Raw genomic sequence first — 122,541 nt, forward strand, 5'->3', positions numbered from 1 at the left:
CTGATGAACTAATTGAGTCTCTGGTCCACCGGCGCTTATGCTCTAATAAAGCTTTCTGGTGCATTGGTTTATTAAATTAATACCCTGCCTTTTATTCCCGAGCTCGAGGTGGTGTATACATGACTCCCTCCTCCGATTTTTTTTTTTTGTCACAACAACCTCGGGAGGTAGGTTGGCAGAGAGAGAGAGGCGGGGGGGGGCAGGGGAGTAGGGACTGGCGTCGGATCACCCAGTGAACTTGTACTGCTGGGGAGGGGGAGGCCACTGCCAATATTTCTTGGCCCCTCCCTCTTCTCTCTGCCTACGTTTTTCTTCCTCTTGGGTTCCCCCTCCGCCTCGCCTCCTCGTCCTCTGCTTCTCTCTCCCACCCCACCCCCAAATCAGTGGGGGAGAAAAGGATGAATGGTCTAACAGAGCTCTGCACCATGCAGAGATGGTTCAAGAGAACATTAGGCCAAGGGGGGGGGGTTTGGGGTTTTGCAGAATGTATAAAAATAAAATTGGCATACGGGGTTCACAGGAGTGGGGGGGGGGAAAGGAGGGGGTAGAAGAGAAGGAGAGGGAATAAGGCATGGTTTACGCATTTACCAGGCTGATGAACTAATTGAGTCTCTGGTCCACCGGCGCTTATGCTCTAATAAAGCTTTCTGGTGCATTGGTTTATTAAATTAATACCCTGCCTTTTATTCCCGAGCTCGAGGTGGTGTATACATGACTCCCTCCTCCGATTTTTTTTTTGTCACAACAACCTCGGGAGGTAGGTTGGCAGAGAGAGAGGCGGGGGGGGAGGCAGGGGAGTAGGGACTGGCGTCGGATCACCCAGTGAACTTGTACTGCTGGGGAGGGGGAGGCCACTGCCAATATTTCTTGGCCCCTCCCTCTTCTCTCTGCCTACGTTTTTCTTCCTCTTGGGTTCCCCCTCCGCCTCGCCTCCTCGTCCTCTGCTTCTCTCTCCCACCTCCCCAAAATGATTGCGGCAGTGCTGGTGCAATCCCTGTGCCCTAGTTAGGCGCTGGTCTACTGTACTCCTGCATCAGGGGCCAGCCAGTCCCGTTTCCATCACGGGAAACAGGCAGAGGCCACAGCACCCCCGCCAACCTCTCTGCCTTGCCTTCAACCCCTCCTGGTTGGAGGTAGACTGTCCCTGAGCAAGGAGGCTCAGTTCATTCCAAGCGCAATATTACAACGTCACGATCGCAACCTCTTTCTCCCGGACTGGAGTTACGTCCTCTCCACCCAGCCTCGCCACGACTCGGGGGGTGGCCTAGGATTGCCTTTGCCACGAGCAAAAGACTTTCGGTAGGGTCAGCGCCACGGGGTATGTGCAGCAGAAAGCCCGCGTTCCTCGAATGCCCGGGCTGGAGAGTCCCCTCCCCCCTCCTTTGGTCAAGAAAAGACTGGTTTCCAGATAACACGATGTCATCGCGACCCTTCCCGCCACCCCAGCCTGCCCTCTGCTACCGGCCGGGCGCCGCAGTCGGGCGTCTTGCGGTCCTCCGTCCCCCTCCCCAGTCCACCGCTGGCGGGTAGGTGGGTCGAGCCCATCCCCCTCCCTGCCTCCCTCCCGGCTGAGCTCCTCTCCTCCCCTCCCTCTTCTCCCACCCCACCCCTCGCGCCCGCTGCCACTCAGGACCTCTCAGCCAATCAGAAGCGGGGAAAGGCAGCCCCCGGCAGCCTGTGGATCCCGCCCCCTCCCCTGCAGTTGCCTTGAAAAAAGCCAGAGCCGGAACGCGCTTCGCTTCCCATCCCGAGCAATGCGCCAAAGCAGACCGCGGAATAGACGCTCCCGGTTGCCCTTGGCGATTGGCGGGCGGGCCACGCCAGGCCCAGCGCGACGCCTCCCCTTCTTTACCTCCAACGCCCCCCCCCGCCCGCTTCCCTCTTCCTCACCGCTGCTTCCGGCCTTCAGAGCTGTCTGGGAGGCCAAAGCCCTTGCGGGTCACCCGGAGCTCCTCTAGAGAGACCTCCGCCTCTCCCGAGAGCCGTACAGGCTGACAAGGCGAGGGCGTCGTGACGGTCGCCCCCCCCCCCGCTTTTAGGGAGCCGGGTGGGGGCGGGGAGACTTAGAGCTGCTCTAGGGGGCGTGATCGCTACTGGGGGAGGGGGCGAAGGTGTCCCTCAAATGTCGAAACAGCAGAGCTGGGCAAGAGGAAGAGGCACCAAATATTAAGTCCCGAAGGGGCGGCCCGTCCCTTCTTTTCTTGTCCTGCTTTGACCCGCTCCAAGTACAGAGCTTCTCTAACTGTTGAGGCTGAGGGCTGGACCAAGAAGAAGCCTTTGGATTTGATCCCAGACCAGACGGGGCATTTATGACCTTATGCTGATGTCGCCCCTTCCCCTCTTTATCCTACCTCCCCCTGGAGTTAAGCAAGGCAATACCCTTGCCTGACCTCAGTTTCCCCGAATTTTTCCGCTTGTCCTTCCCCTCCAGGCCTGGCGGGATTCGTATTCCGTTTGCTGGAAATTCGCGCGAACCGCTTTTGGTCCGTCCACCCCCCCAGCCATCCCCCCCCCCGCTGAACCTAGCTGTTCCTTTTTTCTTTTCCCCGCCATGCCCCCCACTCCACCCGGTCCCTTAAGTCTTCTTGATTCCGTCTAGCTCAGTCCACACCGGGATCCGTTGCCCCGAACAAGCCATTGAAAAGAAAGGTCCTGCCGGACTCGAGAGGATCGCTGGGAGGTTCGCACTTTTCGCTCGCTCTCATGTTCACACATCACATGCTATGATCTGACTCCCCACCTCTTTTTCTAGTTACCAAGGGTGCAGAAGGTGGGAATGGCATGGCGGATGGGCTCGCTGCTGCCAAAACTGCCTATTTAACCCACCAGCAGCCCCAGCCCGATTCCTGCCCCCACTTAATGCAGGTACCTCTCTGCAGTGGGTAGGTGGGCGGGAGATCCCTATTGGTTTTGAAACGTGCCCCCACCCACCCACCCACCCACACCCCTTTACTGATCTGGGCAGGGACGTCACCGGCGCTCTCTCCTTGAGCATGTGTGCGCGCACGCAAAGTCTCTCTCTTTCTCTCTCTCCCTCCCTCCCTCCCCCCCCCACTCTCTCTCTCACACACACACTCACACACACACCTCAAGAATACTCCGCTGTCACCTTGAGATGCCGGCAGGCGAGCCGCGCAAGGTGCAGCAGGAGAGAAAGCCAAGCCAAGTCGACATTGAGAAGAAAAAAAAAAAAGGTGGCGATGACTGGGAGGGGATCTCAAGCGGCCAAAGGACTTGCTACACTCCCCATTCTATTTTGCAATTCCCCCCCCCTTTTGGCATACCAGTAACCAGTATCCCAGAGCCGCTTTTGAAAGCTGGACCCCTGCAGGTGTTACCAAGCACCTATCTCCTCTGCTACCTCCCCGGGTAATTTTAGGCTGCGTCTGGGAGAGTACCTTTTTAAAAAGGTGGGAGGGGCGCCATTTGACGGCCACCAAGCTTTGCTTTCTGCAGTGACTTGTCCCCACGCCATCCCAACCGCATTCCGCTCCCCTCCCCCCCCTTCTGCATTACCTATGACGGAGACTGCCCGGGTTCCCTTCTCAGAAGGAGGAGGGGAAGTCTCCTCAAACCTCACTGGGCGCTATGAGATTATATATTACATACATGTCTCTTATCTATCAATCACACAGAGTTTTCCATCCCAATCTCTCCCTCCCCCGCACCCCCCCCCCGCAGAAAGGTTATCCGCATGGTACTCACCGGGCCATGCCAGAAGCAGAAGAAATTGAAGTGGGGAGCAGGAAGGCTTTTCGGGAATCGGCCGCTGAAGAGAGAAAGAGAGAGGTGGTGGGACTAGGGGTCCCCCCCTTTCTCTCTCTAGCTTGGCCCGGATCCAGTCGAGAATCGGAGACGCGGGGGGGACTTCCTTAGCTCAATTTGCCCCCTTTCAAGAGAGGATTAGAGGGATAGGGGGGAGGGCGAGGGTGGGGGCTGCTAGTTGACTACAGCCCCGGGGATGCTGCAGCTTGACATCGCAGCGCCTACATTCTGCAAGGATGGAGAGGGCTCGCGGAGCACTGGTCCAGCTGCAAATCTCAGCAGAGGGGGGAGGGGGAGGCAGGAGGAAGAGGAGGGGAACCACGGCTTGGTGGGGGGAATGGTGAAAGAAGGTGAAAGCCAATGGTAGAGATTTGAACCTCCTGCCCCACCCTCCACCTCAACCAGATCCATCCCTCCAACTCCTCCCCACCTCTCGAAATCTAAAGACACCTACGGATTTAGAGTTGGAACTTCATTGATGGTTGCTTTCCCCTCCCTCGGGTCTATGAGATGGTATGTTCCAAGCTGCCTCTCCATCACTGATGGAGAGACTAAGAGCGATGGAAGGATTTCCACTACCTGTTTCCGTAGCAGTCCAGCCATAGGCGCGCGGTCCCAATCCTTGCTCAGGCAGGCAGCTTCCAACTGATGGTGGTTATGAGAGTGCCGATGTATGTATGTGTGGGGGAGTGTATGAGTGCAGGAGGGGTGGGCTGGGCAGAGTACCCTTTACGGAAGTAGGTGGGAGTCGAGAAGGAGGGGTAGAGAATAGAGAAGACAGCAGATAAGTCAAATGCATTTCAATTTTTTTATTTCTACCCTCTCTGTGCTAGTAAAATTTGTAAGTTGCACTCTTTTAAAAAAATGGTTTGTATTACTTTAAAGTGCAACACATTTAAATGGCCTAAGCACTTGAGGATTAAAGGTCACTGCATCAGATATATAAAGAAGTTCTCTGTTCTCGGGTGGAAGCAGAATAAAAGAAACCATGGGGACAAATAATCTGGGATATTCTTCTCCCTCCTTTTAAAAAGTAAATTCTTGCTATTTCTATGTACTCTTTTTCTGAAGATTATTCATTGTTTTAGTAAATCTGACAACTTGTAAAGACAGGCGGACTGTATCTGAAATAGCAGGTGGAGAAATGCTGTGAGGGGAACTTGTGGATGAACTGAGATTTGATCCAACTCAGCTTTTAACAATATTTCTCTAAAAATGGAGTCCTATTATATAGCTCTGTCACATGCAGTATAGAGATGAATGGTTACTAGAACTGGGAAAATAGACTCTTGCTGCATTCTGAAAGTTAACCAAAACCTGTAATAAAAAATCTGTAATATCTTTAAGGCATGTATGCATTTAAGGCATACACACATGTACATCACATACACACATACATGCATACATACATATACATACACACACACATATGTACATACGTATATATAAATTTTCATTATCTGTAGGATAGGATTATATCATTCTAAGGTCTTAGGCCCTTCTCCATATTTTTCCTCCCTATAGCAACCTTGTGAAGGGGAAAGCTGTTATTGTGTCAAGCCTATTGAAAGCAGGAGACTACAGAAAGCCTGTTGCTAAAAGTTAGTTTACCACCCTCTTTGATGTTGCCTTTATTTTTAATTTTTATTTATGTTATCATTGTGTCACCCATTGTTGTCTCAGTAGAATGAAAAGACCGTCTATTTGTGTCACCCAGATGTTCTTAATAAAATTGGAAGCTTTATTAATTGCCTCTCATGCAGGTAATTCGACGGATCCCATGTTGTCAACCCAAAAATGTAAGATTTAAAGCTATGATACTAACTTGGAGGCTATAGCTGAAGACAGAATCAGCTGTCCTTTCTATGGTGTGGGATGCATTATATGGCCTTCTCTTTGCTATCGAGTTCCCCTCATCCCTGATCATGCTGGATGAGATGGTGAACTGCAAGCTGAAGAAGTATTGCTCAGGCCAGACATGATAATATGTAAGCATTGTGCCTATCAATCACATATTGGAGTAGCCCCAAAGTCTGTTGACTCTGGGGCTAAAATCTAAGTGTGAAAGCTTAGGATTTTAACCTTGGGTTGATATATAGACAGGGCTGGTATTTTCCATTCTGTAGTGGGCAGATCTTTTGTGAACATATGACTTGCAATTAAATAAAGCTTATGCATAGTATTGAATCTGTGAAGGTTCTGACATTAGCTAGTCAATGAATGTTGGGCAGAGTTTCAGGGCAAACAAAGTTTAATGACCTGCTTGCCTTAAGTCTGAGAGATACAGGGGGAACCATACATGAAAAGTGGTCAAAGACTGTCCTGCCAAAAGATCACAAGAGGCAGATGTGATACACAGGTGTAACTACTTTGTCATCACTGTCTTTAGAATAAAAACATGCGCGTCATCTCAAGATGTTAAGGACAGCTTCCTTCCATAGGTTCCTTTATGTGGCGGTCTATTGATAGATCTTTTAATGATGTTCTACATAGGAAAGGCAAGGAGAAATACTTCACAACTGGCAGTGCTTCAAGGCAGAAAGTCCATTATGCTCCCTTGCTTCCTTGAGGGATAGAAATGTAATAAAGCACCTGTCTTGAACATGGTAGGCAACAGGTAATTAAATAAAATATGTTTATTATCATTATAATCATCACTGTTAAGATGACAGCTTCATTAGTTGAACATATGTAAGACAGAACAGCCCTTCCCTCAGGGAAGAGGTAACCTGGCAGATATTATTTAAAACTGTTTATTGTATGTGTATAGAGGTATATGCATGTATTTATATATATGAATGCACATATGTATTATATTCATAAAATCATATTTCAAAATGAGTTTCAGAATATAATACCGGTAACCCTGAGAGAATGCTATGTAATTTTAAGATACACCACAACAACATGATCTCATTAAACATCAAAAGCACAATAATAAGGAACATACATTGCAGTAATACGTTTTAAGAGTTTTGTTTGGAAATGCACAGATATGTTTCTCTGTATTAGTCCCATGAACTAATACAGAACTCTTTGTGAATTCTGCCTCTGCTTATAATGGGACCATGAGCAGCTCCTCAGACGCGGACCTTAGTCTTCCCTTCAAGTACCAGAAGACTCTTATTGCCAGATGATCATGCTCTGTTGAGATGAAGGGGAATTGGAATGACTCAAAGGTGACACACATAGTATTGCTCTGCTAAGAATTCCCATAAAATCGAATAAGCAGCAGAAATGAATAGGCAAGAACACCCTTCCTGGGGAAATTTATTTCCGTTCCCCAAAGCTGTGCAATAAAAATGTGCAGATTGGGAGAGAGATGTCTTATAGCAGGGATCAAAACGGTGGCTATGACTAACAAGTCCAACTTTAGACAAATAGCCATTCCATAGGCTTCTAGAAATAGAGGGAAACAAGAGAAAGTTGTGGTGGATTATCCAGGCATAATAGCTTTTCTCAAAAGGAAGAAAACCCGCTCTGATTTTTTACCTCCATCTCACTGGATTTAAATGGCTACCCTTGCGCACAACTTGTAATAGAAAAGGAACTCGAGTGCTCTTCCTGCAGGCCCTCTGTCCAAACAAGTTGGCAAAAGCTCAGCCAAGAATGCTTCCCCAAGTTCCCCAAGAGTAATGATTTATTAATTTTTTGCCCTGCCAGGAAGGTGCTTCTAAGCAGAGCGATCAGCTAATGGGCATTGTTGGCCAGTTGGCAGGGCAAACCCAATCTGCCCCCCCCCACGCCTCCAGTCCATCAGTCAGCAGCACTCATGCCATCAGTAAGAGAGATCTTTGGAAGGAAGGAACCCCATTGATCAAACCAGAGCTTTCAGCAGCAGACATGCAGATGAGTGGCCAAAGTGGAGAAAGGAAGCCTCATATTGGTCTCAGCCAGCAGCAGAGGTCAGATGCTTACCCACCAAGCTCCATCCCACTAGACAGCACAAGAGAGGAAGAGCACCTTCTAGCATGTTTCAAAACAAAAGGCCAGCCTCCATATTTCCCAAAATAACTGGGTTATGGATGACCCCAGAAACATGCTTTAAAAATAACAATGGTGGTTTACAGCAGTCCATGTGGGTTTCTCTGGGGGTTGTGCCCTGGGAGAAATCTGGATCTGCTTCAGGATAGGCCAAGGCATTCCTCTGTCCAGGGAGGGAATAGGGAGGTTGCTGTCTTCTTGTCTGCTTTTATTCCAGATGAAGATTTATAATGCTCAGAGGGTGTCGGTCAGTGTGGTCAGTTCTGTGGGCGTGGCTTGATGGGTGTGGCAGGGGAAGGATCCTGCAAAATCTCCATTCCCACCCCACTCCTGGGGGAAGGCTGCTGCAAAATCTCCATTCCCACCCCACTCCTGGGGGGGAGGATACTGCAAAATCCCCATTCCCTCCCCATTCTGGGGCCAGCCAGAGGTGGTATTTGCTGGTTCTCCGAACTACTCAAAATTTCTGCTATTGGTTTTCCAGAACCTGTCAGAACCTGCTGGATTTCACCCCTGGTGTTGGTGTATGTGAGTTTTTCTTGCGTAAGTGGAATCCTACAAAGTTCTGCACTCATGTCAGATTCTGTTCTTGTTTTTCCCATTATTAAGAAAAAGGTAACATTGGTAAAGTTGTGCACCTTAACCGCATTCAACCAAGAATCCAGTAAGAACAGATACAAGGAGAGGTCAACCTAGCTGCAAATTATCATATCTACTTGGAGGAAAGGGAAAAGGTATGAAAATGAAATGAAAAATGCACATGAAAATATTGATCTCTAAAATGGCACTTTCTGTGCACCTTCAGCCACCTTCTTTTCACCCAGCAGAGCAGATGAGATTATTGGATTATTGGCTGGGGAGCTCTGCTATCAGATCACCTCTTGAATGAGCCATAATCTCTTAGACTGACCTGTCTCCCCAGGTTGTTGTGAGGACAGCATGGGATAAACCCATATTGAGCTCTCCAAGGGGAAGGTCAAGATAAAAAACTTGATAAATAAAAGATGATTAGTAAGTGCTTGAAATGCCGCTAAGTGTTATTCAGAGAATGCAAAATAGGCAGCCGGAATGGGAGATTGGGAAAGAAGAAGGGAGGGTGCAAGAGGAGAAAGCAACAAAGCATTCCAGCGCTCCAGGAGTCAGCATTCCTATTGACCCAATGAGATGGAGCTGCTCTTCTTGTCTTGTCTCCTTTTTCTGGTAGCAGGTCGGTAGCTAATTGTTCGCCACCCAGAGTTACCTTCGATGAGATGGGCAGCTATATAAATTTGATTAATTAAATAAATAGAATCCCCTGCAAACATCAGCTTCACATCAAAACAGCTCAGTGCAGGTCAGAAGTACATCCAGCAAAGGAGTTATGAACCATAATTAGCATGCCACATGGCAGGGCCCCTAAGCTATGTGCTAAAATTGCAACCATTCCTTGCTTAAAGTAACCATCAAATGGATGTTGTGCTATGATGTTCTGTGTTGGCTTCACAGGCGCTCGTGGGAGGACACTGGTTCAGTGCATAAATGACTTCATTGCAAGATTTAGTGCCTGCCCCAGAAATTCTGGATTCAGTAATGACCAGGTGTGGTCTTGCTGCTTGGATGCTTGGAACTGAATGGTATCACCAAATTTAAGCTATTGAAAATCAAGGAAAAAGAGACAAATACTGAGAATGGCTTTCCAGATGAAAGGTATCATAGACGACTGAATAGCCAAAAGATCATTGCCAGCTTGAAACACTTCAGACAAAGGCCAGTACTGTGTAGCTTTCTACAGGAGTAGAAAGTCATATAGATAGCCAATGCTAGCTGTGATGTCGCCTGAACATGAGGAGCTGAGGTGCAACAATACTTTGTTGGATTTTCATTATGAGAACTACTGGGTTAGATGACAATGCCTGCACCGTAACCAATATGCCTAGACATCTTGAGTGTGAGTTGGCAACTCAGCCAAGTCAAGGACCAGATCGCATGCAGATGCTCCTGAACTTCTTCTAGCACCATAAGTCTTTTTTTCCTTAAGGAGCTTCCCTCTCTCTCAAGCATCTTCATTAACTACAGGATGAAGAATTACTTGCAACAATAGAAACAGAGGCCACCAGAAGTCCTATGAGTCTACAAAAGACAGATGACTGTCATAGTAGTCAGACAGGGATGCAGACTTTCTCAATATGACATTTCTGAAAACTTTTGTCTACCAATAAAGCTTTGTGTCAGTTACATCTGTTCTACTGAGAAATTTGTAGCTCAGGGTTGAACTGAGGTGAGGTCCTTGGCGCTCTCTGGAGCTTGGTTGTTTTTTAGCAGATGTTTCTTTACTCAACTAGATAACAACATCAGTATTAGGATGTAACCTAGTTGGGTAATGAAACATCTGCAAGGGGAAAAAAACCAAGCTCAGAGAGCAGGACCCTACAGCATCTGTTCTCCCATAGAATGGTATATTTTCTCAATCCTTTCTACTACAAGCAAAAGCCAGGCCAACGTATCATATTTTTGAAGAAAAGCTTTATTGATTTACCCAAAACTCCCGGTCTGTGTATGAGGAGAACCTCATTTACATTGTCATTTAATAGGGGAAATGTACAGTTGTTAATTATTATTCATTAAGTAGTAATACCATTGATACCATTCATCTGCGCAGGACTGGATTAGGATTAGTTTTTAAATTTGTGGGTTTTTAATGGGTTTTTATCATTTATTCTAAATTTTTAATCTCGGCCAATTGAATAAGTTTTTTAATTGTATTTTAATAGTATTTATATTGTAATATTATTGTTTATTTTATCTGGCTGTGAACCGCCCTGAGTCCTTCGGGAGAAGGGCGGTATACAAATTTAAATAATAAATAAATAAATAAATAAATATCATTCAATCACCCTGCATTATTTTAAAAAATTGGCAGGATTATCTGTACTACACTCCATATTTCTGTATTTGTAATCCTATGTTTTCTCATGAATCTTTCAGGTTTTTCTTTCCATGAAATTCCACAACAGAATCATTTATTTTGTGAGATGGGGGGGGGGGCTTTATAAATTTGACAGATGAATAAATACATTTGCACAATTTATGACCAGGTTAAACTGTGGAAGCATACTTATAAAATTGAGAGAAAATTAAATACTTGCAGAGGGATATTTATTCTTAAATTGCATTGAAGGAACATTTACTATATTTATTTACTATATTTATACAATTAATTAACTATACAATTAGTTATTCAAGGAATTACTAAGCAGCCGCCATCATTTTGTACATGCAAAGAGATACCATACTTTACAGGGCTTGTTCATGTCAAGAAAGCAGTAAGATTTTAAAACAGCCAAAATTGTTACTTGAAGTATGTTGAGTGCTATCTGGTACCTAACCTGTAGAGAAAAATAACCAAGGAGATAGTTTTAATTTACATTTTTTTAAATCCCCACTTTTTTTAAAAAAAAGATCATATTGTTTTACTACAGCATTGTTGTTGTTGTATTAATTATCATCTTGGCTCATTTTTCTTCCAGTTGGGTGGTAGTTAGCAATCAGCGTGGACTGAGCCTCACCTGTTCTGGTGCCTTTGGGCTGAAAAACAAAGGAGCAAAGGGCTTGTTCTGAGTTCCTATTATTTCAGATGGCTAAAATATTTGCTTTATGGTTTCTTCTGTTGGGACAGAGCCAACAGGGAACTTTGCAATAGATGTCTCGATGGGCTGTTTCACTCAAAACAAGGAGTTGGAATGTTTGAACACTGAGCTTGAAGCATATTTCTCATTTTGTGAACATCTTTAGCAGAGGAGCAGATGAGACTTGATCATTTACATTTAAAATGGCTGATGGGAAACATGAGAGCTTGTTTCAGGAGAGAGGGGGGGAGGGAGAGGGAGGGAGGGAGAGGGAGGGAGGGAGAGAGAGAGAGAGAATGAATTGCATTATATTTTTTTACACGTGATAGCATCCGGAGAAGATATAAATTTCCTGTTGATGTTACAGCCAGCTCGGCAGCAATACACAAACCCTAACTGTGAATATGGGACTGACTAAATGAATCAGTCCATTGGTAATTCAACCAATGAAAAAAATGTAAGTAAATAAACTTTGCATTTTAAAATTTTTGTATGGCTGCTTCAATTGTGCCTCCCTCATAAGCACACCAGAGGAATGAGGAGGTGATTTTAGTTCACCATTTCAAAGGCAGCTTGATCATTACTCCCAATATGCCTGGTTAGGCTAACAGAGGTGGGATGTGTAGAAAAAGAAAATTGTCAAGGTAACCTAGAGTTAAAGTTGACTAAAGATCTGGATTGGCTTTTTGTTTATCACTCACAACAAGCTAGAAAAAGTACTGTGCTCTGCTTATGTGCGGAGGTGGAGCAGATAGGATAAAAACACTGTAGCAAGTATGCAGCGCACAAGAGTTGTCTGCAGGTTCTTTTACGTTTTCTGTATCATGGCCTTTGCTGAAGGTTCCCTCTCTCAAGGTCATCGGGGGCAACGGGTGTGTGTGTGTGTGTGTGTAATACGATTGCAGGATGAGGATCCAGAAGCAAAGAGAGCAGTGAACTTTCTCAGATAGTTGTGCATAAAGGTAAAAGTAAAGATTTCCCTTGTCCAAACACCTCTAATGGATGATGCTCTTCAATGTTTCTTAGCCAAGGGAGCCAGCATTGTCTGAGGACATTTCCGCGATCACTTGGCCAGCATGACTATACGCCAAGGTGTTTGGAATGCTGTTACCTTCCCACTGAAGTGGTACCTATTTATACTCTGGCTAGGTGGGCAGGTGGTAGGGGAAGTAGAACATTGAATAACAAGAGTTGGAAGGGACCTTGCAGGTCATTTACTCCAACCCCCTGCTCAAACAAGGGACCTTATACCATTTCAGAGAAATGATTGCCCAGTCTCTTCTTAAAAGCCTTTGGTCATGAAGCATCCACAACCTCTGAAGATAAACCATTCCACTGGTTGATTGTGCTTCCCGTTAGGAAATTTCTCCTTAGTTCTAGATTGCTTCTCTCCTTGATTAGTTTCCATCTATTGTTTCTTGTCTTGCCTTCCCGTGCTTTGGAAAATAGTTCTACCCCCTCATCTTTGTGGCAGCCCCTCAGATATTAGAATTATCATGTCACCCTTAGACTAAAGGTAAAGGTAAAGGTTCCCCTCGCACATATGTGCTAGTCATTGCCGACTCTAGGGGGTGGTGCTCATCTCCATTTCAAAGCCGAAGAGCCAGCGCTGTCTGAAGACGTCTCTGTGGTCATGTGGCCGGCATGACTCAATGCCAAAGGCGCACAGAATGCTGTTACCTTCCCAGCAAAGGTGGTCCCTATTTTTTCTACTTGTATTTTTACGTGCTTTCGAAACTGCTAGGTTGGCAGAAGCTCACCCCGTTACACGGCAGCACTAGGGATTTAAACCGCTGAGCTGCCGACCTTTCGATCGACAAGCTCAACGTCCTAGCTGCTGAGCCACCGCGTCCCTGTACCCTTAGACTAGACATACCCAATTCCTGCAACTGTTCTTCGTATGTTTTAACCTCCAGTAACTTAATCATCTTTATTGCTCTTTTCTGCACTTTTTTCCAGAGTCTCAACATCTTTTTTATATTATTTGGGTCTTGAACCCAGACTATCAGCTTTCCAATTGACAATCTCAACTCATGCAACATTTTAAAAATGGGGGAGGGCAGTGGTGGGATTCAAATGATTTAACAACCGGTTCTCTGCCCTAATGATTTCTTCCACCAACCAGTTCACCAAACTGCTCAGAAAGTTAACAACCGGTTCTCCCGAAGTGGTGCGAACTGGCTGAATCCCACCACTGGGGGAGGGGAGGGGGGAAGACAGGCCTCATGTAACATTTGCCTAGATTGATTTATATATATGCAGAAATAAAGTCAGAAATAATTACATCTCATTATGTAAAGGGAATTTGGGTAACCAGATAACCAATACGCCTGCCACTTTTTGCTCTCCCATTTAATGATCATGATGAAGTGGACTTGGGCCCAACATCCATTCAAGTAAAGGATGCCTTTGAATAGAAAACTGTTCCATAAAGCAGGACACAGCCTTTGCTCACCAGTCAATAATTTCAATCATATTCTTGGCCATTATTCTCTCCTAGGCCTTCTCTCCTTTGATGGAGCCAATGTTGAAATATCTATCTGGAAGCACATGGGAATTGGAGACAACCCTGTCCTAAAATCAATTTAACAATCTACATTCTTTCTCCTTAATATGCCTTCACGTTCTGCCTCTTGATGATGATGTCTCCCTGTTTTTGTTTCCCAAGGTCAGGTCCTCAAGAGACCCAGTAAAAATCTTCAACCACATTCCAGACCTGACCAACAGATTTCCCCTGCACTTGTTTAATGGAGGCAACTTGGCCATAGGGCAATTGGGTGAGACATCATTGGCTGCTTAAGTTGTATTGAAATCAATGGAAAACACACCACCGTTTTCTTTCTAAGCTGCCCAGAGTCTCTGAGAGTGAATTGGGCAACCATATAATTGTTCTTAAATAAATTAAATAAATAAATATTAACAAATACAAAAAAAAAAACAGTCTTTAGATTCATGGAGAACCTCATTTTTTTTCAAACCAAGGTCTTGAGTTAACCATAATAAATAGGATTTCAGAAATGCAGATCAAACACAGTAAGTTTAACCTGCTGAGGGCAGCTATATAGCTAAGCAAATATATAACATTCCAAATGTTGAATTTGTATAGACAGTCAAAGATGAATTCAATCAAAGACCCTGAATGAAACTGAACGAAAGTCCTTGATGCTCTTTTTCTGGCAAATTTGTTCAGTTTCCCCTCAAGCCTTTCTTTGTGGATCAAAATGGAGCCAAAATAATAATAATAATAATAATAATAATAATAATAATAATAATAATAATAATAATAATAATAATAATAATAATAATAATAATAATAATAATAATAATAATAATAATAATATTTTAATTTGTATACCGCCCTTCTCCCGAAGGACTCAGGGCGGTGAACAGCCAAAATAAAATACAAAAGGAACAATACATACAATACTAAGAACAACCCTTAAAAAACTTATTCAAATGGCCAAATTTAAAATACAATAACACCCTATAAAATTGACAAAAATTTAAAACCCATAAAATCAAATTAAAATTTTAAAAATCAAGCCAGTCCAGCAAGGCGGAATAAATAGGTTTTAAGTTCGCGGCGAAAGGTCCTAAGGTCAGATAGTTGTCGAAGTCCAGGGGGAAGTTCGTTCCACAGGGTAGGAGCCCCCACAGAGAAGGCCCTCCCCCTGGGGGCCGCCAGTCGACATTGTTTGGCTGACGGCACCCTAAGGAGTCCCTCTCTGTGAGAATGCACCGGTCGTTGGGAGATAGAGGACGGCAGTAGACGGTCCCGTAAGTATCCCGGTCCTAAGCCATGGAGCGCTTTAAAGGTAGTAACCAATACCTTGAAGCGCACCCGGAAGACAACAGGTAGCCAGTGCAGTCTGCGCAGGATAGGTGTTACATGGGAGCTTCGAACTGCTCCCTCAATAACCCGCGCAGCCGCATTCTGGACTAACTGGAGTCTCCGGGTGCTCTTCAAGGGGAGCCCCATGTAGAGAGCATTGCAATAGTCCAAGCGAGAGGTAACGAGAGCATGAGTGACCGTGCATAGGGCATCCCGGTCCAGGAAGGGACGCAACTGGCGGATCAGGCGAACCTGATAAAAAGCTCTCCTGGAGACGGTCGTCAAATGGTCTTCAAAGGACAACCGTCCATTCAGGAGCACGCCCAAGTTGCGCACCCTTTCCATCGGGGCCAATGACTCGTCCCCAACAGACAGCCGCATCTGCAGCTGACTGTACCGGGGTGCCGGCATCCACAGCCTCTCCGTCTTGGAGGGATTAAGCTTGAGCCTGTTTCTCCCCCTCCAGACCCGTACGGCTTCCAAACACCGGGACAGTACTTCGATAGCTTTGTTGGGGTGGCCTGGGGTGGAAAAGTACAGCTGCGTGTCATCAGCGTACAGTTGATACCTCACCCCAAAACCACTGATGATCTCGCCCAGCGGCTTCATATAGATGTTGAACAGGAGGGGCGAGAGAATCGATCCCTGCGGCACCCCACACATGAGGCACCTCGGAGTCGATCTCTGCCCCCCTGTCAACACCGTCTGCGTCCGGTCAGAGAGGTAGGAGGAGAACCACCGATAAACGGTGCCTCCCACTCCCAAACCCTCCAACTGGCGCAGCAGGATACCATGGTCGATGGTATCGAAAGCCGCTGAGAGGTCTAATAGGACCAGGGCAGAGGAGTAACCCTTATCCCTGGCCCTCCAGAGATCATCCACCAACGCGACCAAAGCCGTCTCAGTACTGTATCCGGGCCAGAAGCCGGACTGGAACGGGTCTAGATAGACAGTTTCATCCAGGTACTGGGGTAATTGACGTGCCACCACACTCTCTACAACCTTCGCCGTAAAACGAAGGTTGGAGACTGGACGGTAATTTCCTAAAACAGCTGGGTCCAGAAGAAGAAAAGTTACAGCTATGTTTCTGAACTGTTTTCTATTATCACTTTGGTCAGACATTTGAATGAAGAATCACCTCAACTATTCATATGCATAAACCATGGTTTGATTTATTGAAGAACTCATAGCTGGAAAAGTTCACATAAACTGCAAGGCCATAAGCCAACTATGATTTACAGACCATAATGACTGCACTTATACTACATGCTTAGCCCAAACCAGACAAACTACTTGGCTTAGTTTAGCGCAATATAAAAATCAAGTCTCTGAATCCTCATAGATCTTCCTTCAGCTATTATTCCAACTGATCCTTGTTAGTCTGCAGCTACCCCTATTCTACAGTTTCAACCAGGACCTTCTAACCATAGCTGCCACTCATTGGTCTTTAACCAAGGTTATTCACAGGAAAAGAGTGTCAAAATAGTGGTTGCAACTGCATGATTGTAACCGCTGCTCCTTTTATGTCATTCCAAGTATCACAAGTAAAAAAAAGGGGGGGGGCAGGGCTAAAATAATATGGTTCAGGTGGCCATTTTGACTTTTTTCACCACCCTTGAGGATACACCTGCCAGTAACTATAAACCAATGAAATCTGTTAGAATGCTGTAGCTTTCCCCAACCTGATGTTTTCCATGTATGTTGGAATTTTATCTTTCAGGAGCATCAGTCAGCTTTGGTACAGAGAGTCATGACTACTAAAGCCATCGCAACTTCTTAATAACTCTAAAAGCTTTAGCAGAAATTGACATGTTTCCAATAGCAAGCTATTGTCATAAAAGCTCCTCAGTTAAGTATAACCAGCTAATCTTTATAATTATCAATGAAACCATATCAGAAGATGCACTGATTTATGTTTTATCACATTTTATACAACTGCTGTCCTTTAATAGTGCAGAGATAATGGCTTCCTTGTTAAGAATTAAGAATTCATGCTGTTTAAATGTGCATTTATGTAAAAAATTAGATTTGAAGCCGGCAGTTTTTCCCCCACCACTTATTTGTATATCTAGTAAGAAGCCCAACTTAGCTGTAAATCTCTCTTCAGCATATATATGGTAAAATAGATGTTTGCGGCTATTTCAAAGGACAGGAACAATATGCTGAATGCCAAAAATTTATTTCAGTCAGAAATACATTTGCATGTAGTAAACTAGATGGCCATATCATATACACTATTCAACAGCAGGTTACGTTCTTTTGCCAGTTACATACTTTATATTTTTAGATGAACACTTTAAAAAGTCCTAAGCATACATAGACATCTAAAGAAAATAATGTACGAAGTTGCTTTTGGTCTCCCTGCCTGTGGCTGCATTGCACTACCGCTTGAGTTTCTAAATCGAAAAGATGTTTTATTCACCAAACCCAGTGATAACAGCTAAAGGTGGCAATTACTGCTAACTTTATTGGACATGAGTCAATATTGCACTGGGCTTCATAATGTTTTTTATATATATATATAAAACCCATAAGTCTACTACTTTTTTATAACAAGAGGAAGGATAAAACTACGAAGACATTTCCTGCTACCAGACAGGAAAACGAAGGCTTAGTTATCCAATTCACAGCTAGACAGATTTTAGCTACATGACTCTGCAGGAACTGGACATCATTATGAAAAGTGAATTTCTTTTTTCTAAAAAGTTCACCAAGAGAATGTGAGAAATCTGTAAGATGTGTGAACATACAAGTCAAATCAAGAATTCATACCTGGGCAATTGCTCTTATTTTCCCTCATCCCTATAGTTGCATTCTTTCTTTTAACTAGATGTTTTTTGTATTGAGTGGTTAACTGTTGCCTTTGTTCCACCTGGTGACAGTATAAAAATATGATAATGCAATTCAAGACACTGCAGTGCTGCTCAGTTAACATTAATGCAGTAAAGATGAAATCCCAGAGATCGCCTATGCAATATCATTGGTGATGAAATGGCCATGCACAGCTTGGCACTACAGGATGCAGAAGAAGCAAATAGGCTGGGGGGGAAAAAAAATAAAGATTCCCTTTATTCCATCATGCATTTCTGGACTGTAAAAAAGACCAGAGGCAGGAGATGAAGAAAAGAAAATTTCCTCTTCTCAGATTATTTCTTTACCACCTCATTTTAGCATTGTTTGTATCCAGAGATGGGGAACTATGGTCCTTTTATGACTTGTGGACTTCAACTCCCAGAATTCCTGCATCGGCCACAAGTCTTAAATGGACCATAGTTCCCCACCTCTGGTACACATATAATTTGCCTGTTGATTAAAAAAAATATTAAGAACTGGGCAAAAAACTTAGCAATGATATAGGAACCTTCACTGATGGGGCCTACAGTATATGTATCCAAGCATGCAGATGGAAACACGTACGGTACATTTATTGACGAATGGAAACCCATTATGGATTTTTTGTGTAAAAATGAACTTGTGATTTATAGTTTTGATGATGAGACAGGATAGATTTCAGAAAGAAGATAGTCATGAGGTAACTTTAGAGAAAGAGAAGTTAAAATATAATTGTAGCTGCAATTGTTGTGAAGAAGACTGAAAACCACGTCTTTACCTTTATATCTTTTTTCTTTTTCTCTAGTTTTCTTCCACTTTTTTTTCTTTTAGCACATTTAACTTTTATTTCTCCCTTTCTCTTTCTTCTTTTTCATTCTATTCTAGTTTGCATTAGCTCTTACTATTGTTATTAAAACTTTCAATTAAAAATATAAAATATATATATTCATGCATGCATATAATTGTTTCTCATAGTTTCTCATAGGTTCCATCTTCTTGCACTGCAGGATTTAGACTTGGTGAGATGCTAAACATCCCTTTTTAAAAGGCTACTGTAGAAGGTTTTTGCTAAGGTCCATATCAAAAGAGGATCTTGGGTTGCCACAAAAAATTGAAAATGTGCGTGCGCATCTCTCTCTCTCTCTCTCTCTCTCTTTTTTCTCTGTAAATATACTGTAGGTGTGTGTGCATTTATGTATGTATATATAAGCCTTTAAATTATTTAATAATATTTAAAGGGGAAAAAAGGTATTTCCAAATGTTTAGTGATTTATCACTTCTCTGGCTTGATTTTGCTCATAGATAATACAATATACCCTGGAAATAATCAGTCAATGTAATTTTAAAAATAATTAAAAGATACATTAATATACATACCAAACTGCTGACAAAATTACTTTTTTAAATATCACTAATAATGAACTTGTTTGCAAAATCAGAAAACTGACATTCTGAAATTTTGTGGGGTCCGAAACTGTTCCTTGTTTAGCTTCTGCCTAAATCCAGCAGTGTTTCTAAGAATATCTCTTCCGATACCTACTTGGAAATGAAAATTGTTTGACCGAAAGCTTTTGGGTAAACAATTATCTCAGCTTTTCTTAACCTCTCTGGTGATTTTCTATATTTATTTCTTTTCTTTCCAGCCACTGATTGACAGAAAAATACCCTCCCCACACACACACACAATTACAGATTAAAAGATAGGGAGATGTATGTTCTGAATTAGGGTTGGGATTGTCATAGCTGAGAGCTGATCTGAAGCTTCTGGGTTTAAAGTTCCTTGTCTGGGCTGAAGTTCTGCTACTTGATGATATAGGGTGGATTCAGGAAAAAAAAGAGGAATCAGTTCACAACTGTGAAATGATAAAGTTGTCTTTCGGTCACACTCAGTGTAGGGTTATAGAAATGGCTTGTCATTGCCCTTTTCTGGAATAGTGCTTTTTTTTTTTTTAACCTTTTACATTCTCTGGGTAATTGAAAAGTGCTGTCCTGCCACCTCAATTCCTAGTTTTCTCCCCACCCCTATCCCCGTCACCAGCTTCTTCAATATCTCTACTTCTTTGATCATCCTCAATGTGTTGGATCACAACCACCCAAAAAGTCAAGTTTGCACCAGAGTGAAGAATAGAAGTGCAGGATTTGGGGCCTGCTTCTTCTGGTTTCATTATCCATGTCCTTCGGGTTCCATTTCTATGGCACTGGGCAGAGCTGGGTATTTTTTTTTTAATCTAGATCTGTTAGGTATATCTGAGTCCCAAATGCCCCATTTTTACCCTTTCCTGTTTTGAGAAATCCCATTGCTATCTATTCCCTGCCCACTTCCCATCTACTGTATAATAGGGATGTGCAAAAGCTTCACATTGGTGATTCAGTTATGTAATAGTTGGACTGGACCTCTGAATCAAATTAACTTCCAAATCAGATTGACAATTTGGATCAAAAAGGTCAGGATGCCGGAAAACTTGAATTGCCTATGCAGAAAGGCTTTTGAGCATGAGCGAAAATCTCTCTCTTCCCTCCCCCACCCCATTAATTCAGAAAATCAGGCAGACTCAGTTCCTTGAATCAGTTCCAAGTTAATCAAATTAACCATTCAAATCTCAGATCAATGAATCAGATTGGAGCTGAACAGCCTACCCCAACTGACACATGTCCATTAACCCTCAGCCTCTGAGACGTTTGGACAAAAGGCTTCTCGGAGTTACCAACCGAAGGATCTCCTGCAGTTATTCCATTATTTACCTCCATAGCAGATTTTTCTAAATGTTCTTGTAAGACAGAAAACTAAATTGGAAAAGACAGGTGAGTTACCAATGTAGGACAGCATTGCTGGACCCCTCATTATATTCTCTGCATATAGCAATGAACACCTCTTCTAAATGCGTCTTAGCATCTGGGCCTCAGGAAACCAAGCAACCATGGGGGTGTGGGGGGCCTACATCTAATGATATTCAAAACACTTTGAAGGGGATGTGGCCTCAGGGACAAAATCTCCACTTCACTTTTCCGGAGTAAATGAAGGCAGAACAAGGAGGGGTAGAGAAGAATGAGGACAGTGAACTGAGAAAACTTTTCTGAATTGTCTGTGCACCCACAAGTTACTCTCATTGTCGTCTTCTTCGATGTAAGGCATGGCTAATTGGAACAGGAGACATACTGGGCTTCTCTAACTTAAGAGAAAGAACCCGCAAAAGAGGGTGGAATTTCTTCCATCATCTGCCCACCTTTGCCGAAATGTCACACTTGTTGTGATAATTGGAACCTGAGTTAAACAAAGTGTGATATACGTGGGTTTGTATTGAAGCTAGGGACTTTGGTAGCAGAATTTGCACAGGATTGTTGATGTTGCAGTTGTTGCTGCTGCTGTTGGATGAGTCAAAAATCATCTTCTCACATCTTAATCTTCTCAAACAACCAACATTTCCAGATATGGAGACAGGCCACTTATACATTGTATAGGATAATTTACAAGATCTATTTTTCTTCAATAAAGATGATAATAAAGAGTAGAATAATGGGTCTTTCTCCAGCCACACTGATTTAGAAGCCAGTGGCTAGAGGCTTAGGTATATAGAAGCCACAATAGAAGTTTCAGTCTGTTTAATCACTTCCTTTTCCCAAGGAATCTTGGGAGTTCTTGAGGTTTTGCAGCCAGCTCACCAAACTATTCCTAGGATACTTTGGCAGGAGCCATGATAGTTTAATTGGTATAAGATTGATGTACATTATATAGAGGTGCCTTCCTCTTTTGTTTTTGTTTTTAAAAAAAAGATATACAGAGGCTGATTTTGCAAGTTAAAGAAATGCAGAAACAGAATTCATTGGATCACCCAACACATTCTATAACATATGAAGGTTGCGGTCAGAAAATGACATCCATACTGCAAGCTGCTAAATTCAATGGGCACATAAGTCAATCACAAATCAACAATATACCGGTGTAGCAGGTCTGACAGAGTGGACTGCTCATGCAAACAAAACTATAGGCCAGAATCCCTTCAATTCCCACCCCTCCACCCCCCTCCCACCCTGTTCTGCCCCAGACAAGCCAGCAGTAGCATCAAACCTGTTGGAACTAGAAAGACAAAGTACTTGTTTGCAGATCATAACGAGCTGATTTCAAATGCAGGACTAATGTAGGCTAGTTAAATGGACCATATTGTAAGATCTTCATCTATTTCTCTTCACTTTGCTCTATGAACTTCCTTCCCATCCCTTTCTCTATCCCGGACATTGGCTGGCTCGTAGAAGTCAATAATTCTTGACTTTTTTTTGTTAGCATGACCATACCGGTGACTCCCACTTCTCCAGAATGGGCCTCATTTCACCATCGCCTGATTCCCATCCCCCTCCCTACTCCCACCCCCCTCATTTCCCCATTGGGTTTACCTTGTCCCTCTACCCAGCCCTCCCTCCCTCGTTTATTCTTGATTTTTATTTTTTGTAGTTGCCAAACTGGATAGCCAGGCGATCAGTGGCACAGCGGAAGGTAGCTGGTTGAACTTCCCAATAAGGCACAGGGTTGCCAAAAAGGCTGATTCCATGGTACGAGGCACGCTTGACCCCAAAGCCCACAGGGCAGAAATCGTTAACGCCAACATGAGTAATGTTGTTGGAATGCAAGTACACCACCTGTGGAAGAAGACAGAAGAATTGGTTAGAAGCGGAGGGTCAGCTGGGAGATATTTGTCTTGAACAAAGGGAGTACTCAACTTACTGACCACAATCGGGGCCATAGCTTCTATTGCTAAGCAAGGTGGTTGTTAAGTGAGCTGTGGCTGATTTTAATGACCTTTTTTTGCAATGGTTATTAAGTGAAACACTGCAGTTCTTAAATGAATCACATAGGCATTAAGCTTCCCCCACTGACTTGGAAGCAAGATGGGAAGGTCACAAATGGCAATCACATGACTCCAGGGCACTGTAACTATCATACAAACGTGATGGCTGCCAAGGACACAAATTTTGATCATGTGACCATGGGGATGCTGCAACAGTCACAACTGTGCGGACCAGTCGTGAGTAATTTTTTTCAGTGTCATTGTAACTTTGAACGGTCGCTAAATCAGTGGTTGTGAGTTGAGGACCACCTGTATATCCATTCAGATCATAACACTTTTCAATGTAAAGACCTATCTGTATCTCAAAGGTGCTTTTTTTCAAGAGGCAACTGGACTTTCTTGTTTTTCTTGGAAGATGTTTCGCTTCTCATCCAAGAGGCTTCTTCAGTTCTGACCAGATGGTGGGGAATGGAAAGATTTATACTCCTTGCAGACAGCTGGTCATTTGCATTCTTTTAGAAAGTCATTGTGGCCACCAGAGGTTTATTTGTGTCCTTAGGGTCACCTGAGTGGTGCAAATGGGTGTGGAGCCTTCTTCGAACTGTTGAAAGGACTGTGTTGTAGACTGGAGATAGATGATGCTGCATCCCTCCCCCTCTGTTAAGAGAAGGCTGTTCAATTCTAACAAAGCCCTCTTTTTTTCCTTTGAGCCCCCTTTCCCAAAAGCAGTCCTCTCTGTCCAAAATGTGGCCTTTACTGTTTTCAAAGGTGTGGCTTTTGTCTTTTAAATACAGATGGACTGCTGAAACTTGTTCTGATAGCTTTGTTCTTTTATTGCTATTTAATTGCTACCAACCTGCCTTCCATTGAGGACCTGTATACTGCACGAATCAAGAAGAGGGCCGTGAAAATATTTACAGATCCCTCACATCCTGGACACAAATTGTTTCAACTCCTACCCTCAAAACGATGCTATAGAGCACTGCACACCAGAACAACTAGACACAAGAACAGTTTTTTCCCGAAGGCCATCACTCTGCTAAACAAATAATTCCCTCAACACTGTCAAACTATTTACCGAATCTGCACTACTATTAATCTTCTCATAGTTCCCATCACCAATCTCTTTCCACTTATGACTGTATGACTATAACTTGTTGCTGGCAATCCTTATGATTTATATTGATATATTGACCATCAATTGTGTTGTAAATGTCATACCTTGATGAACGTATCTTTTCTTTTATGTACACTGAGAGCATATGCACCAAGACAAATTCCTTGTGTGTCCAATCACACTTGGCCAATAAATTCTATTCTATTCTATTCTTCTATTCTATTATGTTGTACCATGTGTTTATGAAGTGGTTGTTTTGTTTCCCCAATGTACAGAACTCAGTTTATCCTTGGGGTGGACAAGCCTTCTGCCTTAGTGTATTCTTGGATTTAAAGTGGGCACGTATGTTGTGTTGATTGAAGAATGTAAATCTGTTGACCTGGGTGACTGAGAATTTCCATAGAGACCTATCTGTAGGCTAAAACTAGATCCAGTGTTCAGGTTTCACATTTAGATACACTTGGTGGCCCTTAGCCTAAGAAATTAAGTAAGATTAAGATTTTGAGGAAACAGACAGGTGACTTTTTAAAGCCTTGCCTCTCCCTATCAAGAGAAGACGGGAAGTAACATTTCTGCATGTGATAAGAACAGGAAGAGCATAAGCAAGAAAAAACATACGTATCTACAGGGGTGGGATTGAAAAATTTTAGCAACCGGTTCACTGCCTGGTTGTTGGGTGGGCATGGCCATGGGCACGTGGCCTACTCAGCCTCCTACACCACGACTGAGGGGGGGTGGCGTTTTTGTCCTCCCCAGGCTCCAGAGACATTCCTTGAGCCTCCGGGAGGGTGAAAACGGCCTCCCCTCCAGAAGCTGAAAATAGGCCTGTTTCTGGACTTCCAGAAGCCGAAAATGGGCCTGTTTCAGGACTTCCAATAAGCCTGTTTTTCACTCTCCCCGGGCTCCAGAGTCTTTCCTCGAGGGTGAAAACGTTCTTCCCCAGGCAACAGAGACCCTCCAGAGGCTGGAAATGGGCCTGTTTCCGACTTCCGGTACTTCCAGTAGGCCCATTTTTCACCCTCCCAGAGCTTCTGAGCGGGCCCTGCACTTACCTGGCATCCAAAACAGGCCGTGTGGAGACACCTGGGAGGGGCGGGGCGGGGTGGGTGGGGGTCAGCTAGTCCTTGCAACTACCGGTTCGACGAACCAGATTAAAATTAACATCCGGTTCGCCCAAACCTGTCCGAACTGGCTGAATCCCACCCCTGTATATCTTTCTCTCAGATCACATTTATCTTGTTTTGAAGTTGAGATAACTTGAAGCTAATACAATGGCTGGAGATATCCCATGGAATCTATCATTCTTGAGGGGAAAGCTCTTTTGTAAACCATCATATATAAAAAAATACTCAGCTCAGTTTATTTATGACCTAAAGCACTAGCCTATTAGAGCAGCCAATGGCCATATTGGCTGGGAATTATGGGGCTATAGTTCAAATACATAATTGTTTTAGACATTATTTACTTTGCCTACAATGGTTTTAGGAAGCCAAAATGAAGAACAAAAAACCCCCAAAATCCCAGTTATGTCATTGGGTCCTTTTGTATATCTATTTAACAAAGCTTGTTTTAGCAACAATTAGAATTAGTTCAGAACGTGGTGGGGTTTGGTTTTGGGGAGAGGAGAAAGGGAGGAAGATTCAATTGATACAGGTTGCCATAGGAAGGTTGAGTGTCTAAAGATCATGAATTCATATAATAGTTTTACAGCAACCAGAAATAAGCTCTACTGATTTCTACGCAGTGTCCTTCCAAGGACATAACAATTTCCAGCTTTGCTGTTATTTGTATTGTTAACTGAGTTTTGTGAATTGTACACTATCCATTTTGCCTAGCATGATAACTATATTTAAAACTCTCAGGTCTGTAACCTTTACCTGGACAAAATGGTGTATCATAGGGCAGAACCTTTTAAACCAAGCAACCTCAAATGGACTAACCTAGAGAATGCACCCAAAATCTGGGACCCACAACTCCTGTGGGATTGAAATTTGGCAAATTTTGTACAACATTTTATGCATGTAATATTATCATAAAGCATTTTATGACTATAAAATGTCATAAAGCATTTTGGGTGCTGGACTCCTGATGATTGACTGCACTATACAGTTCAACATGGGCTACTTTCAAGATAGATACATTTATGAATATCTTCTTGAATTTTAAAGAACTTTTCAGGTACATTAGAAGCTCTGCCATTGTTGAAGACATTGAAGGATCTGGTAAAGATATTTGAAAAGATAATCGAAAAGGTCATGGGTTGTCTAGTACATTTTAAAATTCCAAGCAAATAACCATGATTATTAGAGTAGCACAAGATACTCATGAAACTATATAGAATATAGATAACTACGGTATATTGTTTTTATGCACCAGAAAATTTGCAAAATCAGTTTTCTGGATTGCAGAATCGTAGTTCTGGACCTGCAGTGCAACAGAGCCAGATTCAGTATGGAAAAGGATATGAAAGACAGTTTGGAACTGAAAAGGTAATATGTGGATTGGTAAAGGATGGCAATGTCTTGTTCCATGTGCATGTTCTCTATAGGTATTTCAAAATAGAATCAAGAAGACAGAGTTTTGGATTTCTTTGGGTTATGTCAACCCAATGAATTTTCTAAGGTTGCCCATCGTTGAAGCTTGAAATACGATCTCCTAGACTTCATGCCCTCCCTGAAACCTAGGAGATCATAGGATCATAGAATCATAGAGCTGGAAGGGACCTGGGAAGTCTTCTACTCCAACTCCCCTGTCCAAGGCAGGAGTCCTTACTGCATCCCAAACAAATGGTTGTCTAATCTTTTCTTGAAAATTTCCAGTGATGGAGCAACTTCAGGAAGCAAACCATTCCATGTTCTTACTGTCAGGAAACCTCTCCTTAGTTCTAGGTTGGATCTTCCTGTGGTGATCTTCCATCCATTGCTTCTTTTCCTGTCCTCAGGTGCTACCCCCTCTTCCCTGTGACAACCATTCAAGTATTGGAAGACGGCTATCATGTCACCTCTTCATTAGGCTAAACATACCTAGTTCCCTTAGCCGTTCATCATATAGTCTAGCTTCTAGACCCCTTATCATATTTGTTGCTCTTCTGTCTGACTCTTTCTAGAATCTCAGCATCTTTTTTGTATGATGGTGATTAGAAGCAGACGCAGTATTCCAAGCATGGCCTTACTAGTACTATATAGAGTGGCACTATCACTTCTCATTATCTTGACCCTAGCTCTGTGTTGATGCAGCCTAGGACTACATTGGCTTTTTTGGCAGCTGCAGCACACTGCTGGCTCATATTTAAGTGGAACACCTAATTCCCTCTCACAGGTGTTGAGCTAGGTACTGTCTATTTTGTACTTGTACAGTTGGGTTTTTTTTACCTGCCTAAGTTCAGGGCCTTACTTTTCTCACCACAGAACTGCATTTTTATTGGATACCTGCAGAAACTTGAGATCAGGCAATCCCGGGGGGACTCTTGAGAGCTTGTTGTTATCCAAGTGCAACTCGCGTAGGATAGGCAAGAAAGCAAGACTGCCATTCTCAATCATGCGAATATTGTTGTGTCCGAGGCCCAATCTATGAGGAGAGAAAGGGGATTTAAAGAACATGGAGGTTTAATGTGATGCCAATTTTACAGTCCAGAAGATCAGCCCTCACTTCACTCCCTTACTCTGCCAGTGAGGTATTTTTCCTCCCCTACGCTACCCTACACTACCTCTCTACCACTTGAGAAAGTTCTTTCTCAAATTACTGGAAGTCTCAAAATTCAGAGATGGGAAAGAGCCATGAAATGGAAGAATAAGGACTTTTCTAACATTTCCTTCCGTCAGCTATGGAATCTTTGTGTCAGTTGGCCTGTCTTGATTGCAAAAATGTACATGGAATTCTGATGACGGGAAGATTACAAATAGTAATCACACGACCCTGCAACTGTCATAAATACATAAATTTTGGTCACATGACCAGGAGGGGAATGCTGCAATGTTCATAAGTATGAAAACTGGTCATAAATCACTTTTCTTCAGTGCCGTTGTAACTTTGAATGGTCACTAAATGAATAGTTGTACGTTGAGGACTACCTATGTACAGCACTCTAATTTTTCCCCTAATAAACTTTTGGGGAAGGGAACACTAAGAGATAGACCCACAATCACTCAGGTAGTTTCTGTAACTGAGTTAGAGTTGAAGCTGGGCCTTCCCAGCCTGAATCTAGCATCTTCACCACTCTGGCTCCTACTTGTTTAGGATTATGTGTGAACTCAGTCCATTTCCACCTTATAAACAGCATAAGTTTGTAGACAGGAGCAAGTCCCATCCTTTGATTCGGCTCTCTCTCTGGGCCAAGGGAAAATAAAATACCAAGACCAGATTTATTTTTGTCCTGGTTGCTTTTTTACAGCTTATCCATCAAAGATGTACGTATCTGTCTATATTACAGACTCCATATCAAAGCTCAGGCAATATATTTAAATATTATAGATGACAGATGAAGATGGTGATGAATGAGAAAACAAAGACCAATCAGTCTGGGCCCAGGGCATTTGGGTACAGACATTTCAATTTCCAAATGAAGCAGAAAGCAAATGTATGATTACGCTGCCATCTTCTGTCTGATTCTTTCTAGTCAGCTACCTCATTCCTTTATGCAGCAAGCAGATGTCTCAGTGCGCCATAACAACTGCAGTTAAGGATTTGATAAGTGGACCAATAAGGAAAAGGTGAGAAGGAGATGCAGAAGGATTTGGGTTGCTGTTAAGTGTAAGATATAAACATCCATATTTCTAGAGTGTGGCTGGTGATGCTATTTGGAGCATATTTAAGCAGAAGTGAATGCAACAGAACCGTCCCTTCCTTCCTTCCTTCCTTCCTTCCTTCCTTCCTTCCTTCCTTCCTTCCTTTCTTTCTTTCTTTCTTTCTTTCTTTCTTTTTTTCTGTGCCACAATATTTTTGGTAGCTAAGGAATGCAAGCTGGGAATTCTAGGAGTTGAAGTCCACACATCTTAAAGTTGCTGAGTTGAAAAACAGTGCTGTACCACCAATGGTGGGATTCAAGTAATTTAACAACCGGTTCTCTGCCCTAATGATTTATTCCAACAATCAGTTTGCCAAACTGCTCAGAAAGTTAAGAACTGATTCTCCCGAAGTGGTGCGAACTGGCTGAATCCTACCACTATGTACCACCTCAGAATACATGGGGGGTGGGGAGTTTGGAAGAGTTGTGTATCCAAAACCTGCGCTCCAAGAGTATTACTGCTCTATGTGCAACTTTGTGTGAAATATTGACAAATATTAGAAGCTGGTCCTCAAGGGGAAGCAGAATGGCAAATGGCAAATAGATGATAAATCATTTCTCTGTGCTGTTCTTTTAACTGAGTCTTATCTAAGGCTAGGACTGCCTCATACAGGAAAATATGTGGGCCTCCAATGGGCACTGGGATTCCTCTTATGGGGCAGTAACAACTTTGGGTGGGGATTCAACATGGGGAGCAATCCCAAGGGAAAAATAAAATCTTTTTTCTAACACTGCAGTCAAGCTGCTGAGCTGCTATTAACATAAAAAAACACACCTCAAAAATTCTTTCCTCTCCTTTCATTGCATCCGAATCAGCTCAAAACCAATGTATAAAAATCAGAAGTTTAGGGATCCTGAATCAAGGACCTTTTAATCCTTTGGGCTTTGTCTGATTTTTATACAATAGAAGTGATGAAAGAAATGGCCCTTTGGGAGGCAGGGAAAGCAAATTCTTAGAAAAAGATTTTCCTGATCAAGTTTGCTTCTTCAGATCAAAATGCTTCAAGGAAAGGAATTAGAACACCCGTTAAAAGTTGCTGACAAATATAGCTCTTTCCCCCTCTAGTGGCTGAAATATATATTGAACTTTAAAAGGCCAGACCATATTTAGACCTAATTTAAGTAGTATTTGTGAAGCTTATAGATGAGTGTATAATAAAAACTCCACCTCCTATTCCCCCCTCATCTTTCTTAGATGAAGCCCTGACTTTATTGTATCTATGTTACATTATTTAGAACAACATTAGATCTCCAAATATAAATTTGTGAGTTGGCGGGTAGGCTAAAATTCAAGAGTCTGACTGGACAACTTAATATGGCTGTATTTCCAAGAGCAATTTTACTTTAGTTATTAAGTCATTTCCTAAATCAGATTAACAGAAAGCTATTGAAAAATTTAGAAAACTGGATTTTTGCCAGTTCTTTTTCCAGACCTGCCTTCTCGGCGCGCCTAGAATCTGTTTAATTCTTTGAAATGATACTCTATAATAAAATATGATGAAAAACAAATATTTTACCATTCTGTGACTCGAGCTCATGAGTTCAATTTGTTTATCATGTCCACACAGCCATCCTCTTTGTTTGTTGATTGTTTTAGATGTCTTTCTTTGGTTAGAGATATAGAGACCACTCAATAACTTAAACGCCTTGGTGATGGTTGTTTTAAGTCATTCATGACAGGGGGAAAAGAAAGGAACCAGCTGGCACAATTGCACATGGTCATACTTAATTATATACCATACTGAGCACACTGTGCATATTTCTACCTCCCATTTCATGCTTGGAATACCTTCTGCTAGCCTGAACCATGGAAGATTACTTGCAATGACCTCATACAGTCGCAGTTCTTCTCTAGCTTGGAGGAGCAAGGTCACGAACAGCATCTCGACTAATCACCGTGCACGGATGAAAATGCTTTCACCTACAGCCTGCGGGCAGGGGGGGGAGTGGCAGTAGAAATTTCTCAGGAGCTTGTTGCTAGGGAGACCACAGTTGAGCTGGGTGGATATTTTAAACCCTCAGACATTTTAAGGTTTTAGCCAGTTAAAGATTCTGAAGGAGTGCTTTAGTGGAACACACCAAAAAAAAAGGAAAATGAGAGGGAGGCACTCCAGACCTCCGTGACACTGGTAGGAGAAGATTGATGTTGCAGGTGTAGGTTTATAAACAGAGAAGTGGAATGAGTCTTTGCCTACCCAGGGCATAGGCAAAGTTTTAACAGAACTCTTCTCCTCTCCCCTCCCCTCCCCTCCCCTCCCCTATCCTATCCTATCCTATCCTATCCTATCCTATCCTATCCTATCCATTTCTTTTCCTTTCTTATTTGATAAAACTTTCTAAAGAAATATACCTCTTAAATGCTGTATCAGAATTTATTGCCCGGTTGTAGGGATTGCAAGTTAGGAACAAGGGAGTGAAAGGGTGTTTGTACCTTTTGGGCACCGGCTGGTGAAATGGTCTATTTTTGTGTTTTGAATTGTTTTCTCTTTGTAGTTACTGTTTGCTACTTAATAGATATCTATGCTTTAAACACGTTCCTTGAAGATTGTAAAATCCTCTGTTTTAGCTATAATTTGTAGAAGGTTTTAATTAATAGAAGTTGACTTTGGTCCCATACTTGGCACCTGGGCAGATTGCCCTCCACATAGAAAGGGGCAGAGGTGGGTTGCCCCCGGTTCAGACCGGTTCTATAGAACCGATAGTAAAACCGGTGGGAGGCTCCACCCACCAACCCGGATGTCGTCACAGCCGATATGCGTATGCGCAGAAGCTTCCATTGCGAACCGCAATGCGAACCTAGTAAAGGTAAGTAGAACCCACCCCTGGAAAGGGGTCTTCTAGGCAGAAACCTCCAAGATTTATCAACTACCAAGTTATGGAAGGGATGCAAGGTTAAAACTCAATGGTCCTCCTCCTTGGGTCCTTCTAACTCCATATCTGGCATTACAACTTTTGCGGTCAACATGAAGTGATTCCCTGCAAAGACCTTGGAATTACAAGGTCAGAGGAAAAGGAAATGCAGAAGAAGGTTCAAGGCCAGAGACAAAATATTTTTGTTACATCATGCTAAGAATTGCATCTCTAGGGAAACTAAAAGCTGTATCAAAACTTTCATGAGGATGACCAGTAAAAGAGAAACATTCCTTCCATTTTTTAAAAAAATAATCCTTACTATATGTTCACTCTGAACATATTCCCTATTTTCTCAACACATGTTTGCCAACTTGATAAAACACAGATTTGTCTCCCACTATTACAGGGGTCTCCAACCTTGGCAACTTTAAGACTTGTGGACTTCAACTCCCAGAGTTCCTCAGCCACCTTTGCTGGCTAAGGAACTCTGAGAGTTGAAGTCCACAAATCTTAAAGTTGCCAAGATTGGAGACCCCTGCACTATTGTATTCCCCCCTCTTTTCCCCCCCTTCTTCTGTGCAACTAACTTTGAAGCAGGGAGCTGCTTTGGTTTCCTTGCTTAGAGTGCATAATGAGGAGCTGGGGACAGACTTGAGGTAGGATCATTTCTTTTTTTTAAAAAAATAGTCAAGCTTATTTTCATTTCTGATCTTTATATTGTGAAGCCTGAAATCAACTGCCTTGTATCTCAGGCATACCCTAATTCAGGGGTGAAATCCAGCAGGTTCTGACAGGTTCTGGAGAACCGGTAATGGAAATTTTGAGCAATTCGGAGAACCGGCAAATGCCACCTGTGGCTGGCCCCAGAGTGGGTTGGGAATGGAGATTTTGCAATATCCTTCCCCCAGGAGTGGGGAAGGAATGGGGATTTTGCAGTATCTTCCCCCTGCCATGCCCACCAACCATATCATGCCCACCAAGCCACGCCCACAGAACCGGTAGTAATAAAATTTGGATTTCACCACTGCCCTAATTAGTGGCTCTTCAGATATTGCGACTCATAAAAGCTGGAGATGGCCTAGCCAATGGTGAGATAAATTGTTCTGTAACCTCTGGAGATTAGTGACTTTCCTACTTTTGCCCCAAATTTCATCTGCACAATCCTGGCAAGCTCTTCAAGAATGACTCTCCTATTCACATTACCTGTAGATTTTGGAATAGCGGATCAGATCCTCTAATTCAATTGCTTGGATCTTGTTGTGGTCCAGATGTAGCTCAGTTAAGGTTTCAGGGAGGTCTGGTTGGAGGAGAAAAGTAGGATAATATTAGCCTTTCTAAAATTGAATAGAATAGAATTCTTTATTGGCCAAGTGTGATTAGACACACAAGGAATTTGTCTTGATGCATATGCTCTCAGTGTACATAAAAGAAAAGATACCTTCATCAAGGTACAACATTTACAACACAAATGATGGTCATAGGGTACAATTTAACACTTAATGATACAACACTTAATGATAATCATAGGGTACAAATAAGGAATCAGGAAGAATCAATATCAATATAAATCATAAGGATTACTAGCAACAAAATCACAGTCATACAGTCATAAATGGAATGAGCATTTCCACAGCATCTACAGCGCTTCAAAACGGGTAAATCAACAATAAAAAGAGAGAAGCTACATTTACACAAAACACTAACAATGGTTAGCCGACTTTTATAGTTGTCTGGCTTAACTCAATGGCCTGAGTTCACGTATAACATTGAATTATCATTAACCAAATAAGCTTGTTTTGTTGAATGAACCTTGCCACAAATGTTTTGAACTGAGAATGATGCTGCAAACGAAATAAAATGGGATATAGCAATACAAGTAGTCCTCCACTTACAACAGTTCATTTAGTGACTGTTCAAAGTTACAACAGCCCTGAAAAAAGTGACTTATGACCATTTTTCACAGTTACAACCTTTGCAGCATCCTCGTGATCATGTGATCAATATTCAGATGCTTGCCAACTGATTCATACTTATGACCGTTGCAGTGTCCCAAGGTCATGTGATCCCCTTTTGCGACCTTGTGACAAGCAAAATCAATGGGGAAGTCAGATTCACTGAGTAACTGTGTTGCTAACTTATCAACTGCACTGATTCACTAAACAACTGGGGCAAGAAAGGTTGTAAAATTCGCTTAACAAATGTCTCACTTAACAACAGAAATTTTGGGCTCGATTGTAGTCGTAAGTCAAGGACTACCTGCAATGCATTCTGAAATGCTACAAGGCTACAATATTTGGACTGGTCTACAGAAAAGGAGAAATTTTCTTTAATAGGAGAAGAATTCCATTTCTATTTAGTATTTATGAAAAAGTTCTGATCCCAGTGGAAAGAAACAAAAGCTGGAAGGAGGTGGAACGACCCGTAAAGCTTCATCAGGGTATTGCTACTATGCCATTCGATGTGTCACCTCCGCTACTTATGATGGTTAATCAATACCTCATAGTTGAGTTGTGTGTGACTTCCTGGAAATTGCAAGGAGTTTTGCCTCTCATTGTCTAATATTAAATACTTTTCATCCCACATGATCTAAAAGTAGGGGACTCAAAAAAGAATCCTTGCAGGAAAAGGAAAGATGGATTTTGGGGGTAAAGAGACCAGAGTTCTAGGGGAAGAATAAGGCAAAATAAAGAACGCTGTGTCTTTTTCTTTTTTTTTTTAAATATGGTCTCCTTCCTGAGTCACTGTTGTGTTCCTGAATTCAGCTGGTACCTCTCAGTATTCTTTGAAAAAGCAAAATAGTTCTGCTGTCAGCCCTGAGACCATTTTGGAAATCTTCAGGGCTGCCACAGCAAAGCCGGTTGCAGCTGTGGGAATGTGAAGGGGGAGATAGAGATAGCTTGGGGGGGGGGGAAGTGTAGCCAAAATAACATTCTTTCCTGTGGGAGCCAAGGACATCACCACCAGGTGCTTGGAAGGCATGGACCATAGACAGCCGCAGGAGGATTGTGACTTGATTAGGGCATGTGACGGATGTGTGACCTGCAGAGCATGAACTTTGGGTTTTGATTTGGGTGGGGAAAACCTTGGGTCCTTCAGTGTCGAGTTTTCACCAGCTGTGCCAAGATGGCATGCCTAATAAAATTTTACTTTAAAGAAACTCCAGGCCTAAGAGCTTTGATTTCTTTACTTGGAACCCTGACATCTGCATTACTTCTAGGATTAAAAGCTGAGAGAAGCTGTAGCCCTGAATCTTATTAAGAGATAGATATGGAGAAGAGAGAAGATAGAGAAGATATCACCTTTGGGTACACCAGTGAGCTTTGCTTCTGAGATCCTCAGGTAGTTCAATTTTAGGCCGTCAAAGGCTCCGGGTTCAAATCCACTGTTCTCCAGAGGGTTCCCACCCATCTCTGCAAAAAGGAATAAGGTTCATATTAGAAGAGTGTTTGTGTTCTATCTCCATCCTCACTCTGGAGTAACGAGCTGGCCTTCAGCCAGTGGATACACGGCTCTTATCAGTCCTGGCCGGGAAAATGCAGCTGTCTGCCAAAAAGTTCAAACAGATTAAGACTTCAGCTCACTTCGACACGGTTCAGCTAATTTGCTTCCCGTAGAACTGAAAGCAGTCCCAAAACTCTTTATATATCCTGTGGGGTGCAGCTCCTGCCCCACCCTTCCCTTTGATGACGCCACCTCTCTAATCTTCTGAAGCACGGATCGGTCCAGGCTTGATTGGTATGGTTATCAGCTGCATCTGTAGGCGTAGCCTGAGGAAGGGAGGAATCAGGGGATGTTGGCCTCATTACGTCCTCCGACTGGCCTGGTTCTGGCTCCTGAAGCCAGGCCAAAGGAATTGGTGCTCCTGAGGTAAGCCTTACCGGCCCTTCCCCCTCACTCTCAGAGTCACTTTCGGGCATGGGGCCAGGTTTGGAGGCTGGAGCCACAACAGTTTGGCTCTATCAGATCCAGATTCAACCAAGCCATCTGACATCTTTGTAGAACTCTTGGCTCTCTATATACATGGCAGAAGGAGTACAACAAAATTATGAGAAACCCACTTCTTCCTGTGCATGCTGATCTTCCTCATCTATCAATTGACAGACTTAAATTCAGGAAGACCTCTCTGGCACTTGCTCAACAGCTGTCTAACAACTTTGACGCCAACACACTGTGGAAAGCCAAATGGGCTGCTGAACGCGCAGATACAGGCAGATGACCCTATACAAAAGGTGCCAGGTTTTTGACCTTCCTCGCCAGCATTGGTCAAGTCTGAACAGGATCCGTACCCAACATGGTGTCTGCCAGGATCCATTGTTTAAGTGAAGTCTTGTCTCCACCCCTCAGTGTGACTGTGGTGCTCCTCGACAAAGTATCCATCACATTGTGTCCAAATGTCCACCAAGAGCTTACACCAGCCCAATGTCTGATTTTTCCAACATAGACCACCCTGTCCTTGAATGGCTGGGTGGACTGAATATTAACATTTGAACTACTATAAGTCCATGTATTTTCCATACGCTAAATAAATAAACAAATAAAATCAACCAAGCTCTCTTCCACAACTTATGACATATCTTAAATTGTTTATTTAGGTGTCCTTCTCCTTCTCTCTCTAAGATAGCCATGTAAAGGAAGAATGAATGCAAAGGGTTACAAACATGATGAGACAGATACTGCACATCGTGATCAATCTTTAGGAGCCAAAAGTACAATCTGTTTCTATTTGATTATGGATTAGTAAGGCCCATCTCCTCCCACCCTCTTCCAACTCAGCTCCAAATTACCCTTTCTTGAACCCTTTTTTTTTTCTCTCTTGGAAAAAGCAAATTGTACTTGCTTGCCTGAAACATGCAGTTCCACCCTCAAAGCTTATGGAAAAGCAATTAAATGTTCGCTAAATGCAACAATGTTAACAGAATAAGATACGTATATTTGATTCTATGCTTTGAATCCATCTGAATCATTTGCATTTTTAAACAAATTTATTGGTGGAGCAATTTGGGCATTTTTCTCCAAGTGGCCTTGCAGTTGTAATAAAGGCAGGGTACTCAGATGCATTTAACTATGATACAATTATTTTTTAATAAATGCCATTCCCCTCCCCCTCCTTGTCCTGCTGATATTGCCAACATTTTGCACCCTGGCCCATGAATGAGACAGGGCGGTCTTAAACTGTCCTTAGCAGAACTGATTTTAAAATAGTGTTTGCCCCATTATTATTCTGATTCTGTCCAACTACAGACTCAAGATGTATATCATCCATTGCAATTCACCACCCCTGACACAGGAGGTCAAAGTCAGGTCACTATTAATGAGAATGAGCACAGAAATGCAACTTCAGGTTCATGATGGATTTCCCCCTCTTTTCAAGTCCCCAGTCTCCTTTTTCTGCCACCCATTTGGCTTTGTGCTCCCTAAACAACAGGAAAGAGTTATTAAAGAAAACTCCATGGACATGTCCTTCTTGTTAACTATGATCCTGATCTATAGGGGAGACCATATTACTTGTGAAAGCAAATATGATGGGGGAGTTACATTGGGAACTAGAGTTTTTCAGGACAGAAATATCAATTATGTCAAAAGCCAATAGTTGGCTTCGAAAACTGAGAAACACAAAGTGAAATAGTTCTGAAGAAGCTTCTTGGATGAGAAGCAAAATGTTTTGAAGCAAAAAAATAAATAAATAAAAAATCAAGAAAGTCCAATTGCCTTTTGAAAGGGACAACCATGACCTAGATGACTGAGAATCTCCATAGACACAAAGGGAAAGTGAGAAATGCTGGAATTAAATCATTAATAGAATTGGTGTCTATTTTCTATTTTTATAGAGGGAAGTCAACTTTTTAAGATGTCTTCACCCAGTATATAAAGGTACTAAGCTAGCTGTGCTATGTCAGATGTCTAGCTTGCTTTGCCTAATTTTGGGTTCTGGAGTCTGACGCTTGTGGAGAGTGTAGAGACCATGACAGGGATGGATCAGGGGTGTCAAACTCACTTTGAGGGCTGCATTAGGGTAGAGTTTGACCTTGGGGTGAGCAGCTCAACGTCACTCTCGTGTCGGGGGCACCTGTGGCGGCCAAGTGCTAAGGAAGGGCTTCCCTCAGACCCTCCCTCCTTCTCATTATATCCTTCCTTCCTTCCTTCCTTCCTTTTCTTCTTTTTCCTTCCCTCTTTATTCTCCTTTCTTCTACCTTCCCCTCGTTCCTTATTTTTCCTTCCTTGTTCTCTTCCCATCTTTCCTTCTTTTTCTTTATCTTTCCTCTTTCCCTTTCTCCTTTCCCATCCCTTCTTGGATGCTCAAATGCAAAAGAGGAAACATTTCTCCTTTTGTTTTGTTTTGCTTTGCTTTTAGTTTGTTTTGCTAGCCCTCTGCCAGTGAAAATGGAGGCCAGGCCCGCCCCCCCCTCCCGTTTTCAGCCACAATGGCCTCCTGCAGCCCTCTGCCAGCAAAAGTGAGCTGTGTTTCCATTGGTGGAGGCACTGCGGCAGAGGTGGGTTTCAGCAGATTCTCACCAATTCTGGAGAACCAGTAGCGGCAATTTTGAGTAGTTCGGAGAACCGATAAATACCACCTCTGACTGGTCCCACCCCCATCTATTTTCTGCCTCCCGAGTGCCAGCTGATCGGGAGGAAATGGGGATTTTGCAGTAACCTTTCTGTTATGTATTAACAGTTGTACCTTTAAATATTTGAGCGGGAAATCAGCACGTTGCTGATTGGACGAAGCCTCCTGCAGAACTGTATAAAAGGAGAGGTTTTTCCCCAGCCTGTTGCTGGGTTCACCCTATATTAAAGAGCTGTTGTCACTACCCTGGTCTCCAGCCTCGTTACTTCCCGAACATAACATTGGCGACGAAGGTGGGATTTCGAGGTTAAGGAGAACCAGAACCGAGCTGAAGCACGCTAGTTCTGAACCCAGCAAACTCAGGGCAGAAACGCGGAAATGGCAAACACGCCACCCGCACCGTACAACCCGGTCAAGGAGAAATGGGGAACGTATATGACCCGTTTGAAAGCTTTCTAGAAGCCAACGAACTACAGGGATCCGGGATAATCCCAAAGGGGCTTTCTTCTTAAGCCATTGTGGGCCGGAGGTCATCGAGATTGCGGAAGCCCTGCCAGAGCCAACGCCGATACAATCGGTATCGTGGCCGACTCTGCAGACTTTGCTGAAGAACCATTTCGCACCGACGCCGCCCAAATACGCAGCGGTTTGAATTGGAGAACGAGACAGATGGAGGGCGAGTCCATCGGTGACTACATGGCCGCTTTAAGAAGGCGTCCAAGGACTGCGGATACCGAGACCTAGACGAGGTGCTACTCGAGCAACTCATCCGAGGGGTCAAGGACATCCGCTCACGGCGACGGCTGCTAGCCAAGAGCAACCTGACACTAGCCAATGCTCTGGGCGAAGCCAGAGCACACGAAATGTCTACTAAAGCAGCAGAGACCCTGCAAAGCCTCTTCAATCCAAGGCGAGCGCAAAGCCAACGCCAGTACACCAGGAGGAGATTCAGTCCGAATCCGGCGGTGAGGCGAGGATGAGGAAGGGTCTGCCGGACCGAGAAACGCGACATTGAGGACCGTGGCAGTGCGGAAGCTGCGGAGGGCAGCATCAGCGCCAACGGTGCAGGTTTAAAGACGCTACATGTCGGCGGTGTGGGAAGAAAGGGCACTTAGCTCAGGTCTGCAGGCCGCCTCTACCTTCCCGCCGAAAATTCAAATCGGCCAATCAAAACGCGGAACCGGAAAGGCGGCCCGCGATTGGTTCAAACAAGAAAGGCGCGAAGTCTAACCAAACGACTGTCATTATAGGCCGCGCCTCAACCAAAGTGGAAAAGAAGATTTTCACAAAGCCCAAGATCGAGGGAGTACGGTGCAGGCTTGAAGTAGACACGGGATCAGCGATCACCATCATGTCCTGGGACACTCTGGCGAAGTCGCTGCCGTCCGTCGCGAAGCGCCACCTGCAAGCACAACGGCTACGAGTGCACGACTACCAGGGGAATCGCATCCCTGTTCGAGGGACCACCTCCGTCCGAGTCGAGTATGGTCCACATAAAAAGACCCTGCCCATCACGATCGTCGAAGGAACTCTGCCCAGTCTGTTGGGGCTAGACTGGTTTCGTGCCCTGGGCATGGGAGTGACTGGCATCTACCGAAGTGACTGTAACCTGAAAGACATTCTCTTTAACGAGTTCGAAGATGTCTTCAAGGACTGCCTGGGCAAGTACAAAGGGACCCCTATTTCCTTCAACTTAGACCCCCAGGTAGCCCCCATTAGGCTTAAGGCGAGGAGAGTCCTTTGCCCTAAAACCAAAATTGATAAGGAGCTGGACAAGCTCATAAATCAGGGATTTTGGTGCCAGTCGATCACGCAAGGTGGGAGACGCCAATCGTCACCCCATAAAACCGGACGGGTCAATTAGAATTTGCGCTGACTACAAGGCGACGCTTAACAAAGCCTTACAGAAAAGCGCTTACCGGTTCCGTGGTGCAACACTTATTGCACTCTTTGGGGCAAGGGCAAGTCTTTGCAAAGTTAGACTTGGCCCAAGCCTACCAACAACTGCCAGTAGACGCCCGCACAGCCAAGCCCAAACGATTGTAACGCACAGGGGTGCCTTCAAGTGCACCGATTGCAATTTGGGGTCAGTGTGGCACCAGGGTTGTTCCAAAACCTGATGGAACGACTACTGCAGGGCTCCCAGGGTAGTTCCTACTTGATGATGTCCTAATTTCAGGGAAAACATGGAGGAATTGGGGAGGCGGTTAAGAAAGGTCTTGAGCATTTTCCGGACAGCCGGGTTAAAAGTCAAGACAAATAAATGCCAGATCGGGGTCGAATCCGTCGATTTCTTGGGCTACCGGATAGACAAGAAAGGAATTCACCCTACTGAGAGCAAGGTTAAGGCAATTAGAAAGGCTCCAGCGCCCAAAAACAAAGCAGAGCTGCAGGCATTCCTGGGATTGGTTAATTTTACGGTCTTTTAAAGAACAAAGCAACCGTTCTTGGAACCGCTGCATAGGCTCTTAGGAAAAATACTGTTTGGTCTTGGGAAAGTCAGAAAATAGGGCTTTTGAAGCAGTAAAGACCCTGCTCTCAAGTGATAGCCTGCTCATCCAATATCACGACTCATTACCCCTAGTGTTGGTTTGCGATGCCTCCCCTTATGGGGTGGGGGCCGTACTCAGCCATAGACTTCCAAACGGCACAGAAGCCCCTATAGCGTTCTACTCTAGAGCGATGTCCTCCCCAGAGAGGAACTACAGCCAATTAGACAAAGAAGCACTAGCCATTGTATCAGGGTCAAAAATTCCACGAGTATGTATTTGGGAGGAATTTCGAAATCGTGTCTGACCACAGACCGCTACTAGGAATACTGGCTGGCGACCGCCCAACGCCTGTGGCACTTTCGCCGCGATTGACCCGCTGGACTATATTCTTAGCCGCTTATTCATACAAGCTGCAACATCGACCAGGAAAGAAGTGGGGCATGCAGGCGCATTAAGCCGATGCCCACTACCAGGGGCGACCGAAGACCCCACTCCAGGGACACCCATCCTACTTATTGACTCCTTGGACTCTGGCCCAGTCACATCTAAGGAAGTGGCTCGGGCATCATACCGGGACATTGTGTTAAGGACTGTACTCGGTTGGGTACAGAGAGGGTGGCCCGCTGCGCGGTGAGCAGTTCAAAGAATTTGTTAAAAACGAGATGAGCTCTCGGCTCAAGGGGTGCCTGTTATGGGGTGATCGTGTAATAATTCCTGAAAAGTTAAGGGAAAGGTATTGGACCTCCTCCACGAGGTCACCCAGGCATCGTAAGGATGAAGGGGTTAGCTAGAAGCTATGTATGGTGGCCACTCATGGACGCAGAGATTGCTGAGAGGGTAGGGAAATGCCAAGCTTGCCAAGAGTCCAGACCTCTACCCCAACGGCCCCAGTCAGAGAATGGGAAAAGCCCCAAGGGCCCTGGTCAAGAATCCACATTGATTTTGCTGGCCCTTTTCACGGCCAAACATTCCTAATAGTTGTGGATGCATTTTCTAAATGGTTGGAGGTCATACTTATGAAATCCACTACGGCCGAAGCAGTAATCGCAACCCTCGCCACCTATTCGCAACTCACGGGTTGCGGACACTCTGGTGTCCGACAATGGGCCCCAATTCACGGCAGCCCAGTTTGAAGAATACCTGGCAGAGGAAGGCATCCGACATGCCCTCTCTGCGCCTTTCCACCCTGCGTCGAATGGCCTTGCAGGCGTTCCGTCCGGGCGCTAAGGAGGCGTGTCAGGCTCAAGCCAGGTGACTGGCAAACAAAATAGACTTTTCCTAGCAATCCAGCACAGAACCCCAAGCACAGCCACTGGGAAAAGCCCAGCCGAATTGCTAATGGGACGGAAACTCCGGTGCCCACTTGACCGTTTGAACCCCATTACACACCAGAGGGTTACAAGGAAAACTAGAAAAACAAGGAAATGAGCATAGGCGACCGGTGTGGGCCCGAAACTATGGGGACGGCCCTAGTTGGCTCACAGGACAAATAATTAAAGTAACTGGCCAAAATCATACGTGGTAGAGCTACCCGACAACCGAGTGTGGGCGCCACATAGATCAGTTAAGGAAACGAATAACTGACCAAACTGAACCAAAGGAAACATATCATGATCAATACCAATTTGAATCCACAGCTGACAATGACCCGGGAGGCGCAAGACTTAGCTGAGGTCCCAGAGTTCCAGCGACGCCATCAGGTTCCCGAGGAAGCGGCAGGAATTTTGAAAAAAGTAATCCAAGGCGGATGGCCAAGAAAAGAGTCGGCCAATAATCCGGAGCCCGTTGGCCCAGAGAAAGAGCTGGGAGGAGAAAACAGCCCCTCCGACCAGCTCAAACACCACCAGAACTGAACCGCGCAGGTCAGAAAGGACTAGGAGACGCCCAGGTTATTTGCGTGACTACGTCGAAAAATAACATGTAAATAAATATGTAAATAGAGACAAAGTGTTTTCTGGGAGGGGAGGAGTGTTATGTATTAACAGTTGTACCTTTAAATATTTGAGCGGGAAATCAGCACGTTGCTGATTGGACGAAGCCTCCAGCAGAACTGTATAAAAGGAGAGGTTTTTCCCCCAGCCTGTTGCTGGGTTCACCCTATATTAAAGAGCTGTTGTCACTACCCTGGTCTCCAGCCTCGTTACTTCCCGAACATAACACTTTCCCTGGATTGGGGAGGGAATGGAGATTTTACAGCATCCTTCCCTGCCACACCCACAGAACTGGTAGTAAAGAATTTTGAAATCCACCACTGCACCATGGGCCTCGAGTTTGGTGTAGGTAGTTCGGCAGATTTGCACTACAGGGATAAACTGTTATTGTTCTAAGAACTGTCTCTATTGTTGTAGCCTTGCTGGATTCATGCAAGGCTGCAATGGTGGCCCACTCTCCCAGGAAATGCTAAAAGTGACTTTGTGACTCTTATTTGTGACTTTGTGACTTTATGACTCTTATTTGGTTTTTAAAAAACCTGTAATACAGCTTGAGTTGCACCTGAAAGGGATATGGAAGAAGGGGTACACAAAGTAGCTTAGCGATGCCTAAAAGATCCCTGATGTCACACCCATCTTGTTCCTGCTGCTGTGCAGAGACCAACAGATGTTTTCCCTGCCTAAGAGTACTTTAGGGTTTGATCAATCCCTTGATCAATCACAAACTGCAGATGTGTATTTAGGGCAATATCCTCTGAAGAAGATTTTGAGCCAATGCAATAGATGCAGGAGAGGGATTAGCAATGGAGGTGGGAACATAAATTTACTGGTGGTGCAGTTTTCTGCCAACTTAAGGGTGAGCAGTTAGCAAATCAACTCAGTCACAGGGAAAGACCCTAAAAATCTTTTAAATTTTTTTTAAAGAGATAATGGATATTGTTGATTATAGCATCATATTTTGAATGAGTCAAATTTGGGGGAGGGGAGAGAACTCCTCAGCTTAAGATACTCTAAAATCTTAGAAGTTTTCCAAAGCTGATCCAGGCTTTGATAAATCCTTTCATGAGCAAGGAAAATAATTTTGTGAATATATTTGACTTTCTAACGGAAATGCTCAACTTTTGGTAGATTGTGCTTTAATCAGTTCTCAAGCATACTTAATGAACACATTGAAGAAGAAAAGTATATGCAGATCCCCACTCATGCTTTGTTCCTAAGTAACTAAATAAACCAGAAATAAACACTCTCAAACTTCATCTGAACCCAAAACCTAATTTATTCCTCCCAAATTGCTGGCTTGCAAATTTAGAGTTCTTTGGAAAGGTGAAAAAAATTTTTTGAGCCCTCTGTTCTTGATTTTTTTTAAATTTGCTCATGTTCACATGAATAACAGAAAAGAACCTATATGCAAATTTAGCCAATTGACTCTGATTTGTTAGTGTTTATTCTCTCTCTCTCTCTCTCTCTTTCTCCCTCCCTCCCTCCCTCTCTCTCCAAACGCTTATCACTCTATGCATGCTATGTATTTATGCAGGGGAAGAATGGTTATGAAAATGTATGCCAGGAAGGCAAATAAAGTCGGAATATAGATTGACTTACTAGCTACTGAATAAATTGTTAATGTATATTTGCAGTTCCAAAATATTGGGTAACATTGGGAACACAGAGCTCCAATGGCCTTTTGTTCTAGTCTTGCTTGATATTAAACATGGTGGGTTTTTTTTTAAAGACCAAGCAACATGCCACACAATATTGGGTGCAATTTTCTGCATTCTAAAGAACCGTTCATCAGAGTCTGTGTCTTATGTTTCTAAAGAAAAGGAGCAAATACAAAGCGTGACATTGGGAAAGAAAAATGGGAAAAGGTTTGATGCCTCACCAATGCAATTCATGTTGTGGAGCCCATTGAACACAGCCTTTGGGATCTTCTTGATTTTGTTCTCATGGATCCGGAGTTCCACCAAGGAGTTGGGCAGGTTAGGAGGAATCTCCACCAAGTTGTTTTTGGAGATGTAGAGTTTCTGCAGCTTAATCAGAGGACTAAAAGCCTTTGGATGGATCTTGGAGATCTTATTGTTCACCAATACCAAAGCCTGTGGGTAGAGTCATAGAAAAAGATGACATGTGAGCACCATTTAAGTATGTGCTGACATAGATGTAAGAAGGTGGAATCCATTATTATCCTGGCAACTAATTTTTGCAGCTAGAGAAATCTGTGAGAAAGTCTTGCAGATAAATTAAATACCAGACTCCTATTTGTACAAATAAGATAGCTGCACACTTCCCAAATCTGCTTGTAGAAGGTAACATATAAAGAAAGAAGCAATATTGTAGATAAGCTAGATGCAACTGCTTGCACTTAAAAATACAATTTAAGGAATGGAATGACACTTGTAGAAATCTTTCAGCAGAGGATCATGATAAAGAATACAGCCAGTGGCTCAAGATTTCCAGGAAGAATAATTCCAGGGGTCCTGTGTTTTAATCCCAGGTGTTTGAGAGAAGTGGAGGTTGCAAATAGTGAAGGCCATTCATGTTCAGAAGTTCAGCGTTCCAGGATCCAGTGGTCCTGGCAGAACGAATAGATTTTAGGGCTACACCTGAGTGAAGCTACTGTCTATTCAGAATAGACCCAGCTAGGTTCTCCTGTCCTGCTTATATCCATCAAACGTGGGGAGGGGCCTTTGGCAGTACATACATAGAGGCGAAAGAGCCCTTTAAAGTCATCTTTGCGCAGCTCCGTAATCTGGTTGTTTTGCAGATCTAGCAATGTAGTGTCTGGAGAGATTTCCTTAGGCACTTGCTTGAGACCTGGAAAAAAACAGAAACAGGCAGGTCAGAAAGTCAGGATTGGCTACACAGGCAGATGATGGGATATCCAGGGCAGGCTGAAACAGTATCAGCTAGACAAGACTGGAAAGTCAAAATGGACAAGGCCCTGTACTGTCAATCACAGAGAAGAAAATGAATTTAGCCCTGCTGAAATTAAGGCTTTGGAGCAGTGGTGGAATTCAAAATTTTTTACTGTCGGTTCTGTGGGTGTGGCTTGTGGGCATGGCAGGGGAAGGATACTGCAAAATCTCCATTCCCACCCCTCTCCAGGGGAAGGGTACTGCAAAATCTCCACTCCCACCCCACTCCAGGGGAAGGATATTGCAAAATCTCCATTCCCACCCCACTCTGGGGCCAGCCAGAGGTGGTATTTGCTGGTTAAAATTTCCGCTACCGGTTCTCCAAACTACTCAAAATTTCCGCTACCAGTTCTCCAGAACCTGTCAGAACCTGCTGGATTTCCCTCTTGGCTTCTTTCACACTTGGCTACTCAGCCTCATACATCAGTCACAGCCCACATTGATAAGACCATCTACCCAAACAATGAGGGAAAATATTCAAGTTCTTCTTGTTTTACAATTTTGTCAGCAAAATTTTAAAAAACCTTGCAAACCCTAGAAATATATTAGCAATAAAGTATTCCACCGCTCCCCCCCCCTTTCCTAAGTACTATGAAGTGTAATCACTGATTGGAGTGGGTGGGTGAGGTAGAAAGCATCATGGATGGCCAGGAGAACAGAAAAGGGGCAGCACTTGTAGTCCAGCATGCTTTCCAGTTTCTTTGCTCCCTTTGCTTGTACTTGTTTCCTTGTCAACTAACAATGTATGACACAAAGCAGCAGTGAGTAGGTTTTCCCAATGACTTGAGACAGTCCAGCACAGCAGCATCACATTCACAATTTGACGGCTGCAAATGTCCACAAGAAAGAGAGCACAAAGATGGGATAGCTCCATCTTTTAGAGTATCACACTGCCTTATAGTTACCGGTAGCTCTTCATCAATATGCAGGAGGGCATACAATCCATCAAGTCCTGTTGCTCAGTTATACCTGGCTGATGCTATTGCACCTAAGCCACTGAACCATAGGAAGCCATAAGTCGCCTTTGCAACATTTGCTGTTTTCTCAAGAACAGTGATGGCCTGGTGACTTTCAAGAGCAGGGCGCCCCTGAATTGTCTTTAGAAGCTGTTTTGTGTCATATTACAGGAGAACCGAGTATTTAAGGACTGTGTATAGCTCAAGGGCAGAGGGCAAATGCCTTGCATGCAGAAAACATCATGTTCTTTCCTTGCTCTCTGCAGCCAAAAATGGATCACACATGGAAGAAACTGAGGGGGGGGGGTTTCAGAGCTCCAAATGAGAGTTTGGAGGGACACGGCCACCACCAGCCAGAACTGGTGTAGATAAAACAGAAATGCCTTAAGCAATTTGATTGTCCTCTTTCTGTCTAGAACAGAGCAAAAAAAAAAAATGTGTTGCTTCAGGAGCTATTGTGCTCAAAAAATGAGCCACTGGCGGAATGCCAGTTCTGGCTCTCCTGCGATGCTCAGCTGGTGAGCTCTGATCTCAGCATTTTGAGCAGGAGGGAAGATGTTTGCATAGCCAGCTTTGAAATATTTTGCAGCAGTTTGGAGATGGGAAATAAATCCATGCAGAAGCGTCCTTTGATTATCTTCCCAACATACATTATGACCTAGAGCTCCACATGTACAATATACCATGAGCTATTCCATAGCCCGCTGTCCTTCCTCCTCCTCCTCCTCCTCCTCCTCCTCCTCCCCAACAAATCTTACAATCTGGATTGACAAGCTGTGCCTGGGCTCTGATTAATGTCTAAAACAAAAAGATGTCAACTTTCCAAGGAATTCCTCTCCCTACATGGGTGGAACAATATTGGCAGCAGAGGTTACTCCTTCATTAGCTCAGTAAAATACAGGCCTGAGCCCTGGTACTACAGTCTTATTCTGACCTGAATTCTGGATCACAATAAACCATGCTGTATTTTGGATTGCTATTACAGTCACAATATCCTCACGTGGATTCGCTGTGTCTCTGCCCACATACTGCATTCATCTATTTACCCTGTTTACAGTCACCCAATGCTAAGTCACGCTTGGTAAATCTGATGTGGCTCATGCATGATTAATGTGCTAGAAGCAAACGTTATTCAAGGCTGCAGGAGGGACGAGGGATAAATGCTCTGTCTGCACATGCCTGAAAAATATTCACAGGATTGCTGCAGCTGTATTAAAAGTTTGTGGTTGAGATCTTGTGTTTTCTTTATCTATTGCGTTGGGGATGCCTTGTCTGGAATGAACATTAAATTGATGCAAAAACTGCATCTGTTGAATGTCTGCCTGCTCCATGTCGGCTTGTCTGTCTCTGATTTATTCTCTAAGTCTTAACCATTCATTTACAGTGATTAAGATGGCCTAACTCACAATACCATGAAGAAATCCTGTTGCACAGCTCAGAATTGTCAATAGTGAATTGTATTTTACCTTGACCGCTTCAAACAAGGCCATTAATGAGCTCACCAGTGGTGGGTTTCAATTTTTTTTTGACTACTGGTTCTGTGGGTGTGGCTTGGTGGGCGTGGCTTAGTGGGCATGGCAGGGGAAGGATACTGTAAAATCTCCATTCCCACTCCACTCCAGAGGAAGGTTACTGCAAAAATCCCCGTTTTCTCCTGATCAGCTGGGACTCAGGAGGCAGAGAATAGATGGGGACAGAGCCAGTCAGCTGGTATTTACTGGTTCTACAAACTACTCAAAATTTCCGCTACTGGTTCTCCATAACTAGTCAGAAGCTGCTGAAACCCACCTCTGGAGCGGGCCCAATGAAGAATGAATAAATTACTGTAAACGACCATTTCAAAAAATCAGAAGCAAAACAGAGGTTTTAAAAAAGAAAATTATTTGCGCTGAAGCCTTTGTGAGTTTCACAAATACACAGATAACCTGGCAATCAGAATTTCATTACTAGGCACCCTCTTCTTTTTATACAGAAGTTGGAACCATATCAAAATAATGCACTCAGATACAGCTGCGCATTACAGACAAAAGTCATTGAAAGGTTAACATTAAAATAAAGATGTTCCCTCACATTTATTCTTGGGAACCTTTGTTTAAGTACTCAGTTTCTTGGGTAATTCTGGCTACATCTTGACCTAGGAACCGGAAAAATTGCTTCACATTCAGAGTCTGGTGATTTGGCCATCCCTGGTATGCCCCTCAGACACCGTCCTCTGTAATGTAGTCCTCATTTAGCGGCCATTCAAAGTTAGGATAAACTTCCCCAGAGCTGCTTGCATCCCACTTCTGGAGTTCCGATGTCCACACACCCTGTGGTCATGTGATCACATTTTGGATGCTTGACAACTAGCTCGCATTTACAGTGGTTTGCTGCATCTCACAGTCACATTACTGCCATTTTTTGTGTGTTTTGCCTGTTTATAGCATTTATTTCCAGTTTCTGTCAAAAAAATGCAAACTGAAGAAAATGGGTTCATTTAACCATCAAGGTGTTTGTTCGCTTGATGACCACCACCACCAAAAAGTTACAAATTCAGTCACATAGTGACCCACTTAATGATTGCCTTAATGATACTCGCTGTACAACTGTAATTCCAGGCTCAATTACGACTGTAAATTGAGGAGTACCTGTAAATGCTTTGGAATCAGTGTGCCCTTTTGTACAATTGGAAGAGCACAGGGTAAATCTCTGGGGGAGCTGCAATAAGGATATCTGAGTCCTCACTCTTTGACCACAGCAGCAACAATATCACTAGGTTGGAATTATGAGGCAGAAGAACTGTCAGCTCCACTAAATTCTGCTCCTGAAAACAAGCTTCTGGTCTCCAAATTCTTTGCTTTTAATAAGCGCATGTATTTCAACTAGGGATCCAGATTTTGTCGTTGTTGGGGGTGGGTGGGTAGTGGGAGTTTTAGTTAAAAATGAAACTGAAAATCACATAACTCTGAAATTTGCCTGTCATTGCTAATGGAGATACATACACGTTTTATGTGCATACGTGCACATTGTTCTAACCCTGGAAAGGGCTGAAACCTTTTATAAGTCCAAAACAATGAGATAACATTAGAAAGCGGCTCAGGCAGATCCTCCCTGATTTATTATATGAATAACAAATCATATAATGTGATTTAGTATGAGAAGGCAAATGAGCACAATCAGTCTTGCAGGACTTTCTGTCTTAATTATTAGTTTTTGTTAGTTTCTATCTCTTTAATTTACAAAACAGAATAGAAGTTTTTTTTAAAAAAAATAAGACGGTCTCTGTTTTACTAGTGTTTCAATAGCAGCCACTGGAATGGCCTGGCAATCCTATTTTAACCTATTATCCTCAGGATGGTGCCCTTGTCTCAACTCTGAGCTATGATTTATGCAGTCCTGCACTTTTTACAACTGCAAAACACTCATTCCGTTGAGAAACACAAGGGGAAAGTAAAGAGCATCTGGACAGCTCTCTGCCCCCACCCTCAAGCCAAACTTTTTCTTTTGTGAAGCCAAGGTCTGGATTTCCTAGGAGTTACTTGTGGGGGAAGACCAACTTACCGTGAAGAAAAATAATATGAGACAAATTATTTGAGACTTTACTGAACTGCCATATATTTCATAGAAATATCATTGAATGTGAAATGTGACTTTGAGCAGGTGCAAAGAAGTGAAGCTCCCCCTTCTTCCATTTGCAACTATATTAATAAATTGATCTTTGGTTCATGTTCTTTAAAGTTTAAGTAGAAGAAATAGTTTCCAGACTATAAAGACAGTTCTGGAGACCGTAATGTAAACAATCAGCTGCAAGGCTCATTATCAACAGACACCCAAAGTCTCCACCCTAACAAATCCAAAGATATATTGGTTTTAAAATACTTTAGAATTCTTGTAACACTATCCCTTTCATTTCAGCAAATCTTACTTGGAAAGAACAATTTTAGACAGTTGCCAAAGAGGCAACTAGTTAACTAGGCCTTAGCTGATTAATCTTTTATTTTATTTTAATATCAAGGCAACAAATTATTTCTAAATGTATCACTGCTTAATGTTTGAATAAATCTGCCAACTCGATTCTGATTTTATTGTATTGTTTTTTTCTTAGTCTGAGAGTTGCTTTATTTGTGTAGATGCACCATTTATTATATTTCCTGGTTGGGAAGAATTTGAAGAAAGCCCTGGAAAAGACCTTTATTTCTCTTTGTACATATAAGCCATACATCTCATATATTCAAAATATTATTTTATCACAAATGCTAATAATAATAGCTGTGAAATAAGTAACAAGGATGTTTTGTAGCATGTACTTTGCAGTCTAGAAAATGCTGATTCCTAATAAAGATATGCTCTGACCACAATTTGTAAACATCTTATCGATTAGCATGGCTTATTTTGTTCGTATAGCTCATCTAGTAAAAAAAGACAAAATAGCTAATGACATTCTATTTTGGTGTGAAGTGAACCCAATCAACTGTAATTTACAATGTGGCTTAGCACAATAGATAAACCACATAGCCAGATTCCTCTTCTCTTCCTCAGCTGCATCTAGAGTTTGCCAAATAGGTCTTTGTTTACTCTCAGAAGCCTGTTTGACAGACAGAATGGGGACAAGGAAAAGGGAGCCAGATAGATAGCTGTTGTGGGAAGTTTTAGCAAGGTTCATGAGACGCACTGCAGATTTCAGTAGTATGTCACTTCCCTGTATTTGTTAATACTTTGCATGATGGAGAAATCTAAAGATTCCAGATGGTTGCTCTTATATGTGTTTCCTTCATTCCATCCATCCATCCACCCACCCACCCATCCATCCATCTGCTAAAAGCATATCTAGAACTAAGGAGAAATTTCCTGACTGTGAGAACAATTAACCAGTGGAATGGCTTACCTCCGAAACTTGTGAGTGCTCCATCACTGGAGGTTTTTAAGAAAAGATTGCTGCAGGAGATGACCAGGCTGAGCCCAAGGGAAAGGTCAAATGTGTCATCAGTCTTGCATCCCTTCATGCCCAGAAGAGATCTAAATCCAGCCCACCTTGAATTCCATTGACTGCCAATTTGCTTTGACTTTTAGTAGTTCAGATTCTTGTAGAGAAGTTTAAGCTTGCAATAAACCATTACGTTCATTTGAACCGCTTGGGTTTCCTGATTTCTCACACTTGAGAGCATTTGGCTGGAATGGTATAGATCTCCTGCTTGTGCAGGGGGTTGTACTAGAAGACCTCCAAGGTCCCTTCCAACCCTATTATTCAACGTTCTAATAGTTTTTGGAGCAACTGTTTTATATTTTAAACCCTTTTGTTTCCTATGTTTAAATTTTTCAACAATAGACGTTTACCTCTGTTAACACTAGCACTAGGATCTCCAGAATGAATGGTAGATCAGTCTTGCCCAATTGATGTAATCTCTCCCCCTTCCCCTCCCCCCCCCGAGAAAAGAGACTCACCCAGATCAGAACATTGGACCACTCTTAGGTGGCAATGACAGCCAAAGGGACAGAGGCCTGGATAGAAAGGAATGTCTTCTGCCTCAGCTCCACTCGAAGTAGGGAAGATCCCAGAAGCCTCTTCCTCTTCCTGGACCGAGGGATCGTCCATGGAGAAGTCCCAGAATCCTCTTTGTACAAATGGCAGTTCACTGCTCACCAGACCCAGGAGAGGTATCAGAAGAAGGAAGTGCTCCATAGTGGGAGGTCCCAGGCTAAAGTACGGAAAAGATAGGCAGAGATCAGAGAGTGCTTGGAGCTGAGATTCTTGAGGTCCTCAGAATCAGTTTCTTTGTTATTGACAATAATAACTCTACGCATGGTATCATTGGGCACCTACCACAGCCCAATACTCTGGTAAGAGGACCATAGCTAAACTTTGGATTTTTCTTATTCCTCTTCAGTGACATTATAAAGGTGGGACAAATCTTGCTCAAGCCCATTCTATAGCTCCCCACATTACCTGTTTCACTGGTTGCTCTGTCAGAACTATCCACTTTCCCCCCTCTCTGAGATCTGGAGTTGCTGCCCTCCCATTCTTCTCATCCCCAGATGACCATGTGATAAATGGAAATGTCCCTTTTTGTCCTTTTGCATGAAACTGTGGTGCAACAAAGATCTTGCTGCCATGGATATAGCCAAGGGAAAGGGAGGGGAAAGGGGAAGGAAGGAAGGAAGGAAGGAAATGCAGTGGATCCACTTTTTCTCCAGGAAGTTCAAGAGGATATAATTTTCAATTCTTGCCCTCTGATGCTAGGTGCTAAGAAAAAGTTTGAACTGAGTCTCATCAAGCCAATCTAGTAGGATGATAGAGTCCTGACAGCCAACACTTCTTGTCAGCCCCAGGGTAAGGGAGGTTGCAAATTACTGGAACTTTATTTTTTATTTATTTCTGTTATTTACGGTAACACTTTATTAATTTGATTTAGTTCAGTTTAATTTTTAATAGGGAACTTCATTTAATTAATGGAACACTGACATGGATGTGGCAACCTAGTGACTCCATAATGGAATCCAGATTTGAATCAAGCACTTCCTAGCTGAGACTTTGTACAGTTAATTATTTCATTATATGAAGGAGAAGAGACAAAACCCAAGCCCTTACGAACCAGGAGGGACGGGTGATGAGTCGGGAACATCAGAAAATGTGGGAGAGAGTGAGTATACTCACTCCAGCGTTGATTGTGCAATAAATATCTTTCAAAACTCAGCCCAGAATTGCTGGAGTAACCACTTGGATCCTTGCCAATGGCCTATCCCCCAAAGCTGGGTTGACTTGGCAACATACAGCTTAGTTTCATTCAGTCCAGGGCCTGCAAACAGCTGTAACGCTGCTTCTCTGAGGGTGCCAACTCGGTCTGCCAAGAAAGACTCGTTTGAAAGAGCTGGTGGAAGATTTTGCTTTTTCTTGTTTGCAAAGGAAATGGGTGAAAAGGAAACCAGGCTGAGCTGGGGAAACCTCTTTGTTACTAAAGCCCTCTGGGCTTGCTTACTTCAATTATTAACCACACCATACTTCAACCAAAGGCAATATGTTCTCTGGCCATCACCCAGATCCTCCATCTTTCAAATCCAACTTTTTCTAATTAATTTGGGGTATTCTCTTATCCTCGTTTTTGGGAGACGGGAACAAAGAGTGCCTCTTAGTTCCTGGCCCACAATTCTTCCATGCTGCTAGTTACTACATTTTGGAACCTCTCATTGCTTCATGCTCTGGTTTTTGACTTCTGCTTTGCACTTCTAGGCACTGTCTTTTAATGAAAGGCTGCCTTACTTTTGTTTATGTAATTGAACGAAAGCAGTTTCTGGCAGGGCAGTTGACTGGATTATATTTGTTCCCCTCTTTCTGTTACATGAGGTACCTTACCACCTAGATAGCAGTCAACCTCTGCCTCATTTCTCCTCCTATGCCGAAGCAACCGTTAAGCAGTTTTGTCCTCTACACAGCAACCGTTAAGCAGTTTTGTCCTCTACACAGCGGCAGCTTCATCCTTCAGATCTGAGTTAACCTCACATCTGGCCTGCCACATCTCTATTATCTGCCTTGGTGGTCCTCTCAGCTATCCTGCTGGGACTCTCCTCCTCTAGTCAGGACAGGATACAAAAGGAATATCCCGCAGAGTTTCAGTGCAGCCAGTTATTTCCCCATTTAATCCTCCTTAGAACAATTGCCATTCATCTTTCTAACTCTTCCAGTCTTCATGATGAAACCTGCTTTTCTCTATCGTATCTTTCCTCTCCTTGCCTTTAGAACATTTCCAGAACTGCAGAGGCAGCTGACCCTGTTTGGTGCCTACCACGGTAACATCTGTATTGCACGGTAACATCTGTATGATCTTCAGGTTCAATTCGAAGTACTGATGATGACCTATCCACGGCGTATGGTCTGGTTACCTAAAGAATGGACTTTCTCACATGTTTTTTTGCCCACCTCCCTGGTAAGATTCAGCGGAGTGGGCATGCTGCAGGTCCCATCTTTGAAGCAATGCACCTAAGCCATGACACCTGTCCTCTGGAATACTAGTCACCTCTCTCCTGAAGTTTGCATCACATGTCATCTTCTAAGTGAACTTTGAAAATAGGGTTCCTACCTCCCAGGACCTGACAGGTTTTTTTGTTGGATGATATGCATGACTAACAGTGGTGGGTTTCAAATTTTTTTACTACTGGTTCTGTGGGCATGGCTTGGTGGGCATGGCATAGCTTGGTGGGCGTGGTTTGGTGGGCATGGCAGGGGAAAGATATTGTAAAATCTCCATTTCCTCCCAATCAGCTAGGACTCGGGAGGCAGAGAATAGATGGGGATGGGGCCAGACAGAATTTTTACTACCGGTTCTCTAAACTACTCAAAATTTCCACTACCGGTTCTCTAGAACTGGTCAGAACCTGCTGAATAGAATAGAATAGAATAGAATAGAATAGAATAGAATAGAATAGAATAGAATAGAATTCTTTATTGACCACACAAGGAATTTGTCTTCAGTACATAAGCTGTCAGTGTACATAAAAGCTATAAGTGATAAATCATGATCATAGTCATCATAAAAATACATTCATCATACAGCATAAGATACAACACTTAGTGACAGTCATAGGATACTAAATAAGCAATCAACATAAATCATACTAGGAAACTAAATAAAAACAATATAAATCATAAAGATACAAGCAACAAAGTTATAGTCATAAGTAGAAAATAAGATAGGTAATAGGAAAGATGATGATGATAATAATAATAATAATAATAATAATAATAATAATGATGATGATGATGATGATGATGATGATGATGATGATGATGCCATACTAAATAGTTTGACGGTGTTGTGGGAATTAGTTGTTTAGCAGAATGACGGCATGGGGGGGCGGGGGGGGAACTGTCCTTGTATCTAGTTGTTCTGGTGTGCAATGCCCTATGTAGCATCATCTTGAGGGTAAAAGTTGAAACAATTTATGTCCAGGATGTGAGGGGTGGGTTGTTTAACATTTTTCTTGCAGAGGACTGAGTGAGATTCTTATGTTCCCTTCCAAGTCCACAGTTCTATGACTCTACAAGTCTAAGTATTGTAATTGCAATTATAATTTTAAATTCAAATTCTCCTCCACGTTATCCTAATTGCAGTTATTTTCATATCAGAGTCCTTCAGTGTTATTATGGGCTGAATGTTCTGCATTTAGCTGAAAGTAAATGTCAATTCTCCTAAAATGATTCTCCTAGAAAATTTACTTACAGGCAAGTGCTATTCAGAATAAAGGTCTCTTAGTATTTTTTTTAAAAAGGTTGTTTTTTGTGTATGGCAATAAAACTCTGAATCCTGAAACAAGTACTCTTTAATTAAAGACACTACAACTGGTATAGTAGTATATGTCCATTTAACTAAAAGAACTGCTCTTGCCATTTGATTATACTACCAGCCATCCCCATTCCCTAAATTTCCACAAAAAAGGAAATTCAGAAGGAAAAAAAAAACAGGATGCAATGACATGATGTTCCTTGGATATTTCACAAAAAATGAGCGATCAAAGAGCAATATGAAAGAAAAGGGGGTCAAAGGAACATACTTCCTGCTTATTTTTAGCGTAGCATTTCTCATCTTCGGGGTTTTTTTCCTGACTTGTCAGGAGACTGAGCTGCCAGCTGCAAATGCCTACACTTACCATATGTTATTTTTGCATTGCTAGGATGGGGAAAGAGTGTACAGCATGGGATATAAGCTGTAGCTCCCTGCCTGCCATCCCAGGTTTTTATGCAGCACATGCCCATCTAGCTCCGTAGTCTGCACTGGCTTCCTGTAGTCTTTCGGGTGCGCTTCAAGATCCTGGTTACCACCTTCAAAGCGCTCCATGGCTTAGGACCCGAGTACTTACGAGACCGCCTGCTGTTACCTTATGCCTCCCATCGACCCGTACGCTCTCACAGAGAGGGCCTTCTCAGGGTGTCGTCCGCCAAACAATGTCGGCTGGCGGCCCCCAGGAGTAGGGCCTTCTCTGTGGGAGCACCGACGCTCTGGAACGAACTCCCCCCTGGCTTACGTCAAGTGCCTGATCTTCGGACCTTTCGTCGTGAGCTGAAAACATATTTATTCATTCAAGCAGGACTGGCATAAATAGTTGATTTTAAATTGGGATTTTATTAATATTTTAAATTTTTAAATCTTTTTAATTATCAGCCGTTTGTAATAGTTTTATTTTAAATTCTTTTAATTGTATATATTCTGTATTTTATTCTGGCTGTACACCGCCCTGAGTCCTTCGGAAGAAGGGCGGTATAAAAATCTAATAAAATAAATAAAATAGCTGCTGCTGCCAGGGGTGAAATCCAGCAGGTTCTGACAGGTTCTGGGGAACCAATAGCGGAAATTTTGAGTAGTTCGGAGAACCAGCAAATACCACCTCTGGCTGGCCCCAGAGTGGGGAGGGAATGGGGATTTTGTAGTTTCCTTCCCCTGGAGTGAGGTGGGAATGGAGATTTTGCAGGACCCTTCCCCTGCCACGCCTACCAAGCCATGCCCACCAAGCCACGCCCACCAAGCCACACCCACAGAACGGGTAGTAAAAAAATTGGATTTCACCACTGGTGTAAACCCTCTCTCCCAAAGTTTATGATTTTAAGACTGACTAAAACAGGAAAAGGTAGATGGCTACAGAAAAGCAAATGGAATTTAAAATAAATGTTTTTGGAAAAAAAATCTCAAATATCCAATTTGAGCTGACTTTGCCCCTTGTACCACAGATATGCCATTTTTACCAATCACACAGGGCTCTTAACCTACACAGCTTTAGCTTTAGTTAGGAATGTAGAATCTGCGTTTTCATTCCTGTATTTACATTCAATAAATCTTCCAGTTTTTCCAGACAAAGCTTGCTGGAAATGTTGCAGTCAGATTCAGGTAAAGGATGACAGTGAACCAAAACAAAATAAAATTTAAATGGAAATTTGTAGTTATAATAATGACATCACAAAAGGTACAGAAATTGCATAAGTGCGACATCCAGCTCCAAACCGCTACTGTTAAAACAACAGCAACAATCCTCGAAACAAACAGACAAAAAGAAAACAACTGGGTTTGTTGATGCAGTGGTTCGAGGCTCTGGGCTAGAAACTGGTGGAAAGTGGAGATTTTTAGGCATGAAGTCATCTGTGTGTCTCTGGGCTAATCATTCTGTCTCGGCTCTGGGATAAAGGAAGAAGCCAACCACTTCCAAAAATACTGCTAAAAAAATAATTTTAAAATGAGTTAGGGTGTTGATGATAACCTTTCTGCCATATCAGAATATGTTGCGCCTTCACAATATGCTAGGTGAGAAAACTGAAAGGATTTGCTGCCCACCATTGGTCATCCAGGTTTTCACCTTTGAGATCTGAGAGCCCTAGTTTTCAGTCATGAGAACTAGAAGCTTTTTTAAAAAATGTACATTTTGCATAACAGTCCATTTAGTTAACTGCCAACTTCTCTTCTGGGTCAGCGCAATCAGTTTTTGCATACAATCCCTAGTTAAGACAGTGAAGAGGGATCAATCTAGGGGTGAAATGCTCCTGGTTCGGACCGGATCATGCAATCTGGTAGTGATTTTGGCTGGTGGTTCGGAGAACCGGTAGCAATCATGGTGCAACGCTCTGCCCACCTGCCCGGCTGTCATTACTTCCTGGTTTTAACCCAGAAGTAATGTATTTTTTACCATCTGCGCATGGACAGAAAGGTTTTGCACATGCGCAGAGGGTGTGTGTGCCCATGTGAGGCACGTGTGGTGCGTACACTTCCGAACCGGTAAGGAAGGTAAGTAGATTTCACCCCTGGATCGATCCCTCCACTGCTCACTCCTCGAATAGAATCAAAATATTCCATACCTTCAAATTTCTTAATACTTATGACCTGATTTGTTTGCTATATAGGGGACTGTGCAAAGGTTGAGATGCGGGTGAATCTCAGATTGAAAACACACCCACAGTCAGCTAAATGAGAGGCCAGTCCCCCCAGATTTATCTATGCTACTATTTCAGATTGCAAGCAAATCAGCATGTTTATAACTGTTTATAAATACTTGGGGGAAAATATGGTAGCTTTCCCTGGGTTTTTGCAGTAAGCAGATGTCCTGTAATTGCATAAAGGAAAGGCTGTAATTTGGCCGTTATTTTAGCCTGCCTGTAGGCCTGTGGTGTTCAGCAACAGACAGATCCCTTGATCCCCAGAGCTGCCTTGGGGGCTACTTTGGACTGAAAAGCAAGCCATGGACAGGAAAGACAGGGAAAAGAATCCACACTGGCCTTTTCTCTTTCTCCAATCCCCGCTCCCTGCTTGTGCCCAGGTCTTTAGATGTGGAAAACTACAATGAGACATGATTTCCCAGAGGCAATGCCTGGAAGGTTGAGATCATTGTCTCCCTTTCTTGTAAAGGTCCACGCCTCTGTTTCGTCTGTAAGGAAGTGGGGCTCTTGAGAGCAGATGTCAGATTATGGTTAGAGTGTGTTGAGGGCCCTTTCACCAGGCAAGCAGGGCAGCTGTCTCCTACCTGAACATGTTGGTTGGTCATTATGGGAGTGAATGACCAACACTTCTAGAAGAAACCAAATATGGGAAAGCATAAAACAGGAATCTTTGCTTGCAAGAGCTTTCATCTATGTAGGTGGAGCTAGAGAGGATAAGATGGGGAATTCTAGTGTAGTGTAGGCCAAACTAGGACGAAGAAAGAGAGAAATAAAAGAACATAAGCAAAGCTCAGGTATTTATTTATTTATTTATTTATTATTCAAATTTATATACCGCCCTATCTCCCGAAGGACTCAGGGCGGTTCACAGGCACATAAAACATTTGTATACAATTAAAATAACTGTTAAAAAACTTATTCTAATGCCAAATATTAAAAATATAAATATAAATCTTAAAACCAAATTTAAAACCCCTATAAATTTAAAATCTATGAATTTAAAATCTAAGCCAGTCTTGCACAGATGAATAAATGCGTCTTGAGCTCGCGACGGAAGGTTCAGAGGTCCGGAAGTTGACGGAGTCCTGGGGGGAGTTCGTTCCAGAGGGTGGGAGCCCCCACAGAGAAGGCCCTTCCCCTGGGCGTCGACACTGCCTAGCTGACGGCACCCTGAGGAGTCCCTCTCTGTGAGAGCGCACGGGTCGGTGAGAGGTATTTGGTAGCAGTAGGCGGTAAATGCTAAGGTTGAAGTATATATTGGGGGAGGGAGGGAGGGAGGAAGTGACAAAACGTATGTCGCAACTTCATAGTGCAATTTCTTCTTATGTACTTATGTATAATGCAAATACAAAAGAGTGAGGTTTTTTTATTGTGGCATCTTAATGCATTTTTTTACTTTGATGTTATCATGGCTAGCAACAGACACTTCTGACCTGAAGCAATTTTATGGGTGGTTCAAATGTTCTTTTTAGGGACATGGATGAAATCTGAAACCAGAATGGTTATGTTTTCAGTCAAGACTCTCTTGAGTTGGATTAGCTGATGCTGATTTTTATTTTTACCCTTCCTGAATTGTTACTGCATTTGCCCAAACAAATCCTGCTCTCCATCCATCCACACACAACATTTCTCATTGTTTGCAATGGCTTCCAAGCCTGTTGGCCAGTGGTGAAATCCAAATTTTTTTACCACTGGTTCTGTGACCGTGGCTTGGTGGGCGTGGCAGGGGAAAGATATTGCAAAATCTCCATTCCCACCCCACTCTGGGACCAGCCAGAGGTGGTATTTGCCAGTTCTCCGCTACTGGTTCTCCAGAACCAGCTGGATTTCACCCCTGCTGTTGGCTTTCTACTTGCTTAGGTAACTTCTCAGAACAAGACTATGAGGTGACAGGTCAATCCAAAGAACTACTGAGGCTTCATTTGGAGAAACCCCAGATAGAAGCATCAAAGCTCAAGGCTATGCTGGCAGCTTTCTTTTCATTAAGCAGAATGAATCAGTTGCTCTGGATAGTAGAGCAAATCTTTTATTAGAGATACTAGATGCTTTGCTCCATCTAACAGTGGGACAATTTTGCTATTGGTACTACAAGTAAAAAATGCTTCCCCCTTTCTTTTCCTCTGACCAAAGAAGAAAAAATGGGGAATGCTTGGAAAAACACATTCCAACCTCCTTAACCTAAGAGTACAATCACAGAAGCAAGATTCACACAGGCTTCCCTTTTGAGTTGTAATGACAAGAATTGGGGGACAGAATACAGAACTGGGGGTTGCGGGGTGCAGTGGCCTAGCGGTTTATTTATTTGTTTTATTTTATTAAATTTCTATACCGCCCTTCTCCCGAAGGACTCAGGGCGGTTTACAGCCAAATATAAAACAATATTCATAATAAAAATTAAAAACACTATAAAAATCTAATTAAATTTTGGCTCACATTAAAACTATTAAAAACAAGACACTGGGCTTGTCAACCAGGAGGCTGGTAATTCAAGATCCAAGCACCGCATGATGGAGTAAGCATGCCCCAGCTCCTACCAACCTAGCAGTCTGACAGCATGCAACTGCAAGTAGATAAATAGGTACCACTTTGGTGGGGAGGAAACAGAGCTTCATGCACCTTAGCATATATAGCCATGCTGGCCACATGACCACAGAAAGGGTCTTCAGACAATGAATTCAGACAATAATACAAGAGCAACCAATAGATTTAAACTTAATGTTAACTTTAATCTAGATTGCAGAAAATATGACTTATGTAACAGAATCATCAGTGCTTGGAATACTTTACCTGACTCTGTGGTCTCTTCCCATAATCCTAAAAGCTTTAACCAAAAACTTTCTACTGTTGACCTCACCCCATTACTAAGAGGACCATAAGGGGCGTGCATAAGAGCACAAACGTACCTACCGTTCCTGTCCTATTGTTTTTCTTTTCTTCTTCCTATATATATATATATGCTTATACCTCCTAATATTGACTCATATATATGTTTATATACTATATAATCTTTTTGTATGATACTTACATATATTGTTGTGACAAAATAAATAAATAAAATAAATAAATGCTGGGTCCCTTGGCTAGGAAACAGAGATGAACACTGCCTCCTAGAATCGGATACGACTGGACAGGGGAAACCTTTACTTTATACAGACTTGTGAGATGCTGAGGAGGGAACTTTCCAGTCATGCATTGTTGGTGCATTCATTAAGGCAGGATCTCTCTGAAATATCTGAGTCTCTTTTTCCCAAAATATTTGCATGACAAAAAGTCTGTTTATTAGATAAGTCAGTAATGGGAGTTTTCCTCATTTTTTAAATTATTTTTTTGCTTACTCTTCCCCACCCCCCACCCCAGTCTCAGCACAGGTTTTTACAATGCAAACAAGTCCAAATGACCATCTCGGCACCTGCTTTAAATATCTGACCACTCAGCAAAGAAATTGCCCAACAAACACCTCACTTAAAAGTGGTCTTTTGAACGTTTTCTCAATATTCTTAGCAGAGCTCACAGTAACAAAAGAAAGAACTGCTGCCACAAAAATAACTGATCATTGATCTGACTGCCTTCACCTCCGATGTGTTTAAGGCGGAACATGGAATAAAGCAAGATAACCAGGACTTAGATGCAAGCAAGCATCATCATGAGGGCAGGGGATAATATTGGCTAATGCTGAGAATAAATGAAGAAAAATTTAGGAATACTCTGTGTGTCAATAAATGATTGAGGGTATGAAGTAAAGGTATAATGAAGTCAAACAAACTGCATGGCTGAATTAGATTCCTTTCACCCTGATTCCCCCGTCTTCATCTCCCAGACTCTTCCAAAGTCCAGAACAGGGGTGTCAAACATAAGGCCCGCAGGCCAGATCCTGCCTACAGGGTGCTTAGATCTGGGCCCGTGGGGCAACCCTGGAAACCGTGAAGGTCTAGCCCGTGGTGCCTCTGCCAGCAAAAACGGAGCCCAGGAGGGCTGCATGCAGCCGTCCCAGACTCCATTTTCGGCCACAATGGCCTCCTGCAGCCCTCTGCCAGCAAAAATGAAGTGTGCCCCCCCCCGAACTTCATTTTCACTGGCAGAGGGCTGCAGGAGGCCGTCGTGCCTGAAAACAGGGCCAAGGAGCCCATTTTCACTGGCAGAGCGCTCAGGCCACCACAGGAGCACCTGACACAAGTGATGTCATGCTGGCTATGCCCACCCTAGACATGTCTACCCAGGCCCCCCAAAATCAAACACAACCCTGATGTGGCCCTCAGTGAAATCGAGTTTGATACCCCTGATCTAGAAGAATCTGAATAAATTGCATACCATTTGAGGAAACCATAAAAATATCATTTGCATAAAAACACCCTTATCTTTGCAACCATTCAAGACAGGCTGATAATACAGTGAGTGGAAGTGAAAAATTATCTGGTAAAAAAAAAAAAGATGGATGGGAAAGGCTGGACTGAAGCAAAAGAAGCTGTCCTTGGGATGCCACCCACCCACATCCCTCCAACGTTTTGAGCAATAATAAATAAATAAGCAACTGCTTTGACATATCCCATAACACGGGTCTCCAACCTTGGTCCCTTTAAGACTTGTTGAAGTCCACAAGTCTTAAAGGGACCAAGGTTGGGGACCCCTGCAATAACATGCTTAGAAATGCTCTGTGTGAAGATCAAGTCCTCCTCCTTGGAGTAAAGCAGGAGCATTTCAGAGGAATGCAGTAGGTAAACATTACCTTTAATTCTTAAACTCCCCCCCCCCCCATACACATACCCTAATTTGGTGTTAGAGAAAGGAGTGATGGCAAATTAAGGTTGAAATCCAATATTCTGGATATGTAGATGGAGAAAGCCAGTTTTTCTAGAGGCTGGAATAAGTATTGAATGGTGAGAAATAACTACAGTACTATACTGTCAACCAAATATAGATGGACAGAAAGTGCAACCCTGAAAAGGACAGAAATATTGAGCAAACGTCTGTTTCTGAGCTACTTCTTTTCTGCTGTTGAACTCCTCCTGTCTTCTGCAGCAACATTTTTCTTCCCTGTATTTATTTTATGCATATCTATGAATGTTGAAATGTTCAAAACATCACATTAGGCTTTAATTGCAGCCAGTGACAGATGGTTACTCTAAGAAATGCATGCCAGATTTCAGCATTTCCTGGAAACTATGCCTCTAAAGCTTGAAGCCTTTAATTGTGTGATCACTGTGATCACTCAGTATTCTTTATGTATTGCTCTAGCAGGGCCTTAGTCCTGAACCCATTAACTCAGGTGGAATACCAAACACTGAGGCTATCCACCTGCATGGGATACTAAAACTCCTGTATATCCAATAATTAAGAGTACAGGTGTTTAATAGATGCAATCTTTTTTTCTTATTCATCATGACTTTCCGGGGATCTTGGTTCTACGGTATGCTGTAACAGTCTTTTCAAATTCTCCTTGACAGCTGGTCCACTAAAGCACCCTTCTTTACTATCCTTTAATTTTAACCTTTTTTAAACTTGACCAGGAAGAATCAAACCATTCAATAGTCTTCATTTCAGTTCAGGTTTAGCTATGATTAAAATTGTTCCAGTTTAGTTGTGGTAAATGTTTCCAGTCTGTAAAAGATCAGAAGCCAGAATGCTTCTGGGACAGATTTATGACTGATTCACACATGAAAAAGAGAATTGCAACCAAACTATAAAAATACAACTATTGACAATTTACACAGCTCCTGCAACTTTCCATTAATGTATTGCAGAAAAAGGGATGCAGCCAAAATGCACCAGCAATTGCTGTGCTGTCTGATCGGTTCAATTGATTGATACTTCAGAAATAGCTTTTCCCAACCTGGTGCCCTCCAGATGTGCCACAATGCTGTTCCAGAATTCCTAGCCACATCTGGAGAGCATCAAGTGGAGGAAAGCTATTCTAGGTGATGATGCAACAATACCACATTGGTAGTTTCTTTTCATTCCCATGTTGCCAGGAAGAGTCAGAAGCAGCAGGCGACTCCTGCACTTTTGTAAGTTGCAATTTGGGACTTGGATATGACATGTTTCAATACTTAAGTTGCAGAAAGTGAGGTGAAAGGATGTAATTTGTTACCACAAAGGCTTGTCACTGAGGTGGTAAATCTGTATTAAAGGACTGAGTTGCACATGATGTTAAACCTGTCACTTGAACTTATGCTGTTCCTGCTGTGTTACTATAAATAGCAGCATATGGGAGGAGGTTGTGTTCACTGATCAGGATGATGGTGATACTGGAAAGGGAATTCTCCTCTGCTTTGCCCTGTTAAAAAGAATTGTCCCCTCAAGTTATTATTAGTGCTGGGGAGCCATGACTGGAAAATGTCATTGGAATATGATGAAGAAAAATATACCTACGAAATGCTCCAGTCTCTTTCAACAACATATACGTACAACCCCATTCAGTAAAACCAGTTTATTTTCTACCCCAAGATTACAGTTAAAACATACAACTTTGAGAATAGCCCTTTTGGAGGGGTGGAAAAAAAAATAAAAAATTAAGGGACCACTTTGGGAGTAACAGTGAGACTATAAGAACAAGGGAAAGGGGAAAGAGGAGAGTGGATAGAAATACTGGGCAAATAAAGAGAGTAAAGGCTTTTAAGAGAAAGAAGAAAAAAAGGAAGAGAGAAAAGAAGAAACAAAAAAAAACTGATAATACATCAAATGGTTTAAATATTAATAATGGAATTTGAAAATATAAAAAGTCTTTAACTGTAATTATGGAATTCACTTAAAGCATCAGAAATATATGTTATGAAGATTAACTAAGTTTTTTTCTGTTTTGATTATAATTTATTATAAAGAGTTATAAATGTATAAACAGTTGAATATTATATGAATTGTTTTGAACTGCAAATACATGAATGACTTTAATGTTTGATAAGTAGTATATATAAAATTTTACAAATATCAATTTTGATAATGATTGATTTAAGGTTTAATTTAGAGGGAGTAATGAGAGAAGGGCGAAAAAAGAGGGAAGTTGATAAATGAATAGAATTCAGGGCGAAGGGTAAGATTAGATATACAACATAAATAAAGGAAAGGAAATAAAATTGAGAGAGAAAAAGAAAAAATATATTAATGTAAACATACAAAATGTGTGGGAAGAGAACTAAAAGTTGTATAAATCTAAAACCTGGCCAATACTCTGTTCAGAAAAAATGTATTGTATGTTTGTGTGTGTGTCAAAAAACCCAAAACTTTTACTGAGTTCTTTTGCCTCTTAGTTCTGCATTTTGTTTCTTACAGTGGCCAACCAGACACCTCTGGTAAGACAGAGGTATAATGCCTTTTCCATCAGTCTCCCACAGTAAGTGATCTTTGAAAGTGTGCTGACCTCAATCCAGAGGAAACACTAATATAGCCTTGAGAGACCCAATCTCCTTGAATTTATTCCTTTCAAAGCCACTCAAGCAACTGTTCACTTTTGTAAAAGAAGGTAGACTTGGTTTGAGCATATGGAAAAAAAGAATAGGCCATTGAAGTGGAAAGGTTACTTGGTCCAGAGTAAGGGGAAAGGGTGAGGAAGATAATAATCCTGCCTTGGTTTTGTTGTATAGAATGATACAGAAACTCATTCTGTACTAGGCTTTCAAGACTCTGTTCTTCTACCCTATTACCGATAATCCTTGACTTTCAACAATTGGTTTAGCCAATTGTTTGGAATTACAATGGCACTGAACTGAGTGAGTTATGACATTTTTTTTTAACACTTACAACCGCTGCAGCATCCCCATAATCACGAGGTCAACATTTGGACGCTTGGCAATTGGCATGTATTTACGATGGTTTCACTATGCTGGAGCCATGTGATTACTTTTTGAGACCTTCTGACAAGCAAAGTCAATGGGGAAGCCAGATTCTCTTAACAACTGTGTTACTAACTTAACAACTGCAGTCATTCACTTAACAACTGGGGCAAGACAGGTTGTAAAATGGGGAAAATCTCACTTAACAACTGTTTTGTTTGGCAATGGAAATTTTGGGCTCCATTATGGACATAAAGGCCATTCCTGGAATTACTGCTTTATCTGTCGGTTGACTTAACCTACCTTGAAAGACTGGCATTTTGTGATAATGAATTTCACTAATTTATTATTCACAAGAGTTTCAACAGGTTGGGGGCAATCTGACAAAATTGTTAATACCCAATCTAAAAATCTTTGGAATCATAACTATATTCTTAACTTTTAGACAGGATTTAGAATTATATGAGTTTACACAAAAAAAACCAAGAAATTATTTTTCAGTTTAATGTACTGTTACCAATTGGCTTCTCCCTGCCCTACTTACAACTAAATGTTGAAACATGATAGAAATAACATTCTAGAAATAAAAGCCCAATTGTTCCTTCTTAATTTCTGGCTCGAATTTGTGTCTGTGCAAACATAGGAGATTATCCAACCCTTTTTCTGCCTAAGCAAATTCAGGCCTGGCCCTACCAGACAGCGGGAAGGAAAAGAAGGCTATTGCAGGAGGCAGGATTTGGGAGAGATGAAGGCAAGAACTGATCTTTAAAAGGAGTCCCAAGACTGTTGAAAAATATGGCTGTAGCGGAGATGGGTGTCACCCTCTGCTTTTCCTTATGCAACAAAATTTCTTTAGCAAGGAACTGAATTTCCTATAACCAGCCGTGACAACTTACTTACTTACTTACTTACTTATTTATTTATTTTGTCACAACAGTATATATAAGCATAAGCATGAAAACAACTATATAATATATGAGCATATATATGAGCATAAGTATGTAATAACTATATTAATTGGATATAATGAAAGGAAACAATAGGACAGGAATGGTAGGCACCTTTGTGCTCTTATGCACACCTCTTAGGAATGGGGTGAGGTCAATAGTAGACAGTTTTTGGTTAAAGCTTTGGGGATTTTGAGAAGAGACCACAGAGTCAGGTAGTGTGTTCCAAGCATTAACAACTCTGTTACAGAAGTCATATTTTCTGCAATCAAGATTGGAGCGGTTGACATTAAGTTTAAATTTCTGAGAATAGTTTCATTTGGGCTCTTCAGAATATAAGGGCTAAGCTTTAGAGGGGCAAAACAAAAGTTATTTTGCTGAACACCCTAATGCAGGGGTGTCCAAGCATGGCTGGCTGAGGAATTCTGGGAGTTGACGTCCACAAATCTTAAATCTTGCCAAAATCACAAATCTTGCCAAAATTGAACACAAGTGCCTTGAAGGAAGCAGCTCTTCCTTCAGTCCAGTTTGGCATCTAATGGTTTCAGTTTTGATTGTTCTCTCGCACAGTACAATGTTAGTATCACCTCTGCCTGAGAAAATATTATTGTATGCTTAAGTAAATTTCCTTTGAAGAAAGTTTATATCCTCCTGAGATTTCTATTACTGTCTTGAATGCCTTCCATTGTTTTGAATGGAATATTTCAAAACATTCCTTACAACCCAAAAGGAAATGCTGACGGTAAGTGGGACATTTGGTATTTAGCACATTGTTTCACTGTCCTATAAATGGAAGGCTTCATAATGAATTTTCCCCAAATAATGGAGAAAGTAGAGATTTGTCCTATGCATGGAATGCTGGTTTTAATTTGTTTTCAGGGATCTTTTCAAGAGCTAGGAAACAGACCACTTTTGATAAAAGCGAAGTCGAATTTTAGAATCACTTTTCCTCTTGGTCATATTTCGATAAGCACATTGTGCCAGTTTCATCATCTCTTTTCCATTCATGCCTCAAAAAATAATGATGAGAGAGAGGATTCAGATTAGCCCACTACTTTGTGGCCAAGAAAAGTATGTGGCCATATTTATATACAATAGTCATCAGAAACAAAGGCTCAAGGGAATATTTATCTGATCCCTTTTATTAACGGAAAAAAAAGGAGGAGAAAAAGTAAGTAGCAACTACAGTGAATCTCTAAACCAGCTAGTGAAAGTTGCAGGCATCCAGGTGAAAGACACCCAACACGATCAGTCAAAAAATATTGAGTTTTTCATTTCCCTGGTAGGCAATAGATTGTTCATTCATGTGAAAAGCAAAAGGTAGACAGGCTGTGTGCTGGTTTCCTCAGTCCACCATCTTCCATTGCTCTATAGTAGGGGTGTCAAACTCAAGGCCTGGGGGGCTGAATACAGCCCACGGGGTGCTTAGATCTGGCCCATGGGGCCGCCCCAGAAACAGCGAAGGACCGGCCAGCGATGCCTCTGCCAGCAAAAACGAAGCTCGGGCCTGAGCTCCATTTTCGCTGACAGAGGGTTGCAGGAAGCCATTGCAGCTGAAAACGGAGCTCGTGAGGGCTGCGGGCAGTACTCCCAAGCTCTGTTTTCACTGGCAGAGGGTTGCAGGAGGAGCTTGGGAGTCCGTTTTCGCTGGCAGAGAGCTTGGGCCACCACAAGCGCCCCCGGCACGAGTGACATCTAGCTGGCCACGCCCACCCTAGCCCCCCAAGGTCAAACACAACCCTGATGGGGCCCTCAATGAAATCAAGTTTGACACCCCTGCTCTATAGCTTCAGTCCCCACAGCCAGAATTTATTAGGAGAAAGAGGAGAAAGATAAAAATCTAAATATAGAACGTGTAAACGTGGTGGGAGGGGGGAATGTTGACATGGCACATGTCTCTTCTAGAAAGGGGCCCCTGTTTAAGGGGTTTTCTGATTCGCCCATGGACCAATTTGACAAAGCACATTAAGTGGATTTGGATCATCCATGGATTCCTTCAAATTTTGAGCCCTCTGATTTTTCAGTCAGAAGTAAAAATGATTAAAACTCTATGGCTATTTTGCATTTCCACTTGCTGTATGAAGGACTTTTGGGAACCTATTATCATAACATAACATAACATAACATAACATCAGAGTTGGAAGGCACTTTGGAGGCCTTCTAGTCCAACCCCCTGCCTAGGCAGGAACCCTACACCATCTCAGTCAGATGGTTATCCAACATTTTCTTAAAAATTTCCAGTGTTGGAGCATTCACAACTTCTGAAGGCAAGTCGTTCCACTTATTAATTGTTCTAACTGTCAGGAAATTTCTCCTTAGTTCTAAGTTACTTCTTTCTTTGATCAGTTTCCACCCATTGCTTCTTGTTCTACCCTCAGGTGCTTTGGAGAACAGCCCGACTCCCTCTTCTTTGTGGCAGCCCCTGAGATATTGGAACACAGCTATCATGTCTCCCCTAGTCCTTCTTTTTGTTAAACTAGACATACCCAGTTCCTGCAACCGTTCTTCATATGTTTTAGCCTCCAGTCCCCTAATCATCTTTGTTGCTCTTCTCTGCACTCTTTCTAGAGTCTCAACATCTTTTTTACATCATGGCGACCAAAACTGGATGCAATATTCCAAGTGTGGCCTTACCAAGGCATTATAAAGTGGTACTAACACTTCACGTGATCTTGATTCTATCCCTCTGTTTATGCAGCCCAGAACTGTGTTGGCTTTTTTAACAGCTGCTGCACACTGCTGGCTCATATCTAAATGGTTATCCACTAGGACTCCAAGATCCCTCTCACAGGTACTACTATTGAGCAAGGTACCACATATACGGTACTGGTGCATTTTGTTTTTTTGGCCTAAATGTAGAACCTTACTTTTTTCACTGTTGAATTTCATTTTGTTAGATAGCGCCCAATGTTCAAGTCTGTCAAGATCTTTCTGTAACTTGAGCCTATCTTCTGGAGTGTTGGCTATTCCTGCCAGCTTGGTGTCATCTGCAAATTTGATGAGTTCCCCATCTATCCCCTCGTCCAAGTCATTGATGAAGATGTTGAAGAGTACTGGGCCTAAAACAGAGCCTTGGGGTACTCCACTGCATACTTCCCTCCATGTGGATGTAGTTCCGTTGAGGACTACACGTTGAGTGCGGTTGGTCAGCCAGTTACGAATCCATCTGGTGGTGGTGCTGTCTAACCCACATTTTTCTACTTTATCTAGTAGTAGGTTATGGTCTACTTTATCAAATGCTTTACTGAAGTCCAAGTAAATTATATCGACAGCATTCCTCTGGTCTACTAATTTTGTCATTTTGTCAAAGAATGCGATAAGATTAGTCTGGCATGATCTGTTTTTGACAAACCCATGTTGGCTTTTGGTTATTACTTTGTTTGCTTCTAGGTGTTCGGTGATTCGTTGCTTGATTATCTTTTCCAGAATCTTCCCCGGTATTGAGGTCAGACTGATAGGTCTGTAGTTTCCTGGATCTGTTTTTTTTCCTTTTTTGAAGATGGGAACTACATCAGCTCTTTTCCAGTTATTACTCGACTGCCTCAAAAAATAATGATGAGAGAGAGGATTCAGATTAGCCCACTGCTTTGTGGCCAAGAAAAGTATGTGGCCATATTTATATACAATAGTCATCAGAAACAAAGGCTCAAGGGAATATTTATCTGATCCCTTTTATTAACGAAAAAAAAGGAGGAGAAAAAGTAAGTAGCAACTACAGTGAATTTCTAAACCAGCTAGTGAAAGTTGCAGGCATCCAGGTGAAAGACACCCAACACGATCAGTCAAAAAATATTGAGTTTTTCATTTCCCTGGTAGGCAATAGATTGTTCATTCATGTGAAAAGCAAAAGGTAGACAGGCTGTGTGCTTGTTTCCTCACTCCACCATCTTCCATTGCTCTATAGCAGGGGTGTCAAACTCAAGGCCTGGGGGGCTGGATACAGCCCACGGGGTGCTTAGATCTGGGCCATGGGGCCGCCCCAGAAACAGCGAAGGACCGGCCAGCGATGCCTCTGCCAGCAAAAACGAAGCTCGGGAGGGCTGCGTGCAGCCCTCCTGAGCTCCATTTTCGCTGACAGAAGGTTGTAGGAAGCCATTGCAGCTGAAAACGGAGCTCGTGAGGGCCGCGGGCAGTACTCCCAAGCTCTGTTTTCACTGGCAGAGGGTTGCAGGAGGAGCTTGGGAGTCCGTTTTCGCTGGCAGAGAGCTTGGGCCACCACAGGCGCCCCCAGCACGAGTGACATCTAGCTGGCCACACCCACCCTGGCCCCCCAAGGTCAAACACAACCCTGATGGGGCCCTCAATGAAATCAAGTTTGACACCCCTGCTCTATAGCTTCAGTCCCCACAGCCAGAATTTATTAGGAGAAAGAGGAGAAAGATAAAGATCTAAATATAGAACGTGTAAATGTGGTGGGAGGGGGGAATGTTGACATGGCACATGTCTCTTCTAGAGAGGGGCCTCTGTTTAAGGGGTTTTCTGATTCGCCCATGGACCAATTTGACAAAGCACATTAAGTGGATTTGGATCATCCATGGATTCCTTCAAATTTTGAGCCCTCTGATTTTTCAGTCAGAAGTAAAAATTATTAAAACTCTATGGCTATTTTGCATTTCCACTTGCTATATGAAGGACTTTTGGGAACCTATTACTCGACTGCATCTCTCCTCCATTCCCCCAGGAAAACAAAACATGTATGTGCAAAAGAAAGAGAGAAAAGGCCAACTTCCCTCACTTGCTTGCCTCTTAAAACTAAGTCCTACTCGTAACCATCCAATGTATTTGAAAAAGGATGTGGGGGAAGTAAAGGGCCCCACAAAACCAAATGAAATTAGACTTAGTCAGCAAAGCAGGAACACAGCAAAGTCGACCATCATTTGAGCCAAAAAAAAAAATGGCTTTAAAATCTTTCTCTAACTCAGGCTTATATATGAGGCAGAATTCATCAAGGGAAGCTTCTAGATTCCACTTCATGACTGTCTCTAGTGGACCTCACACCATTCGTAAGAGGTCCGTAAAGGGGTGTGCATAAATGCACCAGCCAGTGGTGGGTTTCTACCGATTCACTCCGGTTCGGACAAGCCGGTAGCAGCGGCGCCAGGAGGCTCTGCCCACCCGCCTGGACGTCATCACAGATGCTTTGCACATGCTCAGAAGGTTCTGTGCATGCACAGACTATAAATTGTGGTGAACAGATTCCTTTTAGAATCTGCTTCCTATTCTAATGTTTTCAATATGATCTATTGAAATTATGCAAAAAAATAACATTTGGGAAGAGGGCAGTAATTAGTGAATTATGCTCTATTTCCCCCTCCCTTCAAGGCCACTAGCTCTGCAGTGCTGTTGGCTCATGGCTGGCCTCAGCTTGCTGAAGGCAGTAAACCTGGTTAGTTTTAACCTTAGCTTATTGTAATTCAAGGAGACCAAAGATTGGACTAAGTCCTGCAAATGTAGCTAGCAAAGGGATCACCTGAGACTTTGGGAGCTCCTCTGCACTTGCCAATGCCTTTGGCTTAGACAGCAAGGGGACAAAAACAGTACAGAAGATCAGAAAGAGTACAAAAATTAAAATGACAATCGGAAGATTTACAACTAAAGCAGACAAAACATTCTGCTGGCATGGAGTGACCAGATTTCATGGGCTGTGTAACCAGATGATCTTAGCTTTCTCCCCGGTTGTCACTGAAAGACTAATACCATGCTTTTCTGCACATGCTTTTTTTTCCCCCCTGGAGCAACTCAAAGCACAGCCAAACCACAGAGATAAGAGCCAACAGCTTGACCGTGAAGCAGAATGAAACAGCTGAGTGAGATGACAGATTTCAATAGCTAATTCTTTTTCCATTGTCTTTAACTACACTTAGGGTAATTTACATTTACATATATTGAGGTGACGGACATACCAGAAGAACACATGCTTGCACACTTTTATACCTACACGGACATTATTTTGCATGAAGGGTGAACAGACCAGGGCAAGACCTACATCGGAACATTTTTTTTGTGGGTGCTATCAAGGTGTTGGCTTTATTTTTGTTCAAATTGCAATTGTTATTTGGAGGGGGTATGTTAAGAATAGAATAGAATAGAATAGAATAGAATAGAATAGAATAGAATAGAATAGAATAGAATAGAATAGAATAGAATAGAATTTTTTATTGGCCAAGTGTGATTGGACACACAAGGAATTTGTCTTGGTGCATATGCTCTCAGTGTACATAAAAGAAAAGATAATGAATGCTAATTAATGAATAATACAGTATATTTTTCCATTGCTTTTGCTACTCAACCTGGTGCCACACATGCATCCTTAGTGTTTTAATTGACATATTATTTGCATGTGAGCACAAAACGTTTTGTGCTTTGCAAACTTCCAGTTCAAACCATAATGTTAGTTTCTTCTTTATTCCAATCATGCTGCATAGTCATGTTGGGGTGTGCATCAGTGTTGGGTTTCAAATTTTTTTACTACCGGTTCTGTGGGCATGGCTTGGTGGCCATGGCAGGGGAAGAATACTGTAAAATCTCCATTCCCTCCCCACTCCAGGGGAAGGATACTGCAAAATCTCCATTCCCTCCCGATCAGCTGGGACTTGGAAGGCAGAGAATAGATGGGGGCAGGGCCAGTCATAATTTTTACTACCAGTTTTCCAAACTACTCAAAATTTCCACCGCCGGTTCCCCAGAACTGGTCAGAACCTGCTGAAACCCACCTCTGGTGTGACATGTCTTTTGTTCTTTTGCTTTTGTAACATGGCAGCTGTACACCCATAGATACAGGCAACTGGTACAAATGTGTAGGCTTAAAAATACTGTTCAATATTATTATTATTCAAAATAATATTCAAAAATATTATTCAATATATTATTATTATTATTCAAAGCTGCACAATTTGTGTAGATCACAGAGAAAAATAGTCTTGGAGATTAAAAGCAATCACAGATTTCTAGCCTGCCAGAATGGGAAGGGAGAAATAAAGTAAAATTATGTCAAGCAAGTGCTATGTTTTAAATAAATTCCCACTAGTAAGACTTAATGAATTAGGTCTTAGATAAGAATGCAAGTAATTTAATTATATAGGGAAAGCATATTCAGCAGAAACCTTTTTCAAAAGGGGGGATAGAATATAAAAGGAGAAACAAAAGGAAAAGAATAGGATTGGGAACATCACAAATGTCACATGAGTGAGCTAGATATCAGAATCAGTGATGAAATGTAAAAAATTTTACTACTGGTTCTGTGGGCGTGGCTTGGTGGGGATGGGGATAATGTGACTGGGTGGGCGTGGCCAACTTTTTTTTTTTACTTTTAAAAGCATTTTTTACATTTAAAAGTAAAAAATGCTTTTAAAAGGCTCCTCTGACTATCCCAGCTGAGTTGCCTGATCGTCAGAGGCTTTTCTTTTCTTTTAAAAGCATTTTTTTTTGCCTTTAAAACTCAGCTGGGATCGTCAGAGGAGCCTTTTAAAAGCATTTTTTACAACCTCTTCGGCCGAAGAGGTTGTGGAAAAAATGCTTTTAAAAGCCTCTGACTATCCCAGCTGAGCCGTGTGATCATCAGAGGCTTTTTTTTTACTTTTAAAATAATTTTTTCGGCTAAAGAAAAAATGCTTTTAAAAGTAAAAAAAACAAACCTCTGATGATCACGCAGCTCAGCTGGGCGGGGAGGGGGGTAGGGATTTTTGCTACCGGTTCTCCAAACCACCAGCTGCCATCGCTACCGGATCGAGCGATCCGGTCCGAACAGGGAGCATTTCACCCCTGATCAGAATACCAGGATAATATTGTATGGTCATACAGATTAATCATCCGGTTAAACTAGTTATGTTTAATAGTGACTCTAAAGGTTTATTCTGTTCCAAACATATTGGCCTCAATAAAATATTCCCTGTTACACACTTGAGGTTTCCTTCTTTCTTTTTTATCTGTTCCCAATATCTGCGCTCTTATATTTTTAACAGCAGCCTGCCAGGGAGAAAATAAGCCCTGAAGTTTTTTCGTCTCCTTTAATCTCCATGTTGGAGACGGCTTCCAATGATTTATTTATTTTTCCTTGTCAGACCGCTGCTGATGGCACAGGAACAAAGCCAGGGAGAAAGGTGGCAACTCTATCAAGCAGATTGTCTTTAGTGGGACAGCCCAAAATATGAATGATTGCGTTCCTGGAAGAGCTACTTCCAGTAAAAGCTGCTTTCCACTCAGGCTGCAGCCAACAATTACAAGCAGCGAGCATCTCCCGTGTCCCTTCCAAACCCACAACGCACTCAAAAGCCCACAATAGCAGCCTTTATATCCCAGGTCCCAAATGGTTGCGATTATAGGTGGAGTCACACCCAGTTTTCTATTCCAGTTTTGGAGCTGACGCCAGGCTGGTGGAAGTCTCTCTATCCCTTAGTAATTCTCCCTGGCTATACAGGTAGTCCTCATCTTACGACCACAATTGAACCCAAAATTTCTGCTGCTAAGCGAATTTTGCCCCATTTTTACGACAATTCTTGCCACCGTGGTGCAATAAGTGAATTATTGCAATTGTTCAGTTGTTACGGGAATATGGCTTCCCCATTGACTTCGGTTGTCAGAAGGTCACGAAAGATGACCTTGGGATACTGCAACCTCATAAATATGAGTCAATTGCCAAGATCTGAATTTTGATCAATCATCAAAAAAAAACAAACCCTACTTCTGACCATTTTTCACATGTATGACTCAGTGGTGGGTTTCAATTTTTTTTACTACCGGTTCTGTGGGTGTGGCTTGGTGGGCGTGGCATGGCATGGCTTGGTGGGCGTGGCAGGGGAAGGATACTGTAAAATCCCCATTCCCACCCCACTCCAGAGGAAGGTTACTGCAAAATCCCCATTCCCACCCCACTCCAGGGGAAGGTTACTGCAAAATCCCCATTTCCTCCCAATCAGCTGGGACTCGGGAGGCAGAGAATAGATGTGGATGTGGCCAGTCAGAATTTTTACTACTGGTTCTCGGAACTACTCAAAATTTCTGCTACCGGTTCTCCAGAACCGGTCAGAACCTGCTGAAACCCACCTCTGGCGTGACTGTGTGAAAAAAATGTCATAAGTATGAAAAATGGTCAGAAATCATTTTTTTCAGTGCCCTCGTAACTTAGAATAGTCATTAAACAAACTTTTGTAAGTCGAGGACTACCTGTACACACACTGGGCCTGAGACAAGCCAATGTAGCTTGGGCTGTGATGTGATGTGATGGACATGCTGGGGAAAGAAGAAGATGATGTGCTGCTTGACCAACCCAATTTGATCACTGTTGCATAAAAGCCAGATGGCCCCAGCCAAGCCTGGCCCCAGCCCCTCAATAATATGAAACAGGATGCATTGGAAGGTTTCCTTCTCAAACCTTTATGAAAAGAAGGGGAGCAGGGCTTTAATTAATGCAATATTAGAAAGCATTTGCAAATATGCACAATTTGTACAGGATGATTAATATTCAGAGTCTGGCCAGAGTCCAAGATTAAGCACTTTTAGGAAAAAAATATAAGTAGTATTTTGGAATCCAGAGTTTTGCTGGCAGATGGTGGATGAGACTTGTTTGGTGGCCCTTTGATATGATTTTTATTATGTCATTGTTGGGAGATAAGATTTTGTTACTCATCTTATTCCATATAAAAAGGATAGGCTTCAAGTCCACACAACAAATTAAGTTCTAAAAAGACCAACGTGGGACTTCAGAGCAGCCTCTAATGCTCTGCAGCAGCTTAATTGTCTTAAAAATGTGGGACTCAGTTTTTGGGTTGGCCTTATGTCCACAATTCCCAGCCACCATTTTTCATATCATTCCCATGAGCCCTAACTAAGTATGGTCTAAGTATGCAATTCATGCAGTCCCAAATTTATCCATGCTACCAGGTTACCTAGTTTTAAACTCTAGCACATCCATGTAGGATGTAGGATGTAGGTTGGTAGTTGTAAGCCAACACAGTGGAAGGGCTCCCAGTTGGGGCAGACCAACCTTTTGTGAGTAGCACCACAATTTATCCCCCTAATTTTCATCAGCTGAAAGCCATTGTTTCTCAGACAATCTTTGAGAAGCATTTAAGTGAACAGTTCAAAGAACAGTTTCCAAAAAAAATCAGTTGTGAAATGTACGTTACTGCCTTTATCTTTCTTCCCAGAAAGCTCAGAGGATATCTATAGTATAGATATATCCACACATTTATCCCCAAAGTAGTTCTATGAGGGATTAGAGCAGAGGTGTCAAACCCGCATTGTCATGGTGGTGTCACATGACATATCGTGACTTTTTCCCCCCCTTCACTAAATCGGGCATGGGCATGGCCAGCACATGACTCATTCGGCCCGCAGCTCATGAGTTTGACAGCCCTGGATTAGAGCAACTAGTAACTTTTGTGGCTTGGCAAAGTATTAAAACCTATATCCCAGTGTCCTAATTAAACTACTTTACTCCTGTGTTACTCCAAAAATGGTAGAGAGCAGTGTGGTCTGCAGGAGGGGGAAGGGGGGGTCATAGCAGTGCAAGCAGCATTGAGGCATTGTGACTTTAAGCTTCACCTGTTTGCTTCATTTATGGCCATATCACCCTGATGCACAAGGCTCTGATGATGCTTTTGTCATTCTGATGAAAACAATGGGAGGCCACTGTGGACAGAGAACACTTCAAAAATCCTAATCTCAACACAGGTCCTTCAGTGAGCTGCTGTGGCTCAACTACTCATGCTCATACAGCCCTGGGTTTAAGGCAAAATCATTTCCTAATGGACTGAGCATTGGCACTTTTCTTTTTTGAAACTAATCACCGGCTGCAAGAACCAGGGACTGAAGAAACGGTATTCATATATTTCTGGGTTAATTCCAAGAATTAAAAACTGGGCATGGAACAGAAACTCGGTTCATTGCAGTCTTTCCAGGTGCTGTGTTTGCATATATTTAATAGGCCTGCTATACTCAACCCGGGACCTCCAAATATTGGGGCTGCAATTCCCAGAATCCTCAACCATCTTGACTAACTGACAGGATAGGCTTCAAGTCCACACAACAAATTAAGTTCTAAAAAGACCAACGTGGGACTTCAGAGCAGCCTCTAATGCTCTGCAGCAGCTTAATTGTCTTAAAAATGTGGGACTCAGTTTTTGGGTTGGTCTTATGTCCACAATTCCCAGCCACCTTTTTTCATATCATTCCCATGAGCCCTAACTAAGTATGGTCTAAGTATGCAATTCATGTAGTCCCAAATTTATCCATGCTACCAGGTTACCTAGTTTTAAACTCTAGCACATCCATGTAGGATGTAGGATGTAGGTTGGTAGTTGTAAGCCAACACAGTGGAAGGGCTCCCAGTTGGGACAGACCAACCTTTTGTGAGTAGCACCACAATTTATCCCCCTAATTTTCATCAGCTGAAAGCCATTGTTTCTCAGACAATCTTTGAGAAGCATTTAAGTGAACAGTTCAAAGAACAGTTTCCAAAAAAAATCAGTTGTGAAATGTACGTTACTGCCTTTATCTTTCTTCCCAGAAAGCTCAGAGGATATCTATAGTATAGATATATCCACACATTTATCCCCAAAGTAGTTCTATGAGGGATTAGAGCAGAGATGTCAAACCCGCATTGTCATGGTGGTGTCACGTGACATATCGTGACTTTTCCCCCCCCTTCACTAAATCGGGCATGGGCATGGCCGCACATGACTCATTCGGCCCGCAGCTCATGAGTTTGACAGCCCTGGATTAGAGCAACTAGTAACTTTTGTGGCTTGGCAAAGTATTAAAACCTATATCCCAGTGTCCTAATTAAACTACTTTACTCCTGTGTTACTCCAAAAATGGTAGAGAGCAGTGTGGTCTGCAGGAGGGGGAAGGGGGGGGGTCATAGCAGTGCAAGCAGCATTGAGGCATTGTGACTTTAAGCTCCACCTGTTTGCTTCATTTATGGCCATATCACCCTGATGCACAAGGCTCTGATGATGCTTTTGTCATTCTGATGAAAACAATGGGAGGCCACTGTGGACAGAGAACACTTCAAAAATCCTAATCTCAACACAGGTCCTTCAGTGAGCTGCTGTGGCTCAACTACTCATGCTCATACAGCCCTGGGTTTAAGGCAAAATCATTTCCTAATGGACTGAGCATTGGCACTTTTCTTTTTTGAAACTAATCACCGGCTGCAAGAACCAGGGACTGAAGAAACGGTATTCATATATTTCTGGGTTAATTCCAAGAATTAAAAACTGGGCATGGAACAGAAACTCGGTTCATTGCAGTCTTTCCAGGTGCTGTGTTTGCATATATTTAATAGGCCTGCTATACTCAACCCGGGACCTCCAAATATTGGGGCTGCAATTCCCAGAATCCTCAACCATCTTGACTAACTGACAGGGTAGTTTTGAAATTGTAGTCCCAATCTATCTAAAGAACACCACACTGAGGGAAAGCTGTTCTAGTTGACTGCACCACTCTAGAGAAAAGTAAGCTGAGGTAAAAGAAAGCACTGATGTTTTCACAAGGGTTTACTTGGCTTCTCTCCTTCATTAAACTTGGTTTGAGTTTGTGATATGACACTCTCCAGCATAAAGGTAAAGGTTCTCCTCGCACATATCTGCTAGTTGTTCCCGACTCTAGGGGGCGGTGCTCATCTCCATTTCAAAGCCAAAGAGACAGTGCTGTCCGAAGATGTCTCCGTGGTCATGTGGCCAGTATGACTAAACGCCAAAGGCTCATGGAACGCTGTTACCTTCCCACCAAAAGTGGTCCCTATTTTTCTACTTGCATTTTTTTACATGATTTCGAACTGCTAGGTTGGCAGAAGCTGGGACAAGTAACAGGAGCTCACCCCGTTACGCAGCACTAGGGATTCGAACCACTGAACTGCCAACTTTTTGATCAACAAGCTCAGCATCTTAGTCACTGAATCACCACTTCCCTCCAGCATACTCCTCCCATAATTCAAAATCCCAGCCCTGATTAAACCATGTTTCCTTCTTTATAAGAGTAGGGTGGATTTCAGAAAGGGTTACAGTCAGTGGTGGGTTTCAAATTTTTTTACTACCGATTCTGTGGGTGTGGCTTGGTGGGCATGGCAGGGGAAGGATACTGTAAAATATCCATCAGCTGGGACTTGGGAGGCAGAGAATAGATGGGGGTGGGACCAGTCAGAATTTTTACTACCAGTTCTCCAAACTACTCAAAATTTCCACTACCAGTTCTCCAGAACTGGTCAGAACGTGCTGAAACCCACCTCTGGTTACAGTCCATCCACAGTCTTTACCATACTAGCTGCCATTACTTGGCAGATTCAGAAGAAAAGAAGACAGAAGACAGCTTCCTGTAGCTGTCATTCTTTTTGGTTTATTTATTTATTTATTTATTTATTTATTTATTTATTTATTTATTTATTTATTTATTTATTTATTTATTAAATTTTTATACCGCCCTTCTCCCAAAGGACTCAGGGCAGTTCACAGCCAGATAAAACAGTAAAAAGTGCACAATAAAAACAGTAATTAAAAACTTATTAAATGTAAGGCCAAATTAAAATCTATTTAAACTGGTGACTGATTGATTGTGCCATCAAATCATGTTTTACTCCTAGCGGCCACATCAATAGGTTTTCTCTAAGACAATCTATCCCTAGACTGATATTTTATGTCTTCCAATAGTGCTCTCATTGGCACAGTGCATTCTCTATGACTGTTGCTCAACCTCACCAAATTTAAAATGTGTGGGCTTCAGTTCCCAGAATTCCCTAGCATTGCTGAATGGAGAATTCTGGGAGTGGAAGCACACCCATCTTAAAGTTGCTGAGGTTGAGTCACGCTGCTCTATGATAAAATATTCAAAAGGCTGCCTGGAATCCCCTCCTGGTGCCACATCCAATTAGAGAAGCATCTCTCCATTTACCCTAAGTGGGAGGGTGTGTTTTTTTTGCGAGCAGAACCCACATGTGGGTTTTGAATGGCATCCTGAGGGCCATAGTTCAAAAATGTAGATGGGGCCAGGACAAAAAAAAAAAAAAGATGGAATTCATTTCATTTAAACCTTATTAAAATGTATGAAATATGTTTAAAAAGTTTCTCCCATGTGCATTTAATAATTTCCCCTTTCTGTCATATTGCAACCAGACTTGGCAGCACTGTCTCTTGAACTGGTGTGACCCCACCTTACACATTTACAAATATACCTCTCCCTTTTTCAAGTTTGCTTTTCCTTCGGATCTGCCCTTTTGTTCACAGTCAAAGTAGATGGGAAGTCAGTTAACTAGCAACCATGCAACTGGCGTTTAAATACACATTAAGCAGCATCTGTGGAAAAGGGTCTCAAAAAAGTCAAAATGGCAGAAGCAAACATATGATTAAAGACCTACCCCTTTTTAAGTCACACCTCTGTTTTGATCACATGATCAAAGACTCCATCTTGACTTTTTTAAGTTCCTCCCCCACAGTTGCCCTTGCATATATAGGTAGTCCTCAACTTATGACCACAATGGAGCCCAACATTTGTGTGGCTAAGAGGTAAATTTGTTAAGTGAGTTTTGTCCCATTTTACTTTTCTTGACACATTTGTTAAGCGAATCACTGCAGTGGTTGAATTAGTAACACGGATGTTAAGTGAATTTAGTTTCCCCGTTGACTTTCTTGTCGGAAGGTTGCTAAAGGTGATCACATGACCCCAGGACACCGCAACCGTCCTAAATGTGACTCAGTTGTCAAGCATCTGAATGTAAATCACGTGACCATGGGGATGCTGCAATGGTCATATGTGTGCAAAATGGTCATGAGTCACTTTTTTTCAGTGCCGTTGTAACTTCGAATGGCCACTAAGTGAACTGTTGTAAGTCGAGGACTACCTGTATTGCAAATATGGACGCTCCCAAATTTGAACGAGTCTTTGCAACGTCGGTCTGGATTTGAGACTCATAACTTATTTGCATTGGAGGAAAATCTCTCAATGACTCCAGTAGCTGATGCTTTGGCGATGGTAGGACTAATACAGCTTAGGATCACCATAGACATCAAAGATCATATTAGAAGCTGGCAACATATGAAGCATCTGGCATCGTTTTAAGTTTTCCTGTGAGGTTCAGATTGACAACACTGGGGATAAAGTAGGTAAGCTTCACCTGCTGTCTTTCTCTCTCAGAGAAAAGATAAACAGCTGAGCAATTGGCAATTGGAAGCTTAACTGTTTGGGAGAAGCGGTGTTGGGGGAGACGAGCGATTAACTTAAAGGAAATGTTGATTTTCAAAATCATTTTGTTAGGCATGCCATCCTGAAGATTTGGAATAGACATAAAGCAAGATTGACTTGGAAAAGCACCTGTCGTGGTCCGCCAACAGCCTGCGGGGCTGGCAACGGAGTCAGACAGCAATGAGGCTGAGGAAGAGCGTGAGCCAGTCCTGGAGGCTGGGGAAGGCCCTGATGAGGGCTCTGCGTCACAGGCCGAGGTGGGGCCAGGGCCATTGGGGAGTGAGGTGCGTACTCCAGAGCCTCCAGAGACTGACAGTGGTGGGGCAGAGGAACAGGAGGAGCCTGTTCCTAATGCACGCGTGAGAAGAGCTGCCAGAAGGCAAGAGCAGCTCAAGCAAAAAGGACAACTCAGGAGTAGGGCCAAGAGATGATTGGCCCCTCCAATAAGGCTTAAAACAGACCAGCAACGGCGTTTGGGCTTTGCCGGAAAACAACATTGATAGCTTTGTCTTCTTGCATTTATTTTTGTATCAGTGTCTTCTGAACATTTGCCAAGAAAGGCCTTTGGCAGTTTGCCTAATTGGACCAAGGTTGGTGATAGGACTGAGGAATTTGTGTTGGGAAGAATTTGCTTTAATTTAGTTGAACTACGCTGAGAATGAAGTAATTCTCAGCTGTTCAAATAAAGTTTGTCTGTTTTTTCACTGACTGAGTTTCCTACTACCTACTTGGGCCTGGGTCACAACAGCACCTTTGGGACAACCATGACCTGTATTACTGAGAATCTCCATAGACATTGACTCCTAAAGTTCCTTCATGATTGTCACCACAAGAAGCATTTTTCGGAACAGAAATGATAACCTCACAACCTTGTTGTGGTTGACTTATGCTGATTTATTCACTTTTTCTGAAGGAGAAACTAAGTTAAAAACCAGAGAAAATCGTGAAAAGGAGGACCATGTTTGTTAATGATTTGTTCCTTCACAGTTAATAGCGAAGACCTCCTCTTCCTGTCCTCTTCCTGTCCCAAAATCAAGGACCCCTTCCTGCATGTTTCTATTTAAAAATGATTAAATATGCAAGTACCACAGCAGCTCACTGGGCCCTATCCCCCCCCAACTTTTCCATGATAATTTAGCTTGTAAAACTGAAAAAAGGAAAATGCTTTGATCAAGGCTCAAGACCTCTGCCCATTTACTAAGACCTTCCCCCGCTTTGAAGCTTAGGTTGTGTCAATCTAATGGCCTTACAATGCTAATGTTACTCCTTATACACATAACCCTGGCCTTGTCTAGTCCCCAATTCAGAACCTCAACAATCTTGTGGCTTCATGTGTCAGAATGGCAGTACAATATGCAGTTTGGCCCCTAGAAGCAGGAGTGTGAGGTAGGCAAGTATGATTTATATTGATATACTGATCACCAATTGTGTTGTAAATGTTGTACCTTGATGAACGTATCTTTTCTTTTATTTACACTGAGAGCATATGTACCAAGACAAATTCCTTGTGTGTCCAATCACACTTGGCCAATAAAAAATCTATTCTATTCTATTCTATTCTATTCAGTTGTTAATTTTTACAGCATATCACCTCTTCTTTTTTTTCCCAGAGGGTAGACTGGGAGGCAGGATGTTTCCCACTGTTTCAAGAAGTCATCTCTCAAATGCAATGATACTATTGATCCCACCTTCTGCTACTCAAATTACTCCACCCCTTACCTGCTCAGGGACTGCTTGTTATCTAATTTAAATAATAGCCCTGAATCTGACACTGCCTCATCACAACCGCTAGGTCAGGAGTCTGCAACCTTAAACACTCAAAGAGCCATTTGGACCTGTTTCCCACAGAAAAGAAAACACCGGGAGCTACTAAACCTGGGTGGGCGTGGCCAAGTCAACATCACTCCCACCCAGTCACATGACACCCCCCCCAGCCATGCCTACCCAGGTTTTGTGGCTCCTGATGTTTTCTGTGGGAAATCTCTCTCCCCGCCCCCTCTCATTTCTATTTTTCTCTCTTTTTTCTTTCCCTCTCCCTCTTTCTTTCTTTCCCTTGTTTCTCTCTCATTCTCTCCCTCCAATTCTCTCTCATTTCTCTCTCCCACTCTCTCTCCCCCTTCTCCCTCTCTCTCATTTGTTTCTCTCTTTTTCTCTCTCTCATTCTCTCCTTCTCTCATTTTCTCTCTCTCTCTCTTTCTCCCCTCTTCTCTCTCTCATTTCTCTCTCTCTCTCATTTTTCTCTCTCTCATTTCTCTCTCTTCTTTCACCACCTGGAGGACGCTTTTTGATCAATGCTAGCGGCGGCACCGCTCAGTTAGAGGAGTAAAGAAGCTCAGGGCAGTGGGAAAAGGGGGCTGGCCCTGCCAAACCTCACCCACCCACCCTGGGGATCAGGCTCAGAGAAAGCCGGAGCACCCTTGCTGCTCAACCTTCAACCTGCCCAGTCACGCGCCTTTGCAGAGCTTTGGCCAAGCCCGGCTGCTCGCTTGAGGAGGGTATCCCCGCACGTGCGCACCCTCCCAGCCCTGCAACAGCCAGCCAGGAGGTTGAGTGAGGAGAAGGAGGAGGGTCGGCTTTGGGGAAGCTGCTGCCACAGCTCGTGCTTGCTTCTCAGCTGCGGGCCTGTCCCCCTTTCTGTCATACCCTCCTCCTTGATCCCATTCCCACCCCATCAGCCCTTGTATTAGCGAGATTGGTGTCGGCCACAGCCGGGTTCGGCCAGTGTCTCAGGGTGGAGAGCAGGTCACGTGACTAGGTCGGCAGGGAGCTGCAAAAGAGGGATCAAAGAGCCACATGCGGCTCTGGAGCTGTGGGTTGCCGATACCCACGCTAGGTATATAGAATTTATAGCCCTTCACTACCCATGATCACAAAGGCAAAGTTACCAAGATGTAGGTGTGACCAGAGGTGCATTAGACGGTACAGATATGTTTCTTCCATCTGGTCATTAGCCCTCTGAACTGACTGTTCTGCTTTTTCATTCCCTACCTATCCAAACTATAATCTGTTTTATCTTGCTCAGTTAATAAAAAAAAATATAGACACGTTTTCTGACTGGAAACCATTTATATACTTTTTGCTAAAACTATAAAAAAAAGAATTTGTGATTTATGGGTTTGAGAAATAGCAAGGGTAGAATAAGGAAAAAACAAAGCCACAATATAACTATAGAGAGGATAAAACATAAATGCATTTACTGTAAGCTGCTTTTTTATATCTCTTTTTTCTTCTTTCTTTTCTACCTTTTCTCTTTTATTTCTTACTTATTTGCTTATCAGTTTAGCTTTTTGTTCTTTAAGTTATATTAATGTTACTCTGTAAACAATCTCTTCAATAAAAATAATACCGAGTACAAAAAAATTGTAGATACATTTTTATGCTTGATTTCCTGTAAGTTTTTTCATTTCATATCATAAAGTATGCAATGCCCAGATAGGATGTCAGAAGAGGAGCAGACAACTTGGGAAAGCCAAAGCATCGTCTTGCAATTCAAGAATATCGGGCCCACCCTATTCAGGCTGCAGCCCCCTGTTGGTGCTTGCTTGCATGTTGGTGACTTGCAAAGCCTGAGGGTCTGGAAAGAGTGTGCATGCAGCTGGAATTGCTGCAGATGTAGGATAGGAATTGGTGATGCAAACAGCCAATGTTAAGATGGCATGGTTTTATTCCAACTGGGGTGGGGGGGCAGGGAATCTCAGGAGAAAGGGCCTAGAAAGGGAAAACGGAGCTTTTCCAGCGACCAGCCCCATGCTGTGAATGTCAAAGCAAGAACTAATAAGATTTGAACTTTCTCATCAGCCTTGAGAACTGGCAATACCAAATTCTCTTTTCTTTCTTGTTTGTTTAACTTTTAACACACTTTGACAGTAATAGGGAGGAATGTTATAAGGAATGCGATATAAAGAAATGTAAACGTAGGAGCTTTCCAAACAAGGGTTTTATTGTGTGTTTGCCCTGTTTCTTGGAATACTACTCTCCAGTGAGTGTGTGCAGACACAGATGTGTGCGTAGACTTTATCCTCTGCCTTTGGAATACGCCTGTGTTTTCCCACTGCTTTGTTGGCCTTTTTAATTCTGACAAAAAAATGATCTTCTATGGATGGAAACGTGGATTAGGCACATCATATTTTTGACTGGTAAGATATAGAAATGTTCACACAAGTTGTCCTTGCTTTATTACCATAACCTGGACAAACAACTCCATTGCTAAGCAACCCAGTTGTTGAACAAGACATCATGTGACTGCGACTTGCAATTTTGCTGCTGATTTCTTCACCAATTCTGCTTGTCAGAAGCTGGCTAGGAAGCATGCGAATAGCAATCATGTATTCACAAGACGCTGCACGGGTCATAAATGCTTGCTAATTGCAAAGACCCAAATCTCAAACACCTGATTGTGCAATGTAAGTGCAATGACCGGTCATAAAGTTGCTTTTTCATTGCCATTATAACTTTGACTGGTCATTAAACAAGGCAGTCATTACATGAAGACTATTTGTATCTGGAAGCTCCTTCAGGAGAATTTATTTTTATTTATTTATTTATTTATTTGTTGAGTACGTATTAGATAATATATATAAGTATAAGCATGAATTGAATAATAAAATGAATACAATTAAAGGACACATTAGGACAGGGATGGTAGGCACACTGGTGCTCTTATGCACGCCCCTTACAGACCTCTTAGGAATGGGGTGAGGTCAACAGTAGCCAGTCTAAGGTTAAAGTTTTGGGGGTTTGGGGAAGAAACTACAGAGTCAGGTAGTGCATTCCAGGCATTGACCACTCTGTTGCTGAAGTCATATTTTCTGCAATCAAGTTTGGAGCGGTTCACTTTAACTTTGTATCTATTGTGTGCTGGTGTATTGTTGCAGTTGAAGCTGAAGTAGTCATTGACAGGTAGGACATTGTAGCAGATGATTTTATGAACTATGGTTAGGTCCTACCGAAGGCGGCATAGTTCTAAATTTTCTAAGCCCAAAATTTCAAGTCTGGTGGCATAAGGTATTTTGTTGCAAGCGGAGGAGTGGAGGACTCTTCTTGTGAAATATCTCTGGACATGTTCAATTGTAATTGTAATGGAGGACTTTGAGTATTACCCATCAAAAGCCAATGACTAGCTATTCCATCTTTTTCTCTTTAGCAGATTTGAGAGCAGGGGGAAGCATTGGTCCATTCTGGGGAGGAAAAGAAGATTATGCAAAGTGGAGAACCTCCTGGACTGAGTGACTTTTAATTCAACCTTAGCCAAGGCACAGACTCTTGGGCTAATTGGAAGTTCTCCTTTGCACTCTTGGTGCCCCATGGCAGAGCTATTTTGCAATTGTTATTTATTTCAATGACACTTTCTCAGCAGCCTTTCGGAGTGGAATGTGCTCTCCATGATTGTTAATTAGAGCGTGTAGGGGTGGATTTCCTACAACCAATGATCTTGGACCAGCCTTGAACATGTTCACATCTTGGCCCGGATCTTGCAGCTTTCCCCAAATATCATGCAGTGCTCTACATGAAGCTGTCAATTACAGGCATTTCCCCCTGTGGCTGCCACTGCGCCAGAGCCAGATTCTGCTTTTCATGAATAGAGGAGAAGAGTTTTGGTTCCTGCTCTCACATGCACTGCAGCTCAGCAAACCTCTCCACCCATTTCCAACATAAAGTATCAAAACTGGAGCTTGCCTTTCGAATAATTTGGCTTCTTGTCCATACAATATGCTTATTTAGGGTCTGAACTTTACTTTTTAACAATAGTACCAGTTGGAAGACAATGGCAACATAAGCGTGCCAGCAACAAGCTGGCAAAGACACCGTAATGTGTGGAGGGGTGTGGGGGGGCATATTGAAAAGGGAGGCTGAGTTGCTCAAGTTGGATGAAAGGAACTCTTAAAAAATAAATGCAGAACTATTTTATTGTTTTGTACCTCCTGCATGAGGCTTCCTTAGGACCTTTCTTTGCTGCTATGCTGCAACATTCCACATCCATATTGGAGGCAGGAAATTATACCAGCGTAACCTTTAAGATTCCCACTGCTGATCCCCATCCTGCCTCTGCTGCACCTATTTCAGAATCACTGCAGTCCCCTGATTTCCCTCCCTCCAAGGCATGAGTGAGAAAGCCTCCTACATGTTATACATCTTGAAGCTGCCCTTAAGATAGTGTCAGAATACAGGTAGTCCTCGAGTTACCGCCCCAATTGAGCCCAACATCTGGTTTCCCCATTGATTTTGCTTGTCGGAACATCGCAAAAGGGGAATCACATGAGCCCAGGACACTTCCACCGTCATAGATATCAGTTCCCAAGCATTTGAATTTTGTTCACATTGACCATGAAGATGCCACAACAGTCATAAGTGTGAAAAATGGTCATAACTCACCTTTTTCATGCCGTTGTAACTTTGGACCATCACTAAATGAACTGTTGTAAGTCAAGGACTACCTGTATATAAAAGGGAAGGCGGATGTGCTAACCCAGGTAGGTACAGCTCAGGATGTCTCAATACAGTCTTATATTAAAGGTTGGGAACAAAATGAGGACGAGACCATGGAGATGCAACAAAAACAAGATACTTTTCATCTTGATTAGGTATTACCAGTATTTGCAATTCTTATTAAATTTGCATCATGGTTAAGTACAATTGGGACAAAGAATTTCATGACTCATCTATGGGGGGAACCATTTCCAGGTGACGCTATAGAAGAAGAACATGGAAGCATATCTCTGAGTTTCAAGAGACAATTTTGTGTGTGTGTGTGCAGGAACAGGTGGTAGATTAATGGTGGTGCATTTTATTTCCAATTTCTGGTATCTCTAATTTAAAACGTTCAAATATGAGGCCTTGTAGCAACTGTAGGCATTATGATAAATAATGATAGGCTAAATGGACTAATAATCAGAAAGATTCCTGTGTTTTCAAATATATTTCTTTTGCTTTTTGAGTGAAAAGAAAATCTTACAGCTGGCAATATTCCTTGAGTTGTTTACTTGTTACTTGGACTACTCCGTGTTAGGATGTGTCGTTAGTCCATAATCAGTTGCATTGCTCATCAAGAAATGATGCTTATCCAATGTTTCATGTGAATTGTGTGCATGTTTGAATCAATCCCTAAGCCTAAGCAACTCACAGACTGTTATGAAGACAGAAGGAATAACGCCTCCCCACAAGCTCTTGGAGGAAAGGTGGAATATATATGTGTGATAAATAAATCAGCTTGAAATTTTGACATATCATGAGAATGATGTGCATAATTAGACTATGCTCATAGTGGATAAAGATATTAGTCACTATTGCTGCATTTCTTGATTTTTTAATGATTTCCTCCCTTCTGAACAAATACTCCTTATATACTCAATATACTTTCTTCTTCTGTAGGATGTTCAGTCTGAAATTCTAGGCATATTTACCTATACTTATATTTAACAGGGCTTTCTTTGAGTTGACAAGTCTAGATCAACAGTGTCAGCCTACTGCAAGGGAGAGTGTATAATTAAAGCACTCAATTTGTAGATTTAACGTCCCTGGCCTTTTCCTCCCTAGTGATTTGTGATATCTTATAGTGGATGCCATCATCCCTGTGCTGCCTTTGTTACTGTTGTACTACAAGTCATAATGCTTGGATGAGGCTGAAAGTCACTTGGGGAGAAAGGCAAATTTTAATTCCAAATTAATTGCAATTTAAAGCCTCAAAGCTAGGACACTTTGGCTCCAATGTCACCTCCCTCATTCTTAGCTATTGCACCACAGCAACATTTTACTTACTCATTTCTCCATTAGCTTTATAACCAGAGGTGGGTTTCAGCAGGTTCTGACCAGTTCTGGAGAACCGGTAGCAGAAATTTTGAGTAGTTCAGAGAACCGGTAGTAAAAATTTTGGCTGCCCACCCCCCATCTATTCTCTGCCTCCCGAGTCCCAGCTGATCGGGAGGAAATGGAGATTTTACAGTATCCTTCCCCTGGAGTGGGGAGGGAATGGAGATTTTATAGTATCCTTCCCCTGGACTGGGAAGGGAATGGAGATTTTATAGTATCCTTCCCCTGCCATGCCTACCAAGCCACGCCCACAGAACCGGCAGTAAAAAAATTTGAAACCCACAACTATTTATAACACTCCTGCCTCTCAAATTTACTCCCACAAAAACAATCCTCTGAAACTGTAAGGCTATTTTGCCAGATTGCAGGGATGTTTTAAAGGGGTCCGCACAAAACACAATGCCATAGAGAGATGGTATGCCAAAAAAACAAACAAACCCTAGAAGAGTGGGAAAGAACATAGGACTGAGATATTATGTACAAAGTGCCTGACAAATTGGTTTTTTCCCTATGACATAAGGAGACAGGGGACAGAATTCAGGTGTCAGGACCATTCAGGACTATGGCTGCCAGCTTGGAGCAGTGGATGCTGGAATCCATCCAGGTGTTCTGATTCCAGCCATGACAATGTGGCCTTTGGTACAATCAGGGGAGAAAGGGAAAACTGGAAAAACCAAGTACAGGATTGATTGACTGACCAACACAATTCTGGAACAATCAAATTAAAAATAAGAAGCCTGCGGGGCTGGGAGGGGGTGGAATGCCACGTGCTGTGGGTCAGAGGAACCCGTGGTGGCTTTGACATCTGTGGTTGTGTGGAGCCAGCTTGAGGATTCTAATGGCAGGCAGTGGGTCATGCCTGCCAGCTCAGCAAGCAGCGGGCTGCCAAAGAAATTGCATGGCCAAGAAAGGCAGAGCTGGCGCAAGGATGCAAACTTGGCAAGCAGGCATATCGTTTTTCTCCCAAGCAGCCTTTCCTCCACAAGCCGGCTGGATCTGCTCTCCCAAAGATGGAGGCAGCGGTGAGAAGCTGTGTGTGCTTACCACATCTGTTGGCCTAAGCACTTCTGCCACTCCCCTCTTGCCTTCTCTGTGAAAGCCACCAACTCTTCCCTGTCTCCCATTTTAGCTGGCTGCCCCTCCTGTGTTAACCTTGGATCAGCTCAGTCTGTCTTAATTTTCTCCCTCTCGTTCTCTCTTTCTAACATCTATAACCATCTTCCCCACCTCCTTAGTGCTTGATCCGCTAAAAGGATTGAGGCGGCTTTGCTTCAATAGGCAGACATTGTGGGTTTCCTATCCCCCTGGGGGCCTCCTTGTATAATTGCTTCCAATGGGTGGGAATAGGAAGCTCCTGGAGACACTGCTGGCTTTGCAGCAGGTTTACAAACATTTATGCTGGCTATGAATGAAAAACTCTTCCAGCCTGCTCTGCTCATGTTTCGACTCACACTGGACAAATCCAAGACAGCTTGGATTTAAGAAAGATTTTTTTTTTAAAAAAAAAGCTATGCTAAATTGAGAAACTACAGAGGAGAATACAGGGTTTCTCTGTATACCCTTAGCAAAAGATGGGGGTCTCAGTGTTAGCCTCTTGGCAAGATAGGCGGCAAATAAATTTAACAATAAATATCTGTCTCTACAGCTCTCCAACTACCAGAAAGATCTGGTGCTGATTGGCTAGGGAAGATAAAATCCAGAAGAGTGCCGAATCAAAGAACAGCAATGAAACAGAAAGATAGACAAATAAAAGTGCTCTTTTATAGTTTGCAACCCCATATTTCCTTTAGGGAAGCTGTTCCCGCAGGATGGAATGGGAGGTTAAATGATTCCATAAGGGGCTTAGATGGGGAAGGCAGTGACTTGGAAGCTAGTTAAAATGACCAGAGGCAGTACAGCTCTGAATATGAGAGATTGAAGAAAAACATAAAGGAAAGGCAGTTTCTGCCCTTCTGGCGAGTTTTGCAGAGTCCTCTGGCCCTGGGATATGATCAAACGTGGACCAAAGGGAGCTCTTCTGATGGCCAACCTTGCATAGTTGCAAGTGGAGCTAGAGGGCGCTAGAGTCAATGAACAGATCTGAGGCTCTCTTTTTCCAAAGGAGAGACTCTTTGGAGCGGCATTTCTCACAAAATTCACCCTTTGTTTTAATTTTAACTTACTGATTTGCAGAGGTTGAGAACGGGATATTGCATCTACCCCTGAGATGGAAAAACACGAAAGGGAAAGGAATAAAAGAGAGGTGGTTTCAAAACCAAATCCCTTGGGAAGCCCTGGTTTAGAAAAAAATCTGGTACATTCAGTTCACTTCTCTCTTTAGATACAAGGGGTTTAGCACGGACACCTTTGATATATTAGCTAGATAAGCACAAATATAGCTCCAGCTATAATTCCATGCTTCCAGTTTGGTTGCTTATGGGAATCATTGAGGATTACCCCAGCTAGTTCCTACCTTTACTCTGTTGCAGAAAATCTATACCTAGAAATGAGAAAGATCCATTTTCAGGGATTTCCGCTCTCACAAATGTTGGGATCCTAGACAAAAACATAGATGAACATGCACAACTTCCATCCCACAATAAGTGCCATTTCTCCTCACTTCCTCAAGGCTGAATTCCCTAGTGAATTAGACCTTGGGGCTTCAGAGCCGTCCTGTCTCTTATTTATCCACACGTAAGCGCGGACCAAACACAGTGTTTGAGATGACAATCCCAAATTCCCTTCTTAGTAGGGTTTGAGCCATCCTTCAAAAAAGTTGGGGATGCACCACAAAGCAGCCTGAATAAAGTGTGGCCAGCTGCTGAGATCAGCCTAGGTTCCTTGTGTTACACACCTATCGTAGTTCCTTTCCAGTTACAACGCAGGGGTTCCTTAAAAGCTCTTCCAGGGAATGGGAATGAAACAATCAAATAAGTCTTACAAGGTTAGGCAGCTGCCAAGTAGATGAAAGGAAACCTGAGAATAAGGGAGCTTAAGAGCAAGCTGTTAACAGTAGGATTCTCGTCAGTTTACAGGGAGGGGGGATCAAAATGTAGGGAATGACAACTGGAGAGAACAATTCCACCCCTTATGTACACATGAAATGTATGCAGCTGGTGGGTGAAAAGTAGATATGCAGGACTCTTACAATTTATTCTTGAGAGCGTAAGAGAAGTGATCTCTAATAGTTAGAGTGGGGGCGGGGGGGGGGGGAGACAGAGTGATGGGACAGTAAATGGAAGAGAGTGGATTTTAAAAAAAATTAGGCAGGAGGAAGTTCTAATGGGGTTAGAGTAAAAGAACACTGTGAATGAATGAGAGAATGAGAATGAGAATGAGAGCAAGGGATCTAAAAATCCAAATTCCCAGTTTCTGCTGGTTCCGTGGCTGTAATTCCTGTGTGGTCCACTGCATTTAATCCATTTGCCCCAAAGACTCTCTAAGAGAGAGAGAGAGAGAGGAAAAAAAACACCCCACCAAACTTTGGAAAATGAGTTGAGAGAAGAAAAAGGGAAAAAGAAAAAGTACCTTCAGATCAGAGTTTGGTCCTTGGAATCACACCTGAAGCAGCTCTTTCTTCTCCACCCAAGCGCCTTCTCCTCGGCCGCCTTGTTAAAGTCCGTCTTTTTTCTGTTCCTCCGCTTGTTTTTTGTATGGTTTTTTTCCCCCCCTTTTGCCAGCAGACTGGAGCTGAGTGTGTCAAGCCCTTCGCAGGACTGGAGGAGGCTGTACTGTACTAGAGGGGATTGAGAGGGGTTGACTTCCTTGTAGGCAAGCTGGTTTCAATGAGGTACAGAGCTCGCACACACGCTCGCACACACAGACACACAAATGACTTCAGGGGCTGAACCATCATGTGGTTTCCATCAACCACCTGCCAAAAACGGGGAAAAAATTAAAAGAGAGAGAAAAAACCGCTCAACCTCAAGGATGGAAGTTTTCAGCCACTTCTCTCCTCCACTTCAAAATGACAGACTTTTTTTTTTTTTTGCCTGTTCTTTTCAAAGTAGTCACGGGAGTTAGTGGGTTGGGAGGACAGCAAGGAGACAAAACTGGTCCCAAAAAAAGTTGGGGGTGGGGGGAGGGGGACAACACAACAACAAGAAAAAACCCTTCTCTGACTTAGTGGCGCCAGAAAGGATGGCTTTTGTGTTGGTTTAAGGCCATGCAAAATATTTGTCTTCCCTGACTGGGAGAGCCTGGCTTGTGATAAACATAGAAGAAAGGAAGCCATCTTGTTGGTAAAGAAATTCTTTGAAGAAACAATAAGTGGAAGAAGATAAACGATAAAGGGGGCGAGGGGAAGTCCTGGGATATGAAAGGATGAAAAATAAGAAATATAGTACGAGGGGGTGGTGGGGGAGAGATGACTCGTTGATTATACAGCATGCTTTATATAGAATGAAGATGGAGAGGCTTAGGGTGAGATATAGTAATTCATTGGAGTGCAGCTTCTAGCCACCCAGAGTAACTAATGGCTGTTCGACATGGATGAGAGGAATAGTAATTAACAATATCCAGAGGGCCCTTTTTTCCCCTCTCCCCTGGAGGCAGACAGAAACATAAGAACTCTGCTGAATTATGCATCTGTTTATCTAGCTTTCTACAATTCTGTGATGGACTACAAATCCTAAAATCTATAGTTAAATCCTCTGAGAATTATGGGAGTTGGGAAGGTGCCAGCTTGGAAAAATGATTTATTGTTGTTGTTTCTAATCCCACCGATGGGCAACCTTTTTGTCAGAAACAAGCAGAGGATGGGAACAGATTACCACACCTGGATGCATAAAGTTGTTACGGAAATCGGCCGTTTTACAGTTTCCCTTCCAAGACGGTAGGAAGTGGCTGTGTGAAAGGATCATTGCAAGTGGTTAGATCATGAATCGGATGCTTTTTCCGTTTTCCTGCTCCATCTTCAGCCTAAAGATATGTTGTACCACTTGTATACGCTGGTTTGTTTCAGTGAGATTTACTAGCAGCAGTTCTTGCTGGATTATATCTTATGGGTGAGCGAAATGACAAGATTCAACAATGAAGTATTTAATCACATTTGTATAGTCGCTCAGCTCACATAGTGATTCTGGCAGGTGTACAAAGTAACAATAAAAAACACAAAATTCTTAAAACAACCAATTGAAATTAAAACAAAAATAAAACATGATAAAAACTAATAAAAACAAGATGGAAGGAAAACATATTGAGAGTGTATTCCATTAATCCATACAACCATCTAACAAATTCCACTTTACTATGGGATTCCCAATCTGGCTGACAAAGCCATGTTTTAAGAGTCTCCCTCATGGCCAGTAGGCTTGGATTCAACCTTATTTTGGGGGGAATGATTATTATTTATTGCTACCCATCTCATGGTTCCAGGTGACCCTGAGTAGGAGTTCTGAGTTGAATGATGTTCCACAGGGAGGAGGCTAAGCAGAAAAAGCTTTCCTCCTAGGTCCCACACAGCAACATTCCCTCACCAATGGGATCCACAACATGCCTTTCCTACCAAACCTGATGTATGTAACTGGGGAGAGGTAGTCCCTCAAATATCCCAGTCACATGCCAGGTAAGCAGTATTGGGTTTCACTTACCTTCGCTACCAGTTTGGAACTGTGAGTGTGCATGTGTGTGCATGCTCACTTCACTTGCGCGTGGTGCTTCTGTGCTTCTGCGCATGTGCAGAGCATCCATGATGACGTCCGGGCGGATGAGTGGAGCCTCTCGCCGTCGCCACTATCGGTTCACGTGAACCGGGGTGAACTGGTAGAAACCTACCACTGCGTGTAAGGCTTTAAAGGCATTTTGACTTAAACCCAGAAGCAAACTGACCACCAATGCAGCTTGCATAGTAGAGGTGTATTGTGTACAGATCTTGGAGCACACAATAACTGCCTATGTACCAACCGAAGCTTCTGGATACTCTTCAAAGGCAGCTCCCTGTAGAGCACATTGCAATAGTTCATTTGAGTGGTGACTAGGGCATGAGTGACTGAGAGTAGAAAGTTGACATTGGGCAAATAAGTAAAACATTCAGGCTCGTTTTAGTCTTTACTTTCCTAGCCTGGTATCTTCCAGAAATACTGATTTCAGCTCATTTCCACCCAACACAATAAACAGGAGAAGCACTTCACTTCTCACTACTACAAATTTCCTATGCTGATATAATTTGAATGCTCTTAAAGGGGAGCAAGCAGTCAATCATTCTATTTGTGCATTTTAGCCCAGGCAATATGGGAAAAGAAGAATGACTGGGTTCACATATTACATTGAGCAATGGCTTGCTTATCCATGCTTTCTTGGATAAACCATAATTGGCTTGGTTTAAGCTATAAACCATCTTTTGTGTACCACAATGTCGAAGTTCAGCCAACATACTAGATCAGAACTAAGCAAACCAATATTGATTGACATATGCATCATTTTGTCTATAAGCAACATTAGCCCTGAGAGAATATTATAAAGATTTTGTCCCTTAAAGATGAATCGGAACAGCTGGTTGGCTAGATTTTTGCAAAGATAAATTGATAACATTGCATAACAAAGGGTTGCGGATGCCAAAATCCTGCCTGCCAAACACAGTCACTTAATTTATTATCATTCTTCTTCTTGTGAGCAAGCCACCTCAGCATCAAAACAGCTGGCACTGACTGGGAACATACAAGCCCACATTTGCGCATCCATGAGTACCGATCATAAACTCTGAATGCCTTAATGAGGTTTCCCAGAACTGGACTGCAAAAATCCCATGACCAGGGGTAAAATGCTCCTGGTTTTAACCAGTAAGTAATGTGTTTTTCACCTTCTGTACATACACAGAAGGTTTTGCGCATGCGCAGGTCTGTGAACACATGTGACACGCATGCACAAAGGAAGTGAGCACACATGCATGGCGTGTGCACTTCCAAGCTGGTAAGGAAGGTAAGTAGATTTCACCCCTGGGCCAGACTCTCCCTAAAGAGGTTTTCTTGGACATTTCTATCCTGGTCTTGTAGCTCCTATGCCTTGACAATGTAGTTCTTCTGGAGATAGTTCACCTGCAGTGAACTTGAGAAAAGGATATATTTGCAGGTAGTCCTCATCTTACAACAGTTCATTTAGTGACTGTTCAAAGTTACAGTTAAAGGCTCTGAAAAAACGTTATTTATGACCGTTTTTCATACTTCTGGCAATGGGGAATCCATATTCACTTAACAACCGTGTTACTAACTTAACAAATGCAATGATTCACTTAACAACTGTGGCAAGGAAAGTTATAAAATGGGGCAAACCCACTTAACAAATGTTTCACTTAGCAACATATGTTTTGGGCTTACTTGTGGTCATAACTCAAGGACTACCTGTACTTACTAAACGTGAAGAGTTAAGCAGGTCTTTAGACACAGCAAAGCTTTCCTCCTCACTGTTCAACCTTACAACCTGCAACCACTGCAGTCTCAACTTAAAACCATTTGTTTAGCAACCATTACAAGGGCACTGAAGAAAAAGTGACTTCTGACCAGTCCTCACACTTATGACCATTGCAACATCTTCACGGTCACGTGATGAAAAATTGGGCACTTGACAACCGGTATATATTCAAGATACTTGCAGGATCCTGGGGTCATGTGAGTGCGATTCACAACTTTCCCAGCCTCTTCCGACAGACAAAGTGTTCTGTTTCCCTCCCCCAATACTCCCAGCAAAGAGTCAGTCAGAGGCCTCCTTTTCTCCTTTTATTTACATAGATACATGTCCTGGCCACGTCTACCCACGGGCCTGCCAAGTTTCTGGAGATAACGAGGAAATTATAGATAAGGCCAGAATTACTCACGAATATATTCTTCCCTCCATTGATACAGTTTGCCCGCCCAAATTCATTGCTTTGTCCAAGACAAAAAACCAGGAAGTCCCGCCTCCTATTTATAGTCTCTGCAGATGTCACTGCATGACAATTATGTCTTGGCTTTGTCCCAACTCTTCCGCTGCTGCGCACGCCGATCACGTCTTCGTAATCTTGCATCACTCCAAAACTGTTCTTGGGGCGTTGCCAAATCAGAAGAAGGCTCGGGAGAATCAGGCCTTGCCGGCCCCTCCTCCTCCCTTTGAGTGGGTGCCAGGGAGGGAGAGGGCTCAAGAGAAGCAGGGCTGGCCAGGTCTTCTCCCTCACTTTCTGAATCATCCGAGTCCAGGAGTCTGGGTCCAGGAACCTGGGTCACAACACAAAGTTAATGGAGGCAGCCACATTCGCTTAACAACCACATGATTCACTTAGCAACTACAGTAATTTGCTTTACAACCATGGTGAAAATTCTGTTCCCAGTTGTGGCTGTAAGTTGGGAACTAGCTCTACTGTGGCTACTGTAACGATGAAACACGGTTGTTTTTATTCCATTGGTGTGAATAGAGAAGTTCAGTACGTTTCATCAAGTGCTGTCAAAATCTCAGACTCATGGGGGGAATCTAATAATTGTGAGAGGAAGGGGAAACTTAGTTAGCCAGAGTTTCTGAATGCTGCTAAAGGTATCTGAGAAGGATTCAGATGTATTGGCTAGGGCAATGTTGGTGAACCTTTTTGGCACCAAGTATTGAAACGGGAGCATGCACACACGCACGGGGGAGCACCGGAAATAGGAATTGCAGTTTCCCGGTGCGCATGCATGTGCCAGGAAGCTGAGCTTCCGGTTTCCAGCATGCGCATGCATGTGTCGGTCACCTGGTCTTCCAGTTTCTGGCACGTATGTGTGTGCAAAGACCAGCTGACCAGCGAGCATAGGAGCACCGGAAACCAGAAGCTCAGTTTCCCAGCATGTGCATGCGTGCCAGGGAGCTGCTCTTCCAGTTTCCAGTGCTCCTGCGCATGCAAAGTACAGCTGGCCAGCGCACATGTGCGCACTGGAACCCGGAAGAGCAATGGGCAATGGCTGGTGTGCCCGGAGAGATAGCTCTGCATGCCACTTCCGACATGCGTGCCATAGGTTCACCATCACGGGGCTAGGGTATTTTCAACCAAAAGCTGCCTAAACTTTTTCACTGTTAGCACATCCCCTTGTCCCTCTTTTTAAATTAAAGCTGTCTCTCCAGTCAAATGCACATTTCCTGGTTCTTGCTCATACATGTTTCTCTTGTCCATTCAGGAGCTGGTGCCAGCCGGGTCATGACAGCAACTGCAGGAATGTACCCTGGATTGGACATGGATATAGGCAGACAAATTTTTGGTGCATTTTTAATCTCCGAAGGGGCTTTTGCGGGATCCCCTTGAGAATCTTAAATCCTGTACAGAGTAACTTAGAATTTCCCCTCCTTCGTACCCTATTTGTCACTAAACTTTTCTGATAAATCCATGGCACGCTTTCAGTAGATCACTAATAGCATTTGGGTTCTGTAAGGGAGCCAAATGTGGCAATGGCAATCCTTTTATGGCTGTATTACAAAATCTGCCTTTTTCTCATTATCTCTGAAAGTCTTGGTAACACTAAAGAAGCCTTTGAATTGGATTGGGAAGAAGATATGTCTGCTGTTGGCTTGTAAGGATGCTGGGACTCAATTCTAGAGCTGAAAGTGGTGGCTAAGGACTAGGAAATCAATTTGAGATTTCTTGTTGGTCAGCCACCCTAAGTAGCCTTGACATGTGGTTTTGCTCCAAGTTGATCTCAGCAATAGCACAACATTCTTCGCATTCCAGGAGTGCATAGCCATTCCCTCCTCCACCCCTACCCCTTTTCCTTCTTGGTAATTAGCTTCAGCGGATTCCTTTGGATTCATTTATCTACTTTATTTAATCCACAGATATGTGTTGCATTCTAGCAGACTAGCACAGACTTTCTACAGGAAAAAGGAGCCCCGATGCAACAGAAGGAGAAGATAATTCTATGAAACCAAGCCTGAAAAATCTCAGCTAGTACATAAAATTGGAAGTGACCTTGTGAGGTCTTCCAGTCCAACCCCTGCTCAGGCTGGAAACCCTGTACTGTACCATTTCAAGCAAATGTTTCTCCAATCTCTTCTTAAAAACCTCCAGTGTTGGAGCACCCACAACCTCTGGAGGCAAGTTGTCCCATTGATTAATTGTTCTAACTGTCAGGAAATTTCTCCTTAGTTTTAGGTTACTTCTGTCCTTGATTAGTTTCCATCTATTGCTTCTGCCTTCAGATGCTTTAGATAATAGGTTGACCCTCTCTTCTTTGTGGCAGCTCTTTAGATATTTTCAACACATTACTGCTAGAAACTCTAGTATCAGTACTAGTAATAATAGTATCAATAGTAATAGGCACCTTGGATTCAATCCCAAAACAACTGGAGCATCTCTTGAACACCATCAGTATTGACAAAATCACCATCAGTCAATAGCAAGCTTACATCTCACAATAATATCTTTAACACCAACAAACAACATCTGTCATAATAAATAAATTGGAAGGTATATAAACCAACAGTGGTGTTGGTCCAAGTGGTTATAGACATTCTGTACACTATACCAGAGAGCCTTGGACAGCACTCAGTAGATCTGCACATTGATAATTTTTTCATCTGTAAATTACTTGGATACTACTTGGAATTATACAGATTCCCTGTCAAACCATTATAATATCCTGTGTTCCAGGGGCATGATGTGATGTGAATGAAAATCAATACCAGCTAAACAAATGGCAGCTGAGAATTCGTGTTTCATTGTATATTTTTATTAATAGCAATAGCACTTAGACTTATATACCACTTCATGGTGCTTTACAGCCCACTCTAAGCAGTTTACAGAGTCAGCATATTGCCCCCAACAATCTGGGTCCTTATTTTACCGATCTCGGAAGGATGAAAAGCTGAGTGATCCTTGAGCCGTTCAGAATCGAACTGCTGGCAATGTGCAGAGTTGGCCTGCAATATTGCATTCTAACCACTGCACCACCAGGATCAGACCACTGCAGTTTTCTCTGATATTGTAGATATGTGGACAATGTTAGCACCATTCTATGGAAAATTTAGGCCTAACCGACATCAACCACATTCCCACTTCCCAATCCCTCACAAAACAGTTTAAGAATGACCTATGACTGCCTTCATTTCTGCTGGTCTTGAAATGCAGAGACTAGGCAAAGAAATCAATGAGCCAATCACCGATGACTCTCCAACTGACCAACAAGAGAATGCAAAACTTGTTAACCAATCAGTGTCCTGCCTCCCTCCTGAACTTCTCCCAGTCCTAGAATAAGAAATAACCTCTCAGTCCCACTCTGTATAAAGGGGAATAACGTCAATGGCTAGGAGTCCTTCCCTCAGTACATGTGGCTTCGTACAATGGGCTGCAAAAGAAAAACTGCAACAACATCTGAATTATTGCAATGGGGCAAGGTTTTCACCACCCTTTCTCTGTTGCATTAAAATCCCCTGTGCGTGGTAAAAGTGAAAGAATAGCATACTAAAAATCTTTCAACCAAGTACTTTCCCCAATACAGGTAGTCCACAACTTACAATGGCTCATTTAGTGACCGTTCAAACTTACAATGGCACTGAAAAAAGTGGGTTATGACCAGTGGTGAAATCCATTTTTTTCCTACCGGTTCTGTGGGTGTGGCTTGGTGGGCGTGGTAGGGGAAGGCTACTGCAAAATCCCCATTCTCTCCCCACTCCTGGAGGAAGGATATTGCAAAATCTCCATTCCCACCCCACTCTGGGGCCAGCCAGAGGTGGTATTTGCCGGTTCTCAGAACTACTCAAAATTTCCGCTACCGGTTCTCCAGAACCTGTCAGAACCTGCTGGATTCCACCCCTGGTTATGACCATTTTTCACACTTACGTCTTTTGTAGCAGCCCCGTGGTCATGTGATCAAAATTCGGATGCTTGCCAACTGGTTCATACTTATGACCGTTGCAGAATCCCAAGGTTATCTGCTCACTTTTTTGCAACTTTCTGACAAGCAAAGTCAATGGGGAAGCCAGATTCACTTAACAACCATGTTCCTAACTTGAAAAAAAAAAAGAGTATATTTGCTGAACTTTTAGTCAGTTCATTTTCATTATATATGCTGATAGTTCTGCCAGTATATCTGAAAGGCAGAGTAAAAACAGAGTTTATGGAGAACATTGGGGAAAATCCTTAAGTGAACCTGAACCTGATTTTAATACAGTTTGCACAGTCTTTGCTCACAAAACTCCTGAATTTACAGCAGGGGTGTGGTCATACATCCCCAGAAATGCTGGAATGCCCAGCCTTCTTTTGTAACAAAGGTCCTGAATTAAATCAGTAAACTGAACATAGAAGTAAATTAAAATTAATCATTGGACTGTCCCATAGTTATCTCACCATGATTATGTTGCTCTCCCTTTCAAAGAAAAGATTAATTCTCTTTAAAGTCCCATTTTCAATTTGTGGATTAAACTCCATTTAGAATTTTTGCACATATAAGAATGGGGTTGGAAATTTTAGCCAACTACTTTCCCATCTCCATGATCCTATTAAGAAACTCATTCAACTTGACTCAGGCTTCCTATGAATAATTCATTGTGAAATGCAAATGGTTACCTAGTCCCCTTCATTATTTTTTCCCAGTAAGCAGCTACATGTATATGGTGATTGGAATATTGAGACAGCTTTTATATATGACTCATCAAACCACAGTGCTTGAATCACAAATGATTTTAAAGCTGTCAATGAAATTAAAGTGAGGATTAACTTTTAAAATATCTCTATGTCATTTTCAAGTGCAAGAGTTAGAGCTCAGAAAAAAAAGTTGAAGAAACTATCCTCTTCCAGATGTTATGAAACTACAAATTCTGCTATATCTTATCATTAGTTATGTTGAATAAAATCTCTGGGAGTTGTAGTTCAGCAACATTTGATGAGCCATAAGTACTCCAATACTAAATAGCAAATACTACATATTACAGAGAAGAATATGACAACCCACTTCAATATACTGCAAAAAAAAAAAAAAGCACTTAAACTTACATACTGCTCAATAGTGCTTCATAGCACTCTCCGAGCAGTTTACAGAGTCAGCATATTGCTGCCAACAATCTGGGTCCTCATTTTACTGACCTCAGAAGGATGGAAGGCTGAGTCAACCTTGAGCCGGTCAGGATCAAACTCATGGCAGTCAACAGAATTAGCCTGCAATACTGCATTCTAACCCCTGCACCTCAAGGCTCTGTGTGAAATAAACATTCCCAATCAGGACATCAGCATAGGTTGGAGATGACTACTGGGAGTTTTTGATATCAAAGGGAGGTAGATCAGGGAAGAGTCAAATTTCTACACTTGGTTTCACAACTGATTTTGATGGATTCCAATGAAAAGTACAGATTAACAGAGTTAATCAGGTCATCTAGTCCAACCCCCCACCCAAGCAGGAGACTCTAGCATTTCTGACAAATGGCAGTCCAATCTCTTCTTGAAAGTCTCTAAAGATGAAGTTCCCACAACTGCCAAAGGCAAGCTGTTCCATTGGTTGATTGTTCTCACTGTCTGAAAATTTCTCCTTATTTCTAGGTTGAATCTCTCCTTATTCAGTATCCATCTATTATTCCTTGTCTGGCCTTCAGGTGCTTTGGAAAATAGCTTGAGCCCTTCCTCTCTGCGGCAGCCCCTCAAATATCGGAAGACTGCTATCAGATTGAAATCCTGAAAGAGAAAAGCCTCCAGGAAGGATGAAACAAGATACTGAAGTCACAAAGAATTCCTACTAGAAGGAAAAATGGGAGACCCCAAAGCAGACCAGTGTGAATATGCATGTGGATTTCTAAAATGCTGAAAGAAGATGATCAAGTAGAGATAATGGAACAAGAGGTTGATAGTTAAAAGAAGAATACAAGACAACCCCTAGGAACTGTAGCAGAGATGGGTTGCCCCTGGTTCGGACCAGTTCTCACGAACCAGTAGGAAAACCGGGGGAGGCTCCACCCACCAACCCCAACGTCGTCAGGAAGCTTCTGCACATGCACAGAAGTGTGCGCTGTCCTGCTGCAAACCGGTAGTAAAGGTAAGTAGAACCCATTCCCTGAACTGTAGGGATTGTATCAGGCTAAAGCTCACGATAAGCTGAGGCTTGTGAAGGATACCAAGAATATCAACAAACACTTTGAGGGGTAGGACAGAAACAAAACAAAAAAAGCAAAGAAATTATAAGATCTGGTCTCAGGAGAAAAAGATAAATTAGTCATGAATGATGGTGAGAAAGCAGAAGATTTTAATTCATATTTTATGTCTGTCTTCTCTGAGAAAGAAACAATGTCCTAACTTTCAGGACTTCCATAATGCAATGCCTGGAATCCCTTGCATACAACCCAAAGTATGGTATGTAGGTGACGCTTTTGTCATAATAAAAAATAATTAATTACAGAACAGAAACGAAACCATCAATAACATCTTCAAAGGAATAAAATTCATTAAGGAAGAAGAAGAAAAAGACACTACTCTTCCTGGATATCCTCATTAGCAGAGACAGTGATTGGCACATTTGAAACACAAGTCTATCATAAAACTACCCACACCAACCAAGTACCCCACTACCAAATTAACAACTCAACCTCCCATAAGGGAAGCTGTTAAAAATACCATTTAGACAAGCACAAACATACTGCAGCACCCTTGAACATCAGAAAAAGGAAACAAATCGTCTATACAATATCTTCCAACAAATTGGATATCCATGCAACTTTATAAAAAATGCCTGACTGCTCAATCCAATAGAGCACAAACAACACAAACTGTGAAAAAGATAACACTGGCAAACATCAAAAATATCCCAGAAACCATCAACAAACTATTATAACCACATAGCATCATCATAGCACACAAACCAACTAAAGCCCTTTAAAAATATCCTAAGTAAACCAAAAGATCCAGCAGCTCCAGAAGAAAAAACAGGAGTCATGTACAAGGACTGTATGAGGACTGCAACAGTCACTATGTAGAATAAAAAAACAGAAGAGTAGCACAGAGCACCCATGAACACCAACTAGAAGTCAGAAGATATGATAAACATTACTTAATTTCACAACACATAGATAGACTTCTATAGTTTCAGCTGGGAAACTGCAAGCATCCTACATCAAGTCAAGTCCCAAAAATTAGAAGATTCCTAGAAGCCTGGCACTCAGACAAACTAGCCATTAACAGGCACATAGATATAAACAATGTCTACATACCATTTAAAAGAGACAATCAAGAAGCCAAAAAGGAAACAAAAAGGCCAAAACACCTCCTCACCAGCACTCAATACCTAGATGAGCAGAGATTAATACCAAAACTAACATTAAACCACCAGTCAAGAAGCAAACAATACCACAATCAAGGAACCACCACTTTCACCAACTCTGACAGGGCAAACCACTAGGATATGAAATGAGAGCAAACCCCACTCCCTACTAGGACTGATGATGTTACCTAATTTGGTAATGAAATGTCTGCAAGTAAGCAACCAAGCTCAGAGTGCACTAAGGACCCCACAAAGTTCTAGTTTTTGCTCTATTACTAGTAGTAGCAGAGTGGTGAAGCTCAAATTAGACAAAGAGAGGATAAAAGAATAAAAAGCTCATTTAAATGAATTCAGGTATCCCAGGCCAGAGGAATTACTTCCTATGAGACCAAAGGAAGCAAGTGATTACAAAACACTAATTATCATATTTGAGATCACCTGGAGAATTGGTACAATGTGATGGAACATAGTGAGGAGTTGGATTCCCCATGTGGGAGTGCATTCCAGATAAGTAAGAGGGAACTTAGCCTAGATATCATATGTGAGAGACAGAGGGTGAAGACAGTCTCTCCCTACTAGTTTACAGAGTATATTTTAGATGTAGTAGTCTTCATCTTGGCAAGATTTTGTCTATAGGTGTGAAAATAAAGACTCAGCTGGAAAGAAATGCCACATATCATTCTTAGTTTGGGGCCTGACATATGGCTATCCAGCTTCTCAAAAGCCAGAGAAAATTGGATGCTCTGTGTTTAACAACTGGTATGTGGAAAATCAGAAGCATGAATCAAGACAAATTTGGTACTGTTAGAGCAGAAATATCAAGACTGAATATTAACATTCTAGGAACCAGTGAACTGAAATGAACTTGTTTTGGTCACTTCACATCATAGAGGCATCAGGTCTTCTACCATATACAAGAAAATCAAAAGAAATTGGGCAGTCATCATTATTGATTTACAACTAAAAAAAAATCATGATATGATTATCTCAGTTTGAATTAAAGACAAACCAATTATAATGACCTACCTTGAGATGATATTGCTACTATTTGATGAATAAGAGTAAAGGTAATGTCTATTTCTGCTTTATTTTTTGTACTAAGGCTTTCAACTGTGTAGAATAAAACAAGTTGTGAATAGTCCTTAAAACACAGATATTCAGTCACTTAATTTACTGAAGAATTTGTATGATCATCAAGAAACAATTAGAACATGAGGTAACTAAATGGGAAAGTAACGAACCAAGATTGTTTATTGTTGCTTTACTATAAAAGAAGTAGAAATTGGAATTAAAATTAAAATTGCTGGAAGAAACAATAGTCTCAGATATGCTGATGACCCTGTTTAAACCCTGTTTAAAGGGTCCTTGAGTGGCTCAGGCTGCTAATGCAGTCTGTTATTAACAGCAGCTACCTGCAATTACTGCAGGTTCTAGTCCCACCAGGCCCAAGGTTGACTCAGCCTTCCATCCTTTATAAGGTAGGTAAAATGAGGACCCAGATTGTTGGGGGCAATAAGTTGACTTTGTATATAAATATACAAATAGAATGAAGACTATTGCTAACATAGTGTAAGCCGCCTTGAGTCTTCGGAGAAGGGCGGGATATAAATGTAAATAAAAAAATAAAAAAATAAAAAAAAATAGCTGGAAGTAATTGGGAGGCTGTTTTTTCTCACAATAGAAATAGAATAGAATAGAATAGAATAGAATAGAATTTTATTGGCCAAGTGTGATTGGACATACAAGGAATTTGTCTTGGTGCATATGCTCTCAGTGTACATAAAGGAAAAGATACCTTCATCAAGGTACAACACTTACAACACTTAATGATAGTCATAGGGTACAAATTTAACACTTAATGATACAACACTTAATGGTAGTCATAGGGTACAAATAAGCAATCAGGAAACAATCAATATCAATATAAATCATAAGGATACCAGCAACAAAGTTACAGTCATACTGTCATAAGTGGAAGGAGATGGGTGATAGGAACGATGAGAAGATTAATAGTGTAGATTTAGTAAATAGTTTGACAGTGTTGAGGGAATTATTTGTTTAGCAGAGTGATGGCATTCGGGAAAAAACTGTTCTTGTGTCTAGTTGTTCTGGTGTGCAGTGCTCTATAGCGTCATTTTGAAGGTAGGAGTTGTAACAGTTTATTTTCAGGATGTGAAGGATCTGTAAATATTTTCACGGCCCTCTTCTTGATTCGTGCAGGTCCTCAATGGAAGGCAGGTTGGTAGCAACTGTTTTTTCTGCAGTTCTAATTATTCTCTGAAGTCTGTGTCTGTCTTGTTGGGTTGCAGAATCAAAGCAGAATGAAATTACTTTGATTAAAAAAAAATAACAGAAGAGATATTTTAAAAAATGACAAGAAAAGAAAGGAAGAGAGAAAAACAAAATAAAAAAATAAAAAAGAGATTTATAAGATGCACAAAACTTAAGAATGTCCAAAATAAAATCAGCTAAGTACTAAAGATGATTTCATATCAGTTTTAACTATTATTAAAATCAAATCAATACAATTAGCAAAGGCAATCAATATGGGAAGTGTTGCTAATCAGAATAAACAATAGGAGTTTCTGTTTAAGAAAGTCTATATTTATTATAACAGATTGGACAAAATCTAATATTTTAAATTATGTTGAAAAAAGCCCAATTTTCATGAAGTTTATGTGTGAATTACAGCCTATATATAGATTCTGGAGTCAAGTTAATTCCATGTCAGGATCACTTGCTGAAGGTGAAAGAAGAAAGCACAAAACCACTTTTCTTCTAAAATAGATAATGTCAATAGGCAATTATAAATGCAAATAGGCAGAAAAGAATTGAATAGGATTTATCTACCTTGGCTCAAAAATGGCTCACGGGGCAATGACTGTAAACTTGAAATAAAAGACATCTGGTTCTCCAGAGGAAAAACTATGGGGAAAAAAACAGATAAAATATTTTGCGTGAAGATATCTCACTGACAACAAAATCAGCCCATGTTTTTTACAGCTCTAATATACAGCTGTGACCAAAAACTGACCAAAGAAAGATTAACACCCTTGAATTGGATGCTGGAGAAAGTTGTTAAAAATGCTTTTTAAAAAAAGAACAATTCATTCAGAACTAGTTGAAGCAAACAAGGCTGCTTGCTAAAAGCACTAATAACAAAATTAAAACTTATCTACAGGCCTGACCACTACCAATCTGCAGTTTACTACAAAAACGCATGTGGAAATCTACCCTAATTTCAACAACTACAAAATGGTCAATCAACTTACTGAGTCTGACAATATATAAATAAAGCATTAGACTTCTTTTTTGTGATTTTATAATACAGGGAGGTTTATACAGCAGAAAAATAATATGGTGAAAATGTGCTTTTGGTATGCAGCATCAAAGATGAGGATTTTCTATTAAACTTCAAGAGACAGAAGAGAAAAGGTCATGCATTTTGATTGGACTACTTATGCAATTTCCTTGGGCTAGATGGATTCTTTTAATATAAACTTTTGAAGGAGACTTGAAAAACAACAACAAAAATGATACTGTCAGATCATGTCTTGTTTAATAATACGCCAACAATGTTAAATCTTAAGTTGTCATTCCATTATGTCTATAACCCAATTGCTATCCAAAGAGTTATTTTCGCTTGGATATGCTGAAGACATGCAGGAATGGATGGGCATCAGAATTCCCCTTCTTTCAATCCCTCAGTGCCATGTTCTAATTTATTCTGAAGACTTAATGAGATTGGCCATAGGAATCTATAATTAAAGCAGAAAAAACCTAGGAAGAAGTAATTGCTTGTTTATGATTCTTATTTTCCTACAGCCTCATCTCCTAAACCAGGCGACCTCTTAAATACACCCACACACACAAAAGAAAACATCTGTCATCAAAAAAAGAAGACACTAGAAGAAATATAGCTATGTTTATTTGCAAAGATGCAAAGGTAGAAATAACAACTACAGATTATTTCATCATAGTGGAAAGGCTGTGATGATCCTTGATTTATAAATTACTCCTGGCTGCTTCCCAGAACCACTGATGGACTGCTTCAGGATACTCCTTAGGGTAGTTGAACTATAAACATGCCTTGGCATCCCAGCCCTTCAACTACAGGACTATAGAATATAAATATTATGAATGGCTCATCCTATGTCAATTAGCATCCTCACATATTAATTAGCATACCACCCACTCCTACTGAAGAGAAGATCTACCTGCATTACCTGTCCCTCTGCCATCTGAGTCCCACACACTCCTCTTAATTGTGTCTCCCTTTCATAGAATTTGAGATTAAAAACCACAGCCTTGGAATTGAACCCAATCCCCTACAGTACATCAAAAGTGCAGTGTTCATTGTTGTTATTAATATAGTAACTCTGAAGAAAATTTTCATTTGTGTTTTAGAATGCAGCCACATACAAGGATCCACAGATCAGCATGATCATACATTTATTCGTATTATAGTTTTAGTAAAGGTACTAATAAAGGTTTCCCTGTCGAGCTGTGTCTGACTCTAGGGCATAATACTCATCTCCATTTTCTTGGCCAAGGGAGCCAGCGTTGTCCAAAGACATTTTCCATAATCATGTGGTCAATATGGTTATACACTAAAGACACACAGAAAGCTGTTACTTCCTCTATGAAGTGGAACCTATTAATCTACTTGTATTTGCATGCTTTTGAGCTGCTAGGTGGTGGGCTTATAGGTGGACATATAGATGAAATATAGTGTTAGTAGATTTAGCCATATATTCCATTTGTAGCTGTGTCTGGGGGAAAAATATTGGTGGAGCCTGGAAACTATTCTTGATTAGTAGGAAATTCCCATGCAGATGAATGAAGACATCTTTTTTCACATTTTCCAGACCTTAGTTTTAGCTCTGAACCAGATTTCAGGTGGTGACAGAAATTGTGTCTCTTCCCTATTCTGGCAAAATAATTAACCATTTTTCAAAGCTACTTGGCTCATAGTTAGATAATTGACTTAAATTTACACAGATTATTTTGGCTAGTAATATCTACAGGACATATTCCACATGTAGCCAAAATGGGAAGAAATACCAGTAATCTGTTTCTGAAGCTTGGTAACAAAAAATGGTTTAGTGGGTTTTGGGAACAGAGGAACAAGGGATATGGAAAGTGTACTCCATGGACTTGCAGCTAGCTTTGTGGAATTGATATTGCTAGGCCTTTAAATGACCAGCTAGGTCAATGTTTCTCAGCCTTGTGGACTTCAACTCCCACAATTCCACAGCCAGCATGGTAGCTGTTGAGTTCTGAAAATTGATGTCCACACATCTCAAAGTTGCCAAAATTGAGAAACACTGTACTACATCATGGAATGATGGGCAAATCTAGGCTAACCACCTTTTGAAATTGCTTATTAATGGGATTGTCCTATTCTACCCATTCCAGCAGAAAAGGCTTGCTATGAAGCACAACTGTCAAAAAATTTCAGCTGGTTGAATCCAGGAGAAGAGACTTTTCTATTATGGCCCCTGCCTGTCAAGTGCAAGAAATCAAGGGGTCCAGGCAGTTCAAATGAATATACAGGCTTATTGCATGCTTTTGAGCTGCTAGGTGGTGGGCTTATAGGTGGACATATAGATGAAATATAGTGTTAGTAGATTTAGCCATATATTCCATTTATAGCTGTGTCTAGGGGAAAAATATTGGTGGAGCCTGGAAACTATTCTTGATTAGTAGGAAATTCCCATGCAGATGAATGAAGACATCTTTTTTCACATTTTCCAGACCTTAGTTTTAGCTCTGAACCAGATTTCAGGTGGTGACAGAAATTGTGTCTCTTCCCTATTCTGGCAAAATAATTAACCATTTTTCAAAGCTACTTGGCTCATAGTTAGATAATTGACTTAAATTTACACAGATTATTTTGGCTAGTAATATCTACAGGACATATTCCACATGTAGCCAAAATGGGAAGAAATACCAGTAATCTGTTTCTGAAGCTTGGTAACAAAAAGTGGTTTAGTGGGTTTTGGGAACAGAGGAACAAGGGATATGGAAAGTGTACTCCATGGACTTGCAGCTAGCTTTGTGGAATTGATATTGCTAGGCCTTTAAATGACCAGCTAGGTCAATGTTTCTCAGCCTTGTGGACTTCAACTCCCACAATTCCACAGCCAGCATGGTAGCTGTTGAGTTCTGAGAATTGATGTCCACACATCTCAAAGTTGCCAAAATTGAGAAACACTGTACTACATCATGGAATGATGGGCAAATCTAGGCTAACCACCTTTTGAAATTGCTTATTAATGGGATTGTCCTATTCTACCCATTCCAGCAGAAAAGGCTTGCTATGAAGCACAACTGTCAAAAAATTTCAGCTGGTTGAATCCAGGAGAAGAGACTTTTCTATTATGGCCCCTGCCTGTCAAGTGCAAGAAATCAAGGGGTCCAGGCAGTTCAAATGAATATACAGGTTTATTGCAAGCTTAAGATCTCTACAAGAATCTGAACTACTAATGGTCAAAGCAAATTGGTGGTAGATAAGAACTAATGGAATTCAAGGTGGGCTGGACTTAGATCTCTTGTAGGCTCAAAAGGACTTATTTGACCTTTCCCTCAGGTTCAGCCTCATCATCTCCTATGCTACCCTTTGGAATATTCTGCTACTGGTGAGATCCACCCCCACCCTTTTGGCCTTCCGAAAGGCTTAAAACCCGGTTCTGCTGGCTGGCCTGGGGCCCAGTGAGGATGTTCTATGCTGGGAGTGCCTGATGAGGCAGAGAGAAGAGCCTAATCCTTGCTGCCCATCCTCTTGGTTTTTACTTTCTATTTAATCCTTGCTAATTTTAACTTTTTTATATATTATGTTTTTATCATTCTTAAACCACCCATAATTGCATCAACATAAGATGGGTGACATAAATTTAATAAATAAATAAAATGACCAGGTTATGAAGGACATACAAACATAGCACTGGCGGGTTTCAAAAGGTTTTACTACTGGTTCTGTGGGTGTGGCTTGGTGGGTGTGGCAGGGGAAGGATATTGTAAAATCTCCATTCCCACCCCACTTTAGGGGAAGGTTACTGCAAAATCCCCATTTCCTCTTAATCAGTTGTGACTTGGGAGGCAGAGAATAGATGGGGGCGAGGCCAGTCAGAATTTTTATTACCGGTTCTCCGAACTACTCAAAATTTCTGCCACTGGTTCTCCAGAACTGATCAGAACCTGTTGAAACCCACCTCTGAAGCATAGGATTAGTACACATACTAGCAAGGTTCTCCCATTTTTAGCAATACCAAGAATGGGAGAGGCAGAAGTAGATTGGATCCCTTTTATAAGGAGGCTCACCAGTCCAGGAAATGAGAAACATAAAGTCATTTGGCTAGAAAGAACAAGGAACAAGAAAGAACAAGAAACTGATCGGACACTAGTTAGGTCCTATTCTAGGACCTACCTAGTGGCAATGAGGGAAGCGAGGCGTTCCTACGCCTCCACCCTCATTGCGTCGGCAGATAACCGCCTGCCGCCAGCTGGGTCACCCGCCTCCTACATCAGGAGGTGCGGATGACCTTGCAGGACGAGCCGAGGAGTTTAGCGGTTATCTATACGATAAAATCGCCAGCTGAGGGACGGGCTGGATCGAATTTGGGATGATCCAAGCGAGGGAGAGGAGGCACGTCTTGTTGAGTCCATTTGGGATGAGTTCGACCCTGTGGCTCCCGAGGACGTGGACAGGTTGTTGGGGAGGCTTCACGGCACGACATGTTTACTGGACCCGTGCCCTTCCTGGCTGGTACTGGCCACTCAGGAGGTGACACGAGGCTGGCTCCAGAGGATTATCAACGCTTTGTTGGAAGGGTTTTCCTGCCGCCTTGAAAGAGGCGGTGGTGAGACCCTCCTTAAGAAGCCCTCCTGACCCAGCTGTTTTGGGTAATTATCGTCCAGTCTCCAACCTTCGCTTTGTTGCGAAGGTTGTAGAGAGTGCCGTGGCGCGACAGCTACCCCAATACCTGGATGAAGACGCTCATCTAGACCTGCTCCAGTCCGCTTCCGACCCGGATACAGCACGGAGACAGCTTTGGTCGCATTGGTGGATGATCTCTGGAGGGCTCGGGACAGGGGTTATTCCTCTGCCCTGGTCCTATTAGACCTCTCAGCGCGCTCGATACCATCGACCATGGTATCTTGCTGCGCCGGTTGGGGGATTGGGAGTGGAGGCACCGATATCGGTGGTTCTCCTCCTATCTCTCTGACCGGTCGCAGACGGTGTTGACAGGGGGCAGAGGTCACCGCGAGGGGCCTCACTTGTGGGGTCCTCAGGGTCGATTCTCTCGCCTTCTGTTCAACATCTACATGAAACCGCTGGGTGAGATCATCAGTGGTTTCGGGTGAGATACCAGCAGTACGCTGATGACACTCAGCTGTACTTTTCCACCCCGACCACCCCAATGAAGTTGTTGAAGTGCTGTCCCGTGTTTGGAAGCCGACGGGTCTGGATGGGGAGAAACAGGCTCAAGCTTAATCCTCCAAGACGGAGTGGCTGTGGATGCCGGCACCCGATTCAGTCAGCTGCAGCCGCTGGCTGTTGGTGGCGAGTTATTGGCCCCAAAGGATAGGGTGCGCAACTTAGGTGTCCTCCTGGACGATCGGCTGTCGCTTGAAGATCATTTGACGGCCGCCTCCAGGGGGCCTTCCACCAGGTTCGCCTGGTTCGCAGTTGCGCCTTCCTTGATCGGGATGCCTTATGCACGGTCACTCATGCGCGCTACCTCTCGCTGGATTACTGTAATGCTCTCTACATGGTGCTCCCCTTGAAGTGCGCGCGGAGCCTTCAGTTAGTCCAGTATGCAGCTGCGCGGGTCTTAGAGGGAGCTACACGTAGCTCCCATGTTCCACCGGTCCTGCCCTGGCTGCAGTGGCTGCCTGTGGCTTTCCGAGTGCACTTTAAGGTGTTGGTTATGACCTTTAAAGCGCCCCATCGCTTAGGACCTGGGTACTTACGGGACCGCCTGCTGCTACCGGATGCCTACCACCGACCCGTACCGCCCCATAGAGAGGGACTTCACAGGGTGCCGTCGTCCATACAATGCGGGCTGGCGGCCCCAGGAAGGGCCTTCTGTGGGGCACCCACACTCTGGAATGAGCTTCCCCGGTTTACGCCAAATACCTGACCTCCGGACATTTCGTCATGAACTAAAACACATCTTTTATTCGCTGGGCTGGCTTAAATTAGTTTTAAGGGGAAATTTTATTAATTTTAAATGGGGTTTTTAGTATGGAAAATTTTAATTTCAGGCTAATTTAATAAGTTTTTAAAAGGTATTTTAATTTGTATATTGTGTTGTTTTTACTTTTGCCTGTACACCGCCCTGAGTCCTTCGGGAGAAGGGCGGTATAAAAATTAAATAAAATAATAATAATAATAAAATAAATAAATAAAACTGAGGAATCTTTCTTCTATCTGCAAAATGTAGTTCCTTGGGAAAGTCCTGGGATTAAGATACAGAGATCCCACAAACCTTAAGAATAGTTTTCGTAAGAAAAGGTAGCTGGCCCAGAAGATGGAGATTTTATCATCAAGATCTTCAGCTTGGAAGAGGACAATAGCTGTAAAAGGAATTAAAGGGAGACTGGCATTCTCGCTGCCCCCAAGCAGCTTTTCCTGTAATCAAATCCAGACGTGCATTTATTTCATCACCAGGCTGGGATATTTCCACTGTTGACTCTGAACCTCTATACCAGGGGTCTCCAACCTTGGTCCCTTTAAGACTTGTGGATTGGCTGAGGAACTCTGGGAGTTGAAGTCCACAAGTCTTAAAGGGACCAAGGTTGGAGACCCCTGCTCTATACCATGGACTTAAGTGATGGCTGATCAGGGGTGTGTGTGTGTGCTGGATATAGTAATGGGTGGCCTTTGTTTTAACGGGACCGAACAGCAACAGCTCGAAGGACCTTGGGAAAAAATAAGTTAGAGGAGAGCTAAACTGACTAGGAAGGGATTATTTACTCCGAGCATTAGAAAATCAGTATCTTTAAATTCGATATGATAATTTCAGCAATCAAAGTTAGTTTTCAAAGCTTTGAATGGATACTGAAGGCTTCCACTGACTGTCAGCCCCAGGGCAAAAGCGCAACTACTGCAATTAGGTAATTTTAAACTTCAGCTTTAATAGGTCTACCGGAAATGCTCTTCAGATGGCAATGTGGTAAGCCTGCCGAACACGGTTGGGGGCCCACTTGTCCGTTCTGCTAATGGAGACCTGGAAATTCTCCCCCAAAATAATGCCATATGGTGAAATCATGAGGTCATTATTTCCATACCAAATGCCACAAGAGAACAGTAATAATTGCTCCAGAGATTAAAGTCTCTGGTGAGCCCAAGAATTTATGCCTCCCAGAGGAGGTTACTTGCAGCATCTCTGAATGATATACTGATCTGGTCTTACTTCTTTCCACTCGACTTCTGATGGGAATGGTTTCTTTAATTTTTCAATTCTGCATTAAGTCAACCATTATTCTCAATGTAGAGGAACCTCTTATAAGATCATGGTCGCAACAAATAAATAAAGGAAATGCAACTAACTTGTACCAGGTCAGCTTAACTGCCCATCCAGCCCACTACTGTCTGCTATCCTGACTATGAGCAGAATCTCAAGAGCCAATCAATAGTCCTCACTGCTTACTTTATACATTGGGTTGAACCAGTGGTGAAATCCAAATTTTTTTACTACCGGTTCTGTAGGTGTGGTGTGGCTTGGTGGGTGTGGCAGGGGAAGGATATTGCAAAATCTCCGTTCCCACCCCACTCTGGGGCCAGCCAGAGGTGGTATTTGCCGGTTCTTCGAACTACTCAAAATTTCCACTACCGGTTCTCCAGAACCTGTCAGAACCTGAATTTCACTCCTGGGCTGAACTCAGATACCACATAGATGCCTCAACAGTCATCCCCAATCTTGTAACCACTAGACGTCTTGGGACAGCAGCTCCCAGAATTTCCCATTAGCAACACTTCTTATTTGTATTCTGTCTATAGTATTTTACCCAATATGAAGGAAAAAATGCCTAGCTTGAATCATTAATATACTGGAATATTAATACTGGAATATAATATACTGGAAAACATTTTTTAAAAGTTTTTGTCCCAAGGTTTGCATTTCTGCCTCCCCCTTCCCCTTCCCTCTTGTTAGCTTTGAAAACAAATCATTATAGTTCTAAAACATTAAATATTAAATATTCTTAGCTAGTACAGTTATGTAAGATGGCAGTTCATTTGGATTGCAAAGCATGTTTTTTGAATATCTGAGTTGCCAAATGCATGCTTTAATATTATTTTGGGAATAGATTTCACCGTTTGATGTGCAAGATGATCGGGATTTAAGCAAAATTTCCCCTCCACTCTGCCTGCTGGATCAGATTTACAGCATGCCATGCTAGTAAACTTTATTTATAAATCTTCCATATATTATAAATTTAATTATACATATTCATACACATGCACACACACATCCCACACAAAGATTAAAAAAAGAGGTTTCTCATAGCAAATAACAATACCTAGTTTACACTGACTGATTTCAAGGAGATAAATACAGCTGAATAGCATACATTGAAAAACTGAAAAACGGCAAGTCACTTCCATGCTGTTTTCTGGGAAATATAGGCGTGGCAGGAAGGATACTGCAAAATCTCCATTCCCACCCCACGCTGGAGCCAGCCAGTGGTAGTATTTGCAGTTCTCTGAACTGCTCAAAATTTCTACTACCACTTCTCCAGAACCTGTAGTAAAAAATTGATTTCACCACTGGGGCCAGCCAGAGGTGGTATTTGCAGTTCTTGAACTACTCAAAATTTCCACCACGGTTCTCCGGAACCTGTTCAGAACCTGCTAGATTTCACCCCTGGATTAACCTCTTTGTCTTTTCTGAACAGACCAATAGCACTTAGAGCAAGCTGAAACAATGCCAAAATGATTGCAGGTAGTTCCGAACTTACAACAGTTCGCTTAGTGACCATTTGAAGTTGCAACAGCACTGAAAAAAGGTGACTTATGACCATCTTTCACACTTATGACCATTACAGCATCCCCATGGTCATGTGATTTGCATTTGGATGCTTGACAACTGACTCAACATTTACGACGGTTGCAGCTTCCTGGGGTCATGTGATCCACTTTTGCGACCTCCTGACAAAGCAAAGTCAATGGGGAAACCAAATTCACTTAACAACCATGTTACTAATGCAGTGATTCACTTAACAAATGCGACAAGAAAAGTTGTAAAATGGGGCAAAACTCGCTTAACAAATTTCTCACTTAGCAACATAAATTTTGGGCTCGATTGTGGTCATAAGTTGAGGACTACCTATATTGGTTTTCATGCAAATTGCTTGCTTGGATAAAGATGATGCAAGCAATAGAATTTACCTTATGACATCGTCATACATGTATCTTCATTTGCCTGTGAGGTCAGTGCAGTGGTGAAATCCAAATTTTTTTACTACCAGTTCTGTGGGCGTGGCAGTGGGCGTGGTATGGCTTGGTGGGCGTGCCTTGGTGGGTGTGGCAGGGGAAGGATACTGCAAAATCTCCATTCCCACCCCACTCTGGAGCCAGCCAGTGGTAGTGTTTGCCGGTTCTCTGAACTGCTCAAAATTTCTACTACCACTTCTCCAGAACCTGTCAGAACCCGCTGAATTTCACTCCCGGGTCAGTGAATATGCATCCTTCCTATCTTTTTTTTTTTTAAAAGTGCTACTGTTAGAATTCCTACCTTTTTCCTGAAATAGAATGTGGATTTCTGTAACTGGCTCTTTCTCGATAGCAATTGGGACAATATAGTTGTTGTTTTTTTCTTTTCTTTTTTTGGGGGACAATATAGTTGAGTGAATCTAGGATAGTCTCTTTTCTTCCATGTGTACACATATTGGCCAGTTTTGCTAAACCATTATTTGTTTAACCATGTCTTGTTCAAGTGGCCAATATTGGATGGGATTTACACATTGCACTGAGCACAAACGCCTGGGTTCAAACACAAGCCATATAAGTCATAGGTGTAGAAAGCCACACTTCTCCCTATCAATTTAAGTCTGTTTCTTACCTGACCTTCCAATGAACTCTAGGACAATTAAAACAAAGGACTTTTGACACCTATGATGAAACTGGCAAAGCATGGTTTTACGTGGATGAAATTGGCAAAATTAACTTAATATTAAGAAAATCCCCTCTAGGTATTACAAATTCCTCACGATAGATGAGAGATAATAGATTTCATTGTGCAAACCTGTCACCCCAAGCTCACCAACTTGATTCACAAAAGGTAAAAGATTGCAAAACCACACAATGAGCCAAGCAGCATTTCCTCTCTATCCGACAGGTATGCTTTCCAGTAATCCCAACCAAGTTCCTGTGCTTTGTAAGAATAATAGAAAGACTCCTCTATAAAAGTAACTGCTTTCAAACTAAAACTCATGGCCACCTTCGATTGCTGTGACTGTTTTGCCTTCACTTCTGTTTCAAAAAAAATGTCCTGTGCTCTTTGTAAAACTCAGCTTGAATCAGACCAAGAAATTCATCTAATATAGGGATGGATCAGGGGTGAAATTCAGCGGGTTCTGACAGGTTCTGGAGAACCAGTAGCAGAAATTTTGAGTAGTTTGGAGAACCGGCAAATACTACCTCTGGTTGGCCCCAGAGTGGGGTGGGAATGGGGATTTTGCAGTGTCCTTCCCCCAATAGTGGGGTGGGAATGGGGATTTTGCAGTATTCTTCCCCCAGGAGTGGGGAGGGAATGGGGATTTTACAGTATCCTTCCCCTGAAGTGGGTTGGGAATGGGGATTTTGCAGTATCCTTCCCCTGGAGTGGGGTGGGAATGGGGATTTTGCAGTATCCTTCCCCCAGGAGTGGGGAGGGAATGGGGATTTTACAGTATCCTTCCCCTGCCATGTCCACCAAGCCACACCCACCAAGCCACATTAAGCCCACCAAGCCACGCCAGTAGTAAAAAAAATTGAATTCCACCACTGGGATGGATTCCTTTTAAATCTCTATCTGGCTTGGCTTCAAAGAGCCTGTTAGATCAGGGGTCTCCAACCTTGGTCCCTTTAAGACTTGTGGACTTCAACTCCCAGAGTTCCTGCCTGTGTTAGATCATCTATTCCAGTCCGAACAAACCTGTTTGACACGCACATCCTGGGAAGAATTATTGGCAGTCCACCACTTCCAGGAAAACAGGAACAGGGATTTCTCCAACATGGCCCCCATGCTTTAGAACAGCTTTCCCTTAGAGGTGAATGTTGCACCCAAAATTCCTCCATTCCAGAAGGAAGGAAATTAAAGATAGAGCTCTTCCAGTTTAATGTGATGGTCTCATTACGCAATTGTTTTTTGTGTATCGTTCCAGTTGTTTTACTGTGAATATGAATTATCTCTGCTCTTCCTATTTATTGCTGCTCCATGGATCTTTTATCATTTTACTCTGGTTGTTGTGTATTGAATTATGTGGTATACTGCTGAGCCTTGTGACTGCAGCAAAATAAATGAGTAAATAAATAAACAATCAAGCAGGCTAAGCAAATCCAGATAAGTTTCTTAGCATGAAGTACAGACTTAATCAAAACCACTGGGTACCGGGAAAAATCTGGGAACTGCAGACTGGGTAAAATATAGTGGAAAAGAAAAGGTGTGCTGTGACGTCATTTGGAATCATTTCCCTACCTCAATTTGTCATTGGCTGCTCCTTACAGGGAACTGGGTGCTATTACACACTTTCCCATTCCCTCAGGAATAATATTGCATTATTTTCCACTGTCTCTAGACTCCCATTGCTTCATTTAGCTGTCAGGGTCTCAGTAAGGGATAGGATTAGAGCCTTCCTTGTTCATAAAACAGCCAGGAGGACCAGTGCTGGAATTCTTCATAGATGCCTGTAATGTTGCTAATTACATTACCTTACAGATGACCCCCACCCAGTCAAAGACCTTGGAGTCTTCATAGCCAATGACCTGAGTGCCAAAGCCCACTGCAACTACATCGCAAAAAAGGCATTAAGAGCTGTTAATCTAATCTTACGTAGCTTCTTCTCCAGAAACACTATACTACTAACCAGAGCTTATAAAACATTTGCTAGGCCAATTCCTGAATACAGCTCGCCTGTCTGGAACCCATACCACATTTCAGACATCAATACAATTGAATGTGTCTAGAAATATTTTACAAGAAGAGTTCTCCACTTCTTTGAATATAACAAAATACCTTATGCCACCAGACATGAAATCTTGGGTTTAGAAAACTTAAAACTCCGCCGCCTTCGACAGGACCTATGTTTAACTCATAGAATCATCTATTGCAATGTCCTTCCTGTTGAGGATTACTTCAGCTTCAATCACAACAATACAAGAGCAAACAATAGATTTAAACTTAAGGTTAACCGCTTCAATCTTGATTGCAGAAAATATGACTTCAGTAACAGAGTTATCAATGCTTGGAACACACTACCAGACTCTGTGGTATCTACTCAAAATCCACAAAGCTTTAACCAAAAACTGTCTACCGTTGACCTCACCTCTTTCCTAAGAGGTCTATAATGGGCATGCATAAGAGCACAAACGTGCCTACCGTTCCTGTCCTACTGTTTCCTTTCATTATATCCAATTTATATAGTTATTACATACTTATACTCATATATATGCTTATATATTATATAGTTACTTCATGCTTATGCTTATATATACTGTTGTGACAAAATAAAATAAATAAATAAAAAATGGTGAAGAGGTTCATCTGAACTTAACCTCTATGAGGTGAATATCTGAAGCTTGGGGATGTAGGTTTGCACTTACTTTCTGCACCTTCACTATTTGCGGCCCTGTTCTTGTTTCTGATTTTATAACCTCACCAGATGAGGTAGTAGCCATAGCCAGACAGAACCAGGATTCTAGTGAATTTTGGCTCAACATTTTGGTTGAGCCAAATTTTGAATTTTGGTTTTTCTTGTCAATAGGAATAACTAAACTAAACAGAGGCAGAAAACATACTGTAATGTTCCAATTAAGGATCTTATTTGCTGTTGCTACACAAACTAGGATTTTGAAGATGAAACTTGACCTGATTAATGATCCTGGTTCATAAGAGACATGAGAAAGTAGAATTCTAGGGTAAATCCCCATTGGTACTTATTCATGGCACCTGGTGACATAATCTCACTCCTTAAGCCCATGAGTGACACAGCTCTTTGGCTGAACTTGTGTTTTACTTGTGTTTTTCTGTCTCATATTCCCCACCCCTGAATATTCTGTCACTGTCCAAGGACAGCCTCAAGGTATATTAAATCTCTTCATTTTGAAGGCCAAGGCTATCAAATCTAAGCTAGGTGGCAATAGAAAACATCTGCCTCTGTGTCATCAAATAGTCATCTGGATCTTTGCAGGCCAGATATGAAAGCTGTATGTTGGAGGGAAATCTGGAGATTTTAGCAACATGAAACAGAGACGGCCTAGACAGGATAAGGATCGGCAGCAGGGAGAGCAAGTTTACTGCCAGGGATCTCCTAGGGATCATCTCAGCTCTGGAAACAAAGATCTGTCCTTAAGCATGAAACAGGCTATGTGCCCGCAGTTTGTTCTTGCTCAGCCTGGGTTCCCCCAAGTGGTTTGCTATTATTTAAAATCTGCTTTCTAAATTGCTTTAAGCTCATTTTGTAAAGGAAGGTCGGATTTTAAAAAGTAAAATGAAATGGAATAAAATGTCAGCCAAATGGCAGATGAGATGATGTAAGCAAGATCCCAGTTTAGGTCTCTTTGGATTATAGGCAAGGACTTCTCGACACAAAAAGGTTGCCTTATATTGCCTTTACTTGGAAATTGTGCCTTGGCCTCTTATTCCATATATTTCTAATGTACAATGTCTGGATGCGTTTTTATTTATATTTCACATTTCTAAATCACCCATCTCCCTCAAAATGGGGCTCTGGGGGTGTTTATTAATGGGTTAGATCAGGGGTCTCCAACCTTGGCAACTTTAAGACTTGTGGACTTCAACTCCCAGAATTCCTCAGCCAGCTTTGCTTTGCTTTGATTAAAGCTACTTCAGCTTCAATCGCAATAATACAAGAGCAAACAATAGATTTAAACTTAATGTTAACCGCTTCAATCTTGATTGCAGAAAATATGACTTCTGTAACAGAGTTATTAACACGTGGTCTCTTCTCAAAATCCCCAAAGCTTTAACCAAAAACTCTCTACTATTGACCTCACCCCATTCCTAAGAGGACTATAAGGGGCGTGCATAAGAGCACAAAAGTGCCTACCGTTCCTGTCCTATTGTTTCCTTTCATTATATCAAATTAATATAGTTATTGCATACTTTTGCTTATATATATGCTTATATGATGTGTTGTTGTTTTATGTTGATGCTTGTGTATACTGTTGTGACAAAATAAA

At 42.4% G+C, this 122,541-nt stretch overlaps 1 protein-coding gene across 2 annotated transcripts; it reads right to left on the reverse strand.

The window, feature by feature from the left end:
- Window positions 1-21,689: 21,689 nt before the first annotated feature.
- On the reverse strand, window positions 21,690-93,847 carry BGN (biglycan). 2 transcript variants are annotated; one of them, XM_058169163.1, is made up of 8 exons: window positions 93,493-93,847; window positions 51,830-52,083; window positions 45,239-45,351; window positions 44,420-44,633; window positions 34,852-34,962; window positions 32,756-32,849; window positions 27,345-27,483; window positions 21,690-22,650 (listed from the first exon to the last, which is right to left on the reverse strand). In XM_058169163.1, exons 2-8 carry the CDS (start codon window positions 52,065-52,067, stop codon window positions 22,453-22,455), a joined length of 1,107 nt encoding a protein of 368 aa, XP_058025146.1. In that variant the 5' UTR covers window positions 52,068-52,083; window positions 93,493-93,847; the 3' UTR covers window positions 21,690-22,452. The 2 variants fall into 2 exon arrangements, with proteins under 2 accessions (XP_058025146.1, XP_058025147.1); XM_058169164.1 differs by lacking the exon at window positions 93,493-93,847 and adding an exon at window positions 88,552-88,576.
- Window positions 93,848-122,541: the final 28,694 nt, after the last annotated feature.

Source organism: Ahaetulla prasina, chromosome 2 (assembly GCF_028640845.1).
Source record: "Ahaetulla prasina isolate Xishuangbanna chromosome 2, ASM2864084v1, whole genome shotgun sequence".
Classification (NCBI taxonomy): domain Eukaryota; kingdom Metazoa; phylum Chordata; class Lepidosauria; order Squamata; family Colubridae; genus Ahaetulla; species Ahaetulla prasina.

What these genes read in the sequence shown, in the direction of transcription:
- BGN (XM_058169163.1), bottom strand. Translation starts at nt 52,067, where the DNA reads ATGGAGCACTTCCTTCTTCTGATACCTCTCCTGGGTCTGGTGAGCAGT. An exon ending in CCACAACATGAATTGCATTG is followed by an intron (nt 34,963 to 44,419) that starts GTGAGGCATCAA and finishes TCCTTTTTGCAG; the next exon opens with AGATGGGTGGGAACCCTCTG. An exon ending in CTGATCTCAAGTTTCTGCAG is followed by an intron (nt 22,651 to 27,344) that starts GTATCCAATAAA and finishes CTTCTTCCACAG; the next exon opens with GTGGTGTACTTGCATTCCAA.